Raw genomic sequence first — 137,232 nt, forward strand, 5'->3', positions numbered from 1 at the left:
CTTGTGATTTTAGATTCCTTTCAGTGAAATGGTACAATCATTATAGAATGGCTTTTGATTATCTATTTTCTTGAGCTTAATTTTCTTAAAATTCTTTAATACCAACAAAGCCTGTCTATCCTACAGACAATTCAATTTACAACCATTTTCAATATTTGAATAGCAAAGGAGTTTGAGAACAATCCCTAATTAGATGTCACATACAGATGACCTTTTGAAAACAGCCTTTTTATGACACAACTACAAGGCAATGAATGCACTCCATGATACAATAAAGTAAGTGATATGGATATATAGGTTTCAGATCCACTGCTCTGAAGGCATGTCACAAGAGACTGGACAGTATAGGAGTACTGTCTCCAGGATATTTGCTTTTATTATCCCTTAACTACTAGGGACATTATTTGAGGTAAAGAGAAGCAGACGTAGATCAAAAACTATGCAGGGAGGAAGAATTTCATTACCTCTCTGTAATGGATCTTTTAAACAAAAATTATGTGATTGATATTATTCACCAGTGAGTTTTGCCATTTGTCTTGCAGCTGTTAAGCATCCAGCATAACAGACTGATATTCCCTGGTTAAGATTTCTAGAAACATCTACAATAAAATATTTACTTTATGTGCTGTCATGTTTGTCAATAATTTTCACAAATGTCAGGATTTTGGGAGGTCCCTTTATGGCAGAATAATTGAAATGTTTTTAAAACATAAAGTTGAAACATAAAGTCATCTAAATCCTGTATATATATATATATATATATATATATATATATATATATATATATATATATGCGCTCCAGAAATATCTAGATTTAGTCATCTAATCTATATCCAAAGAAAAATAATAATTTTATTATTCACTTCTGTTGTAAATCAGAATTCCCAATTAGCATTCAAATGAAAAATTGGCTTTTCCAAATTTGCTACATTAAACTGTCCTCTGACTTGGACAGTGAGGAGACTCACAGAAGCCTGTGGGTTTTTTAAGTGAGATCTGATATTTTAATTAACAATTTTTTATTTGGGTTGACAGCCTTTCTTATGTAAGTAACTGGGAAATGCCTATGACTGTTCTTGCTATGCCTGGGGTAATATTGATAAGGAATATCCTAGTAAATAAGTGATTTGTACAATCAGTCTCTGAAAGTTAAAAAAAGGCTCTCACAGTGAAACACATAAAATGTCCCTGGCATTTATTGTATCCTTTGATGATTGTGTTTTGGCTTTGGTAGAGAATACACATCCTAAAATCTTCTTTGAGTTGGGTTAGCACTGGAGCATTGAACTAGGCCCACAAGTCTGGCACCAGAATAATGGGATTAGTGGGATATGTCTCTCCAAATCACTTACTGTTATACTCCATCTCAAATCCCATCTGTAAGTAGAAATTCTCTGGGAGTATTTGAGGTAGAATTTCTCCAAATAAGCACAATGTTGAGAAACCAGCCAAAACTTCAACATTCGTACCAGAAATTATTTAGTTTCTCATAGAGAGTTGCATTTGGATAGAAATTTCTCCAAAGCTATGTTCTGTTTGGATTAAGGTTTTTGGTTCTGTAAAATAGCAGAAGTGATTCCTTATTTCAAGTAGATAGCTATTAATTCTTATATTAAATATTTAACTATTAATTGTATTAATTATTGTTAAAATCAAGAACAGATAAAATCACATCTCTCCCTCCTGTTTTTACATTTATTTGCATTATTCTCCTTAGCCTAGGACTGAGCACAATAACAGCTGGAGAGCAGACAGTACTTGGCACTGAATTCTCTGGCAATATAAAATTGCTAGAGACTTTTTTTTTAAATAGATGGTGACGTGTTTGCTCTTTCTGCAAGAATTCAGCTCCCCCCAAAGATCCACTGAGAGCAAAACAGAGTCTCATCTACAGTTGTAGCAATATGATCAAAACATCAGTCCAAAAGGCCTTGGAGAGCCCTTTGCTTTCCTTGAGGTAAGAAGCAGCAGGAGATGTTCCACTAGGCTGTGAGCACTGCCTGGCTGGGGAGAGGGGTTTGCCTGCATGTTCCGAGCTGTCAGCACGGCTGCAAGAGATGAAATCACTGAATTGGTGTAAGCCAGGAGGTTATTTCAGACAGCAGAATTTCAACAACTGACAAGGATTTTCAAACTAAAAAGCAAAGAAAAGAGCTGGAATCATCACATGAGGTACTGTTTCATGGAAGATATATATCTGAGGATCAGCCTGGGAAAGGTAGGGAGAAAATTCTTCAGTTCAAAAAACCATTGGAATAATAGTTTTTCTTTTAAAAAAATTTTCAAATCCAGCTACAGAAATGAGTTTGAGATAATCTTATCAGACCCATTATCTTATCAGATCTTTTTGTTGTATTCATGTAATTAAATCCCAGTTGAACAGGAAGGACAATGGCCTACACATAGTAAAATATCTGGGCACCTAAAGCAGAGCTCAGGCACGGAGGTTTTGCCAAAGTCAAAACCACAACTCCATGTCACAGGTCTCAGACACTCTCCCAGATTGCTGTACTGTATTTTCAGTGTGTATGTGCTCATTTCTGGCCCAGGATTGAGGTTCAGGGTCTTTGGCATTTTCCTCAGTGACAGCCACAGTAACAAAGTATGTTACATATAGGTTGCCATTTGGCAGGAATACATACACATGGAAGAAATTGTGGTTATTTACACACCCCAACTAGCCTCAGGACTTTGAATAAATTAACCAGACTCCTAAAAGTATCTGTAGTCAATGGTTCCTTCTGAGCTTTTAAAGACCAGGACCCTTAAGCCTGGAATTAACTCTTTGTGGGAACCTCATTCCCATCTTCAGCTGTGTGGGAAACTGTTCTTCCAGGCTTGATGAACCATGAGTGACTAAAGCTTTGCAATACAAATAACCTTATGATTCCCCCACTTAGAGGGAACAGAGAAGGATGTATGGACTGCTCAGGACTATTGCTTATACCTGAGCCTGGCAGGTACTGTGAACTGAACTTCTTTGGGTTTGGATAAATATCTGTCATGGTTTAGAAACAGTACTTCCAATTCACTGTCCCCTCAGGGACTCTCCAAAGCCACACACCCACTCCCCTTTGCCCTTCTTCCCTTCCCCTTCCCGATTCACTGGGATGGCATTGAGAATTGGAAGCACAAAAGGCAAAGATCATGGGTTAAGGAAAGAACAATTTACTGGAAAAAGGGATGAGATAAAAAAATGAGCAGTAACAGCAACAATACTAATGACAGAGGTTATAAGAAAAACAACTCACATGGGGGAAAAAAAAACAGTAATAGAAAACACTGTTTTCTCAATATGAAGGAATCTCTTCTCCCTGAAAAAGTGTCACTTTCCCCTGCCCCCAGCAATGATATGAGGTGGTTCAGAATAACCTCAGTGCCCTAGCCATGCCTCCTCCCAGCTACTGCAAAAAATGAATCCTGTCCTGGCGAGAACAAGGACATTATGAAATCCTTTTAGCTGCAGACTAACAATAGCAGTTTTCTTCTACCTTTTTTTTTGTGGGAATGTTGCAAATGCAAAGAATAAAAGAACAATTTTTTCACTGTGCTTTGACATTGTTTTGCTTCTGACCCTTATGCTTTGATCCTCTCCTTAATTCTTTTTCTTAGATCTTATGAGTAAATATCTGCCTTATCCACCCAGTCTTACAGCAGGCTTTTTCTCAACATGAGCCACAGTTGCTGCTGGGTGCCCCTTTACCCTCCCTCCTCCCCTTGGCCAGGGGTGCAAACCCTGCCTCAGTAAAGCACCCTGCTGCCTCCACAAATGGCCAGTTGTTTTGAGTCATTAACCTCTAACATTTCCACTTCTCATAAAAGATTTACATTATATTTATTCTCCTGGTGGTTTAGGAGAGAGCTCCAATCCATATAGACTGCATTCAGGCTCACCTGCTGGTGCTCATCCCTGTTGTCTGCACTGGCTTGCCATTGAACTGCCCTGTGTCTCCAGTACTGCCTGTGTCTGGTTTTCCTTTGAACCCCCAAGTGGACATGGGACCAGAGGGAAAGGAGGAGGGCAGGAAAGCCATGGAAGCAGACCCAGGCCTTGTCCTGGGAGGGATCCCAATGAGGGAACTCCCAGAGCTGGGAACCTTGAGGTGATTTTCATCTGATGAGCTATACCTAGCCACACCCTCCTGTATAGGTGGCTAACCTAATAGTTTTCCAGGCACACCAACACTCCTTCTGGGATTTGGTACATCCACCCTTGCTGTCACTGGCACAGTTACCATATGTTATAGAGGAGGACTTAATTTTTCATCATCAGAGTCCAATTCCTAGAACACCAAGCTGCAAAGATGTTGCCGGTTGGACACAAGGTTTTCGGGGTGAAGGAAGAGACGAGATGGGCTCCATGATCAGAAGGCTTGATTTATTATGTTATGATATATATATATATTATACTATACTAAAAAGAAAAGAAAAGGAGAGTTTCCAGAAGCTGCTAACTACCTAAGAATAGAAAGTAAAGAATGATCAACAAACTTTGCTCTCTCGGACACAGTCCGAGAGAGCTCAGTTCTGGATTGGCTATTATTTCTAAACACTCAATCTGGGCCAATCCAGAACTGACCTGTTGCATTCCACAGAAGAAGATAACCTATTGTTTATGTCTGGTTGCTGAACTTCTCAGCTTCAGCAGGAAAATCCTAAGAGAGGATTTTTCATAAAAGAAATGTCTGTGACACAAAGATACTGGGTCCTCCCTTGGGTCAGATTAGTCCATATGTGAGACACAAAGGGAAGGAAAAGAAAGGTGGCCTTTTGCTTCCTCTGTTTCTGCCCACAAGCCATAACATACTAAATCTGAATTTTCTGTTTTTACTTTATGACCAAGAAAAGTTATGAGGGAGCAACCACAGGGGCAGCATTTGAGTACCCAAACCAGAGGCTGGTTTGGGGTTGGCCTACAGAGCACCAGACCAGATGGTCAAACCATGACAAAACAACAGGTTTTGAAAGCTAAGGAGGACTCTGTAAAATACTGACTCAGCCCTTTGGATGCATACCAGTCAGCTCCTGCAGCAAAGAAAAAAGACCATAAAGCAGATCCATTCCCTTAGCCAAGTGCAAATAGTACTGTTCTTCTGCTGGAAAGGTTATATTTTGACATAAGCATTACAAAGTGTTTTTCCTGTCAGTTAGAGACCACACACATAGAGAGTGAATTGTGGAGTGGTTCAGTAACTCAATTAGACACTTGGACAGCTTGCATTTCCTCAGTAAAAAAGAAGTTTTGCTATTTATCTATCTCAGCACTGATGGCTGTTGCACATCACAGTCCACTGCACAGTAAGTGGAAGGTAGCTCTTGCTCTCAGCTTTAATTTGTTTGTTTTTCCCAGATTAAAGGGCAAAATCATTACACACTGGCTGACCAATTCATTTCACATGAGCAAAGATGCTAGTAAAGTACCCGGTTTCTAAATAAAAGTTTAATGATTTGACACACAGCAAGATAAAAACAGGCTCTTTTAGGTTTTATCCTCAGATACACGCGGAACAACTTTTATTTCTTGTAATAGGAGGTGAGCAGCACAGGTCAGTGGCTGCAGAGGGGAGCATGTCACTGAGTGCTGACCTTTGCTAACCTCACCTGGGCAGGAGACAAAGCCATCATCCTCCCAATAAGGCAGGACCTGTACTCTCACATCGCAGGACACCACAGCAGCATTCCCCTCTCCTCATGTCTTCTTGCTCAGAGACAGAGGGAGATCACTGAATGAATATGAAAGTGAGTAAAATTCAGAGCTCTGATTCTGCTTGTGGTGTTAAAATTGAGATATTGCTTCAGGTAATTTTAAAGCAGCACAAAAATTATCATCAGTAACTTTCACATATACTCTACTCACAATTTTCTCATGCAATAAAAGTCCTATGAGACATTTTTGATTCTTACGTTTTCATTTTTACCCTAAAAATATCAAGATGGCACAATATTTTTCTTACAGTTTTGAAGGAAGATTTCTCTAGACAAACAAAATATTCTTGGTGAATGTTAAGGCTAATCAAAAAGGAAAGATACTGGGTCTTCATCAAAGGTCTTTTTATACCAAGATAGAAATTAGTCAAAAAAGTTAAATATGTAAATTATTAATGTTGTTGCTGTAAAAGTTAAAAAAACCAAGCCTCTCTATAGTCTAAAGAAACTTGTTCTTATTTCTACTCACCCCCCCAGCTCTTGAGACTACCTTTGGAATTTCTTCTTCTTTCCTCTCTCTGGAAAAAAATATATTCCCATATTCCCATCATAAAAAACAGATTAAATAAAAGCCTTTCAGTATTATTAAAAAGCAAAAGTAACCTGAGATGATCTTTCCAACTCTTTTTTAAAGCCATCTTTATGAATTGAGATAAAAATTGCTCACCCTGTGAAATGCCTTGTCTTTCCAATTGGACAGTTCTCTCTTCCATCCCTCAGGTTTTCCTCTGAAATGTTGAATGGGAGGTGAGAGAAGCAGAAACTTTCAAGTCACACCACAGTCGAGGCTTTTCATCCATGGTGTTTTAAAACAAAAATTTCGCTGTAGTATTTGTTAAGAAGCATAGTATTGATATAATAATCACTGGTTGCAGTATATAATTATCCACTGTTGTAACAGATGATGTAAAATTGCAACGCCGTCTGCTCGTGGTGGGAGCACAGTCACAGCCGCTGTTACAGGACGTCCATGCGAGAACCCCTGGGCTCGGGCGTGCCATAGCGCGGGGGAGCTCCCCTCAGGGCTGCCTTCCTCCCCCCGACCCCCGACCCTCCTCCTCCCTGCCCTGACCCCGCCGAGCCCGCTCCTGCCCCATCCCCCTGCTCCCCGCTTGCTTCCCCGCAGGAGCACCAGCGCTACACGTCCCTGCAGCCCCTGCTTTTTGGCCGGGCCATTTTGATATATTATATTCAAGCATCATCTTATTATCGAGCCCGAGGCTTTTGCGGAGCGCAGCTGCTGGCGGTGCCCGCAGCGCGGTGTGGAACACAGAGCCGCCCCGTCACCCCTGCACTGCCGGGACCTCATCGTACACTTTGTATCTTATAGCCAATCTTCGGAACGGGCTCCCGTGGCTTTCCTGAGAAACATCTCCCCAATGTGACTGTGCTGAAGGGGAAGGCAGCCAAGACGACGGCGCAAACGTGGCCTGACAGACCGCAAGACCCAAGTTTCCTTCACGGAGAAAACGCAAGTGTCGCCAGAGCCCGCCCTAAGCATGCAACAGGGAGGGTGTGCCCCTCACGGCGCAGCCGGCCCTGCTCCTGCTCCTGTTCCTACTCCTGCACCTGCCCCTGCTCCTGCTCCTGCTCCTGCTCCTGCTCCTGCTCCTGCTCCTGCCCCTGCCCTCGCTGGGCCGGGCTCCCGGGGCCTGCCGGGGCGGGGGGAGCGGCTCGGCCCCCGCAGGGACCCCGGCCCGGCCCCGGGCGGGTTCTGTGGGCGCTGCGGCGGCTGAGGGGGAGGATGGCGGCGGAGCGGGGAGCGGGGCTGCGCATCTTCAGCGATGTGAGTGCGGGCACGGAAACCATCCTTCGCACCGGGCACCTGCGAGCGTTTGGGGAGGGGGCACCTGGTTTGTTATGTTTTGCCTTTTTATCTTGTCTTTTTTTTCTCTCCATACTTCCCCCCCTCCCCCGTCTTTTCTTTTCTTTTCTTTTCTTTTCTTTTCTTTTCTTTTCTTTTCTTTTCTTTTCTTTTCTTTTCTTTTCTTTTCTTTTCTTTTTTTTTTTCTTTTCTTTTCTTTTCTTTCCCTCCCTCCCTCCCTCCCTCCCTCCCTCCCTCCCTCCCTCCCTTCCTTCCTTCCTTCCTTCCTTCCTTCCTTCCTTCCTTCCTTCCTTCCTTCCTTCCTTCCTTCCTTCCTTCCTTCCTTCCTTCCTTCCTTCCTTCCTTCCTTCCTTCCTTCCTTCCTTCCTTCCTTCCTTCCTTCCTTCCTTCCTTCCTTCCTTCCTTCCTTCCTTCCTTTCCTTCCTTCCTTCCTTCCTTCCACTCTTTCTTTCATCTTTTTTCTTTCTTTCTTTCCTCTCTTTCTCTCTCTCTCTCTCTCTCTCCCTTCCTCCCTTCCTTTCTTTCCTTTCTTTCCTTTTTTTCCTTTTTTTCCTTTCTTTCTTTCCTTCCTTTTTATTTTTTTTTCCTTGACCTGTTATCTCCTCTCTCGGTGGGAGGGGGTGAAGCCCAGTGAGACTGTGAATCTTCCCCCTTTCCCTTTCCCTTTCTCATTCCCTTCCCTGTATCCTTTCCCCTTCCCCTTTCCCCTTCCCCCTTCCCCTTTTGCTTCTAATGGCTGCATGTGTGAGAAGAGCAGGTTAGTGTTTGGGGGTAGCTAGAAGAGGTTCTGTCACCATTCTAATAAACAGTCACCTTTCTAAATAAGTTGCTTCAAATTTTATTGTTTTTATTGGGGCGGGGGGTGGGGGGTGGGGGCACTTTTCACTTGAGTTTCTCATCCTATAAAAGTTTTTGGGGTTTTTTCACTAACCATGCAGGTTCTTCCCATCCCTTTAGACCCTGATGAGTTTGAGGTGCCCAAGGTGAATGTGCAGAGAATCCTGAGCCCCTCAGCCCTTTGAGGGTGAGCCCAGGGAGGTGCCCTGATGAGCATCTGGCCACGCCACCCCTGAGAGGTGCTGTGCTAGGCTGTCACCAAGGGCTCTGCATCTTGCAAGGTGCAGCTGTGAAGTTTTTTGTCTAAATTTGCACAGCACAGAGCATTTCTTTGTTCTAAGGCAAACCCTGGTAAAAGGCAAACTCCCATCCAAAGATCTTCAAAGTATCCCCCGACCTTGGTGAGACCTACAAATCTTGAGACCAACTCTACCACCAACTCTGATCCACTTCAGACCACCTCTTGTATTGGCATTATTCCACAAATCAGCTGAAAATGGCATAGCCTGTATTAAAGGACTCTTTATCTAGATATTTTCTCTAATATGCCCACTTCAACTTCCCCAACCTTTCCCCAAATTATTTCAAGCAAACTTCATCTGCTCTTCTCCTGATTTCTCTAGCCTCCACAGAAAATTGTTAAAATAAGACTTTTTATTGACTTTTCAATTCAATTCAATTTTCATTTCAATTCAAGTGTATATTGAAAATGCAGGTTTTTTTCTTGGGTTGGGTATTTTTTGTGTTTTTTTTTTCTTTTGTCTCAGAGATACCACTTGTAAAAGAAATGGGAGAATTACAGTCATGTGTCACAAAAACAGAAGAGAAATACAAGCTGCCAGGAAAGAGCTAAAAAACATTAAATGGAGCCAGCTCCCCAGTTTAATTTAGCACACTGGATTGGGAAATCGCACATGGTCAGATTATCTGATAAACTGAAAACTTTTGATTTCACTAAAGTAGAAAAGATAATTCAAAATAAAATTATTTGTTTAATTTTCAGCATTTTCTTAAACCAGTGTCACGTTCATATTTATAGGAAAGCAGATACATTTCAGAAACCCACAAATAGGAGGAGGCTGTTTCTGTGATTTTCCTCTTATATCTGGAGGAAAACCTTAAATCCAAGCCATGCCTGCTTCAAAGCAGGGACTGGACCCTGGAGGCCCTTCCTGCTGTGAGAGTACATTCATGTCACAGATATTTTAGATATTTGGGGATATGTGTAGTTGTGTGATTACTCCTCAGTGAAGTACCCCCACCTATATAAACACATTTAAATTAGATCAGGCAGCAGGAGGTTTGTTGTAAGGCTGCACAGAAAGGGCAGGCCCTGAGGTCCTGATCCCCCTGGGGAATAGAATTATAAAATTATAGAATGATAAAATTGCATGGTTGGAAGGGATCTTAAAAATCATCCACTTCTAAAGCCCTGCCATTGGCAGGGACACCTTCCACTAGACCAGGTTGCTCAGAGCTTCATCCAGCCCGGCCTCAAACTCTGCCATCCACAACCTCCCTGGGCCGCCAGTACCAGTGCCTCAGCACCCATACAGTAAAGATTTTTTTCCTAACATCTAATCTAAACCTATTCTCTTTCAGTTTGAAATCATTCCCTATTGTTCTGTCACCAAATGTTCTTATAAATAATCTCTCTCCAGAGAGAGAGACCTAAAGAGAGTAATTTATGATTGCTGAAACAACCTCTTCTGTGGTCTTCTGTCAAACTCCCTCGCAAGTGTCTAAAGGATTTTAATACTTCCTTAAGGTTGGGGGCAGGGGGGTTAATTAATTCAAACAAATTAATATAAATTTTAAATAATACTTATAAAAATAATAAATACATAAAATAATTGATTTAAAATCAATTTTTAAAATTACTTAAGCAGAAACTTTTGCCACTATTGACCTATGGTTATCGGACATTTCTATTTGATTGAAACTCCACTGCTACATCCCTTCAAAAGTCAAATTCTTATACTGAAAATTGAGTGTATCATTTATTTGGATAAATAGAGAGGCAAAGTGTCATCTTTCTAAGTATATTTCATATTTTATGTGCTGTAAATTTGGTTCAATGCGAAGTTCACCATCAGTGAAGTCCTGGATGTGGGTCACAACTCTGTTGGTTTCCCTGCCAACCCCACCCTCCACAAAACAATCATGAAGGTGCTCCAAGAGAGCTGGGCACTTGGATCCATCTTGTCTGGTTTCACTTCTAGGAGCAGAGCAGTCATGGCATGTGCTGGAGAAGCTGTTTAAATGCTGCTAACATTTCAGTAGACCAGAGAATGTGTTTCCATTGCTGTCAGCTCTCAAAAATATATGTGCAAAACATATTTTGAAACACTTCAGTGATATTTGCTGCAGCAATAGAAACTACATTTGGAAGATTTGCTTTCTTGCCTTGCCTACACTTGTGGCAGCATTTCCTGGATGATTCCCCATTGCAGTGACACTGAGTCTGATCCCTTTGTGCCACCCAGCTCCTCTCCTGACTTACCCTTTGCTTCCTCCACCCACACAAACCATGAGTCTTTCTCACCATCTGAGAGGCTCAGCACATCCTCCCAGCCATCATTCTTCTTCTGCTTCTTTAAGCCACTTCTCTCAAACCTGAATCCAGTATCATGGTAGCCATATGGTACCAGGTTTTGTGCCTGAACATCACCCTTGTAATCCATAAACAAACTAGAAAATAAAGCTGGTTCTTGTTATGGTCTTGGTTTTCAGTGCACACAGCAAGGGAGGAGTTAAAAAAAGCTCTGAGGGACAGATGAAGACATATTAAGAACTTTAAAATTTTATGCAGCTTTGTGAAAATGTGATGTAGAGCCCAAACTGTAAATGTGTACTAAGAAGAACATTGTTTGTTATTAACCCATACAAAAGAAAAAATTGACCCTGTTCTTTCTGTCACTCTTTTTGTTTAGATATTAAGAAGGGCAGACAAGAATGGTAACATGTCTTGCCCCTTTCCTTTGGAAAAAAAAAATCCATCATTAATTCAGCATTTTAAGTCATGTTTTAAACATCCTAACAGAAAAAGCAGACATCCCTCATGTCATTTTATGTTTCCTGCAGATTCAGTGCCATGTATTATGTTGTGTTGTGATCTGATGTTCCCTTCTTTAAGGACAGATCTTATGCTTTCACAATTTGACATTTGTGTTTGATTTGCACTTTGGGTACATGCGGGTGTTTTCTAGTGACACTGACTCAAGAAGGTCCGAAATACTTGTAAGAAGCTCCATCATATCTTCTTAAAACCATCATAGGCTACATCCAGAAATCAGCTTGTTTTTGTATTTGTTCAGAGTGTCAGTTGGAAGAATAAACCCTTGAATCCAATGCACATGTTTATACTACAGAAATCATAAGGTTTTTGTTAACAAGAGAAGCATTAAATCCACTGATCAGACAGGTTTAACCTTGACAAGTAATTCCTAGTCCAGTCAATCCTCAGAAACCAGATACTGGGTACATTCAAAAAAGAGAAGGCAAATGGATACAATGGTAAATCAGTGATAACTTACAAGGAAGAAGTCTTGGACAGCAAGTGGCTACTGTACAGTTTGGTGGTATAACTGCGCATGTTGAATGACTGTGTACTGTTGCTGAGAGAGAAATCTCACCTCCACAGCCCACTTCTGTTTGCTATTCCTGCCCCAGTTTATGTGCAGCAACTGACACTTCCCACAGGAAGTGGGAAGGTAGTCTCCTTCAGAGAGCTCAGGAGCCACAGAATCCATCACTGTGACAGTTTTTGGTAGTGTTTTCTTTGTTATCTCCCTCAGTCAGCTAGCTTGCCAGTGGTTTGCATGGGCAGTGATGGTGCAAGGTGAATTCCAAGGTGAGGGCTGGCACGGGGAGGACTCCCTGCACCTGCAGTGGGGCATCTCTAGCTTAGTTACCTGGCAACCACAGCACAGCTCTGCTGGCATCCCCCTCAGACCTGCTCGTGGTGTTTATAATAATGTGTGTTCATCTGCCCTGAAGATTGATGAGGGTCAGAGCACATGGTACAGGGCAGAACTCATCACCCTCCCCCCGGAGACTAAATGAGACCCTAGAGCTTTGTGTCCCTGCCCTGGACTTTGGGCTTGTGCTGTGCCAGCCCTGGTGGATCCACTTTGGTGCTTAGGAGCACTTCAATCCTCATTTGGGTTTCCCCACAGCTCATTACTGTAAATTGCTGTGAAAACAGGGGGAACAGCTCCCAGTATTGGGGACAAACCACCAGAGCAATACAAAACAATATCAGCGTGAGAGATTTTGGTCACTGGTATTCCTACCTGTATAGGTTTCTTTACAATATATTATTGGCAGAAGAGTGGCTAAGTTCAGTCACTTCAGTTCTATTAATGTCCATGAACTTGAAATTATTTCAGCTTTTAGGCTTTAATTGTGTTTGGTCAACCATCAATTGCCCATGGGACTTCCCCTTTGCTTATCTAGCAATGCACAGGCTTGTTCCACATTGATAGGGAGATTTGTTTCAAGGCTGTGAAGTTGAAGCTAAGTTCATTTTCAGCAAGGTTATTGGATATGTGACCACTTACTGAAAATGCTTACACTGTTGTCACCATAAATTATTAGTTTTGGTTAATGACTGGTCTACTTACACTTTCAGTGTCACCTTTCTGTGCTACAGGAAATCAACTATTGGCTTTCAGTAACAAATACTACATTACTGTCCATGACACAGCCCTGTTAAATTCTCTCGTATACTTTTTATAGAACCTCCTCTGCTATATTCATTCACTTGATGAGATTAAAATACCTTCAGAGAAAATATTATCAAAAACTTTACTAGAATCTTGCTAGACAGCAAGGAAAAAAATATATCAGAAATAGTGGATGGATCTGATAAATAGGAGTATTGTATAAGCATTTTTACTATGAATTTGTGGACTGTGGGACTTCAGGTAAGCCTTCCACCACAAGGAAAGATAAATATTCTTGCAAAGGCAGTATAAAATGAAAGATCAAAAGAGCCAAGACATTCCACTGAACTGCTGGTACTCAAAAATGCTACAACAATTTATGGCATTTGTGGTCAATTAAGAAAGTCCTTTAGCAAACAGCCATGTGAATGAAGTCATATAAATGGCTTCTTTCTTTGCCAGCCCAGGTACATATATCATTCTGTTACTGTCCTATTTCTGGAAATATCAGCTATGCAGAGATTCCATGAGAGGATCACCTTCATAAACTCTATCTGTAGTTCTTATTTCATGGCTCTGCTTTTTGTGGAGCTGATCCATATATCTCCCATAAATGAAAAGGTCATATGATTTTTTTTGAAGGGAGAACAAGGCACAGGGAAGGATTTTAAAGAACTATATGGTTCATAATATTGACAGAAGCAACAGAAAATCCTGAGGGGGAAAAAAAGCAATTTCATAAAGGTGAGATGCTGCACACTGACCTTTTTGGAAAGGAGATGTTTCAGGTCTGTATGTCAAAATGAAATTTTGGTAAGGTTTACTTCATAGAACACCACATGCTCAAAGGAAAGCATGTGGATTTCACACAGAACTAATTTGGAAAAAAAAACAGCTAAAAGGAAAAATCTTCATTTGTTTAATTTCTTTTGCTATTTAAAACAAAATTAAATTCATTAAAATCCTCACAAAAATTAAAATCTTATCCCTAGCCTGCAACGGAGGGAGTGAAGAAAAAATGGGAAACTGGAACTGCCAAATGCAATCTTTTCTAACCCCCCAAAAAAATTTCACTTCCCTCATCTCTCAAGAAACAGTGGTTGCCTCACACACATGTGAATGCAGCACTTGCATGTGCTTGTCTGCATGAGGTGTCTCTCTCATCCCCTGATATGCCAGGAGGGACGTGGGGCACCCCTTCAGCCTTGCAGTGACCTGCAGTCAAGTGAAATGATACTAGTTGTTGGTGAATGTCACCCAGGGGCCTCTTGTGACCATGCAGCTGTGACATGTGCCCAGTTAGAATTGCTTCCTGCCAGAATTCCCTCCTCTTAGCATAGGAATGGAGTTTCAAATACAGACTACATTGCAGAAGTCCAGTCACAAACACTCTGACTGTCAAATAGATGGGGGAAAAAAAAGGTACTAATGTACTGAGAATGCAACCCTTGATCTTACAAGAGTAACAGGGGGAAGGTGCCTTGACACTGATGGCTCAACACAGACCAAAGGCAAGGAGCACCACAAAATAACTAGAGAAAAGTGCCCTGCCTTTGCTGGCATCGTGGTGGGGGTCATTTCTCTTCCCACCCCTCTGGGGAAGAGAACTATTGCCTTTGCCTTTTACCAGAGTCTGTCTATCATCTCCAGCTTTGGATCTCCTCTCCTACTCTGGAAACATGGCATGCTCTGGTGTTTGAGACTCCCCTTGGCACTTTTCAGTGTCCATCCAGTCAAACCTGGAGGGAGTGACTCCTGGCTCTGTCCCCCAGGAGGAGTAGCTCCCAGCTGTCTCTCTCCTCCACAAAATTCGAATTGGTATTTGATTATGGCGTTAACAAAGGCCATAACTTAACAGCTCCTGCCCCCAAGCTCTTGGATGCCTCTAGGCCCTAAGGAGGGCAACTCTAATATGACAGGTTTGGAAAAGATGGTTTGGATATAGATGCTTTCATTGATTTGCAGATACAAGTCAGCTGTTAAGAAAAAGCACTGAGTAAAACTATAGCTCAGACATTCTTAAAGCTGCTAAGAGGAAGATATTTGAAAACATCATTGGTAATGTCTGCTACAGAAGCAGACATTTTCATAAAAACCCAAAAAACCTGAACTGTAAGGCACACTGTAAACAGAATGCTTCAGGCAGCAAACAAATGAGGGAAAATTCTAAAAACTGACTGAACAAAAGAAGACTAAAGCTCCATAGATTGACAAACCTGAATATCAAACAACCAGCAGACTTGCAGCAGAATCTTATTAATGTCAGAATCACTGCGTTTATGTCTGGTTTAATTTTTTTTCTCTGACATTTCAAACAAGTACTCACTGAAAGCTTTTCCCCCTGCCTAAAAAAATATATATTTTTAAATGTATTTGAACTAGGATCTATAAAATAAAAAATAGTCAGATGAGATAATCTTTGAATTCTGTCATATTCAGTACCCCTGATATCCATGATACAGAGCAGGCACACCAGGCTTTTAAATGTAGAATTCTGAAACTGTATAAAATACTGTGATTATATATGCAGCATATTGGTTACAATAATCTGGGGATTTCAGCCCAGCTCTAAAACCATGCTAACACTGGCCTGACAAAAACTGTGGATCATAAATAAAGGATTCCTTTAAATAAGGCAAGTGCAGCAGTAGCATGCTGTCCCTTTCACTGGTATCAGTGACCAAAGGGATTGATTCACAGATCATAGGCTTTTGAGTGACCAACAAGATTTCCAGAAAATAACCAGAACGCCTCTGAAGTGCACCTGTATGATCATCAGGAGGAAATCTTGCAATGCCTACTCCAGAGTCAGCTTTGCAGAGACCAGAATAGGTGTTTTCCTATTCATTATTTATTGACAGTGCCATTTCAGAATAAACACTGACTTTCCAGGTGAGTCTTCTACCATCTGTGTCGGCTCATGTGTCTGTAGGTGAGCTCTGGCAAGGTGAAAGCTGCCTCACTTCAGCAGTTCTCAGACTGGGACTTCTCAGTGGCTCTAGCTTGTTTACCAGAGTCCTAGCTCATGCTGTGCCTGAGGATTAAGGGAATATGCCTCTGAGAGAGAAAGCAGCTTGGGAAAGGGATCTCTGGAAGCTTCCTTAAAGTGAACTGTCAGAGTTGGCCTGCAGGCTCTCAAGGTTGCCACTTAGTGAGTTAAACTTTTTTCCCAATAAAAATTTTGGAGTTATACCAAAGCAAAGAATGCAAAATCCTCGATTTCAACATTTTTTACCTAGGCCAGTATCTCCTAACCTGTGGCTATAACATCCTGTCATCTCATGAGGTCTTCAGCCAGCCCAGAAACTGCCCCAGAAGCTCTGCTCAGTGGCAGCTGCATCAGTGCACAGGCTGTCCCCTCCATATGGTCTGGCCAGAAAGGTCACAGCATGACAGGGTGACACACTCTTGTGTGACCTCCCTGGCGAAAAACAGCAATGTGCAGGAATCCCTTGGGGAAGTTCAATGCACCACGATACCCAGAAGAACCAGGTCTGAGTGGCCCAAACTGGCCATGTTTGAGCTACAGATTTACTGAATGACTTTGCAGAGTGCATTTTCTAAACAGAAGCCAGAGGACAGAAATTCTCTGAACTGTAGCATCCCTGATTTAAGCTCCCAAGTTACTCAGTGAATGGATTAGTAAGGCAAAACCCTTGGAGTACATCGCATGAACTCTCACCATGTTGCTGTTTGCTTTCTGACCATCTGGATCCACTGCAGACATAATCCTGCATCCTGTTCCAGAGCCCAGGCTCAGCCTGGGGTGGGATTCCCCATCCACCTCCTGGGTCCTTCAAGTGCTGCATGGCTGGAGTCTGTGCTACAGATGCCCAAAAATATTTCTGTAGAAATAACCTAAACCCTCTCCCTGTTAGCCTTGGAATCACTTGGTTACTTGTGTGAAGCTTTTCTAGCATACAAGATGGAATAATGGCTCAAAATGCTTATTTCTGATTTTATCAACATACAATATAGATCAGAGTCAATGAAAGCTTAGTGCATTTGCCCAGACTCTTTAAATCATCATCTATGTCTGTGCTTTTTCTGATGCAGCCCCCTTATGATTGGGACCTAGTGGATATTATTGGCATGCTCGCCTTGGCACACTGAAATTTGTTATTTTGGCAGATCTTTCTTGGTCTGATTCCAGCCTGTGTGCCCTATGTTAATAAACCATGTGGGTTTCATTTTTTGCATCTGGTTCAGTCCATCTATGTCTGTTGTGGTGTGCCCCCCCACACTGCCTTGTTTTCTCTGTGCATAGGGCAATAGGACTCAAGTAATCTGTTCCAAACCTTTTACAGCAGGTGTGGCCTGTCAGTGCCTTCCAAAGGACAGGTCCCACAGCAGGTCCCCAGGAGCAGGTGAGCTGGGAGGAGGACCCATGTTCACACTGCCTTCCCAGTGTGTTTGCTTCAGCCACGCAGGCTCTGTGGCTCATGTGAAACACTTGAAGGCTTTAGGTTCAAAAAAGGCAGATGGATTCAAAAATCCATAAAGGGCTGTCACAACACCCACAAGAGAAACTAAACTCCCACTGAGAATTGTGAGGGCCTGAATGTGTCTGTGTTTTGGCCCTTGGCTTTCCCATGGCAGAAGTGACTTTGAGCACTGTCATTTCCTAGTCCCAGTTGTACCTCCGTGGTGAATAAATACTTTCTGCCACGGGGAGTTTTTCCGTTTATTAATATAATTTGTTGTTATCTCTTCTTCCTTTGCTAATTGTTGGCCTACAGGGGCAGAGATCTGTTCTTATAGATCTGTGCTTATAAACAACGCCACTGCCCTGGTAGTGTGCATGCTGCCAGCCTGGAGGCGGGTTTGGTGTGGCCACAGCTCTGGTCACAGAGAGCAGCAGGCACAACTTCCCAAGGATTTTTCCTGGGAAGGCAGTGAGAAGCAGAGAGAGAAGAGGAGAAAACAATTCTTATCTCTATTCACTGCTCCTGTTGTTGCACATGTGGAATGTGTTATGGAGATTGTTTACCCAAAGTGATTTGGTTATTGGACACTGGTGAAGGCTGTTTTGATTCCTTGGCCAATTGGGTCAAAGCTGTGTCCTGGCTGTCTGCAGACAGTCACAAATTTTTCTGTAGTATAGTATAGTATCTCTTTAGTATAGTTTTAATATAGTATTAGTGTAATATAGTATAGTTTAATAAAGCAATTGTTCAGCATTCTGAATCATGGAGTCAGAGCACATTATTCCCAGCATCAGGGGCTCCCTACAACAATAGGTTTGGCACTGTCTGATTGGGTCAAGACAGCTTTGAGGGCTCTGTTATCCAAATCACATCCTTCTAAGGTGAAACCCAGGAGGAGCTTCAGCCAAGAGTTGTTCTCTCCTCTGATTGCCAAAAACTCCTGCATGTGGCTCTTCCAAGTGCCATAGCCCTAGGGCTGCTGTTCAGCCATATGAGCTTCATCTGATGGGCTCCTGCTATGAAAAGATTCTTTTTTAAACTGCTCAGAAAGGCTCACAATCCTAACAGGATGCCCAAAATAGCGGACTGTGGAAGTGGTTTAGTTGTCCTCCAGCATTTGCTGGCATCTCTGTGAGACATCCTTCTTCACATCACTGTAACTTCCTTCACCAGCTGTAGTCTCGCCATTTGCCATTATCTTTGTGCACACAGGCTCCAAGTACCTCTGTACCCTTGTCCATTATTTGCTCAATACCTTTTAGCTCGCTGAAATCACCTTTCAGTTCAGACCGTGTGTGATTTTCCTCTGTCTGATACACTGTTCTCTACTGAAAACATCAGCTATCTAAAGAATATCCTGCAGATTATATTAGCATTTCTGCAGCCGACTGGCTGGGGGATATCCCTTGGGCATATTTTACACAGAAAAACATCTACTCAATAGACAGGTGAATGTTGCTAAAATAAATGTGAGAATGCAATTGTAACACGGAGGAAGGCTCCTATAAACCACTGTGTGAATCTGTTTCTAAAGTTGCAAGTACAATGTGGGGAAATTAATTTTATTGTTTATATTTTTATTTATTTACTTGTCTGCCAGTTGGGAGACAAAGGAGAGCAGGTGACTGTGCCTGCTTATAAAGAAGCCCTTCTTTTGAAAGATGTCAGAGAAGACAGACAAAAGCAAGCAGGTCTTGCAAAACAGCTTCTTAAATAACATTGCCAAGGCAAATACAGCTGAAGGTTGATTTCCCTGATGGATGCATAGCTTCAGAGAAGTTTATTTCATTACTCATCCTTCCCCTGTCACTTTGCCAGTGGCAAGGATTGAAGAATCTCTAATAGAGGTTTCTGCTCAGCACTTAAGCCAGATAGCATTTATCTGGGCACTCCAAGGGCACTGAGGTGTGCCCAGGGCAGTGGTGCTGAGGACACATGACAGAGCCTTTAAAATAAAAGCTATTCTTGACACTTGGGGGGTTAAAAAACTAAACTGTCTGGGCAAATGCATCTTCAATTTAACAGCACAGGGAGCGCTTGTTCAGCATTGGGTCTGAGTTTCATGAGGAAGCCCAAGGATGGCCACTGGCAGTGAAGCCCTCCCCAGCTGCTCTGGCAAAACAGTTACACAAAATCAGAGAAATGCCCTGGATAATCAGAGCTGTGTTTTGGTAAAAGTAACACTATGAAGTCTGTAAGTACCAAACAGGTTCAAAAAGTCCTTGTGTTTTGCCAGAAACAATCTCAGTGATTTGTCACTCAATGTCAATAATACTCAGAATGTTATTAAGAATAAACAGCAATGAACCAAAAGGCAATGTCTGCTCTTGGATGACAAAAAAATAAAGAAAATAGCTAAAGTACTCAGTCTGTTGGTGGATCAGTGATTTTCTGGATTGAGATAAAGCCAATGATCCTGAAGGACTGAAACAGACTTTTTTTGTATTTTGTGTCATACCCCAGGCTGTTCTATGGGTAAACTCTTTTGTTTGTCTCAGGAAAGTTGCCAGAAGTCACTGAGTATTCTCAGTCACAAGTATTCTTGAGTATGTGTATAACTTGCATGCAAATCCGCCTTCCCAGCAAAGGATAAAGCTGCAGAGGTAATTTGATTAAGTAATTGATTGTGTCTGTAAGAGCCAAAGGAAGCATATCTGTGAGAACACTCAGCTCAACACACTCAATATTTGATATTCCTTTTCTGTAACCAGAGCCAAATGGCAAATGTACTTAGATTCTCAGCTAGGTAATCATTGCAGTTTTGTGCCATCTTGGTTTCTGGCTCTTAAAGATCTTGACATTTTATTTTGATTGTAATGATGATCATCTCCAGCTACACTCTGTCTTTTCATATTAAACATTTCAAAATGGTTTTGTTGAAACAGATGTTTAATTTGTACAATTTTGAAACCTCTTCACAATATCTGAAGCCATATATTCCAGTCAAATTATGAAATAATAGCAAGTAAAAGAAGGAGGAAACTTCTCAGCTCTACTCTTCAAATCTGCCTGCTGTAGTACAGCATGTAGTCACAGGAATTAGATACTGCCTTTATAATAGATTCTTCACCACTATAAAATGAAGTCACCATACACTGTAGATTAGTCTGATGCTTAGAACATCTTAGTCTTATCCTCTACAGTTTTTTTTTTGTGCCATGTGAGGGATTCAGTACGTTACTGAGGGAAAGAAAGAAACATGTGAACTTACATTTAGTGCTACCCAAAAAAAGTTGTGAAGTGTTAGGCTATAAAAACATTCTTTATACTTCATGCAAAGTCTCATTCAATTTAGATAAATTATTACTTAAGTACAATTTAATCTTTCAGATTTCTTCTAAATAACAGGAAAAGGTGTATCTTTATTTGACTTTTGTTTGCTGATTATCACCCTTGCATTTAAAATATGAAGTTTCTACATTCAAGCTAAAGACCTAGAGGCTTTTAATACTTTCCTCTTTTACTGCATGAAATAAACAAGAAAAACACATGAATGAAATTAAGTCAATTTCCATTTCTTCATTGTTTCAGATGATGGAAAACTGTCTTTTGATGAATTCAAAGCTTACTTTGCTGATGGAGTTCTGAATGGAGAAGAGCTGCATGAACGTTTTTGCACCATTGATACACACAATACTGAGTAAGTGCCCCCTTCTTACAATTCCAGTGCCACTTTCTGCACCTGCAAATGGAAAACAGACCTCAGGCTGATTTTAGGAAACAAGTTTATGTAGAAAGCTGCTTGAAGGAAGCCAGGCTGTGTCGTATGGCTATAAACTGTATAAGTGAAGAGTTTTGAAAACTCGTTGAAATATTTGCATATTTCAATAGATGTGATTTGGGTACTGAGAACACAGGGGGGAAATTGGATGCTTTCTGCATTCCCCCACTGTGGAAAGAAAAGGAGCTCAGGCCTCCTTCAGGCTTAACTGTGAATTCCTCAATTCTCAGTTCCACTGAGTCATACTGAGATGAATACTTGGAGCAGATGTTGAGAAGGAAATAAAATAGAGGAAGCAATTATATATAGTAAAGAGTTGTGCTGGTGTGTCCCTTGGGATATTCCCATTATGGTTGGGTTTAACAAGGCCAAGGGGAAATAAGCTGACAGGAACTTCATGAAGTTCAGCAAGGAGAAGTGCAAAGTCCTGCTTCTGGGGAGAAACAAGCCCCAGCTTTTGTGGGAAATTGAATCGAATTAAAGGTAGTAGAGTTCACAAGATTTTAGAGTTTGTGCCAAAATAATGTCCTGAAGTAAGCAGAAGAAATGGTACTCGATCTGTTGGACTTGTGGGGAATAAAAAATACCACAGGATTTATGAGGTATTAAGGGATGGGGTGATGGAGACAGGCAGGGGGAGCCACCACCCTGGAGGTATTTGGGGGATTTGGCAGTGCTGGGTTAACAGTTGGTCTCGATGGTTTTAGAGGTCTGTTCTAACCCAAACAATTCTATGATTCTATGGTTCTATGCACCAATAAGTGCTGGGGCCCATTCAGCTGCAAAACAGCTTGGCAGAAAAGGATATTGGGTGGACACCAAGTTGAAAATGAGCTAACAATGTGCCCTTATGGCCAATAAGGTCAATGAATGACCCAGAGTCAAAAACTCATGTCAGAACCAGACTCATTCATACAGCTTTGGACTTCCTCATATGTACCACATATCTGTGTAAGTGGTTTTATTTTAGCGTAATTCCATTTGTCTGCAAGCATCCTGATAAGGGCAGAAATTCTTGATACTAAGCAAGATTTCTAAGAAAAAATACAGATGTTCTACATCTATTTTTCCTTCCTTTTTATTTGTAAAGCTTTTAAAAATAATTTTTATATTATTACTATTATTACATCATTTTGTCTTTAACAGAGAATTTATAAATCTGAAAAATATGTAGAAAAGTGAGGATAACGTTATGTTTTTCCTCCTGGTAGATAGGCACACCTGAAGAATTGGTGCAATTGTTGAATGCTGCTGCTATTAACTGAAAATAGGTAATTAAACTGTCATAGCAGCCATCTGAGTGAGACATCATTCTCACTGTCCAGAAAAAGTCTGGCAAAAATCTGGGCACAAAAGTTTCAGAGTAAATGCTGTGAAGAGTTCAGTTTTCATGTATTTCAGGGAATGGAGCAGGTGGAAGATTAAGACAAGCTACTAAATTACCTGTTTGAACCAGAAGAAAGGGTGCTTTGTATTGATGGATTAACATTTGTTACAGGAGGAGGAGGAGAACCTAGATATGGGTAAGAAAAAGTACTTGAAACTTGAAACTTGGATTTAAAACAGCAACAAGAAGATTTTTGAGTGGTTTTTTCATGGAGTCTTGAACTGATAAAAGGCTTTAGGGTGACTTTGCAGCTGAAAAGTATTATACCAGGCTTGGTGTATAACAGAGGCAAATACATTTTAAAAGCTTTCCCCTACCCCTTTATAAGCTTTTGAGAAACCTATCAGCAAGATGTCACAGGCCAAATATCAGATGGATGCAGCAAAGAGAGACAGCTTGGCCTGTATAATATAATATCCTTGTTAACACAGCTTTCAAAAAAAAAAAATCACATGGAGCAGATATGATGAAGCAAAAACTTTACTCACTGGCATTTCCTGAAAAGGGCAAGTTATGGTAAAATGTCTCAAATTAACGAGCTAGTTAAGAAAAGTAGCAAAATGTTCATTGAACCTTGGGAAGTGTTTTAATGGAAGCATTAGGAGAATCATGTACATATCAAACAATTCCCAAACCACCTATTTTAAGATATTTTCACTTCCAAATTGTCCAAGGGAATGAAATGAAAATCATGCAACTCAGAAGTATTTTATGGCTGGTTTTCAGGAGGGGAGGGCAAAGAATGCTGCTCAATTTTGTACCTAGTGGGAGGAGATTTGCACAGATTATTTTGTCTCTCTTATCCAGTTAAAATGCAGACACTGTCGAACTCTGGGTAAATCTTTTCTCTCTGTTTCACTTCACTATTTACAAATTGCAGACGGTAGCTCCCTATCCCAGGAATATTTCATAAGCATTGTGATTATGCAGTGATTTACACTACACATAAATGCCTAGGACAGATGTCTAGGGAAGCATGTCATGATCCCTTTGTTCATTTCTTGAAGTATCTCAAGATTTCATAACCATCTTGTCACAAGAGCAGACTTTGGGTTGTTTCCACCTGCTTTAAATCCTTTAGCTCTGCCAGCATTCAAAACCTCACTGTCTGTGTGCACAAGTCTTTGTACTTTTAAGCCTGAAGATGAAAAAGATGTGGCCTTGGGGTGATAGCCATGGACCACAAACTCAGGCAATTTGAATTCCCTTCTCAGCTGTACTGCAGTAATTTTCCAATAAAAGATTCAAAGCATGAATGACTTACACTGGCTTAACACTTCTAAGGGAACTAAATTAAGCAAGTATTGAACCCCACTATTACACAGGCCCTAATGTTGGCTGGTTGAAGTGAGATTTAGATTATTAACTTTTAAAAAGACCTATCCAAGCTAATGCAACATGCTTGTCACAAAGCAGATAGGCTGTGGAAGACTGCTGAAATGAGTAATTACCATTTCTAATGTGATAGCAGGGAAAATAACAGAGGGTTTAACTTCCCAATAATTCAGGTTGTGTCTGCCTGACTGACTAGGATCTCTGCACCTTGGTGTTTGAAGCAGTCAGGTGTTCTCTTTTTACAGAGTAAAAGGAGTCAATTAGTGCCTAATCAGCAGGAAAAACACAGATGAGTAAGAATTAGTTACTGCCCCACCAAGTTTCCAAGACATAGGTTGAATAGGAGTCTATTATGACAGGATGAATTTAAATGTACTTTTTTTCATAGGCCCTCAAGTACAGGTTATTAATTCAGGGCAGATCATTGCTTGTACTGAAAATTTGCATTAGCTGAGGGTATTTCCTCAGTTTGAAATACATAATTTGGACATATATTTTGCAGTTTATGAAGGTACTTCCATGTATACTAGTTTTCTTTCTATTTAAAAATATGTACCTTACCTTTTTATAACATTTGATATATTAAATAAATACTATTAAAGACACAGTGTGCAAATTGATTGCCTTAATTTTTTAGCTCCTTTTTTCCTTTGGACACAGCCAGAAACAAATGCATAAGACAACCAGATTAGGTGAAGTAGCATATTGATGCAAGAAGGAAAATATTTTTCCATCTTTTAGTATTGCTATGATATTTTACCTTTCTTGAAGGTAAGCTTTGATTAGGCCATACAATGAGCATTGCTGACATGTAATTACCAGGTGACTGTTCTAGGGGGGTAGCAGTTAACCATTCTTCTGTAAATGCAGTTTCCAGTATTGTCATTACTTCAGAGTGAAGCTGAAAGCCAATTAGGCATTTGACTGCCCCTGAGAGTCACTTCTATTTGTGCTTTCCAGGATCTCATGAAACCTTTGGGCAATCATATACCATTAAATGGTATAAATCAGCAGCTGTGGAGGGTCCGCACTCAGATGCCCTCACACTGCCAGTGGAAGGAAAGGCTTTGCATTGATGCAGAAGGGATCAGGCCGAGGCTGTTACAGCCACATCTTCAGGTTCTTGTTTCCTAGCATGCATTTTCTTCTACTGCAGTGTTCTGTACTTAAAGACTGGTAAAAAAACCCCAACCAAACAAATACAGGCAGGAAATCAAGAGCTTTGACTTAAGCTTCAGCCTGGAGTTTGTACAGTAATTCTCCCCCCCTTTTTCATAATGTTTTGCAGGTAGCCCCAGTACAAACACACTCTAAGCATCTGGGCAGCATCTTAGGTTCCTCTTAAGTTATCAGGAAGCCAAGGTAGATCCCCACAGTTTCTTGAGTAGGAGCCAGGCCTTCAGAGTAAGAGTTAGACCAACATGAGTGCATATCTGTGAGCAGGGAAGGGGCAAGAGGAAGAGTTTATCTTTCTGTCCTGATTTGACATACATTTGACGTGACATCCATGTTACACATCTGTAATGTCAGTTTGGACCTTGGTCAGTGCTTGTCCTAACACTTCAGAAAATCTCAATGCACTCTATTTGAAATCTGAGTTAACCTTTTTGGAGGTTTGTGAGGGTGAAGGAAATGCAGTGTGGTTCCTCACCCCTCTCTCCTCCCCCAGTCTGAGCTCCAAGCTCCACAGTGCTCAGTGAGACTCTGCAGGGCTGGTGGGAGCAATGGGAAGGCTGTTGGAGCAAATGTGAGTGCTGCAAAGGCACCAGAAGACTTTCTTTGTGCTGACAAGGAGGGTCATGAAGAACATGGCCTGCAGGTTGTAGTTAGTTTGGAGCTGAAGTAATTTTGGAGCTGAAGACCCACATACTGTGCTATCTCAGAGCATTCTGGTTATTAAATGAATGCAAAACATCCTTCATGTAAAACAATGTTGAAGCAGAGTTGAGGAAGCTCTGCAGAAATACTGCTGTTTTGTTTATACGTGTTATTGCATGACTGTACTGCCTGTACTCAAAGTAGAGAAAAGTGTCAGAAGCGCAGGTCTTTTTGTACATGGAGAGAGAAACATGTGGGAAAAGTTTGAAATTAGTGGTTTAAGGGGTGAAGGCTGTTACAACTCATTTCATTGGTAAATCATCTCCTACCTAATTTTAATGCCAACTCTGACAAGCTTGTGTTTCAGCAGAGCAAGAATCCTTGACATGGTTGATGGTTTAGAGAATAAGTCCTCACAAAAATCATTGCAAATGCAACCTTCCTTTTACCCTAATCCTTTACCCTCCCCCCACTCATGACGTCCATGGAAATTGTTTTAGCATAATGGCATCCTCTGGGAAAAGGTGTCAGAAGATAATGAGAATATTTGGCAAAGGTACAAACTAGGAGATATACAGAAGGTCTCAAGGGGATTTAGTCTGCAGCACTGCCAGAGAGATAGTGCAATAAACACTTCACTGATTACTGACTCACAGGAGTCTGTGGGGAATCAGACTTACTATTCTCCCTTTACACATTGGTAAAATGAAATCCTTAGTCAGGACCCTAGTTACAACGTCCTAGAGCTATAGAGGGCCTGGGGCACAGGCAGCCTCCCAAAGGTAGGGAGGCCCCATTAAACCTTTGTGTGTGGCCTAAGTTGAACTGTGCACAAGCCACAGATGAGTTTGGTGAGGATCTGAGAGCCTTGGCCACCTGCAGTACTGAGCTTATGCTGGAAATCGGGGGAGCGTGTCATGCTGCATGCACAGCAGATGGAGGGATGGCACATGGCACTATGGAGACATCTGCACTTGCATGCCTATGTGTCAGCAGAGTGTCTAAGGCTCCCTCATGCTCAGGGAAGTCACTGGCACCTAAGATGTGATGCTGTTCACATGGGCTTCAGCTCAGTTTCCCAGGCATTAGGCATTTGAGATGTTCACACTTGAAAATCAGCCCAAGGTGGAAAGTGTAACACAGTAGAAGTAGTTGGGACATGGGTGGTGGGAGAAATGCTAGAGCATTTGAAGCAACACTAGATGCCTGTGTTATATCAAATTACTTCTGAGTCTCCTCCTAGCTGGTCTGTTAAACCCTCTCACTCCACTGAATTCTCTGGGGCTCCTTTGCCTGGCAGGGAAGGTTGGACAGCCAGCGCCCATATGGACATCTACATTTGGGACTCAGCCCCAAAGTGAATAAACCTTCCAGGTCTCCATTAGCAGAGCCCTAGTTCCTCCCTTGGGTCAAAAGAGAAATGCTGAGATCATCTGCCCTAGCAGCAAACTCCCAAAGGTGACAACTGGATGTTGAGAGGCTGGTTAGCAATCCTTGCAGCCCTGGGAACCCATGAGCCTGGAGCCCAGTGCTGGGCACTGGAACTAAAATAAAGGACATGTTTATATGGACCAGAATGCTTCCTTCAAGGTTCTGCTTGTAAACTCAATAATTACAAGTCCTCAGCAATTTAAGGGTGTTCTAAGTGTAGTAATTATCTCTGCCTTGGATGGTTTCCTTCTGTTTTAGTTGGAAGGCATATTTCAGTCTCATGCTGTTGCTGATCTTTCACAGTTCAATACAAGAAAAGAATAATTAACTTTTAAGTAAAACAAGAAAAATAAAAAAAAATATTAAGAACAATATACATACAGACAGGATCTTTAATTAGGGGAATTGCAGGTGAGTAATTTTTTTAATAATTTTTAATGCAAATTTGCAAGAGGAAAATAATATATTAGGGTTTGACCATTTTTAAAAACTGGTTCTTTTAGATTTAATTATAGTTTCAGGCACATGGTGCAGCATTGGCATCAGAAAGGTGTGTTTGTTAATATTTAAGACATGTAATTGCAGTTATTGGCTTTCACACAGATTTCTCATTACCATAGCTATAGAAATCAGTTCGGAAATGAAGCACAGAGACAAAGGCAAGATACTGGTCAGAGTGAGCTGATTATGAATTTTAGCATTTCACAACTGATCAAACAAGTTCACCAAGAATGATTTACAAAATCCTGATGCTAACAGATCTTCTGGTCAGACAGATAAGCTGCAAAAAAATTTTGCTTGGAAATTTTCCTTGTGAGTGGTTATTTTTAATGGGAAATTCAGCTTTCTGCAGAAACAACTGGCAGTCCCTCTCAGTGAAAAAACCAAACTAATGACTATTTTCAGTTGCCTTTAACTAAATGGAGGTGACTTAAAGTGCTTCATTTCAGTTCTGCAGTAGATAACATTGGCTTCCCTGCAGTAAGCTGGCTGCTTAATGGTCGGTGTAGTTTGGAGGCCTGGTCCCTTCCATTATCTGGGTTCCCCAGAGAACCATAAGATTTTTAATACCGCTCAAAAATCACCAAGAGAGGTTTTGCAATGACATCAGATAGCTCTGGGGATTCTTATATGAGTCCCACCAGGCCCCATAGATTTGTAGGGATCCAGCTGAAGCAGCAGATCCCACGCAATTTCAGAGTCTACTGGGAGTCAAACATTCTCACAGCCATGATCCTCCAGCTCAGGGCACTGAGACCTCCTTGGTCCATCATCTGTGTTGAAGACAGAGGCAAAGAATGCATTAAACCCCTCTGCTTTGTCCATGTCCTTTTTGTGAGGTGCCCATCCACATCCTGTAACAGGTGATGTTATTACTATGCTGCCTTCTGCCATTAATATATTCAAAATAACTTTTTTATTTTCTTGCACATTTCTGGGCAGCTTCAGCTCCAGTTGATCTTTGGCTGTATGAATTTTCTCCCTACACTGGCAAGCTGTGTTTCTGTATTCTTCCCATGTCACCTGACCTTGCTTACAATGGGCACACACCTTCCTTTTCCGAAAGAAGGTGCCTGTTCAGCAAAGCTGACCTTCTGCCTTGTTCGCTTGATTTCCGACATTTTGGAATTGTCTGCTCCTGTGCATTTCCAAGGAGTGTAAGAAACCAAAGTAAACATTTTATTTTGTCTAAGAATAAATAATTTAATCTCAGGGTTGTTTTGGTTTTGTTGGGTTTTTTAAAATCATTTTGTGACAAAACCAGAAATTGAAACATTATCCTCTCCTATGGAGTGAAAATTCTGAAATTTGCTCTCTGTGGCAAAAGAGCCACCGTGATCCTGCATTTCATTTCCTCATTTAGGTTTGTGTCATTCAGACTCTGCAAAAAAAAAAAAAAGATCATAGCTCTGCAGCCCTTGTACAATGTTCTACAAATTTCAGCATACACCACAAGTTTTAATAGCATTATTAAGCCTCTTTTAGCAACACAAAGGCTGTTACAGCTGGGATGATTAAGGTGACTTGTCAGCTGTGTAGTCATTGCATCCCTGTGAGTCACTGCTGAATGCAAAGGACTAGAGGGTTGTTTTTTCAGATGAGTTCTTAGTCAGGAAAAAAAAACCTCTTTATTCTCTCCTTCAGTCCTGGCACAGGCAGAGAGTAAGTGATGATTCTGAAGTTATCACTTAGCCTGGAGCTAAGCAAACTGGGCAATTATTTAGTGAAGCAAAATGTGGGCTAGTAAAAGAGCTGAGCCCACTGCCCATGTCAGAGCCTGGAGCGCCAAGCTGGCTGCTGCCTGTGGGAGCCCAGAGGGTGCACAGTCCACGTGGATCTGGGACTGAAGAGCAGCAGTGCCCTCAGGGCAGCAGGAAGTTTGTATCCCCAGGGACAGAAGCTTCAGAAGCTTTGTTCCACTTCTGGGACTCCCACTTCCTCTCTCCCTTTTCTGTGACCAGAGGCCAACGCCTGAGCTGCTTACAGCACTGCGTCCTACTGGAAGCACTTTTGCCTCTACTGGTAAGAAACCTTGAACAAACCTGAACAAAAGGTGTTGTTTGCTGTTGCAAAGGAGGTGTGAGGCAGAAAATCCTTAAAATGGAAGTGCACACATAAGACTCCTCTGCAAAACACCCTCAGTAGCGTTGGAGCAGTTAACCTCCTTTTGCTGACTTGAAGTGAGATGGTACAGAGGCTTTCTTGTTGCAAAGACCTTACAGCTTTTTGGCTGAGGCTGTCCATGGATTCCTATTCAGTTACCCTTGCAGTTAATTCCTTTCACTCACCAATTATATGCTTCTACTTAACAATAGGCGATACTAGCTTCAAACTTTCATCCCTAAAACCAAATTTAGCAAAAAGACGTGCAAATGAGACTAAAAAGATAGTTAGTTCAAGCTTTTGAGATAAATCCTTATATCTGAGAATGAGGAGAGATCTGAAGAAGAAAGTGTTATCCTTCTCCAGCTGCAATTCATGGCAATGGTTTTCCTAAATTAAGTTAGTTCATAAAGTCTTTCATATAATATTGGATTCTTCAACAAAATAACTGCTTTATATTTCAGACTCCATGCTCGGTAAGATATTGCCTTTTCTTGTGGTCCATGGAAAATACATAGATCTTCTGCTGGTTCCCCTGCCTAGAGGTGCCTTTTGTACCCTAGAACAGTGTGTGTCTGGTCAGTGGATGGATCCATGGACAGTGGAATAGCTTTAACCTTCTCTCCTCCCTGGCTGCCCCCAGTCCACAGCTAACTGTAGTGGGCAGAACAAAAGCACAGCTGCTTTGCAATTCTGCATTTTGGACCTCTTCCAGAGGTACCACAAATAAGCCCTTTGCCATGGTTCATTCAAGTGAATTTGCTTATTTTTTCTGTCACTGACCAATAGATATGATCAACTTTTCAGTGATCAGGACTGCTCAGTGTATTAGTCCTTTAAAAATAGCTCATATCTTTTAGGTAGAGAACACTTTAGACACGGACAGGTAGAAGGACTGCATCTAGTAGTCAGAAAGAAAATTGAGGATTATCATTCTGATGTGATGTGAATGCATTTGCCTCACCCTATGCTTTGGTTGCTTATCATGAGTGGAGGGCTGGTGCCTGGATGTGAGTCATCGAGCAAATATTGTTAATAACATGTTCAGCATTGCCAGATTATGGGCTAGGCAGAAGCATCCTTGGCATATGTATACACTGAAATGAGGAACATGTGCTGCTGTAAACCTGAGTACAGAGTTACAGAAACAGCCCTCTGGTGTGCACCTCACTCCTGTACTCTTAAATACTTGCCAAACTTCTTTAAGTATTTCTGTAACATCTTGCAGGGAGTTTAGAATTGTTTGTATGCAGCAAAAGAATTCTGAGGTTTATTCACAACTGCTTTTGAAGCATCATGTCATTATTTAAGAGAGAATGAAATAATGACTGACAAAATTACAGCTTCCCTGCCTAGAACAGCATCCCCTTCAAACAGGATGCTAAGAACAATGAAGTCTCCAAGGGTATTTATAACAGAAGGAAATACTGAGTATGCTAGACAGAAATCCATGTTCTCTATGTCTTTTCTGTGCTTTTTCACAGGCTTGCTGCACAAAATGCTTTGAATAATATTTTCTGGTTATTCATTTGTCCAGTTCTAACTGAAAATGAATTCAGCACCTGAATACTTTTCCATTTTCACTGGTAGTCCATTTGCAGCTGTGCCACTGCTGTCAAAAGGACAAGCAGCATGTTGGAAATAGGGATGCTGAAAGCCTCTGAGTCACTCCCCTTGTCACTAACAGGGGGCTGAGGATGTTGCAAAGGAACACGGATGAGAAGGGATTTAAATATAAAATTTGAAAAGAGAGCACGAATTTGACTGGTTAAAAATGTGAAAGGCTGTTTTAAACACAGTTATCAAGCTGTGCATTAAGAAATGCAGAAGTGTCTTTTACATTAAATCATTAGGGCAGATGATGTGAAGGAGCAGAAAATGCAGAGATAATGAAAAAAGAGTAGGCATTATAACAGCAAACTCCTGTCCTTTGATCTCATCATATCCTGTCAAGGCTCTTTGGCTCAGGAAATTTTCCAGCTTTCAGGGTTTCAGTTTGCATTTAAGAGGTGAACATCTGGACTGTTCCAAAATGGACTGCTGAACTGCAGAAGAGTTGGCCAGACACATTTGATCATAGAAACCATAGTGATCTGTGGTAAGCAGCCATAAGGGGTTGCAGGCACTTTTCCCCATCACATGGTTTGTTTACCTAAGAGTTGAGTTTCACAGCTTCAGCGCCAGTTCTTGCAGACTGTGAATTCCTTTACCTGCCACCAAGGTCATTGGAGAAATCAGGTGCAAGTCTCATTTGCAGCCATCTCACTTGGCCTGTTCAAATGCAGATAAGAATCACCTTCAATTAATAAATATTGTGTGAAAATCTCATTTACATTATCAATTAAAAGTGTTCAGAAGTTTTTATAGCCCTGAGTATGCAAGTTTGTGATAATCCAGGATCCTGCAATTTCTATCAGTTTCTCTCCCTTGTGAAATAAAAGCTAGATGTATGGAAGTTAGCAGTGGAGAAAGTGATTTTAAGATAGTACTGTGTCATCATTTTGTTAAAAGGTCAATTAAAAATTCCATTAAAAAGATAAGTGAAAAAATACTAAGTGCAATCAGCCGTTCAATATTCACCCCTCAGTAAGATTCAAAGAGGACATTCATGCTTTTAAGTTTTTTTAATAATCTGTATCTTTTCCTCCTTGGAAGAAAAGCAATGTGCTAACTTTCAGCAATGAGCTGTAGGTCAAATGTGTTTTTCTTTTAACTATTAAAGCCTTGCTTATGAGAGAAAATATCTCTTCAATGTTGATCAAGATGAAATCTGCTTCAAGCAAACAGGTTTGAATTGAATAGAATACTTGCCTGCATTTATGTATTTATATAATGATGGCATGGGAGTATGGCAATATATCTATATTTTTCACATTATTAATTTTGCCAAAGCTGGTAGTGGTGAAATGGTCTGGCATGGCCTGAAAGTCTTAGGAATTATGTGTGCTCATGAGCTATGTCTGGTTTTATCCTCCTTCTGCAAGGCTCTCCCATAGAACACTATTGAGCATCAAGGATTGGAAACAGGAGAAAGTTATTGGGTTTTTTCTTCTTTAGCATGGAAGGCCAAGATCTCTGAGCCTTGCTGTCCAGCATGACAGCCACAGAAGGGGAGTACAGGCAGAAAGGTGGAGAAAAAAGCCCAAACCAAAAATTTCTGGTGTTTAGATGGATTTCTGCCAGAAATGGGGCCAAATGTGTAAGGCCTGAGGAGCAGCGACTGCAGCATGATGCACAAAGGCTGAAAATGAGAGTGAGTTTGCAGTGAATAGGAAGGTGCCAGTGGGAATGGGCTCAGGAATGGAGGCTGAACCTGCAGCCAGCTTCAGAAAGGCTGCAGCCTTCTGAATTAAGGCAGCAGAGCAAGGCCAGCAAGAGCCAGGCACTTGCATCTTCTGCTGCAGCCCAAGCAGGGGCTTCACATGCCAGTCAGGCTAATATTTGAGTTGCACTATTTACCAATACAACAAAAAAAAACCATTACTAACCTCACTAACCTTCTATACTCTTATCTTTCCAGCAATCTTGACACAGAAAAACTCTGTGGTAAGTTCTTTTTTGGGAAAGAACATAATCTATGCCTGCAGCAGCCCTGTGCAAATAAACATGCCATGTGATTATTTTTTTCTGTTTAATCTTTGTAGCTCAAACAGAAAATAATTTCCACTCAGAGAACTCCTGGGAAAATGCAGATGGCTTATAATCCTTTCAGGCTCTGTCATCCCCTATGTGCAGAATTTGCTTTGAAAATATTTTTCCTAATCAGTATTTCACACTCTCTGAGACTCAAGATCTGTTCTGATGTAAAGATAGATAGATAGATACACAGATTACTTGTATTTTATTTCCCCTTAGTGTGAGATATCTTTTCTAGTTAGTTCCTCACTTTAACACTTGTCATATACCCCCACTAAAAGAAAATTCACTCATATACCCCTACTAAAAGAAAATTCATAACTTTCCTCCTACTTGAGTCAGGGAGAACAGCAAGTTTGACAAGTTCTATCGTCCTTTGTCACAATAAAACTCCTGCAAGGCCTAGATTTTGGCCCAATTACCTGTTTCTGTACCTCATTCTGAGCTGTGAGTCATTTCTCCAACACCCTGTTTGCTCTCCAGCTTATCTAACAGCGCCTGATTTAGGAGTGCTTCTTGCAGCAGAAAACAATTTACAAATGTTTTTGCAGGTTCTCCCAGAAAATGTCAGAAAAACCAATCCTACTTGCCAACACCAGACAATTTCTGAGGGAAACATGGCAGCCTGATAAATTTTCCAATGGTCAGCAATGTTGAAGAGCTTTAAGAGATGAACACATTGTCAAGTTGAATACCAGCTTGTTTACTCACCCACAGGTGACGTGGCCAAGAACCCCCTAAAAACCACCTCACCCTGTGGCTTACAAACATGTGACAAGAGGCTTATCTGAAGTGAACTGGGCTGTGACAACTTCTGCTGGTTGAGCATCTGGCCAAAATTGTATAAACCTGGCTGAGGAAGAGAGGTGGTTTTGTTCCACATGGGATTCACTGCAGCTGATGTCACACAGGCTTGCTGGCCTGGGGGGTGTCAGTCCAGCACTGACACCGTTTATTGTCTGTTTTGATTAAATACAGGCTGCTTAAAATGCCTTTAAAATTCTTCAGATGTTGCCACTAGGGTGTTTCTCATTTGTAAATCTGGTACTGAATTTACTCAATCCATATTTAAGCTTGTGATTATATGGCTCTTTCTGAGCTATATGAGTTCATCTCAGAAATGAAGCTAAAAAACATCCAGGGTACTAATTAATAATACATTTTAATTCTAAATAATTTCATTCAAACTCTGAGCAATATGAGGTCACATCACAGTGTTCCTGGTAACTTATGTTTTCATTATTCCCCTGAGAAGCTCATGCTGACCTCTTCAAAGCCCTGAAGCATTGCTATTTATTATTTCAAAAAGCTCCTATCTAATCTTGTTCTTCCTGTCTGCCACTTAGGTGTTGATTTTTGTGCTCTTCCAGGTGATCTGACGTCTAAATGCCTTGTCTAACACAGTCTCTAAGCTTTAACATAATTTTATTTATTTATTTTTCATACTACTTCTTTCTCATGCTTCCCTCTATTGTATTTCACCACATCAACCAAATGGGAACTCGGGTCATCATTTCTCAGGTTTGCTTCCTCCTTTTGCTGTAATCCCTCTGATTTTACATCACCTCTTTCTGTTAAGAAGTCCTTTGCTTTGAGAAGCTACAGAGGGACATCCCGCAACTTGTTATTTCCATGATTTTCATTAAAATTAATTTTGCATGCATCGTATTTGTTTGAAAATGTCACAGCACCTGGGACTAGAAGCTTATCTGGCCAACTCATGGTCTCTTCATTTCTCAGAGAAACAGCTGCTCTCAACCAACACTGCCTCACAACAGCCCCCACTTGATATTATCTCCTCTAAGAGCTCTACCAGAATTACTCATTTTCATATCAATATAATCAAATTCACCACATACATATGAAAACTTCATTTGCTGCTAGCAGTTGTAGACTATTAGACTGAAATTTCACTTTACAAAGAAGATGTAGATATTTTGAAAGTAAGTTTGTTTCTTCTGTAAAATGATATTTACATTTTTTGTGAATTTGACAGATCACTTATTTCAATAAAATATTTTGAAATACTGATCTTGGTATTTTAAAAATGCCAGGAATGATTTTGCAGAGAAAGAATACAAAATTTAAAAAGAAAATTATCCTTTTCGTTGTAACTCCTTTTCATTTTGCATTTAGACATTCAATAATGCTGTAACTTAATTCAGACTTGATAAAGCTGATATTTAATGAGACACTGATTTTTGAGGACATTTGTAGGTGATGTGGGGTTTTTTCTTTTTTAGATTATTTTTCAAAGCACCTAGGAAAGTATGAAAATGTTCTATCTGTCTTGGAAGACTTAAACATAACCATACTGAAGCCAATGGACAAAACAAAGAAAGTAAGTAAAGATTGTGAAATTTTCCTTACATTGTATATTTTGTTTGTTTGGAGTATTTCTTGTCATTTTCTTAGCAGAATTTACTAATTCATATTTAAGTTCTTCCAAATATGCATGTTTGTAGCAAAATCCAGTCAGAAAAGGCTCGTCAGAATGGTTGTATACGAAATCTTTAAAGTCCTGTCTGCAAACTATTGCAGTTTGGATATAGCCAAAATCTTTGTGAATGGTCTGAAGAATGTTCTTTGCATTGTTGTGTGAAGAGGGTTCTATGTCCCCTGCCAGATGGGGGTAAGTATCAACACCAACATTTGGAAATAGACCAAATTTGAAAAAATAACCTGGGGATGGGTTGAGGGAAACTTCCTGGCCAAGAACAAGATTTAATTTCCATTTGAGGCCCTTTAAACAAAAGCAGTGGTCGCAGAGCCTGCCAAGAGGAGGTGTTAGGGCTGTTGCCCACCAGCACAGCAAGGGGACCTTTACCCTGGAGGGAGATGTTTCTCAGGGGAAGAAGTTTGGTTTATCCTCCTGCACATCTCACCAAGGGTGTGTCAGGGCAGCCGGATATGCCAGGCAGCCAATCCGCCTGGCAGTCAGTTCATTGCGGCTGTACCTGCTCCTGTGTTCAGACCACATCCTAGCTGTGTGGCTGGCCAAAAGTGCATCAGTACATCAGGTGATTTGCTCCTCTTCGCTGGCTGAACAGTTAAATGTCCTGTGCAAGGTGGAACAGCTTCAAAAGGTGAGGGAAGTGAACCCAGATCCTCCAAACCACAGATCCACACCAGGCTAGTCATCAAAACCAGAAATTTCACCCAAAGTTATTCAGTGAGATCCCCTGGAGTCAAAAAACCCTGGTTTTTTTTTTTTTTTTTTCAGTCAATCAGTGGAGAGATCAATGTGGAGAAAGCTGTGTTTCTTTAGTGAAGCTGTTATCTTTGGTATTCGGGTGTTTGCAGGAGTAAAGCACTCATACATTTTACATAACCTGCCAAAATAAAAACCCAAAAGTGTACCTTATTTATTTAGGGCTTGAGCCAGGAAGCTGAATGTCTGTTCATGCATGCTGTGCATCTTCCACTTGTAATGAACGGGCACTGACTCACTGTCTTGTTGAGCTGGATATTAAAAAGCAACAGATTGGTTCATTTTAGCTATGCATATTTTTTAAAAAATAGCCATGTGTATCAAGTACTGCTGCTGAAGGGCAGGATGTCATCTCATAGCAACTGGAAGTAAATAAAAGACTACATTTAATAATTACTTCAGAAAGTTAATTAGGAGGAGAAGAAGTCCCAGCAGAGTAATGAGAGTATAAAAAATATGTACTGGCCTGACTAGAAATATGGATAAGAAAATCTGGAATATTAATAAGTGCTGCATATGTCTACTTGAAGAACCCATCTAAAATATAACCAAACCACAGTTTCTTTGAATTTTATTTTCTTACCTGAGGATTCAAGCCTGACAGGTTTTCTGTCTTTCAGGAATACTTCAGCTGACTATTTGTTAGAGGTGGCAGAAATAGAGCAAGGCTAAAACTGGAAAAGCACTTGTAATTCCATTTAGTAGAAACTCTGTGTGAACAGAGTCAAACAAAAAAGGTGTTCTCAAATATTCTAAAATAGAGCTTTCTGCCAAGGATCTGCTCAGACACAACATCTTTGTATGGAAATTAAATTTTCAATTCAAAGTTTGGATTGTTTTCAACAGGAACTCAGTTCTCAGGAAACAGATAGGTTATGTGACCTCATTACCTGATGAATCATTGCAGTGCAAATATTAAAATTTCTGTCTTAAATAGTTCAAGTTTTACTTAAGTTAGTGGTATAAAATCTGGACTTCAGACATCTAAAATCAGAGCTGGATGTGCAGCAAAAGTTAGTTAGCACATTGAGATAGCATAATAAATGATGCTCATCACTAGTGACACACAAGATGTGAGACAGCTCATAGCTCGAGCTGACTCCCTGCTCAAGCAAACAGGTGCTCAGAAATGGTTGGTGTGGTTTTAAATGGCCATGGACATGCATCCCAGGCAAGACTTGGGTTTTCTCTCCTAGTGCAGCATAAAACTTTGTCACCAGTCTGCCACTGCAGCCACTGAGTCCCTTGAACAGTCACTGAGTACTAGCAGCATTTATTACTATTACTCTCTTCTAAGTGATGTGCTAGTTGGAAAATTCATATGTAGAAAAGAATTCTGGAATTGAAGACCTGCACTGTGGGACCCACCTGCACGCAGTGTATCTACAGTGGCTGAGTCAGTTTTCAATGACCCAGACCAGCATGATTTCTGTGTACTTTATTGCCCTCTGTAGTTTGAAAGAGCTGTCAGCACAGCTTTTTTGAACTGAGTTTTCTCCAGCCTTCCAGGCCTCTGCTATCTGAAAGTGAAACCATCATCATCTGTGGCAGAAAACATTCGAGTGTGTTAGCAGGTTCAAGAAGCTTTGACTTTCTTTCACTGTTCTGGGGCCAGATCCCTCCTGCCAAACTAAACTAAACTGCACCTGGGAAGCTCTCAGGAGTGTAGGAACTGTTCATGCTCCATTGTTTGATGGGAGGTCCAAAGCTAAAAATGCAGAGAGTTTGATTTCTCCAGGAACATCTTTCAACGGGGAAAAGACTGAGTTGCATTTGGAAGCAATATACTTCAATACAAACCCCATCAAACCAGAAGATGACTTTCTGTTTCAGTACTGTTTCCTTGTGCTATATCCTTACAGCAGGAAGGAAAGTGATGACCTCTGAGTGCCACTACTCCTGTAAATACTGAGGTACAGCTCTTCTTTTGGAGACAAAAACATAGCAGGCTTGCATGGGAAGGAATGGCAGACAACACGGGAAAAGAGGGATGGAACATTGCAAATTTTCCTTTTTTCAGACTCTGCAAAAGTCTGATTCTTTGCTTTGAAGGGACTTTCTTCCCTCCTTTCTCTGTTCCTGTGCAGGTCTTTTATGAGAGACACCTAATGATCTATCTGTGATAGCAAGGGACCAGACTAGCAAAATGTATTTGAGCAGTAGTGATCAAAACTGATTTATTTAAGACTGGTTTTAATGCAGTACTTACATACACAAAACATAAACATTAACTTTAAGATGAAAACAAGACAATTCTTCAGTGGAGCTACAAAGTTCTCAAATAGGCTTCCAAGTGTTTTGTGGGGGAAAAAACCCTAACTGCTTTTTACATGTTGCTTGTAAAAACATGGGGGGGTGGTGTGCAATAGCAAGGATTCAATGACAAACTCAAACCTAACAGCAGGTCTAATTATCTGCTTCTATGAAATCATTAATTTTTCTGCTTTGCTCAAAAAAACCCAAGCTAAGCAAAGTCAGTGCAGCCTTATCATTACTTGAAAATTTCTTGATTAGTCTAAAAATAGGAGCCAGTAAAGTAAAAGAGAAGATTATAGGAGCTGAGAGAGTAACACAGGGCTTGAAATTTAGTTACTGATAGTGCATTTATGGCAATTATGTAAATCATTTCAATCTTGAGGGTTGATACCCATTATAAACCAGAATGCCTAGATGTTTTTCACTTGCATATTTGACTAATAGTAACAGTAGCATTTATGTAAATTTTATCTCAAAACATAATTATCTGGGAAGAAAGTTAGATAAGCCTTTGTTGACAGTGGTGTTCCACAACTAACATTATATTTGAGCAAAAAATGAAGTTTGAAATTGCCTTTTTGTTTTCACAAAAACTGTGTTAAATTGGCTGGCACCCATTTTTCCATGAGGTTAGAATTTATTAACATTTTTCACAGAATATAGTCTTGTTCTCTTTGAAATTATACTTTTTACAATGCACCTTTCACAGAATTAATGCAATGAAAAGCTGCTGCACAAGAAAAACAGGTATTGCTGTTTATCCCGTGTATTAATTTTCATGCACTGAAAAGAGTTCATTTGCTCCTTTAGATTTATCAATTTTTTTATGTCAATCAAAACTCGTGGCATCATTAAGGTTTAGAATCATTCAAGTTGGAAAAAATCCTTAAATTCCTCAAGTCCAACCATTAACCTCCTGACACTGCCAAATCCACCACTCAACCATGTCCCCAAGTGCCACATCTGCACATCTTTTAAATACCTCCGAGGATGATGACTCCACCACTTCCCTGAGAAGCCTGTTTCAGCCAGTAACTGAACTGGCTGTCTCTCAACTGAAGAGAGAAATGCTGATGATAATGCTAAATACATCCCCAGGTCCACTGTGATACAAGGCAGAGAGGACCCTACAGATAAATGCTATTTTTATCTGGGAACATTATTAAATTATGTTTTGGACTTTTTATTTTGCTTGTTTTTAAGATTGTGACTGTTAGTGCAAGTCAAATCAAACTAAGATAAATGCAAAATGCAAGCAATTCTGAGGAGTCATGCAAGGATATTCCAGACATTCTTGCCTTTCCTCTTCTAGCTCCTTATCAGACTAATGAAAACTCTTGGGAACTTCTTTGATCTTTTTTTTGTGGAAGTTTTATACCTACTGGGTCAGAAAGATACAATACTCAAACTTTTGCCAGCAGCAGAGAAGATGTGTTTAGTCAAAAATAAAGATAAAATAAAACAAAAACCCCCTTAATTTAACAGTCATGAGTCTAAATAGAAATCATTTCACAGCAGAAAAATAAACATTTAACTACCCATTTTCCTCTTGATACCTATCAAAACCACCAGAGGCTTTGATGTTTTATGTGTAGCAGTGCAACCTTCTCCCTGGAGCAAGGGTGTTACCCATTTCCCTGCTACTTGCTAATATCAAACACAGCCAAAACAGTTTCTCTAAGCTACCTGATGCACCTAATAGCACTTCAATAGGAGTTGCTTTTCATCCATGCATGGATTTTGTACACCCTATTATTGCAACAACAGTGCATTACTCCTTCAGCAATCCCAGCAGAGGAGGGTGATAGAGTGTTCTGAGAGGTGCTATTACAAATGTGTGACAATCTTCTTTCTAATCAGCCATGGCTGCCTATTTTATTTCGTTGCTGCTATGTCAGCACTGCAGATGGTTAGTAGAAATTGTCACTGTTCCAAAGAATTTAAACACATAATTTATGCTAAATATAATATTTGGATAAACTTGTAAAACTTGTGCCATATTCAAATTTGAATCTAATAATTGGGCACATCCTGCCTTTGATCACTTTTACAGTGAGGATGCTGTAAAAGTTACATCTGTGTGATATCAATACATTGTGCATCTCTCAATATGGCTTCTAGTGAAATTATGAATTTATTCTGATGCTGTTTTGATTTCTTCCTACAGTCTGAAGAATTAGATCTTAGTGATTTCATTTTAGTGAAGTTATTCTGACTAATTTTATATCCTCAATTTAAAGTTGTAACCCAGGGCATTGTCCCTCTAATTTGGGATCTAAACATAGCAGGGCAGGAGACATTCCATGATAAAGGGAAATTTAAATAGATTAATTCTTACTGAGTTCTACTCAGTGATAACTGCTTTTCAGATGACTTGAGGGTATTTTCTGTAAAGATGAGCATAATGGAAATTATGTTTAATACGACATATAGATAGGAAACAGAAAATTGCTAAGTAATATATTAGTAAGAAATGTCCCACTCCTTCTCCATCTCAAGGAACTGCTCTTCTGATAAATGGAGCAGCAGGGAAGAGGGGTGTGGCTGGCACCAAAGACTGAGAGGATGAAGAGCTGCTGAACCTTGGTAACTCTGAGATGGGGACTGCACTAGGAGATTCCTAAACCCTGCCTCCTCTGCCTTTGTAAAACGAGAACCTCTTCTGCACTTTTCAATATGGCCTTTAGACACTTTTAAAGACCACAGTCACATTTTCCACACTAAAATCACTAATTATGTGCATTTTCAGTTTCATTAAACAAATCTTTGCTGCTTGCAAAGGTCACAGTTGCCTCTTGATGAGGAAAATGTGGAAAATTACCCTCATTCATTCACACTCAGTAAAACTAACAAGCAGAACAATATGTTAACACAGACTTATTTCATCTGGACTGCCCAGACTGTGGTTCAGTGTAATGTGTATGCTAATGAACAGTAACTTACAGCTAATGAAATTCAAGAAATGGGACATTTTCCTGGTTTATGTTCAGACACCATCCATGGTGTCCCGTTACTGATTGGTGGCACGATGCACTGGTAGCACAAATGCTGGGCATGCCAGTTGAACTGATTTTACCTTAAGATAAACTTAATAAATTGATACAAAAATGTTGTACCAGTGTGCCTGTAGTAAAACACAAAATAAGGTAATTTTCAAAGGAAATGGAGTGGTGAAATGATACCAAAGCATGGCTACTAATTCCTCAGTGCTGAGAGCTGGGCTTGAGGTTTAAATTGAATTGTAATGGACAATCTTTTTCCCTCCATGACTTAAATTACAATTATTCCAATCATTTATATATCCTGAATACCTTCTTCTGTGATCTTTCAAGAATTTTAGAAAGACAGGTAGTAGCTATTTTTCACTAGGCAGGAGTTGAAGCTGCCCAACATTGCTGTGAGTTCAGAATTCTCAGAATTTCTTGACTCATGAATTCTTCAAAGAAAACAGTAAATAATTTGTAATTATTTGCTCAACTATGTGCATTAAGAGAGTTAAGTAATTCCACATAGAATAGTTGTAAGCACTAATACTTGGGTAAGGAGAGGGTCTTTGATAATTCTAAAGATTATCAAAGATGATGTTAGCATCCTGCCTACCTTTCCCATCTTCAAAAATAGCTCTGTAAATCTCATAAGGTAACTCTAAGACATAGCTAAATATCACAAGGACCTTTTTCATAGGGAAGCCTTAAATATAGAAGTTATGGGACAGGAATATAAAGAAAAAAAGAATAAATCCTATAGCAGAAACAGGCAATCCCCCAGCCGGGGAATAATGTGCTCTGACTCCATGAATCAGAAGGCTGAACAATTGCTTTATTAGCTATACTATATTACAGTAATACTATACTTAATTACATACTAAAGAGATACTAGACTAAAAAGATATTAAAGAAAAGCCTGTGACTGTCTGTAGACAGCCAGGACACAGTTTTGACCCAATTGGCCAGGGAATCAAAACAACCTTCACTGGTGTCCAATAACCAAATCACTTTGGGTAAACAATCTCCATAACACATTCCACACGTGCAAAACAACAGGAGCAGTGAATATAGATAAGAATTGTTTTCTCTTCTTCTCTGAGCTTCTCACTAACTTCCCTAGGAAAAATCCTTGGGAAACATGTGCCTGCTGCTCTCTGTGAAGAGAGCTGGAGCCACAAAATCCCAGTGCAATGCACAAACTTGGAGTAGTTCTAATGAAAAAAAAACTTACTAACTTTAAGATGCCGGAAATCTTTTCTAGGTATTTTTTTTTTTCTCAATGATTTAGAAAGCAGAAACTTCAGACAGCAGCAAGTATTACATAACTAATGTTTATATGATCCCCATATCTGTGAGAGCCCACCTGAACAGTTTTCAAAATGAAACAATACTGATGTACATTTAGGTTGTAATTCAGCATGCCTGTATCAGACTTACCATGAGTATCATCAGGAAGCAATATTGACATATTTGCAACATTTACTTTCTGAATGCCCAGAATTTTAAAACACAATTCAAAAACTTATGAGAAATAGTCAGTTCTGGGGTGATTTCTTCACTTATTTCCAAGAGCAATGGCAAAAGCTGAAAAACAAATGAAAGTATACTTTGGATTTCCACTGAAAGGTTTCAATTATCTGTCCATGCTGCAGAGATTCACACATGTTGTTCTAATATGCCAGAAAATCAAAATTTTTGGAAATTAAATGATCTCCAGTTCACTGAAGTTTTAAATCAATTACAATGGAGACCGTTTAGAAGAAGAATGAAATAGCAGCTTTCTTTTGCACAAAAAGATTAATCATAGAAAGGTTGCCATAAACATTATTATAGACTGGTGTGAGTCCTTCAGGTAGACTGACAATCTCTCATGAGCATCTATTTTAAAACTGTATAAATGAAAAATTATTTGTTGGAAAGTGACTCACAGCTGATTAGTCTGAAGACAGAATAAGTTAATGTAGAAGACCGTGAAGCTTCTGGCTACATAAGTAACTTCTGATAATTCATGGGTGGTTTAACACCTGAGATTTCTGTAGCAGAAGTCTTCCAACAAGAACTAATTTAACAACAGATATTGTGAAAAGATTGCTCTCATTTAAGAGCAAAATGCTTTTAAAGCTATTATCTGACAATCTTTCATTTCACATTCGAATTTCTAAACATCTTCTATTTGTGTTCTGATTGCAAACACATACATGGAAAAATTCTAAGAGAAATCTAAAAATCAGAAAGGCATTTCAGCTGTAATTCACATTGGAAAGAACATGGAATACCTTAAGAATATCAAAAATACTCAAATGGGTTCTCAGATAGTGTAGGAGGCAACACCACTGAAGTGACAGGTCTTCTTTAAAGTTTGGAGGTGGGGGACCACCATCTCTCTTCAGATGTGGTGACTAAAGAAATTTCTCGTTGAAGGCTCCTCATATTTTATGAAAAAGTTTTAAATGGAATTGCCCAAAGGTTTTCAAGATCAGCTGAGTGAGGAGCCAACAAATTCATTCAGAGCATAAGACATGTAAATCTATTTTCTATCTCTGTTCCCGATGTGACCTCAACACAGTAAGTAGAGGCTCTAGGGGTCACTTCTATCCTCTCTGTTACATTTATTAATGAGAAAAAAAATAAAGAGGGTGTTCATATTATTGTAAAGGTGGCCCCCTCACAAAGCATTACCTACATATTACTGCAGAACTACCAAATCACAGAATCACATAGTGGGCATGGTTGGAAGGGAACAGTGTTTTTTTGCAGATTTGGGCTTGCCAGAAACACCAAATTTGACCCCAGCCATGGAAATATGATTTATTGGGCCAGGGAGACAACAGGCATAAAAATTGATTTCTGAAGTTATCTGCACAAAAAAAAAAAAGCATAAATATTTTTGATACATATAATAAATTTGAAACGTCATTATTCTCAGAACCACTACAAATTGCTAAGCATAGGTGCAAACTTTTATAATAACCAAACTCTAGTTTAAATTACATTTAGATACATTTTTTGAAATTGCGAAATATACAGATATATTGTTTCAAAAATAATTAAACAAATTAAAGGAACAAAAATCAGTCAAAGAGTGTTAAATTCAGAAGGCAGCCTCTCTCACACAGCCCTTCAGCCAGCTGCTGGTGGGATTTTTCAGGGGAGTGTCTTAAGCATGTGCTCTGCTCAAAGACTATTCCCATAATCAATGTCTGAGACAGGCCAGTGGGCTTGAGAAACATCTTTTCACAGGAGTGGATCTGAATTAAAACTTTAAATTCAGTTCTGCTCTTGTCAGTCTTACTTTGGCTTTTCTACATTTCAGAAGTAATGTGGTGCTGCCATCAACTGGAGTTAAGGATTTAAAGAAATTGGTCTTTTTGAGTAAAAACTTTTGTGTCACTGTGTACTTGAGCCTCTCAGTCTGAGTGGGAGTTGTGCCTACACCTGGAAATTCAGAGGGCTTTTTGTCCATCAGCAAAGGTTGTTTGTGTGGTTTACATTTATAAACATGGAAACATCCAAGCCGCTTCCTTCCTGAATGAAGTCTGAACCTTCCTTCATGTATTTCTAACTTAGAAGGCAAAGCCTAACTTTTTGGTTTTGGTTTTTTTTTTTTCATTTAATCCTTAGGACTCTCAGGAGGCTTCCAGGTTGGAGGAGTTTGTGACTCGCTTTCTTTTGAAGGAGACCCTGAACCAGCTGCAGTCCCTGCAGAGCTCCCTGGAGTGTGCCATGGAAAGCACAGAGGAGCAGAGCTGGCAGGAGAGGTGAGCAAAGCCCTCTTCAGCTGCAGGGAAGGGGTCAGGAGTGAGGTCACAGCGAACCTCCACAACTGCTTTACATTTCACCTGGAAATCTGATATAGGGAATAACAGGAGAAATAGAGATACACTTTTTACTCCCTATGGGAACCCACTAATAGGAGTTTTCCTGAAATTGAATGCATCTGATGTGGGGCTGCCTGTAGGACAATAATATAGGTACCTGCTAGGTTCTGCTGACTTATTTTTAAATCCCTGGACAGTTTAATATCAAATGTAGAAACCAAACCACTGCAATATAAAGAGCTCTGAAATTACCAAGATGACTGATTGTTTGTTTTTTCCAGCTTTATAATTTATCTTTTTTTTTGATGCACAATGCAAAAATGGTAAAGGAAGAAAATAGCCAGGCTTTCACTTGTCACAGCTTCTTCCTAGAATATATGGCCATATTCTTGGTTAACTTCTAGCTCTATAAACTCTCAATCACCTGGGTAGCCTTCATCCCTCCAAGGGTTTTAGCTTGATCTCTGTAATGAGGGTTTGTAGAATCAAGGGTCAAAGTATTTTTGAAAAGTTACTTGGTTATATGGAAATTTTTCCTTAGTATGCTATTGTTAAAGATGATAGGGAAAGCAAAACACAAACTGTTGTATTTTATGGACAAAGAAGATCTTAAGACCTTTCTGTTGGAAATGTAATTTTTTTTCTGTTGGAAATGTAATTTTCTTGTTTGTTTTGCTGTTGGGTTTGAGATCCCCTGAAGTACAGGAGTAATACCTGGTTTTATGCCAGCATCTTGACTGTAGGAATCAATCAGGTTTTGAACGTCTGAGGGTGCACCGAGCATGCACAGTGTCTGTGCACCTCTATTCATGCCAGTTCCTCTGCAGTGATGCTACAAAACTCCTGTGAATGAAGAAACTGTGACTGATTACTTAGGTCAGGTCAGAATCACAGCATGCACAGATACTGACCTTGAAATTTGTCTCCCTCAAAGATTTAGGTTTATGCCAGCTTAACTCTCTTCTTTTTTCTTTTATTTTCTTTAATGACCTAATCAAAACTAATAAGTTATAGTGAAAATCCAGAAAGTAATTCAGTGTTCTCAATAGGTATTTCTTTTTATTTAATTCAAAAGGGAACATAGAAGCGCACTTTTTGAGAACAGAGAGAGAAGAGCTCTCCCACATATTTTTTCTTAAGAAGTCTCCTGTGTTTCTGTGCAGAAAAGATCCAACAAAAGCAGAGGTGCTCTCAGTTCAGTGGCCAGGAAAACGCTCAGCTCAAAGGCTTCAGAGGAACAACAGCCTGTCATCAAATAACACTTATTCTAGCACAGGTATGGTATTTCACATTTTAAACATATAGACACATACACAGAAAAATAAACACATATCTTCATCTCAAAAATTTAATTTAGACATGTAACTAAGATACTTCACTGACAGAAGACAATTTCAAACTGAAAACTGAGGAAAATTAATGCGTGTCCATAGATCTGAAATTATAAAAGATAAAAACTTAATTGTGGACCAAACTGTGTGTTTTGGATTGATTGAACATTTTTTTGGTCATTTGTATTGCTTGAAGATATGAATGAAAAGGTGAAGGTGTGACTTATATGCAACCAAGTTCTCTGCCATGACTCGCATCTCAGCTGAGGGGAATAAATAATAAACAGAAAGGGAAAATACAAAACCAGAAGGAAAAGAATATTTCATTTAAGATAACACAAAAGAAAAAAAAGTCTGCAGCAGCATTTCTGCTTTGGAAAATGATGGAGTACTTTGGTAAATGGGATTCTTTGGAAGCAGTGACGTTAAGCATGAGGCTGCAGTGAAGAAATCTCTGTGCTTAGTTACATGTCCCAGAATCAAGGCATGAAGATGACTGAAACAACAAACTATACAGTGGGTCTGTCTCACTTCTTGACCCTGAGCTGACTTCATCCTTTTAAACTCTCTGCTGAGGACCTTTCAGCCACTCACATTCATGACTCACTCCCTGCCACTCACCAAATGATGCTGTTCTTTGAGAGCAGTGATGCAGGATGATGTCTGGTCTCTGGTGATCTGGTGTTCCTATGAGGGAAGGTCACAGAGCCTTGTGGCTGCACTCCTGATTCAGAAGGAGCCCAAACAAATGCAAGCTCTACCAAATCCACTTACTGTATTGGTGTAATCTTAAAGAGCTAACATTTTCCTCCACAGCTCTACTAATAGCTGACAGCTGTCTTGAACTCTTGGTGCTGTGACCACTACTCTGGGGAGCCTGATCCAGGGCCCAGCCACCCTCTGGGTGAAGAACCTTTTCCTGATATCCAGCTTAATTCTCCCTTGACACAGCTGGATGCCATTCTCTGTCACTTGTCACTCTCACCAGAGAGAAGAGATGGGTACCTGTCTCTCCTCTTCCCCTCACGAGGAAGTTGCAGACTGTGATGAGGTCTCCCCTCAGTCTCCTCTTCTCCAGACTGAACGAGCCAAGGGACCTCAGCTGCTCCTTTTATGGCTTCCCCTCAAGACCCTTCACCACCTTCATAGCCCAGAAGCTTGTGGCTGTCTAGAACAGGATTGTCTAGCTCCAACCTTGCTATATGACATCAGAATGGGTTGGATGGGGCACTGAGCAATCTGATCTAGTGGAAGGTTCCCTGCCTGTGGCAGGGGAGTTGAAATTTGACGATCTTTGTAGTCCCTTTCAACACAAACCATTCTATGATTCTATGCAGGTCACTACACAGACAGGAGTACACCTGCAGTGGAGATGGAGAACTTTCTTCTGTTACCAGCATTATTTCAAAAGCACTGGCATTAATCTATAAGGTAGTTTTCATTCTGTCTTGGATTTCTATTGAATCTTAAAAAGAAAGAAAATAATTCATTGAGTCAAATCATGTTTTCCTTTAGTTCCACCTAAATGAACATTGAACTAGTTGCAGCACAATCTTTGAAAAGCCAAAAATTTTGCAGGGATATTTTTTTTATAAAATACAGGAATACACTATCACCGAGCAACTTAGCAACTTTTTATAAAGGTTTATCTTTTCTCTTTTTCAAAGGTTGGATTGAAGAAGACAGCCAATGGGTGATCCAGATAAACAGACTCCAGAAGATAATTGATAGACTGGAAAAGAAGGTGTGCAGGCTTTTTCACCTGTTTCTTCTCTCACTTTCAGTAAATTAATCCTTAAACCACAAATGTTTTCAATGCCCCAGTCACAACATTACCTAAGAGAGCTAACACTCGTTAAATGCCTACATTTTTCTTCCACCTTAGTCTTTCCTATTCATGACATTGTTTTTCCATGCTTCCCTTTCCCCCTCCCATCATCACAGATTGAACTTTTCACAAAGATGTGAAAAATTCTATTATTCTGTGACTGGAGAATGTTAATGTATTCAGTAGTGCTTGTTTGGGGGAGCATGCTACAAGTTTCCTCTTTTAGGATCTGACATTTTCTTCTTCCTCTCTAAACTTTTTCATGAAAGCTTGATAGAAAGTTTTGTTTCCTCCTTTCCCATCAGAGAATACTCATTTATAAAGATTAAACTGCTTTCCTTGTCAGTACAGTTCAACCAAAATCTGATGCAAATCTTTCTGGGAGCTGGCTGCAGCAGCCCTCAGAGCCCAGAAACCACCAGTGGTCCCCACACCAAAGCAGAGCCCTCCAGGAGTCTGACAAATCACCCATCTGATCAACAATGCCAGGGCTTCCTAGTGCTTGTAAAATCCTGAGCCACATCTGTCAGTACAGAAAATATCTATTCTTCATTATTATTCTGACTTGATTGTTACTCTGGTGTTCAAAACTTGTCTTAAAATCTGTGTGTGATGATTTCTTTTTTTCTTTTATATTTTGAGAAGAAAGAACAGCAGAGGAAGAAGTAAGGTTATAAATTCCTGAGTTTCTCCCTGCATTAAATTTCCCTATTGAAGGACAGACAATTTCAGCCACACACTAGGGGAGTGGCTGAGTTCAGTGGATTTTGGGACCCAGGGTGTTTCTTCCTCCTTGTTCACTAGAGGTGAGGTTTTGAGTTGTGCTCTCAGACCCGGGAGTAGCTCCAGTGCCAGTGCAGCTAATGCTTCCCTCCCCACAGGTCAGTGCTCACCAGCAGTGAGACTGTGCCTGCACTCCAAAGATATTGGCATGGGTCTCTTCACCAGCACCCACACAGGCAGCACTCACAGGGACATGAAACAGCCTGATCCTGTTCTTTCTTTCTAGCTGATTGGGATATTTCCCCGTGAATACTGTCATCTAGTATTTGTGGCTGGACCCATACCCCTTTCCCAGGCACTGGCTCAGACCTTGGGTCAAGACAGAAGAACGCCTCCTGTTAATCAACCACTAGTCCAGCTTCAGTTCAGTAGAGTTACACACACTGAAAATAGTTAAGTAGGGGTTTTAACAAAAAACCCCAATAAATGGTGGTGGCTTGGTGCAGGCCTCAGCAAGAGAAGCACACTGACCTTTCTCTGCCATTCCTCCCTCCCAAATGGAAAAAATTCCCCTAATTACCTTTCCCCTTTGGTCCCAGTTTGGTGTTTCTGTTATCTCAGCCTAATTACTAATTAGCAGCATGTGGCCACCCCCAGCACTGCTGGCCTTGCTCCAAAAGGAGCCCAGTATTCCCTTTGGTTATCCCTGTAGTCTGACAGTCTCTCACATCACTTCTCCTTAACCAGCTGAGAAATGTGGCCATTCCTTGTGGCGCTGTCCATGACTTCTGTCAGCTTCTCCCTCTGCTCCTTGCCATGCTCTGCAGCTCCTCGTGGTCTGCTCAGTGCAGTAAGCTCTGGCCAGGGAATACCCGTGAGCCTCTCTCCAAACACTTCCTCCCGGACGCCATTTCTGCACGGGAAAGGCAATTACACAGCAGTTGCCACATTAATGACATTTTAGTAGCAACTTGATCTTTTTCTGAATAGATATAAATTGGATTTTGAAATGTCAAAGTCCACCATGAAAGGTAAGTCTGGCTTTACTCTCCACTTGGCTTTGGAAACAGCAGCTCACTGCCCTGCCACAATTGCCGCCTGACATGGACTAATGCCAAAAAAAAACCCATTTACAACAGTGTTACTTTAAAAAGAAATAAGCGTGGCATTCAGCAATAATGCAGTTCAAATGTTACAGAAAGCAGCCAAACATTTTGTGGTAAATGAACTTATAACAAGGGTGTTAAAAAATTATCAATTTTTTTACAGACAAATGACAGAGAACCTGAGTCTGAAAAGGAGCTTGTGCCAAAGGGAAGCAGTGGCAGGGCATAAACCTCCCATAATTACCTCCTTGTCAATATAAAAGTTGATTAATAAAACATAGCAATTACATAAGTCTAATTTTTCCAGTAGACAACCTATCTATATTCACCTTTGTCTAATTTTGCATCTACTTGAATTTGTCTCTCACAGCCATGTCTGACTGGGAGAGGCATTAAATAGCAGCTACCTGTCAGACTGAAACCCCTCTTTTTGATTTTGCCCTGAAAAAGATAAGAAAGGATTGCACAATCATTCCAAAAGGCAATTTCAGAAGCCACCACTTCTCAGCTGAGGTGGGGTAGGATTGCAAAGGCATTTTAAAGCCTCTGAGCTGCATCAATTTTTTATTTCCAGGTCTTATTTACATATACTGGCAAAGAAAACAATTATTTTCTTGCTACATTTAGAGAAACTTTGCAGTACTTCCTGGAGTCATTCCTTTCCTCTCTTTTTCCATATGTTTCCTGACCAAAAAAAAAGGCAGTGAAAGTGAACTTTCACTTCAGGAATACCCTTTTTTCCCTCATTTTTTTTATCCAAAGTGTCTGCACTGACAATAAAGCCGGCTGTCTTTCCCTTCCCACACACATTTCATTACTTCAACTACACAGCAGCTTCTGAACACTTCACTCCTGCCTTGCTCTGCCACCTGCTGCTGGTGGAGGTGCTCTGCTCATTTGAATTCTACCTGCACATCTCTTGTTGGATTTCAGCGAGTACAGCATCTGTGCTGGCAGAACAGCTGCTACCTGAGGTTAATCAATCCTCACCCACGCTGGGAGTGGAAGAAGATTTTTCTCTTTGTTGCACAAGAACTGTGTTCAGTGAGACGTGAAGCACCACTAACAGAGCATGTTTTACTCCAGCTGCTTATTGCAAATCAATCTGGTTTTTTTCTCAGGCACATGGGTATTTTTCAGAATATCATAATGGCACTGGTTAGGAGGTACTGCATGTGCCTGGCAAGTAAAGGATGATTTTGTATGTGTTACAGGTTGGTGTTTGTGTGAATCACTGATTCCTGAAGTGCACATCCAGTTTGGATACCAGGTGTACTCACAGACACATCTCTTTGCTGCTGCCCAGCACATTTTCACAGCAAGGGCTGAGCATAGGTTCAGAGACCTGACTTGGACCATCATGCACATCTCTTTGAATGCTAGAAAACAGCCCCTTGCAACCACAGAGTCCCTGCAGGGAAGTTTTTTCTGTGTAAAATTTCATGATTGCACGACCGTAACTGATAGTTCATTTCAAATTGCCGTTTTTGCTCATCTCCACAGTCCATGAGACAATTTGAGAGGATGTCTGTCTTTTCTCAATTAAGTCCAACATACATTTGGGAACAAGCAGGTTTGTTAAAATGAAAAATCACCTGCCAAGCACTATAAATAAAACTTTACAAGACAGCCTGGGCTGGAATTAACCACTAAGGCATGCAGGATCATGTAAAACTTGAGTTTGAATTAGAACTAATAAAGAAGGGATTTACCTTCTTGAGGCAGAACAGAATCTAGTTATTGGAATTGTTTGTATAAAATGTAAGAGCAGAATACACCTGTATTATTGACTCTTCTTACAATTTCTATTTTCTTTTCAGTTGCCTCAAAGGACCTAAAGCTTGAGGCACTTGAAGAGGAAGTTTTGGAAGAAAATGCAAGATCTGTAAGTACTGTTCAAGACAATGATTTTGACATTTATTTTAAGCAGCGGGCATTGAGACCACACCTGGTCTCTTTTGTTAAAAAATAATTTAAAAAATCTTTATCCTCACTTTTTCCAGGGATAAGAATCCCTTTTAGTTAGCAGAACACACTCTGCAAAAAATTTAGAATATGAACAACAGAAATTTAGAATATGTGGACTTTTATATTAACTTTTTACATTGCTTTTAAAGGATAGAGTGAGCTAAAACCATAACACACATAAGAAGAAAAATTAGTAAGATTTATCAAATTTGGCAGCAATGTTTATGGGGTGGAAGCTTCTCTGCTCCAAATGCTGGATGCATGCTTTAACCATTGTTGTACAGCCTCCCTCCCTCCCAAAACTGCTATAGGAAATCTTATGAGGTAAAATGGAAGAGTATCTCGTGCTCATTACAATCTACAAAATCAAAATTGTGACCAGAAATAAACTTACTTTTAAACAAGCTTATGTCCCAAGATTGATATACTAGCATTCCTAAATTCATGAACCTAACATTCATTAATTTGAACCTAAGTAAAAGCAAATCAAATATACTTGAAAAAATCATTTAATCACAGGAGTTGCATTAGATTTTTTTAAAATGAGATTATGCACTATTGCTACACAGACTTCTTACAATCCTTGATATAACAATATTCATAATCAAGGCATAAGCAAGTCAAAAACGTGCATGAGAAATTAAGTTGTACTCATTAAGAAGCATATAGTGTTGCTTTAAATGTTCCATTAGTAAAGTTGACAAGCTTCAATAGATTAATCAATGAATAAACAATTTGAAAGAGCTAAATGATAAATTATTTTAATTCAGGATAGATAGGCTCTTCTGTGCTGCTGACTGTTTCCATAGTCCTGTTTATAAAGACTGTTCATTTTCCTGCAGAGTGATGGAGGGAAGACCCCCTCTCTCTTCATCACTTAATGTGGGTTATCTTAGGCATCTCAGTCAGGTGAGGGGCAGGGCTCTAAAAGGTAAAAACTATGAAAGCACCTTAACAAAAGCAACAATGCATCCAGCGCAAGTTGTGGGGCTATTCTCTTATCCCAAACCTCACACCTGCTGGCATACAGATTCATCTAAGGAAACACACTGACTTTATTACTGAACATCTCAAAGACCAACCTTTGCTTTGCCCTCTTCTGAAAAGACTCTCTCCTCCAGAGTTAGGACAACAGGCTGAAGTGGACACTCATGCCCAGACACAAAAGCCATGCTTGAGCATCTCTACTTCTCCACTCCAGATCACTAAAACAGGGACTGCAAACTTCAAGGGAACTTTTGTGGGTTTTCTTCTATGATTGGGGTTTTATTGTTTCATGATAGACTTTTCTGAGTTTAAAGTACAAGGAATTCAGAGGAATCTGTGGCAGTAATATTGTCAGGATTTTTTACCAGCACATAATGATTGTTCAGCACCAAATGTCTGTGAAAGAAGAAAAAGTGGAGGAATTCCATCTTGCTGTGAAGCAGTACCTGGAATCTGTTTCTGCTCAAGGTGGCTGCTTGCGGTAAGTACAGGGTTATTGTCCTTGGGCTGAAGGAAGAAATGTAGTCTTTTTTCTTTAGTAACTCAGATTATTTATGAGGAGACAACCTATGATACCTTTCTTGGTGAGTTATGTGTATGTGTAAGACAGCTTTTTTAAGACACCTAGAACTAGAAAGAGATGTGAGAATGTGCAGATTTTAGGTACTATCACAAAATGACTCTTCATCCCAAAGATGCTAAATAATCTTTTCAGGCTTGTTAGCTCTGCAGGTCATCAATTCATGACTTCTGGAAGCTTCTAGGCTGACATTCTTTATTGGAAAACTCATTTGACATCCTTCATTTATGCTCACGTAGAAAAGGAGGAACTTATCAACTTGTTCACCAGTTCTCTGCTTGGAAGCTTTCAGAAACTTCCCTTTAGGCTGTCATTGTAAAATATTAATTCATAATAAAGAATTGGAAAAATTAAAAATCAAAATTTTCAATGAAACTGTTTCTGCTTTGCTCCTTTTAGAACTAATAAAACATTATAGCTGGGTTAAGAATAAATTTTAGTGGCTTTCCACTGTACTTAATTTCTGAATTTACCATAGTGGAGAGATCTACTATCATACATACTACAGACCATTATGAAAAAGATATTTTTGTAATGTGTACATGACACAGAATCTTCCATCTAGTGAAAGTCTTCAAAGATTGCCTATCACATCCCTAATTTATGAGTCTGGTTGCTATGGGATTATCACAATTAGGATTTTATCAGTAGTGTTCACATAGACCAGAAAAATTAAGCTGGAAGAAGAGTGACCTTTCTGCAGTGGTTCACTTGTAAAGGCAGACTGATGAGGAAAATAAAATTCTCTGGTTGGCCAAGAGATGCAAAAAAAGCCCAATAAGAAGTCCTCCCAGCCTCCTCACAGAAATTAACATCCAGCAAAACACTGTAGTGACTGCAGATTTGTTGGGGAAGAGAGGTGACATGACTTCAGAATGCAAGTTAGCAAATGGTGGCAGAAAGTTCCTTTCTTTCCCAAGTTTACAGGCATTTGTTAAGTCTGTAATGCTGCCTAACGATGGGTTTTGCTGTAGCTATAATTGACAGTGACTTGTTTTTTCCAACAGCTTTTGATATTTTCGCCATTTTACCATGCACTTTCACATACAGCAGGAAAAAACCAATAAATCACAAAACATTGCTGACTACAATATGAAGCATGAGCTGAGACCAGTTTTCAAGCACATCATTAGTGAGGTCAGCAATCTCACACTTGGGCACATGGGAAAATCTGTATATATATTTTCTGTATACCCAAGTGAATAAGTACCTACACACTATAAAGCTTTTATGCTCAGGACAATAAGCAGAATGATTCTATGCAGAGGATCAACAGATATTCTGTGGGTCATTTTTCACTCCTGAGAAACTGTTATTTGAATAACTTAAGAACAAGTAACTAGTAGGTAAAATATTATTTTAAAAGTGTATCTGCAGCAGATGTCAGCCTACATGGCTTTTTACTCTATAATATGTACATTATTTAATTTACTCCATTTGCTTTCAAAGCACCTAAATTCTATGACACTTGGATGCATCTCTCATACAAAGGGATAACTTCTACTTATTAAATGATCTTCCCTGAGCAGCTGTTTGATTAATTTTCTGTTTAACATTTGTTTAGATAAATTACACTATTGGAACAATATGAAAAATTATTTTCATAAAAATATTACATAATAAAAATAAATATACAAGGGTTTTTATTTTTAAAAGCTCAGATAATTTGAAGTATGTGATCACTATGATCACTCATTTTTTAAGTTTATTATTTCTGTGGGGTTTTTTTTCAAAAATCACTGCATTTGTTCCTACTGATAAGCAGTTAGGAATAAAATGTATATGTCCAATAATTTTGTTTTGTTTCAATAAATTAGTTCTATTGTGAAATTCTTAGTGTTTCCATACAGAAGATTCCAAGTAATTTCCACTTCATTGTTTATGAGTTCTGGGAAAACAGCAATGCCTGGAATAGGTAAGTGTCAGGACTGTGGTGGCTTTTTTTTTGGTAATAAATAAAGTTTTGATTATAAATAAATAAAGTTTAGTAATCAATTGTGTGGAAAGACTGAGTACAAATAACTTTAAATACTGCTAACTGATCTTTTGCTAAATACATCACAATTAATACTTCAGAACAATACTTTGGTTGCTAAAGACCTGAATATACTGAAACATAAATAAAATGCCAGAAAGACAATGATGATTATTCAAAGGAGAAAGAGTCCATAAAGCAAGTACATAAAGATATAGCATCAGGTGCATTGTTAGTTCATCAGGGACAGAAAACCAGGAAAACAGCAAAAGCACCAGTTTCATGATAAGGAAGAAGAAACAAAAAGACACAATTATTGGAACAGATGTGCCAGCCTGCAGCACACATCAGTAGTTATGGGGAACTCTCCCAAAACTTCCCAATCCACATCACAGGAACCCATCCAACAGACTCCCAGAGTGTCTCTTTTGGGCCCAAAATAGAAATTATTAAACATTGTACCAGCTGAACTCTAGCCTCTGGCAGGCAGATGACGAAGGAGTTGAGTAGAGACAAAAGGATTGTCCTTACCTACATTTAGTTACAGCACTCAAATACACCAACCCAGTGATCCTAAATCTGTAGAGAGAGCCTGTTCTTAGGGAGATGGAGAAGTCTCTTGCAGCTGTGTTGCTTTCCTGCCAAACAAAACCCCAGTTTTACTGGGTTTCCTATCACAAAGACTCAAGAACACGGCTAACACATGTCAACACTGTACTGGGTCACAACCAAGAGATGAGCATCAGACTGACAGCAAGCTGCATAGAAGAAAACTTGGGTTTAATATATCTGCAGGCACTTCAGAGCTTATCTGGTCTCCCCTCCTACTATCACCATAAGTTTTTAAGCACAGAATCTCTGTACAGCATTAATTGTGAAATTTCTTATGATCATTAAAAAAATTGTGCCCCTTTAAAAAAGGTTACATTTTTATTTTTTACAATTATTTAGCCACCTTCAAATGAATTACAGCAAGACATTCCAGAGAAGTAATGTGGATTTCTTGGAAACTCCAGAGCTCATCACAACAATGTTAGTCCCTGGTAAATATCAACTTTTCACTTCTTTGGTTTTTTTTCTTGTTATATGTGAATGGTTCTATTAGTGTGTTCCATATGCAAGACCACTGCATAATATCACCCTTATTCAGATCATCTTTGGTAAAGTATAGAGGAGAAAAGGACTCCAAATATTTCTATTTTAACCACATAAACATAAAATGCATCAGCAAGAAGACCCACAGTGCTTTATTTCACATAGTGTGAAGTGACACTGACATACACTATTTAAGAAAATATTTAGAATAAACAAAACTATTTGTGAATGGTAAAATAGACCCTATTTAAGATTTTCAAGGAAAAAAAATACTTTCTGATTAGGACTTCAATTTATTCCTACTTATATTGACTGAAGGGAGCCTTATTTACCAATAATTGATATTCACTAACCAACTTGTTGTACACACTTCCTGCTATGTTAAAAAAAAAAACAGGCTGGTAGATATTCCAAATTTTTATTCTTAATACAAACCAATGAGCGTGTAACATCTTTCTCCTAGAAATAAGAGTTAAAAGACACAGTGCAGGTGCAGGATGAAGCAAAGAAAGCATCAGTCCCAGCTTTACAGAGAGAGGACAGTAATTTTTTTTTTATTTTAGGGAACACAATCTATTACAATGAAGCCCTAATTTCCTATGTGTCTGAGTACAGACTAAATTTAAAATAATAAAACCCCACTTAGTAGAAAAATAAATGTAGTCCTGTACCTGGGGTTTGTCCTTAAAAGAAACCAGCCAAGACATCTTCAGATCTCATGAGCCTGATGTGGACACAAAATTATATGCCAGGGACTCCTGCAGAATTCGGAGATTGAAGTTAATGAACCAAGTATCTCTGTAAATCTTGTATCTTACTGTGATATTGCTGGATTTAAAAGAAACTTGATTTGGAAACAGTGGAGCCTTTTTCCAAAATTCTTTCTGTCCAAGAGACTGCACATGATCCAGCAAAGTTCCAGGGTAGTTTACACATGGGTAAAGTGCAATTTACATAAAATAAAATGTAAACATAATTTTTAAGTGCCTAAATATGGAAGTGTCTGAAATTGGATTCCAAGTACTCATTAAAGCATTTACTCTGCCTGCTAAGAAGGATTTCAGTCTGCAGCACTCTGTCCTGGCAGACAGTTACCATAGAAACAGCATTTCTCACTGTGCACTCCTTGCTGGAGGAGGGGGGGCAATGGAAATCAATGCATTCACAGTTCTTTGTACAATACTATACGTTACCTGTAACTTGGAAATCTGTGCAATGATTTGAACTCTGTTTCATGGAAAGACGTTCCCACAACTGATCTGTACAAATCATATTTGTATTTGAAAGACAGAAAATGATCTTGAAGTTAAAAATGGTGGCTGCAATCCCACCAGTACACTTTACAAAAGAATTTTAGACAACATAAAGTTATCACTTTATAATAAGAAGGGAAAAAACCCTAAACCTGACTGCAGTTAGAACACAGGCTCTATTCTAAAAACAAATTTACACTAGCTGAGAAACTTCCAAACTTCTTTTACGCATCTGGGTAGATAAGAACTGAATCAATTACAAATTGTAACCTGATTCTAATTCATTCAAAGTTTACAACCTGTAAGTCTTTACCAATTAACTAAAATTAGTAAGGATGCACTTATGTGGCCAAGAATGATTCAGGAAGAAAAGTTTTCAAGACTGTTTGATCTAGTATTATCCCAGAGAAAATTAATTTACCATTAGCTAAGAGGAACCAGAAGCTATTATAACCACTCATACACCTGTTAACTCAACCAGTTGCTTCAGCCAATCTACCAGGGTGGCATAAATCATTCAGTTCACATTCAGTAAATGTCTCATTTTTATACAAGATCGGGACTTGAGGACTCTAGAGAACATTTGGGTGAAGAAAACAAGATAAGGGGAAACCACTGAACACTTATAACACTATAACCCATGAAATAAATTGTTAAATTGGCATTTTTGGGGGTTGAAGCATCCATTGATGTTTCAAAAACTACTAGGCTTATAGCCTGAATTCAGGTAGGACTCTTGAGTATTTTCTCATCATGTTTCTTCTTTAACCATAATTTTCATTGAAATACCATTAATGGAAGCATTTATAAGTTCTGCTAATGAATTTGTGTAGCGTGAAACCTACAAACACCCCTTTACTAAGGGCACTCGGCATCTCAGACACAGTCCCAATCCTTTCCTTCCTTCCCATCTCTCTCCATAAATCTTGTGGTTCCCCTCCGTAAAAGGTTCCATTTCAAAAGGCCAAAGGCTAGAGGTTGTGGGGAAGAAATACAAATTGGTTTCACCCCAGGACTGCCTATAATCTGGTGATTACAGAACTTTTTATGGGAATGACATTTTACAAGTCCATGAATTATTTTACTTTTGAGGACAAAAAGTTATTAATTCCTAGAGTTGTGTAAAAAACCCATCAGATTTGAATAATGTCAGCAGGAAAGTGAGTCATTAAAGCTAACACAACCACTCAAGGAACAGAGTGCTTGGCTTAAAAACTGACACACATAGCAGCACAGGACTGAGGATTTATTTGGTTTGATGTCAGGGCACTTAATTCTATGCAGCTGCACCTATGGCACATTACTGCTTCTTTGGATGTTATCAAAAAGAGATATAATTACTGTGATAAAGCCACCTTCCCACCACTTACACTCAGCTCTTCCAGTAATCTGAGTATTTTTTCTCACCAGTATTAGCTGCATATATAAACAAACATTTAATTATATACGTTATAGGTATTTTATTCAGAATTTTCACCAGAGGTCAAAAAAGAAATATTATATATGCTAAAAAATAAATAAACTCTGCTCTCTTTCAGCATCATGGTGGATCCTCAATAACAACTAGAAGCTGGGGTTCCAAGTAATGTTAATGTTGTATTGTCTTTCATTACACTAACATTCATATTGCAGTGTACAGGTGAAATTATGATGTAATAAAGTTTGTTATTATGGATGGGATCTTTCCCACTTTATCCATTCTAAGATCTGGAAAACTGTGCATATTACCTTTTCTTCTTGTGACTAGTTCAGTGAAATGATGCATTCTAATAACTGAAATAAGACAACTATTATAAACTATTTATTTCTGTGACAGTCCAAACAGAAAAGCGTGTCTTGAATGTATGACTAAATATTTGTGAAAAGTTTTATTACTGCATTAATAAACAACCATTACTTAATGGTGCTCTGGTCTCCTTTTACAAAAGAAAGAAATATCAACCTGAACACACATGTTCATACATGTCTGCAGAGAAGCTGTAAGTCATTAATGAAAAGAATAAACATAGGGAAAACTCTTTGTGCTAATACAGAACTTCCCCCAGGATATTTTCTGCTCATGACAAGACAAGGCAGCCCTACCTTCTCTTAACAGACTCTTAGCCCTTACCCTCCCAAGAGGAAACACATCTGCCTGTCTGTAGTCACTGTAGATCCCCAGACTGAACACTGCACAGCCTCTATGTTCTGACCACTCAGAAAATATTTTCTTTAGATCTCTGGCAGGTCACTGCAAAATCATTAGAGAAACTGCAGTTACAACATCAATAGCCATAAACCTTGAGCTTGTTTGGAGGTTGGTTCTAGCAGGGGGCAGGGTTACTGTATACCCTTGACCGATGAACACCACCATCTCCATGGGGAAGATCACCCTCCTCAACCAGGGTGCAGCTTTGGTAGGGATGCACATGGAGCATTGAGGGGGAAGTGGACACCCACCGGGCCAGCTGGGTCAGCTCAATCAACCTGGTCATCAGTGGGTGACAGGGGTGGAGCCAGACTGCCCTCACATCCAGGGGTCTGGGGATCCTGGTTGATTGAATATGAGCCAGCAGTGCCCTGGTAGCCAGGAGGGCCAACCCTGTCCTGGGGGGCATCAGGCACAGCTTTGCCAGCTGGGCAAGGGAGGGGATTGTCCTGCTCTGCTCTGCACTGAGGCCCCTCACCTGGAGTGCTGTGGGCAGTTTTGGGCACAAAATATAAAAGAGACATAAAGCTATTTAAGAGGGCCATGAGAATCATGAAGGGCCTACAGGCACAGCCATACAAGGAGTGGCTGAGGTCACTTGGTTCGGCCTGGAAGAGACTGAGGGGAGACCTCAGTTGCAGTCTGCAACTTCCTCATGAGGAGGAGAAGTAGGCACTGATCCCTTCTCTCTGGTGACCTGTGACAAGACCCAAAGAAATGACATCAAATTGTATGAGGGGAGACTGATGTTAGGCAATAAGAAAAGGTCCTTTATCCAGAAGGTGGAGGAACAGGAGGAACACTGGAACAGGGCAATGGTCACAGCATCAAGCCTGACAGAGTTCAAGCAGCATTTGGACAATGCTCACAGGCACATGGTTTGAGTCTAAGTGTATCCTGTCCAGGGCCAGGAGCTGGACTCAATGATCCTTTTGAGTCCCTTCTAGCTGAGGATATTCTGTGATGCTGTAAGACCTGGAAGTAGCAATACTTGATTCCCTAGCAAGTCATGGTGTTGTCTCCTGCATCTGAGGTGTGGCCTCCAGCCCAAGAATGGGCAAGCAACCACTGTAACCTCACACCTCCACAGCAGGCTGACAAGCTCTACATGCTACATGACCACTCTCTCCATCCACTTAGCAGTCTAAGCTTACAAACAGTACCCAAAAAGAAACTTAAATGCCATGTTCAATAAAATACCGTCTTGTTTAGTTTTATTTCTTCTCAACAAAAAAAGTTACCATATGTAATTGAAAAGGGGGAATTCCAACTACAAAGTTTTCATTGCAGTAAGGTCCTGTATTACAGAAATCACAAGGTCTAAGCTCAACAGGTTCCTATTTTATCTGTAGAGTTCTGAGGTGAGTTATTTGCCTAAACAAAGGCAAACTTAGTGCATGTGAGTTACGGTAGAGGACACCAGCTGGTCTCCAGCTCCCAGCTGAGGATGACACGTGTTACCCATAGTTTGTCATTCATGCCAGGCCCATGCAGCATGTGGGCTGGAATTCCAGGTGAGTCTCACATGACACCAGATGCCTAGCTTTAAGCAACTTTAAGCCCTTTGCCAATAAAGTTCATGAGGCCTTGGTTCTCCACGCAAATGTGGATGTCAGAGAGGGATACATGCACATCTGAATTTATGTGCCCACATTACAGAAAAAAATCACCTTTATCTCTCTCACAGTATCTCAGTGAAAGTGAATGCTTTTAACACCAAAGTCCAAGGCTTTCCTGTACTGACGTGATCCAGATCCTATAGATCTGTCCATTTGTAAAAGGGCACTGAAATTTCCCTCACAAATGACATTGGTATAAGTTTAAAGGTTTCTTGTCTAATCAAAGTAAATCTACACATATTCCTGAACAACTGGCTGCTATTTTTACTATGCCAAGACGTTAAGCTAGTGTACAGCATGGGTTTTTTTTGTAACTACTGACCTACCAACAAAGGAAATAGTGACATGTGATACAGAATCAGTGAAAAACTAAAAATGACATACTACACTAAGGTTTGTGACATTTTTCCTTTTCACTGGGAAAAATGTATTAAAATCATTCTTACAATAACCTGCTTTAGAACTTCATGTCAATTAGGTGCTGGAAGGGTGAATAAAGTTGTAACAGGTCCTATATACTTATAAGAGTTACTCACCCTTGTATATATACTAGTAAAAAAACACTGATGAATCATACACAAGAAGTTTGAGAAGTTTCACTTAGGAGTTTTGACAGCTACACACAGAAACTATCTGAAAATATGTTTTCCCAACATATTGGGAAAACAGATCCATATGACTCACTCTAAGAAACTCCAAGTAATTAAAAACAAACCAACAAAAAGATTTATTTGCATCATTCAGGAAAAGAAATCTAGTGCCAATCCAGTGCAACTTGACAGGTTTTTGCATTACTGCAATTGCCATTTAACACAGCCTCATTTAGCTTTCACTATCATTTGTAACAGAGGGTAAAAAATTGCCTGCAGTACCCAAATGATATTATTATGGGTCTAAATAGACATTTATAAGTTAATTATATTCATACAAAATATTTGATGGATGCTTTCAGAAAGTACTCGAACTACTGCTTTCCACTTCAGTATTGGATACCAGACTCATTGAAGGGAAAAAGACAGAATTAACTCTACATTGTTACACCCATTTACCTATATAAGACATGGGATTAAAATCTGTCTTGTTCCTCAGTTTTTCCTATTACTTTCGCTTTTCAAACTCAAGAACACTGGACAATTATTTACAAAGAACTTCAAGGAATGCAATGCATATGCAGGTCTCCTGCTCTGATGCAGGATGAGAGAAAATGTCTCTTGTAAGTGAAATTATTACTAATAAGAGACTTCATACCTTGGAAGAAGGTATGGGCATCCACAAGATATTAAAGAATATCTTGTGTCAAGATGAAGATTTCAAATTAAGAAGAAGCAAGTCAAGTTTTGTCAAAAAAAAAAAAAAAAACCCTCTCTACTACTAGAGGAGTAGATACCCTAAGACACCTGAGATTTGACACAGCCAGTAGCTGTTCCATCTTTACTTCTGAGGAAGGGAGTTGGGAGCAATCAAAAAGTCCAAGTCAAGAATTTATTTAGAATTTATGGTCAGGCAAAATATCTGGCTACATAACACAAACAATTCAATGACAAAATTCTGCCACACCAATATGCAAAATTATTTATTTTCACTTTAATCATATTGCCACTTCAGGCATTACAAATTAAAGGTTTGTCTCTCAAAGCATTCAGGCAATTACAGGAAGAAACAGGCATTTTCATAGGTTTCACAGGGTCGTACTTCCATCTGCAGGCACCCAAGTACCTTCAAAAATCTTGAAGACCTACATCAAATGTAGCTCCCTCAGTGACAGACTTTGGATCTTCCAAACAACATGTCACTTCTTGCAGATGTCAATGAAAGGTTTGTTCTTTACCTGTGAGACAAACCAATCCTCAAATTACTTCTGTTATAACAGATCACTTAGAGTTTTCATTTCAGTCTGCTTGTAACTCTTTTTTACTCCATATACGTTTCACAATTTGGAACATTTTCTATTATAGCAAACTTCTATTTTCACGAATCACTGAGACTTCATCTAAAAGTTTCCTATTGTGTGTCAAGTACTAACAGTACCAACATCTGTTTGAATGCTGAGCTATGTATCGGTAGCCCTGATCCCCACATCTGAAAAAAACCCCAGTGTCCTTTGGGACAAATGCAGTCCACAGTCCACCAACTGTAACTGTATCTTCCTCATAACAAGTCATTCTAGGAAGTTTTCTTCATCTGACAATACAACTTGTACTCATAAATGGGCACATACTTCAGCAGTGGCTTCAAAATTCAGAACTAGGAAAGTCTTAGATAGGCATGAGCTGTCTGAATACTCAGTTCAGCAGCAAACTGTTGAAAACTACCTGCTCCAAAATACAAGCTCACTGACACTGTAGGATTGCCTGTCATTAGAAATTTATTTGCAGGCCGCCTTCTGCCACTTTTAAGCATCAATTATTTGATTTACACATGCATCTCATCAATTCCTCTGGGTTCTGTGCAGAAGAACAGATGGCATGATCAACCAATAGCCCAGAATTTTGGCTGAACTAGGTGATCTCACAGATTTCTGTATAGGGACCCTCCTTTTTCCTAGGAATGTAAACATCTGAAAGCATACAGTTTATCAAAATTTGCCCCTCTTAGAAACACAGGTGGTGGGAGAGGGGGGAAAGTTAGGAAATTAAAGAGCTGAGACTTCTGAATCTGAAAGCAGATTTTCAAACAAACAAAGCTTTCATCTTGAGGGTAAATAGAAAGATATAAAAAGTAAGATCAGGGAAAGGTAATTATGGTCATATATTAGTTAATTTTTGTTTTTTCAAAGGACAGAAATTTTTAAAGTTTAAAAATGCCTCCAAATGTGGCCAACAAACTAACCATGTGGACGTATTTTTCCATAATAGGAATCCTATTTCTAGCAGAACTACATCCCAATGGTCTCAAAAGCAGCCTAGTACGTAGCCTAATTTCATACGATGTTTACACAGAAGATTTTCCCACACTTGGGGTCCATAATGTGATCCAGTAGATGTTTTCTCCTAGCATATGAAGTTTTTGAGGATTATTTAATCACAAACATTAAGGTAGCACACATGGATATCCTTCACATTCATTTCTATTAATTTCTCCCCAAAACCAAAGACCAAAGATAATGATAATACAAACTGCAATGAGCTCATTAATGGTTTTGAGGTGGACACTGATGCATGAGCAACTCAAAGAGTGGATTAAGATTTTTACCAAGCTGGACATTTATCAAGATTGTTCTCTTCTATTTTGAAAACATGGAAACATACCTGATTTTGTCCTGAAAACAAATCAAAAACTCTTTCCCTTTATAGGGTAATACCCCGAGTAAGATGTCAAATATCAACTGGAGAAGTTACATACAAAAGTTGTGTTGAATTGCTCAATCTGTCCTTTAGAAGTTTTGCCAATTTGAAAGCCCATTTTGAAGGTAAATGTTTCCTGTCAAATGGTTTATCAAAACTTCCATGAATGATTTTGTAACTTCATTTACCACAAAAGAATGCACTTACTGGCTTTTCAAGTACAATTGGATGATCAGGAAGAAACTCTGGTTTCTTCTGAGAGAGAGAAACATTTGAAAGCTTCAGAAGGAAATCTCTGCTGTATTGGATCCTTTCTGTGAATATACAAAATCACTAAGTTTAACATTCTTGTTTAAGGAATTAAGATTGGAAATTCAGAAAAATTATTTTGTAACTTATAGAATAGTAGAAATGCTACATGTGGAATATAAAAATCAGTTTTAAAAACAGAAATAATTTAGGTCGTATCTTGCATCAGGAAACTCTGAAGTAAATGATAGAGTATTTCACTTTAACTGTATCAAACTGACACAATAAATCAACACAAAAGAAGAAAAAAGGTGAATCCAACCTTACAACAGATAGACTCCCTGTATCTTGTTGCAATTAGCAGAAACACCATAAACTGGTCTTGAAACCCACAAGAAAATCTGTTTATAACTGACTCCAAAGTGGCACCTATTTCTAAGTGACAGATAACAAAAACAGGGTGTCTCTTTTCTTGGAGCTAATAAGTTAAATGTCTTTCAACACCTAAAAGTAATGACAAGATCTGCCACACGTAAAATGGCAAACAGATTAACAGCAGTGAAACACTTTTGAGGGATTATGTTGGATCAACAAGTGTCAGAGCCTTTGCTCAGAACATGTAGGTTTCTCATACAAGTTTATAGCACTATGTCTACTATGGCATAGCTTTGGATACAGTATATCTAGCAAAGTGTGTATTTAAGCAGATATTCTCAAACAAAAGCAGAAACAAGAGGAAAGGAATTAGGCAAACAAAGAACAAACCTTATCTCTGGTCCTTGATGACAAAGAAGCATATTGCTTTAGAAATAATGGGCTTCCTGCAAGGTTGTTACACTATCACCTGATGGACAACAGTTTTTGCTTCTCAGACTGTAGGATGTTGAAAAGAGAGAAGCTGATATCAACGATGACACAATTTTTTTCCTGCCTTTGAACACAAATGATGCAGTAACTGGTAAACCTAAGGGAGGGCATGTGGATAACTTTGAAAAAAAAAAGTTTAAAGAATACAAGCATACTTGAAAACTTATGTCTTCTTTCTACCTCCCTTTGATTAAAAACCCATGAAGATGACGACTTCTGTAAGGCCTTCAACACAATCCCTCACAATATCCTTCTCTCTAAATTGGAGAGATGTGGATTAGATTGGGAGACTGTTCACTGGATGAGGAACTGGTTGGACAGTTGCATCTGATCTCATGTTGGAACAAGTGCAGAGGAGAGTCCCTAAGCTGATCACAGGGTTGGAACACCTCTCCTATGAAGACAGGCTTAGATAGTTGGAGATGTTTAGCCTGGAGAAGTCTCTTGGGATACATTGGAGCAGCCTTTCAGTACCTAATGGGGGCCTACAAGAAAGCTACAGAGGGATTTTTCAGAGACGTAGTGAGAGGAGAAGGGGGAATGGCCTTAAGCTGAGGGACAGTAGGTTTAGGTTAGATAGGAGAACAAAATTCTTTACTCTGAGGATGGTGAGGCACTAGAAAAGGCTGCACAGAGAAGTTATGGATGCCCCATTCCTGGGAGTTTCACCATCATGCTAGATGGGGCTTTGAGTAACATGGTCTCCTGGCAGGGGCCCCTGCTCACAGCAGGGCGTTAGAGCTTGATGACTTTTTAGTCTCCTAGAACCCAAACCATCCTATGATCCAAAGAGTAGTGGTCATGTCTGGATGCAGATCAGTGAGTGATGAATGTTATCCCTCAGGGATCCATATTTGGACCAATTCTATTGAGTCCAATTCTATCTTCAGCAATGACAGACAGTGGGATCAACAGCACCCTCAACAAATTTGCAGGTAACGCCAAGCTGAGTGGTGCAGTTGGCACACCTGAGGGACAGGTTACCATCCAGAGAGACCTGGAAAAGCTCAAGAAGTGGGCCCATGAAAACCCCATGCTGCACTTAAGAACTGCTGAGACAGATAATTGAAAGCACAGTACCGCTGAAGAGACATTAAATAGAAATTATTATCTGGAATTTAAAGTATAGCTGAACATAAATAGAGCTCTAGAAGAAATTTTACTGTGCAAGGAAAAAAAAAGAAGAAAACAAAAGACTTATTTGTAAGAAGTATCTGAATAGCAGGACCTCTAAAGTTGTGTAACTCGGAAGGAAAAGATTACAACTATCAGCAAACAAACAAAAGCCCTTTGAAAACAAGTGTGAGAAAAAGTTTGACACTGGGGAGAATTGTGGAGCAGACTCAGAGAGGCATCACAGAGCAAGTGACCACTGAAAACAATCCAAAGTGTTGGATTATACAAGAGACCAGGATCTGATGAGAAGCTGTTTAAGATCTTGTAGAACAAAACAATCTCTACTCACCACAAGCAGAATCGATGACAAAGGATCAGAAAGAAACCACTAAACGGACAGAACTTGACAAGTCTGTCATCTAACTAGAAACCAAAAACCAGAACTCTCTTCTATTTATCACGATCAAAAATAGAAAAAATGAACCTGAGCTTTAAAGCACACATGGAAGGCTTATTTTTAAGTCAGTAACACACAATAGAACCAAACTAATGCTCAAGAACCTGAGAGATGGTAACCTCAGACTGACAAAAATATGAAAGCCTCATTAAACCTAATAGAATTCTTTCAAATTTTGAGTACAAATAACAAAAGGACAAACTACATCTTCAGAGATTACTTAATGATTGGAAACTACAGATGGATGCCTGATTACAGGCAGATACAGACAAATGAAATTGTCTCAATAAACTGGTGACCTAACCTGGGTCACTGATGCAGTTTCTGTGACGTTTAAAAATGACGAATTAGATAGGAAGCAGGGCAGGGAAGTATTGTGAGAATGCATTTGAACTCTGAGATTATCCCTTAATGAAAAAAAGGAGCAAAATTTTGACTTGGTTGAACTACCATTCCTCTGTGAGTACAGTGGCAGGTGGTGTGACGGTGGTCACAAGGGTTCTTGGGTGAAGGAAGAGACGAGATCCTTGACTCCATGATCAGAAGGCTTGATTTATTATTTTATGATATATACATACACTATAACTATACTAAAAAGAAAAAGAAAGGAGAGTTCCAGAAGCTGCTAAGCTAAGAAAGAAAAGACTGATAACAAAAGCCACTCTCCCGGACTATGTCCGAGAGACCTCAGTTCTGGATTGGTCATTATTTCTAAACATCCAAGATGGGCCAATCCAGACTGATCTGTTGCATTCCACAGCAGCAGATAACCTATTGTTTATGTCTATCTCTGAGGCCACAGCTTCTCAGAAGGAAAAACCTAAAGAAAGGTTTTTCACAAAGAGAATGTCTGCGACAGCAGGCGGTACAGAGAAAAACATAAGGAACAAACCTTAAAGACAGTACTGACACAGAAACAAATAGTGCAGGATTAATCATAAAAAAATGTATTCATATCTAACCACCCAAATGCTATTATTTCAGAACCACCATAGTAACAGCAGGACAAGGAAGCCAAAATGCTGAGTTCTTAACTTGTTTACATTCAATAGTCTGTGTGCCACAACTGAGCCCTGCAGCAGGCTAAAGGATGCAACTCAAATCTGTACTTCTATACACACAAGCAATCTATACAAACCCAGGATTTAGTGTGAAGATTTTTTTTTTAATGTTTGGGGTCTATTTTTTCAGGGGGTTGGCTGTGGTTTTTTGTTTGTTTGTTTAGTTTGGTTTGGTTGGGTTTTTTTAAGAGTTATATCCCTATATACAAGCAGCTCTACCAGCGGAAGTTTTCTACCTCAGTTATGGTGAAATTTTACACCTTCTCTAGAGTGTTATGTGAAAAGCAGAAAAGTTTCATACTGTTCTCCAAACTATCAATGCACTGGCTGATCAGAAAATATAAAGTGCAGTCCACATCACTTCAAAGTTCAGTTGCCCTTCATCCAGAAAATAGAATCCTGACACAACTCCACATGCAGTATTTTACCTTTTTTTTCTCCTGATTCATGTTGCTTTGGTTGACAGAGCATCATAGTTTGAGTTAAGATCTTCACTTCAGTCATTTCAGATGACTAAGACAGGAAGGAAAGTTATGAAGCTTATTTCCTTTAAGCATATTAAAACAAGGATACATGTTTCTTAGGTAAAAGTAACATTGTAGTACAGTTTAATTTGAAGCTGTAGAATGTTATTCTTGATTACAAACAATAAAGGAATAAGACAATACAAATGCACATATTTGAGAGATATTTTTATAGAGAACTTTACAGTTCTATTGTTAATCTTTAAAAAGAACACAATTATCCCTTCCTTTTCTATTATCCCACTTAGAACGCAGCCACAAGCTGCTACATTTGGGAATAATGAAAGCAGGAAGAACTTTTCTTAAAGACCAAAGGATGGACTTGGATCCTTTCATTTAGCAGAAAGGAGAAGGTCAAAAGTATTATTGAAAAGTCTTTTCCATATGCTACATTAAAGAAAAAGTTAAAAAAATATATAAAAAATACAGCTATACCCATATCAAACAAAGGCAAAGTGCAGCTACATGTAGCTAAATACTGATGAAACCAAATATTACAGCACTGATGACCAGTGGCTTATTTAAAAGGGAGTAGTTTGTTCTCTTCAGTAATTACTGCTCAAGAGACAAGGGTAAGTGTTAATTTCCATGTTGGATCAAAGATACACTCCCAAGACCTTGACTTTTTTTTTTAATTTTAAAGTCAAAGGCAGCTTGCACAAGCTTAATAAAATAAAGAATGCCTACTGGATTACTAAAACTCTTCTAAACTAATAAGAAAATAAAGTAAAAATTAAGGAACAGGTATTTGTTCTCACAAAAACCCCCATCTATTAACACTCTGAAAAAACATTCAAATCAGAATCAACAAAAAGTCAAATTCAGGCTATGAAACATGAAGCATTCCGTTTGGAAGACTTCAAACTTCATTTTCCTGCAAACAGCTACCACCAATTTCAAGTCTGAAAAACATATTCATACCATGTCCAAAGTCAAGCACTTCTAGCAATAAAGCATAAAGTTTTATGATGTTTGCTGTCTCAAATGAATTTGTACATGTGCTAACAACAAAAAAATTCTAATTTTATTATTTAGACATAATAAGTGAAGACAGAATACATGTACTCTAAGTTTAAAAGAGCTGACTTAAATTCAATGAAGACTAAAGAAATGCCACACAGATTTTTGTAAGAATCTTAAACTCCTAAGCTGCATTTTTCAGCTATTAGTGCATGCAAATACCAGGGAAAGGCATTCCTGAAACTCATAATTCTTTTCAACTTTCATAATTCTTTTCAGCAGTTCTGACACTGCTGGTTTAAAACATTCAGAGTCAAGGACACTCCAAGCTGGAAACAGTTTTCATTTGGTTACATAACAGATCAGCTGACCTCCAATTTATAAATAATTCTATATTTCCTCAATACTCACCCAGTTAACCTTACTCTGCAAACATACTTCAGTGCTGCTGGGTAATTCAGTCCGAATGTTTAATGCAATGGGTGATGCTGGTGAGCATAAAACATTAAGAAAAAATAATTTCAATAGACACCACAGTATTATTTTGTGATACTTGCCCCAAGAATATTCCTTGCTGCACAGAGATTTTACAGGCATTTATTCACAATTTAGAAGCTCCACATGACCACAGGACCCCTTTTCTGTTTCTTCCATAAATTTCATACAAAGTAAAAATTTATGATGTCACTTAGTTTCAGTCCACATCAGCACAGCTGATGACTTTCTGCTGGACCAAAAATTTCTAACTTAACAATAACAACTGCAGTACTGCAATAGCTAAGCTTCAATCTATAGAAATCTAAAATTTAAACCAAAATATTCACACCTGACATAAATACTGCATGATTTTTTTTCTTGAAGTTTTTTGAGTTTTTTGTTTTGAATTTGTGTGAAAGCTAGATAAGAACAATGCAGTGCAGTATACTGTACCTGAGGCATCAGTACTTGAAATAAAACCCAAATAATCTGTTAAATTATGTGTATTTTATGTTTTCAATAGTAGGATCAGCCACCCCAAGCAATCCAAATTTAACAGAGAAGCCTGATCCAGCTTTCTGAAGCTACATTTCAGATGCCAGGCTAGAAGAGCAGTACAAGAGAGCTCTGCATAAATCTAATACAGTTTAAATTCAGATTTTATCAGAGAAATGATGTGTTAAGATCAACACATAGCAAGGTATTCTCTCACTGTAGTTTAATGAAGTAATTTAAAAACAAAACAAAACAAGACACCTTACACATCCTTGTTACTTCCCGAAACATAACCCAAACTTTGGTAAAGTGAACTGCACCCTAGCCATGCTACTCACCTTGTTTAGAAGACAGTTGATGCACAGGTCGTGCTGGCTGAAGGGATTTACCAATAAACTTTTTTGCTTCTGTAACATTTTGAAACATCGCACTTCAAAAAAGCAGCTGAAATCATTAGCATTCAGTTTCACACACGGATGTTAAACAAGAGGAGCAATCCACCTACTCCTTGTTAGTTGCATTTGACAAGGCAATATTATATCTGGGCAGGAAAAAGCAGAAGAGTCTGATTCATCAATTTTTTTAGATGATTGAACATGCTGGATAAAATTTGCATGAAGACAGAATCAGACACTTCTTTCATTTTTCCTTCCAACTGAGCTGCCCTAGCTTCTTCTTAAGAAGATTCTTTCCCTGTATGTCTATGTACACATTTAGAGAAAGGAGATGGGGACATGATGGAAATAAGGGAGTTTCTAACATTTTAGTTCAACAGGTTTTTAATTAATTAGCAGCAGCATACCCCTTATCAATCTGCTGTCTGCACAGGAGTTCCTTACATATCTAGATAAACTTAGAGGACTGTTTTTTAATAGCTGCTTTAGTTAAATTAATACAGTTTTGTATTCTTCCCACTCAGTTTAGCTACTATAGAAGCATCAAAAACTGTGAAGGTGGTGCTGGGCTGAAAAATCTCACACTTTAAGTAAGAAATCAGTTGGAAAATGTTCATTTGAAGTATCTGTATCCTAATGGATATCCCTCTCGTTCCCATCTCTTGTCAACTGGGAGATTTTATGATTTGAAGGAATTTCAGCTTTTTTTAGAGAAAAAAAATACCAGAAAGAACAACCACGACAATATAAATGACACTGATTTTTTTTTCTCTAAGAAAGTTTACAAGACAAGGGAATAACTGTTATAACAAAAAAAATTCAATAAATACTCATGACTGCAAGAGTTACAACTACATTATCCATTTTCAGTACAAAACAGGAAAAGAAAAGCTAGGCTATTAGACCCAGTATCATACACAACTTTAGTTTGTCTTTGTGTTATAGGAAGAAAACTAAAAACGATCTTAGAATTTACTACACTATAATTTTTTGAACACTTCTAACACAGTCAAATAACAATTTTCCGACATATGAAGTTGGAACTAGATCTAGAAACCAACTGTTTCATGGTTACTGTCTGAATTAGAACAACTTAACTAAAGCTAGGAAAAAAAATCTGGTTTGATTCTCTGATTTTCCTACCCGCTCAGCTTAAAAAAGGAAGACTTCAAAGTTGTAGTCAAAAGAAGCAATGAAAATTCCTGCAACTGAATTAACTAAGACTACACATAGGGATGACATATTTCATTTTACCCAAATTATGAATGTTTGTATAAATCACATTTATCCTAGATAGTGAATTTCCACAGAAAGCAATGCAGTGATTATACACATTTGCATCAGAAGACTGAAAAAAACCCCAACAGGCAAGTTTTCCTTCATGCCCTGATGACAAATGATAAGCACGCTTTTTAAAAACAGGAAAACTTGTTAAAGAGACTGCCTAGCTTCTACAATGCAGCACACCTCTATTTTTTCATAGCGTTCTGACAATAAAAACAAATTTTGTGGTGGCAGCAAAACACATTTTGCCGCTCTTCTCTCATCCTCCCCCAGGAAGACTCCAGAAAAGATCAAGTTATCTAGCCCAACCTCCTCAATTAATAGAGTGTTCTTTCTGACCAGTGTCAAGGAAAGTGGAGAAAGAGTCATTTTAATAGCTGAGAAATAAACTGCTTCCATGAGAGACTACTGCAGCAGGGGCGGCATCCCAAGAATTGTCCCTTCCAAGGCCACACTGCTTCTCTGGGGACATTCCCATGGGAGACGTGCCCAGCAGAAGGGAAGCCTTGTGGCACCAACAAACAGGCCTAGAAGCAGTTCTGTAGAACCCAGGGTTTTTTGGGGTTTTTTTTAGTATATTAATAAGCTGGACATTGACAGCAGCCATTTCCCAAGAGCCCATCTGAAGAGACTGGAAGGCTCTTTCCTAAATGCGTGAAGGGGATTTGATGCTATTTTCGTGAAAAATCCCCACGAGTAACCGGAAACTGACCGTCCCCCCTCGCCCAAAATGGCACCGCACTGGGAACCCCACAAAGAAACAAAACCCCCACCGCCGCCCGGCCCCTCGGCCCTTGCCCAGCCCCCGTGCCCTCCCGTGGGCCGGGGGATGCCCAGCCCACCTCCAGCCGCCGGCAGCGCCCCTGCCCCGCGATGCCGCTGGCCGTGGTCCCGCTGAGCCCGCTCCGTCCCTCAGCGCGGCCGGGCGGGGCGGCCTGCGCGGCGCTTCGGCCGCGGCCGCGTGCCGGGTGGGGCCGTTCAACGTCGCGCCGCGGGCCGGGCACGGCCGGGGCTCCGCGGGGCTGAGGCGGCGCTTCCCTCCGCTTCCCGCAGCCCCCGGGGATTCAGGGCAGCGGGGCACACCTGAGCGCTGCCCTACGAGGCCCTGCCCGGGAGCAGGAGAGGCGAGCTGAGGTGCTGCTGCCCAGCTCCCTCTGGGGTTAGACCTGAGAGGGACTGGAGATGGATAAAGGTGTCTCCACCTCTGTCCCACAAACGGAGTCATGTCCCGTCAGGGCCTTACAGTGGAAATTGGGAGAAATAAGGGACTTCTGAACACAACTGTGAGGCCTCTACAGCTAACCTCATTGAGAAAGAGAAGGGCAATTTGCAGGCCTTGGAAAGCTGCCCTCATGGCAGGGAGCAGGAGGGACGAGAGAATGGCCTCTGGCTTCTCAGTTACAGAAGTGATGGCATACTGTATGGTTTGGAAATTCAGAGTTTTTCTCATTTTTTGCTCACAACATGTAATCGACAGTAGCAATGAACACACTAAAGTTCCCTGATGTTAGTTTGCTAGACTTCACCTTACTTAAGTTTGCAATATTTATGAAAAGTCCTTAAGTTTTTGCTGATTTTTTTTCTAAAATATGTATTTCATATACTACTACTAAGAACTCCAGAAGTTCAGAGTAGGAAGGTAACGCCAAGTACATAACCACACAAATAACAAGCAACTAATTATTAATATCCAATGTTAAGATTTACCTGGCTAGTTTATAAAGACTGTTTTGTTGTTTCCATCAACCATATTGGCTCTGCTTTGCTACAGTCTCTGAACTTTATTGACTTAGGTATTCAGAGATGAAGCTGTCCCTGAAATAGTGGCTGTTATATACAGATGTCACACTCCTACAGTCTTCTCTCCTAATACATCATCTTCCAGTTGGTTTCCTGAGCTGTTCATGCATGATGTGCTATCAGCCTTCTCTTTACAGACACTGATGCAGCAATCTGCATACTTACTAACCCATTTGCTGCTGTTTAAGGTCTGATTTAAAGTAATTTCTCCCAAGTGAATTAGTTTATACTCAGACATGTCCTGTTTCTTCTGACCCCGCCATCCATTCTTACAAGATCGTCATGTAAAACAGTTGCTCTCCTATTCTTATCAACCATTCCCTTAGCTACATAAGAACTAATTATAAATTATTAATATGTAAGTGTCCATAAATATTAAATGTCTCTGGCTGTTACTCCAGAACTGTTACTGATGGGAAAGTCAATGGGGCAACTAAAATAAAGGTATGGTTTTTTTTATGGGGTTGTTGTGCTTTTTGAAAGAAGCGTGTCAGGTGCTGCAAACCAGATTTACACAAGATCGACACTACCCTTCTTGACATACTGAAATGGTATCACCTACAGATGTAGCAGTATGTATTGTTCCAGTATTTTGCATCTTTAAATATGCTAAGGATGAACTAAACAGAAAAAACCACACGTGTTTTTCATAGGGGCTGTAAACTGGGTTGCTGCTGGGTTGTAAGGCAAGGAGAAGGGGGAGGAACAAAAATACAGGGGAAAAAAAGGAGTGCGCCAGGTATTTTGAAAGCTTGCTGGGAAGATGGGAATATTGGGGCTGGCAATGGCTGTTTTGTCAGGCTGGCCATGCCAGCAGGAGCAGTTATCACCCCGCACGCTGCAATGAGAGCTGGCAGTGCCCGCATGGGCTGCAGCCATCGCCAGATCCCAGCAACCTGCTCTGCTCAGCAGCCTCGCCCGTGCCCGGAGAGAATCGTGCCCCCCACTGCGGGAAGTGGAAAATACATTAGCCTATCAGTTGTCTCCCAGTTTGTCTGGTGCTGGCAATTACACCACTGAAAATTTCTATTTTGTTTGGTTGGTATTGTTTATGTTCTTAAATGATGATAATCTAGTGTTCTCTCAAACACCTGATATATACAGAAATTAATTTGAAGGGCCAATGAAGGTCTAGCCAAGAGAGACTTACTATATGTCGCAAAATATAAATATTAAAGGATTTTGTAGCTCTGTGAACAAAATGCTTATATGTAAGGAAAAGAAACCTTCCCAAAAGCAACTGGATTTTCTATTTGATGAACTAATAATAATTATTATTAGTTTTAATAATTAATTTTCTATTTGATATTATTATTACTATTATTATTATTATTATTATTATTATTTCCCAGAATAATCAGGGAAATAATTTTTTTAACATACTGATTGTGCTCCTAAAGGCTGTAGATTGCAGAAAGTGACACAGTCACTCTTGTTCCCTGTACTAGATATGATTCAGGAAAGCAGAAAACATTTATTAAACTATAAACAGTATCAATATTGCACGTGTAAAAATGAGCAATTGCACATCTAAATGAGCGTGTAATTGTAATTGCATGTGATCTTAGGTTTGTAATGGATGGCACTTAGCAGCAAAGTAATGGCTTTGTGCTGAAATGAAAGGACTCTTGGGTCAGCCTGAGGGCATGCTTGTAGTTGCAAGTTTAAAAAGCCATTTTCAGTGTAATTTGATACTCAGTCCTGCAGCCAAATGTAATCATATTTGCATATGTAATTGTAATTTATTCAGCAGTACTTTTTTGGGAGATTTTTTTTTTCTTAAAGCCATTTTCAAAATAATTTCATCACAAAGCAAAAAAGGAAAAAGAAACCAAACCAACCCTCCTCCCAAACCATTATTTCCAACACTGTATGCTTTATTAAGTCAGTCAACAGAAAAAACTCCACGAGACAAGAATGTGTATGTAAATATATATATATGCACACACAGACTATTTTGATTGTACTTTTGTGAAGTGGCTACTTTCAGCTGAAGTAGTGATTTGCCCTGTGGGGGTAGCCCAGGGAAAGAACACAAAAACTCTTCTACCCCCTGACTGTTCCTGAAATTGAGCTACTTAATATATTAATGTTCATCTTTCCATAGATTTGAGAATTTAGAATGTTAATCACGAGTATTAATCTTGTTCTTTTTGACTACAGAAAGTGTTGAATTAAAAGTGGGGAAGCTATTGCTATATTTAGTGCTTACTATGTGTAACTAGAGGAATGTTTATGATCAGCATATAATACTATATAAAATATCAAATATATTTTCTTCACATACAAAAATTCTCTCAAGTCTGTGAACTGTCACACTTCTCAAATTAGGATTCTGCATCTTCCTTTAAAATTAGTTTTCTGGTAACATTAATTGTAACAGATTCTCAATATTTTTCTTTAAATTTCTGATTCCTTTAAATGTGGAGAAAAAAATTTCAACAAGGTGGATCAAAAGCACTGTGTAAGTACCAACGAACCCCTACAGGACAGACAAAATTATTTTATAAATAAAATACGTATCAAAACTAATCATTCAGTATTTTGGGGGAGGTCTGCCTTGTTCGTCCCTATCACTGAGGATGAATTGCAGAGGTAAATTCCTGCACCTGAACTGAAGGTGCATTCAGGATGTACTGAATATTCTCAGTAACTGCAGACATCAAACTCAACATCAACATTTCAACTGACCTTACTTTGTAGGCTCTGAAACACCAGCTGCATGTCCTGCTTCTTGAAAGGGATCCCAGAATCCACAGGCAGGAGGATTAAAGGGCAGAAAGGCCCATGAAACGTGTAGGCTCCGCTGTGTCACAGAGGAACTGGGCAGCAGGGTGTGTGCTTACTGCCTGGACCAGCACTGCCACTGCACCTTAATCAGAGTTGCCCTTTTGTTTTGATACACAAATGGTGTCTCGGTTGAAGAATTAGCCTGTGGAGAGCAAAACTCAGATGCAGAGCTTGAGTTTGCTATGTGATTGCATTGGACAGTGGAAAAAGCTGCCATGGGCCAGTTGATGCCTAGAGAAGGAAAACTGATAGACTGCAGCTAATAGCTTGACAAACTTACTTTGTATATAAAGGAGGGTATTAGCAAGTATCAAGGTATCAGCTGTTTGCTTTTTTTGCCTTTTTTTTTTTTTTTTTTTCCCGTAACAAAATAATAAGGTAAAGAAGTTAGGAAAGATTTGTGGTTCTGCTTAACATCAATCCATAAAAATTAATCTATCATTATTTATGACAAAGTTTTACCATCTATGTCTGTAAGTCTACAACATATGCTAACATTATGCTAACATAAGCTACTACATATGCTTAGTAGTAGATAGATGAAACAAATAAAACAAAAGACAAAAAAACCCTACACATACAGTTCTCTTGCGTGGTTTTAGATATTCACAGGGAAAGAGACTCACACCTTTAATAACTAATAATATTACTATCAGAGTTCATTTTGCTTTGAGAGAACTGAAATTCTGAAATCACAGCTTAATAAATTTAGTAAAAGTTTTGCACATTTTTCCTGGGCTAGAATTTCACCTGTTATTTGTATAGATTCCTTTACTCTGAATTCTTATACCTGATGCATCTATCATAGCTGAATTACAAAACCTTTATATATTTTGGAATTAGTCTCTGAATCTGAAAAAAAATCTTCCAGAGAAATCAGCTCATGCTTCCATGCAACAAAGAATTCTGCTTTCCAGTATTTCAGTCATGGGAGTTGGGTTTATATTTTAGGCTGATTGAGATTGTTGTCATAGCATTTAATACCATGAGTATATATAGAGTCTTATTACTAAGACATTGCTACCTTTAGATTCAGACTCAATCAGCATGATTCAGCAAATGGCACCAAAACCTGTACTGATAAATAAAGATGCAGTAGAATGTGGGAAGAATAGTCAGGACCAAGAGCATAACAGGAAAAAAAAAAAGACCAAAGTTTGGAATGTGACATAAGGAAATGTATTAACTGTGCAAAAGAGTAGTGATTATAAAAAATACATACATTAAAACTATGCACTCATGCTTCTTTGGATTGAGATAATTGTTTGTGTCATAGCTGTGACATGGTCATCAAAACTGTTGACAATTTTAGTTTACATGCCAAATAGGAAGTATAATTTCAAGTTAATACAACTGTTGTGTATTCAGATATACGTATATACATTAAGAATGACCTAATTGAAAATCAATCCTTTGTAAATTAATCCACTTTTATACTCTTTTATGCACAATCTGAGAAATAAGATTTGCTTTTCCACCTTGAAATACAGTGTAAAATGGCTAAATGCATATTGCTAACTAATTGAACGGAATAATTATGACCTCATTTAGTTTTTGCTAGATGTGAGGTATGGCTGATTTACAAGGAATCAGAATAAAGTTCCTTACTTATATTGCTATTAAATTATTTATTTACATGAGAAAGATTAATATTTCTATAGCTATTAAGTTAGTACCTGCCTTACATTAGTTCACTGTTCTTCTATGCAGTGAATATCTAGTAGCCTCCAAAGATGAACTGACAAGACAGCAGCCAGTGTAACTTCAGTGCCTATTTGATCTTTCTGCATTATGAAATACATTGTCTCCATTTCAGAAGAGGCAGGGGATGAGCATTAGTCTCGTCCTAAAACAGAGTTTGGAGCATACACCTACCCCCTGCACAGAGATAATCTGGCTGCTGTGTGTGCTGTCGAAGACTGAGAATGTAAGAAAGAACAAAATGTTGTGCTTCACTTCACTGTGTGGAACTGTGATCTCTTGCCATGTGAGCTAGCATAAGAGAACCAAGACAGTGCATAGAAGCAATCTGAGAACTAGCAGTTCAGAGGAGTGCAGAACAAAGTCTAGCAAGTTTTGTCTGTCTGCTTAGCAGCTGCTTTTTCTCTGCCAGAAATAGCAGTTACATAGACTCAGGGAAGTAACTCCTGCCTGTGCAGGGACTCCTTGTGATAGAAACTAATTGCCAGAAGCAGGAGAGCTCTGGCAAGAGAACACGTGCACTGATGTGCACTAAGGGAAAATGAGTGCATTGTGTGCCTTGGCTCGGCATTGCCTGCTGCAGATCATCCTGCTAAAAGAAGCCAGAAACTGTACACTTTATGCTCCAATGCACCCATCCTTTACTTAACTCTCAGCTATCTAAGCTTGCCACTTCATTGTGACAGTGGACCCATCAAATTTTGGCTATCTGAGTTTGAGTTTGGTATCTCAGGACAGCGGGGTGTTCTGGCCAAGAAGGAACTTCTCACCCAAATGCTCTTGATTGTTTACTGTGTGTCTCTTAAACATAAAGGCAGGGACAAAGCAAAGGTCACCAAAAAGCAAATGAGAAGAAGGAACAACATCAATCAGAAACAAAAGAACTGCTGCTGTCATTAACCAAACATAGAAATAATTAGAAAATTCGAAGCACACAAACAAAAACACAGACAAAAAAGCAAAATTACTACCTGAAAATTCTATTTTGGAACTGAAGCCCTGTAACTACCTCAGGAATCAAAATTAATTTGATTTTCAGAATATGCAGAAGTTTCTTTTTCTGTATAAGAACTGAAAAAAGTAATTCACTGCTTGTAAAATGAACAGTTGAAGTCTTTGATGTTTGTGAGAATAAGCACACATATTAGCCCCCTAACTGGCAAAAACTAAAGGATTTTAACTTCATGTTATTGAAAATAAAAAAGAAATGTCAAAAAAATCAGATCAAGTTCTCATTTTTGTGTAGGACATACTGTTTGTTGATTAGTCTGTGAGCACAAGCTTGCAGAGACATTTGGCCCCATAAGGCAGTTACAGGTGTTCCTTTGTTTTAATTAGTAAGTCTTGCTTTCTAGGGCTTTAGAAGTATTACATTAATAATATGTCTTGGTCTGAAACAAATTCATATCAGAACATCATATCTATCTATTTTTTATTATTCTACCACAGCTTATACTAGAACTTTTTTTTAAATATATTTTTATGGAGCTTTAATCTGGATTTGGTGTTTATCATACGAATGTAGTGAAAGAAATGTGCAAAAAAATTGTCTGCTTATATAAACTGTGTAAATAAAAATACATTTTCCCTCCAAGTTTGTAAATATAAAAAACTATTTTTAAACAACTACTTCAATTTTCATGCTTTTAACTGCCACTACCAATCAAACCCAGCCTTTATGAAAAAACTGTACATTTCTGGAATAATCTTTCAAATAACATTTGCAATTTAATCAACAAATTTAACCCACTTTGAAATTTATTAAGTTTTTAATCCAAATGTTATAATTAAGCACAAGAGCATTTAGGAAGTTGAGATTTTGAGGGAGTCTTCTCAGCCATTCTTCAGAGAAGTCTATAACCTGGATATCAGTTTCCATGAGGAATCATCATGTGAGCTGCTGTGACCCTCTCCACCTGTCCCACCTTCTCCACCCAGGAAAGTTAAACAGGGCTGTCAGAATCCCACTGAGCATTAGGCATGTGCTGCCCTGGATCAGGAATTTGTTCAGTCTTACCTCACCTCTGGAAAGTGACTTCAGGGACTCTGCTGTGGTATCAGTCTCTCTATCAGCAATGCCATATTTTGCAGGAGAAGTAAACCAAACTTGATTTCCTGAATCCAAGCAGTTAGCATTGTTGAAACTACATTCTATAGTTGTACTAAACAGAAGGTGTTCTATCACTCTAGTCAGTGTCAGAAAAAGGAATGGTTATATTCAGTGTAGCATATTTTCCTCATCAATTCAGAAAATATTGTAGACTTAAAGAATGGCAGAGATTCCATAAATAATAATTGAATAGGAAACTTATGGTTCAGTCAGCTCACTTAAATATCTCATTAAATCAACTCACGCCAAGGCTTTCCTTCAAGCCAAGATTAGGATCTGCTGTTACTTGAAAATTCCACTCAAGTTTTCCAGCTCAGCCAGCCTGTGTGCTAACAAGTGTGAGACCAAAAGCAGCTAATCCTAGTAGAGAAGTAAATGAAGGTTGGTCTCTTTCACCAGGCAGCAACTGACACAACCAGAGGACACAGTCGTGAGCTGTGTCAAGGGAAATATAAGTTGGATATTAGGAAAAAGTTTTTTACAGAAGGGATGATAAAGTTATGGAACAGCCTGCCCAGGGAAGTGATGGAGTCACCATCCCTGGATGTGTTTAAAAAAAGACTGGATGTGGCACTCAGTGCCATGGTTTAGTTGAGGTGTTGGGGCTAGGCTGGACTCGATGATCTTTAAGGTCTCTTCCAACCTAGTGATTCTGTGAATTTCTGTGAATTCTGTGGAATTTCACAAATACAAACATTGGAATTGTAAAAAAAAAAAAATCTTCTTTCTCTGCCTACTGTCAGGAATCAGACTGGTATTAGCAACACTTGATGCTGTATTAAAATACATGAGCTGCTGTGGGCATAAAAAGATTCTGCACTGTGTGATGGAAGCAGTGTCCTGCTCCTGTCACTGTAGCAAGGGCTGGCTGCTGTGACAGCCAGGCTGCTTCTCTGCAATAGAGAAGGGCAGGGTCTCACTCCAGCAGTGCCTCACTGCCTGTGTGTGACAAAAATTGCTGTCCCCATGTGCAGCCATGCATCAGAGTGAGCTCTCCACACTCCTGACCTGCTCTGTTTTCTTATGCTAAAGCATGGGAAAAGTCAATAGTTTTCAAGCTTTCACTTTGGAGTTCCAAAAACAAATCAATTTTTTTTCCCAATCCAATTGCACTATATTTTTAGTCTTAAACTCAACCAAAACAGAAGAGCTACAGTGATATTGTTCTGTATTAATGACACTCGCTTAAAATCACTGTATTTAACAGATTTTGTTTTCTGCTTTCTACTTTAAAACAAAAATGAAGAAAAAAGGTTTATTCTCACATACAGGTGAAATTTTTCCTGAGTCTTATAACCTAGCCATATTTCAGATCACTTTGCAGGAGAGTTAAAATCACCAACTGATCCTACTAAACTGCTCCAAAGCAGGGTGCAGGGGTAGCTGAAGTTGTGTAGAGCTATGTGGTTTTATTTAAGCATAAACAGCTTTTCCCTGTTCTCATTCCTGGCAAAACAGTACTACTTGAACTGAAACTGCACAGAAAATATACATGAAATTTTTGGGATGGAAATTTTTTTATCTAAAATATTAATATTTGACATTGTAAACATCAAAGCAAAATAAGAGACAGCTATAGCTCAGATTTTAAAGCACGCTTCCTAGTTCATTGACCTGTCCATCAAAATAACAATAGTGCGCATTTACGCTAAAAAGAATGTAAAGTATTGTTTTCTCACTCCTAAATAAGAAAGATGCACAAACTACAAATAACACTATAGACATTTTTAGCCCTCTTCCACACTGATTAGAGTGAGCTCAGTAATTTTTGATGGGGGGAAAAAACCCAAAAACCAGAGAATGCCAGTTTGTCAGACTCAGATTTCTGAAAGGAAGACTCTTTGGGTGCCTGCATTTTCAATGAAATACAGCCAGAGAACTCCTGTGAAAATTTCTTCTTTCTGCTGGTTCATGTGGTTGGTGGCTGTTTGGGGTTCCTTGCCATACAGCCTGCTCAGGGCATAGGGCTCCAAGCTTGCAGAGCTTCTTGGAAGTTGTGTTATACCTTTCAAATTACTGTTGAACAGAAATTCTTTATTAAAGATTCACGTCTTCAAGGTACTCTATGTTTTATTGTCCTGATATAGTTGGAAATTATATTCAGTATGTTGTTAAAGCATTCCTTAAACAGGCAAGAATTTGGTACACTTCATAAGTTTAACTTGAGAAACTGGCAGATAAAACACACAGAGGTATCAGTTACAGATAGAAAATTTTAAAATATGCAAAGAAAAATATCATCATCCCATTTACAAAATTAAAAAAGACCCAATATACTCCAATAACACTACAAAAATAATATAAAATTCTCTACCTATTTCCTATCTAGTCAACTTTTCTAATTTTCTTAACAAATTGAAAGCATGGCAAGAAAGATATTATGCATGGGTAAGAGATTTCATTAATAGACAATGAAAATTTCAAGATTGCTTTGGAAATACTAAAAATTGACGCTTGATCCTTCTGTGAGCGTAATAGGCTGCATGCCATTTGGCCATTCAGCAAATTCTTTCTCATACAATTTTAACACAAATCAGTCCTGAAATTCCATCAGCCAAATCATTTTTCTTAGGAAATATTGCAAGGAAAAAAAAAAAAGGCAGCATGCCCTCAGAGGTGTTTTCTAACCTCAGCCTCTAATTCCCTTCTCCAATTGTTTGGGGTGGTTTTAGACATTAAGCAATGCATGTAAATCTAAGGAAGTTGGAACTGATTATAACCACATCGTTACAAATTTATATAAATTCACGCAAAAGAGCTCCTATTAAATTTACTTTGAAATAAATGGTGGTTTCTCCATTGCACAATATGCTGTTACTGGATAAAATGCCAATATGCAACTGTCTTTATGACCCTCTGCACCTCATCCAGCTTTATCTTTTAGCTACTGCTTGTAAGTGTCCCCTGACCCACTAGATAATCATTTTACTAAGTCACTACAATGACACACAGCTTTTCATCTGGATTAATTTCCAATCCATAGTCATATCTACTGCTTTTGCTCACAAGATTTAGCTGAACACACTTCTTTCAAATGAACTGTTAAAAAGAACCATAAAATCCACTACACAGGTCCAGATCCAAAGTCTGTTACTGTCACGTCCTTTTTCTTTTTTTTCCCAAAAGCAGCCAACATGAATGCCTACAAATGAATACTAAAGCAGAGGAGGTGATACAGGGATACCTCCCTGGTAGACTCCCCCAGAGTCCACTGAAGTGTAACATAACAAGTTGCTGGCTAATCAAGCTAACAAGCAGCTTTATTGTTCTAAAATAAAACCCCTTTTGTGGCTAAAGCTGTAGGAAACTGAGCCTAGATATTCTTTTCTTGTTGGCTTAAATATCCATAACAAAAATCTTGCAAATAACTTTAATCAGATTAAGTTCCTCTCTCCCCTCTCCTTCAAGACCTCCATCCAGCCTTTTGCTCCTTCACCTTCATGCAATGTGCTGCAGGTCAACAGCATCAGTGAAATCACAGAAGGAAATCTGAATTAAGGAGGCACTTTCAGAGTTATTTTCAAGCAGGATATTGTCCTATGCCTATAATGCGTGTACAGTGCAGTTGCTCATACTCCTCCAGTACAACTCTTCTGCTAAATCCTGGGACTGGGACAGGCACAGTTGGAAGGCTGAGGAATGGGGACAATTTAATCTGGCTACTGAGACAAACATTGTAACTCCCCTGTAAAGAGACTAATTTTAGGTATGAAGGGGGATTTAATACAATGAGAGTCCAGCTTTCAAATACTATACATTCTGTTAAATAATTATGGTTAGAATTTTTTATTTCAAGTAATTTAGTGATACTCATTTCTCCAACAGTGATCTATTTTTCCACAACAGATTTTTTGAAAGGGGAAGTTCAGTCCCTGGCACTGTTAATCCAAATCACACAGGGAATTAAGTAGGAAAACAGGATGAATTAATATAATGAAGTCACTCAACTTGCTCTCAGTTTCTAACAGCTGGAATTATAAGAGATAAACAGCACACAAACTTGACAAAGTATTAAGTATTTCCAAAAAGCTGGTATGCATGGCTTGCCACATCTTCACAGTGTGATAATCACTATATTTGAATAATTTTACTGATAGGTTTCTCAAGCTTGCTTAGAAGAACATTTCCAAGACATTTTTAGAGCACATACTTCATTCAGTATGGAATTTTTGTTGGTGGAAAAAGCAGTCAGATGGATCTAATGTGACAAATCATCTTGGTGCTACTCACCTATTTATTATTCAAGGCCTTAAAGTTAGTTACAAATATTTTCTAGAACTTCATATGAAGCTGTTGCCCTGGCATTCCCTCTGTTTATAAAGGCATACACTGAAAGACAATATCCATTTCTCAGCAATAACCACTAATGACTCCACAGCTGCTCCAGCATCTTCTCCAAGCACTTCATGCTGAATTTCTTATCAGACTGGTCTGAAAGATTTAGCTTCTTTCAACATGCTACTCATGACAAAGATCTCCTAATAACCTAATTTTCAGAAACACTACCCTCTTGGCCTCATAAGACAACACATTAACATGTATGGTGGGTATAAATAAAATCAGTCAAAGACTTATTAATCAGTAGGTTTATAATTTAAAAATTAAACACAGTTTAAGATCTGAAGTGTTTCCTAGCCAAGGACACACAGTTGGTATAAAAGCTCTGGTGGAAAAGAGTGGAAGGAGTACAGGGAAGGGGGGAACTAAAACCTCAAGGACATAAGTCCTTAATCCTGAATTTGAGTAAGTCCTTCCCATGCCTAACACAAAAATAATACCTTAAGGAAAACACTACTGAAAATGACCAAAACAATGAGTGATTATAAAACCTGAAAGTTGTTCTAGTGGTCTGTATGCACAGGACAGGATCTTAATTTTTTTTTAATTTTAAGTACAGAGAAGTTTACTGGATTGCTATGTAGTTCAGCACAGACCATCACGACTGTCTACAAAGTCTGCTTCACTAACGGCCACATCCATTGGAGTCCCTCAAAGTCCCATCAGATTCTACACCATTACATTTCTTAGCTGGTAAAAATATCACAATTCTATTTACATTCTATCTACCAGCAGTGGTTGAAATGTAATGACACTTCATAGGAATAACTACCATGTTTTACTTTGCAAAAGGAAGTAGCAGCAAACATTGTGCTAGTACCCTGATCCTGACAGAAGTAAGTTACAAAAGCACTGAAGTTACAAAAGCAGCGGATGATTTTCTGTACAGCCCTAACCTACTTTATGTCACACTGTGGAGTGCAGGCAGGATTCTGAAACACCAAGTACCAGGAAAGAGTATTCATAGATTCAAAGGCAAGTGAATACAGCAAATCTCAACAGTGAAGGGATGTAAAAAGCACTAGGAAAGCAAGGGAGTATATTAGTCCATCAATAAGCCATTGACTCAAGAAAATAAAATCCCAACAGTAGTTTCACCCCTTATTTATGTCCTCACTCTTCCTAAAACATAAAGATAACTGCAATTTATTATTGTTCTCTTGTATTCCTGAAGCTACCATTTGGCAAAAATGCAGAGCTCACCTTTGGTGTGCCATACCTTTGTGGTTCCTATATCATATCAGCAAATTCATCCACTTACACACTTCTGTATACATATAAATAACAAAATACATTTAAGTTTGAATAATAATCTTTATTTCTTTATTAATTTATTTGTAAAAGGTACATTGTAATCCTGAGCTACTGCTTTTATACATTTAGCGTCATACAAAGACAGATCATTTACAGTTCGATCATTTACATTTATTGTGCTCCAAAATCCTTATCCGAGTATCATTTTGACTTAGCAGGAACATAGATAATTTAAATTACATGTATCCCTGAAACATCCATATTAATTTACCCATCTGACCCCATTAGCTAAATTACTAGTTGTCTAAATCACTCAGGACATTCCTTCTGAATTTAGCAAAAACTTGTTTAAAATTATAAAGATGGGCAGTGCAAGAACTGGTCCCTCAATCCTTTGTGAATACATCATTAGAAAAAACTTTCTGTTTCCGTATTCTCTTGGCAAGTCAGTGCTAAATTGATTAGATGTACTTTGATGGAATGGTCCAAGAAATAGTTTACTAATTTCCTTATTACAGCAGTTAATGAGAATTTACAGTGTCTCCCTTTGCAGTGACCAGTGTCATAACTCTCCCAAGCAGGGAAAATCTGATGTGATCAGAGGAAAGTAAGAGGCAACCCATCACCGTCTTATTGTCATCTACATGACATTGAAGTATAACAAACCAAGTCATAAGAAATGCTTCCCTTAGACCCTGTAAAGGAACTTGTACGAATAACCAGAGTTAAGTTCCATAATCCGAGCATGGCTTTTAGGATTTGCCAGTTAAAAAAAAAAAAAAACAAAACAAAAAAAAAAAAAAAAACAACCAGAACAAACCAAAACCAAAAACCAAAACCTCAGTCCCAGGATCCTGGAGGAAAAAGCATTTATCCTAACTGAAATCCAACCCTGGATAAATGTAAATTTAATTGGACTACCAAAATAGCATCTCTCTACCTGAAAAATCTCCAAGCATACAGTGTTTACAAATGTCTCTCTAGCAACAGTGTCACTCTTTTAAACACTCACAATTTTCATTTCCTGAATAAGGTCACTATGATCTTAGGCAAAAGATGCAGTAAAGCAGTTCAAGCAAAATACTTATTGCTTAGGTTTTAAAGCAAGCCACTTGAATATAATTTTAGTTAAAATGTTAAGTACAAATGTGAAGCTACTGTAGAAACACTTATAAACACTCTTGCTTTTGAATTCTTACTGATAATCTAGAAAAATGGCAGACGGATTTGAACATAACAAAGGAAATGTAAAACTTAATACTGTTTGAAATACAATTCAACACCTATAAAGACAGAGTTATGAACATGTAAACATAGCTTTAGTATTCAGAGCTAGGGAATCTAGCAGCAAAACAAACTATTTGCATATTATGTAGTGCAATGAACATTTGTTCTCAGAGACCCCCAGTCTTTAAACTACTTTGAACAGAATGGAATCCTTACAGGAAAGGTTTTAAAAGTGTCCAAGATGTAATATCCAGAACGACTAGATGTTCATCTATAACCTAACAATTTCTCTATGCAAAACTGTGCTCTGGATAGCTGACTTTAATGGCCCCCCAGTAGCAGGCTCGAATGAGGCAGATTAAACCTAAGAGATAAGCAACAGCCCAAGAAACATATGTTGCGTGAAATCGCCTGGCGAAATCTTGTGTACCAACCTAAAAAGAGAAAACAGTAGTGTCAAACATACAGCACTGTCTGTTCTTCAGGGAAGAGCAAGTTATATTAAGGAGAAGCATTTCAACACCTTTTCAACTCTGGTAAGGGTAAATTAGGTGTTTTATTAGCTTGATTTTACATAACCCTAGGGTAATTGAGCTTGAAAGGGAGATCAGGAGACCTCTAGTGCCAGCTCCCCAATCAAAGTAGGGTCAACCCCAAGGTCACACCAAGTTGTTAAAGGTTTTAACCCAGCTAGGTCCCAAATAACTCCAAGGATGGAGGCTACACAAGCCTCTAGACAAACGTCATAGAAAAATGTTTTCACATAATTTTCCAATTCAGTAAGGTCATGAAAAAAAGGAAAAGAAATTTGTCTCTCACTGTTTTTATTTCTGGCTTTGTTTCTATTAGGGAACCTGGAAAATCCTTCATAACTGAATCCATCATAAGATCATAAGATCCATCATAAGATCACATATATTTAATTATTCAAGTTAAAACACAAGTTAGAGGCATGATGAGAATTACACATATGAATTCACTGGAATTATTTCCTCACATTAAACTTTCTGGGATTCCCAGGTAGAAAGTTGGCTCTAGTAACCTGTAGGAGATACTGGTAAACCAGATACCACTGGTTCCACTTAACAGAATAACAACAGACTGAGCCTTCTCATTTGTAAATAGCTTATGAGCTGGTTTTACTCTTTACAGCTTTTACAAATTACAAAGACTCATACATATTTCTAGTGCTTGGAATCCCATTCACCTCTATTGCAGTGGAACTTCTATTTCTGGCTATACAGCAACACGTATTTCTGGTAACATGGAAGTTTTGCAAGCTCTAGCAAGAGCAAGATGTTCCAGTACTTCTACAGCGAAGTGAACAATTTTTCATAAAACTCAAGTTTTTAGAGATGAAGAGTCAAATTTAACATCAGAAAAAAGAGATTATCGAAGTGCCAGAATATTAAATGATTAAGTTCACAGTTTTAATAGAGATGACAAAAACCACACCAATTTACGAAGTTTTACTCAAATGCTGGGAAAAGAAGAGCTAGTCAACTAAGAGAACTCCTTTGAACACACACACCCCTGCACACAGCTGCAAATTTATCATGGGACATCACTCACAGTTAATCCAACACCAATGAAGATGCATATCATTCCAATTGTGATATATGCACAGCAGCGCCTCCGTGGCAGTGCACTTCCAACAGAAGAACTGTTAGAAAATAAATGGTATTGAAATTAAAAACAAACAAAAAATCCCAAACCAAACCAACCAAATAACAACCACCATAAAAAACACCCTTACCATCAACAGTAACTGTTCAGTCTCAATGGGGAATGGAGAGAGAATGGCAATACACCATCTTCAGTTTATAGAGTTGTAAGCAAAGTCTACAGTTATACTACAAAGTACAGGACAGAGTCCTCATTTTTATTTGAAAGAACTGCTGGTGATTATCTAGTACCTAAAAATCTCGGTGCTTATAAGAAAGGGAATGGTGCCACACCCACAGTTTGAGTGTGTCTACCTTCTGTGCCCACAGTACATCCCAGTAATTGTCTTGGATAGCCTTTGGATGGCAAAACTCAAGTTTGCTTTTCAGCTTCCATGCAAGACACTCTTCAGACTTTTGGTACATCAGCATATGCCTTCAATACTTCACTGCATCTAAGTAAGTGAAAATAACTACTACCACCCCTACATGTCATTAATATAATAACAATCTTCATTATCCATTTTTTGGATACTCAATACCATTCAGTGACTAAACTGCTCTGAAGATAAATACAAATAATTTTAGTCACAGATATGTAATTTTTTTCCATGTTTAACATCCCCAAATACTGAAATTCTTTAGGCTATTAAGTCAACTTGAAGAACATGACAAGTTGTTCTTACTTTACCATTTCTTTCAGAGTTCTATCACAATTTATAAGAGCTGCACAAATAACTTCTGACAACCAAGGTAAATAAATCCCCTGGAAGTTCTGTCACTCATCATCAAGACTATCAACTCCAGGACAGACAGCTCTGTCTCTATCTGCTGCATTAAGACAGTGCTTCACTCTAACAGACTAAAAATGCAAATAAAACATAACATTATCTACTACATGTTAGAAAAATTATTTTAGAAGCTCAGCATTGTTTAGCAAATACATCTTGAGTCACACATTTGCAATCACATACAGCTTAGTAATGAGGAAAACAGGAATATTATTTAAGTCCACTGAAACACAGTTAAAAGGACTAGAGAGGCAGAAGTGGTTTTATAAAGCACGCATTATCTATCTTAAAGGTGTTTTGAAGCATCTTGAAGCATGCTAGCATTAGTTAAGTACTTCATCCCATTCTGGGACATCAACATACCTTAGGAAATGTGTAATGCTTTTACTCATCGCATGATAGTTCAACTTATTCAAGATAAATGTGTAACAGAAAAAAGCACTGCTGAACAATTGAAGCAGTACACGCATCATATGACTGACCAAATTTCTGGCTCCAGTTAATTAACCACATAGCAACGCCTCAAATGCTTAGCATGTGACTAAAATTTTTTAAGTATTTGTCTTAGAAAGCCTTCAAATAGATTGCTTTAAGCAGCTTTACTTACACGTTATTTCTTTACAAGGAATTTCTGAAATGCTCCAAGAGAAAAACAAACAAACACCACCACAGTCCTCAAGCTAACACAATGAGCTTCATCTTTCAAGGCAAGAATTGAATAAAGTGACTACTCACAAGCCATTTTCAGAAGAGCTAGAAAAGTCCCTAAACAGTACTGCTCATTAGCTTCCATGGGGAAATTACTTCCTTAGAAAAACCTCACAATACATAGTGAAATAGGACACTGGAGGGTGCCTGAGTTAGGATTAGGGTAAGAGAATTCCCAGTTGGGCAAATAATGGTATCTTACCCTCACACACACACCTCCACACACTCCCCAAAAGCCACTCTACAGCCATTCTAGAAAGGGATATGTTGCTCAATTCCAAGTTATATGAGTTAAAAATAATAAAACCAAACTAATTTTATAAAAGGGAACAAGAGAAAAGACTGAATTTGCCAAACTGACCTTAGGTTCCCCCCTTTACAGGATTTTGTGGCTATGTACTCAGAGTTAATGCTATTATAGAGCTGGATACCATACAATAAGCTGGTAAAAATGTCATGTTCAATACAGCTAAAACATACATGATACTTATTGTACTGTGTATTGCAGTACAGAGTCAAAGTTCATTCTGGAAAAGAGACTTTCACTTTCAGAGCTGACTTACAGTCTTATTTTTGTAATCATAATATTGCAGGTGCTGTGTGTATTTTCCATCCATATTTCTCATGTGTTTCCTCCTATCCAGTAAGAAAGGCTGGGGGAGAAACCATCAACTGAAATACCACAAAATGGAAATTTAAAGAATGTCTCAATTTAGCTGCTTTTCTCTTTCCACAGAAAGCAATAATTAAAGATATGAAAGTTTTTACAGTCATGTAACAGACCTAGGAGTCCAAATAAATCATTATTCATTTTTCACCTCCTAACAGTGATGTTAGCCACTGGCCTCCCCTAGATAGTGAGGCTTTCTCTACCCACCCCAAATTACACAAAAACCCCCCAAATTAACTTAGAATAAAGAAAGTTGAAACTCTGTCCCAAAAACCTACCAACTGTGAAAACTCTGACAAGAACATCTGGCAATATTAAAATGGAATCAAAAGAACTTTCTTCATATCACAGAAGCACCCAATTAGTTCCATTGTGGGAATATGAGGGAACTCTCTAGAAAGCAGCAGTTCCTTCTTTCTGAGCTGCTGCTGAGGAAGCAAAGGCACCTGCCAGAACTCTGGGCAGCAGCAGCAGATGTAGAAGATGCCAAATCCAATACTACATCATGGAGTAATTAGAAGAGGGGAAAACTGCCACATAGGACAAAGGCTATGAAAGAAGTACCACAGGAGGGAATGTTGGGCCTCTTGCGCTCCAAGTAATAGGAATTATGACCAGGATTTCAAACATGCTTTTAAAAGGAAAATTAAAATGCCAATATTTTCAAGGCGAATAGTGCTGCTGAAATTAGCCTTCACAGCAGTGATGGGGTTCCAATATCTCTCTCTTTACCAGAAGTCGTTTATGGGGCAAAGGTGCTATAAATTCATTAGGGTTCATAGTTTGGGCAGACCTTAAAAAGTAGAAGAAATAGATTCTACAGGAAAAAAAATAGATTTGACATTCTGTAATAATAACCTGTACCATTCAATTCCCTTTCTAGTAACTGAATTAATGAACTGAATTTTCTAGATGATTTAATATACAAGCTGAGAAAGAGAACAGCAAACAAAAAAACAGCTCCTGCTTCTTCATCATTAAACAAGAAAAATACCAGAAGCCTTCCCTGAATCTCTCACTTTTGGAAAACAAGCTGATAAACATCTGGTATTTAAAAATGCAGAACACTAAATCAGCAAAAAGAAACTGTTTCTCCCCCATTCCCAGGTGTCACTATAAAATACAACTGTATAATGACTATTTCCTCATTAGCTACATTTATTTTCCCTATGCAAGTAAGGGCCTGTGTCAGGCAGAGCCACTACACATCAGTAAGGCTTCTGCAAACACCTTACTTAGACTAACATGACAGGTTTATAGTCCACTTCCAAAGAGATTTGGTCATTTACCAAATAAGATTTTATTCTCTACAGCACAATTGATTTCCTACATTTCCCAAGTTATTTTTCAAGACAAAACAAAGTTGTATCACAATGGTAGCACATAGATGGGATTAAAAACAGACAAGAAGATCGATCCTATTTGCCCCTACACTCAGATATGAGAGGTTCCTTTGTTTAGGTACTATGAGGCATGATGGCTTTATTTCTCTTTGAACACTGTTTCATTTTTAACTTTTTCAAGTAATAACTACTGATCTCCCCTGCAGTATTAGAAGACATTGGTAATATAAAGTTCTAATATCCATCAACCAAATGGAAGGTCACAAACAAACTACCTGCAGAGATTCACCGGACTTCCAAAAACATTTGAAACAAAATATGAATCTATAAAGTGTCAGCTGATGTCTGGAAAACTTACTGTTGCAGTGATTCAAGGTAAGCCTTTTGCCTTAGTCTATCCTTTTCTCAGTGACAATTATCAACTTAATCAACAGAAGGAATGAACAGTTCTACATCTGACTACTCAGCTACTAATGCAAGAAGTTTTGCATTAATAAGATGAAACCCTACATTCCCTTTTAACTACTTGGCTATGCTGACCTCTGACAAAGACCTGATAGAAAGAAAGCAGGTCACTGCAGTTATTTATTCCATCATCATGACTCAAAGTTGTGTCTCACCTATGCTGTGCCCTAAATCCATGTATCAGAAATGTTTATGCTGCTGGAAGTGCAGAACTCCCAACCACTGCAATCCAAATGCGGGAAAACACCGAGCAACTCATTCAAAGCTAAATTACAATATTTCACAGCTTGCATCCTCAGCCCAAGGACAGATGTGCCCACTTGTTAAAATTTGTTTTGCATTCTGCAATACAGTTGCCATGCAAACTGTAATTATCACAAATTGTACTGCAGAGAGGCTCCCACTTTCCTACATATGGATGGCATGCTTTGCACTTTATGGAAGAGAACACTACAGAAAACTTTGGCTGGAATTTAAAACAGAAGCAACATTAATCAACAGAGGACAGACCAAAAGATTACATGCTGTGACTTTTAACTGCTGTTTGGAGCATAGTTCATTTTGGTGCTGTTATTGTTAGGGTTGGGGTTTTTGTTTGTTTTCTGTCTTTAAGGTTAAACAACAAATAACACTGACCTAAGGAGAGTCAAGAAAAAAGCCAAGGTCAGCTAACAAGGGTGACATAAAATATAAAACATAATTCCAATTAGTTTTAAAACAAACCAAACAGCAAAACTCCAACCCCTGCTCAAGGACTGAACAGACTTAATGTGTCAGTACACACACCCCTGCAAAGCAGCATCTCATCAAGACTGAGTTTATTTAACCTAAGCAAATTAGAACATATCCACAACTCCACACTGAGTTAGTTAAACCCCTGAGGTTAAACACAGCACTAGACTGACTTCTCTATCAAATACTCCAATCAAAAGACTTCAGTCCATGCTGAAGGCCAGGCCATGCCCACACCTACAGTACATTTATCCTACACTTTCTCCTTCCTAAGGGACCTGCTAGTTTTCCTACAACATGCAACACAGCTGAGGTTCTCTATTCCCAGTGGAAAACATGTTTGTTCCTTTAACTGGAAGTCCCACTTTCCTGTCAAAGGAAGACAAATATTTAAATAAATCAGCAGGACATGAAGGTCTCTGAAGTAGTATTTATATCTTATTTCACACCATGTGGCTGAGATCTCATACAAATTTAAAGTATGTTACTAGTGAAACAATTCAAATTAAGAATTCCTGAGCTCAGATAAGAAAGGCCAAACAAATACTCAAAAAGAGAGGCCCCCAAAAAACCAAACCAAAACAAAAAGCTTACAGCTCTTGTATTCTAATTTTTCTTGTTCTTGAAGTAATAGCAAATGAGTGCCCAAGTTATTCCACAGTCACTCATAAACACTAACTAAGATAATGCATTAAGATGCTTAACACAAGTTGGGTGTTGAGTTTATAGTATCAGTAAACCTTCTTTCAAATTAAGACAAGATTATTTCCTTTCTTCCCTTTACAATAAAGCAATTCAAGTTCTACCTTTAAAGATGATATCTGATTACTACTATGATGAGGTAAAATTTCAAGGACACAAAATGTTAATTTTAGCAACCTATTCCTGTCTATTGTTAGCAGCTTATTTTTGCCTCTATCAATTCAATCAGAGCATTTTCATAAATGCAGGTGGATATGTCAAAGCTACTGATTTCTGCATGAAGAATGGAGAATTCACATGCACACAATATCTGCTCTAGCCTTGAAGTTCAGGTGAGCACAGCAAAATAATCAGCACAGCCAACACATTTTACTCCAAAGACTTACAGAAGAAACACTGGCTACTTCACAGTAATTTACATAACCTTGCTTTCAGAGAACTTACATTTTTTTGCAGTGTGGGCATTTTGCTAGTGTGTTAAACCTCAGTTCCATCCACTGTAAAAAGAAAAAAAGAAAAAGGTTGAAAAGCAGACCTGAGAAAATGGTTGTTGCACTTAATGTTAAATGTCACTAGGAAAACATTTTGCTTCTCAGACTCTTTGATTTGTTTTTTGTTTTCTTCTATAAATGGGATGCCCTTTTGTCAGTGGCAACATCAGATGGGGATTTCCATGTGAACATTTCCCATGACTTGCCTTAGTATTACAAAATTTGCTTGACGTAATGTGATTGCATCAACAGGCGTAGTATGGGCAACATTATAATATTAATAGGTTTTCCTCTCCTACTTAAAGACTATGAATATACCCTGAATCAAAACAAGCGTGTTTTCTTTGGCACAATTACAGACAGAAGTATTTTCCAATCTTTTCCCAACCTTTGCATCATTTATGAAAACTAAGTTATGGGTGTACAAAAAATGTGGTAAAGAATATTTAAGAAAGTAGATATCAGGTTTTACATCAGTGAAATAGAGAACACTTCTGACTACTTTACATGACTGTTAAAAAGATGATATGTAAAACTGTACATGCTAAGGTCACCACCTTCCATGCTGAAACCTATGTGGGAAACAGCCTTAGTGAAAGCAATGCCTAGAACTAACTCAACCAGGGGATACACCATGATATGCTCACTTAAAAACAGCAGCTTCTGTTCTATTTTGTTCTGTGATAACTGCATTAAGAGCAAGCATTTCAAACATGTTTGCCTGGATCAGGGGAATAAGGCTCTTTTTCTTCTCCCTGTAAGCAGTTATTTTGTAACTGCAGCTCTCTTCCCCTGCCTTTCTCAAGTGGAGGGTAGTTGGAAGTTTTCTGGCTGATGCAAAAAGTCACACTGCAAGTTAAAAGCAGGAGAAGAAGCCACACTGCAGATCCCCAGTGGCTCCATGAGGCCCTTCCTTATCTCCATGAGAAATCTGAAGCTGCCCTACTGAAGTGAAAGTGTTATAACTCCTACAGCCACAAATCAAAATCAGAGCCCATCCTCGTATGGAAAACACCACCAACCTACAGCAAACACCATTAAAATGCTGAGAAGAAATTTGTGATTTTTATGAGCAAAGAAAGATTTCTTCTCACGCCTTGTCAGTATGAAGAGATTTTGCTGTGAGCAAAGTCTTGAACTGGGGAATTTATTGAGCGTTTTCCTACCTCTTTAATATCTCCCTCAAGTTTTTTTTACTTAGGGATAAATCTCCACTAAAAAGAAATCCATCTTTTATTCTCTTGTTCTGAAGTATCCATTTACACATTTACAGGACAACTACGTAACCAGTATTACTTGTTTACAAAACTTGACCAAACTGATTTAGCAGAGTTTTATTTTAGTCCTTAATAAAACCTCTGTAATGCTCCCCACCCAAGCAAAGTTTTTTTAGAGCATTAATTCTACTTCCGCATCCCTGGCAGTGGAGCAAGTTAAGCATTTTTCTGCATCCCTTTCAAAAACCTACTCAATTTCCCTTAACTCTACACAGTGAAAGAGGGATAAAACGCAATTGTCAGTATTTGGGATGGCGAGAGGCTTCACCAGAGCAGTTATTTCAGCTTTTTTAAACTGCAATTCCAGAAACAAAGGCAAGTCTAATTCCAGGATCTATACTTTACCTAATTGTAATTCAACTTCACTTCTATAGAGCAGTTTCAATACTATATCACAGTGTAGGCAACTTCATTTCCTTGGTTACTCATTAATGATCTTTCCAGAGTTTTAAGACTTCTAATTATTAGCCAAAATTATTAATGGCTACAAACTCAAACGCATTTGGGCTCCAATTATTGACGGAAAAAGGAGTCAGACATAATCTGTTTTCATTGAGAGTTACCTGGAAATAACAGAAGCAGTAGCCGCTATGATGACTTTTACACAGACCAGAAGTATTTGTAGAAAAAGAGCAAAATTGTGACAAGACTTTCAAAGTACAAGAACTTAAATCATATTAGCACAGTGGGGAAAGGTTCTGTTTGTGTACATTCTAAATCATGCTTAAGCTGGCATTTTTTACCCATACTCCAGAGTGCTTTAAAGTACCTAATATTGATTCATGTTGTTAAGAAGTTACACTTACATGAAATTTAGCTCTCTGCTGAGAATACAATGCTTTTTCTTAATTGGAGCAATACAATATACAGCCCAAATCCCTGGTTAGATGTACTGAAACACAGATGAAGAGATGAGGAATACAGAACTCGTCAATATGTCAACTGTGGACAAAACCAGACATCTATCAAAGGAATTACTAGAAGAACAGTCAAACATTTTCCTTTTAAGCCTATAATAGTTCTCAGTGCATTCAACACAAGACCGTGAAAAAAAAAAGGCCCAAAACAAAACAAAAAGACATAGGTACATAAACACATACACAGTCCTACATACAGCTGCTGCTGCAAAAAAAGCTTCCTCTCCATTCTCCTCTGGTCCTTTGGGAAAGCAAAATACTTTCACAAACTAAAACATATATTATTTTTCTGAAACATTTAATGGGTTTCCTATTCAATTATTTCAGAACTAAGTATTTTCATATTTGATTATTTTAAAAAAACAAAATTGACAAAGCACAGCTGACAAAGCATAGTGCTTAAGCCTGCAGCCTGTGGCTTCCATAGCTTGCTCCTGGCTTCTTGCCTCTGAGGTCCCTCCAAAAACAGGACAGTAGTAGGAAGATGGCAGAGAGGGAGAGGACACAGGGACAGCCTTCCCTTGTCCCCCATTTCCAAAGGCAATTTGGCCTCTGACAGCCACAGACCATTGCAGGCAGAGGTCCCTCAGAGGAGTAGAGCAGGCAATGATTTACTGCTGGCAGAAATAGTAACTGCACAGCCCAAGTCCAAAAGCTCCCAAAACAGCCCAAGCCAGATCAAACTGATATTTAGCAACACAGCTAAACCCTCGTCCTGCCCTCCTTTTCTATTTTATCCCTTTTTCCATTTGTCAAGTCCAAACCTGCCAGAAACAGTAGAAACCTGAACACAGAAAGAACTTCTATCAGGTTACCAAGTGAAAAAAAAAATCTGATTAACAAGATGTGAAGTATCGATAGTTTGGCTACAATTTCACTTCAGTACTAAGCCATTCTTCCAGCTAAGACAGAGAAACTTTAAGGCACACCATAGCAAGGAGTGTGGTTTTCATAAATTTGTAAAAAACATCCCCCCGTGTGCAGAGGCAAGCAAAACACAGTCATGTTTTCAAATGGAAAATAAAATCTTGGAAAGGTGGTGAACAAGCTGATAGTCTTAAAAGAACACAGAACATGACAATTTGACTTTTCCATCCCAGGGATTCTAGCTTTGCTTGTCTATTTTATTTATTTTTTAACTGCCAAGTAAAGTAAAGGGGATAGCCTAGTGAGTTGCTGAGAGATGCATCTAGCACTACATATTTTCTTCACAACATGGAGATACCAAAAGGCAGAAATATTAACTCAGAAACTGAGCTTCCAGGCTGGCTAAAACACTTTTTTGTTGCTTCTCTGCTCATTCTGAAATCCAAACAATTTCCTGATTTCTGAAACTTAATTACGGAAAAAAGTGGAAGCAAAAGACTGATGGGAAAGCTGTGTAACATGAGGCAAAAAAGGGTTTATTTCTTGATAACTCAGCATACAAAAATAGCAAGCTTTCAATTTCTAACGGTTCAGAGAGTTTCTTTTCAACATATCATGAAGTGACAAATTGGTCTTATCCTGGCAGACAGGACTATGAAGTTCAAAATGTTGCAGTTCCCAAAAGCAGCCAGATGATATGAACTCGCATGCACAAATCCCAAACTAGAAAACTTAACCTTTTAAGGCATAATCCAGTAGTTATGGGCAAAACCAGACTTTATGGATTTGGTTTTTTTCCCTTACGTTCACCTGAAGTGGTTCATAGTGTAAACTGCAAAGTTAATCTGGAGTGTACTTGTATAAAGTAAATAGGAGATCAAGACAGGTAGAACTCCCATGCCTGTGAAAGTCCCTAAATACAGGCTGAAAAAAAAAGGCAAACAGAAAACCCACTTCAGCTATCTTCAGTTTCAGACTACTGTTCTTTAGCAAGGGTTATAAGAAATCATGTATTTTTTAATATATAGGCTGAATTAGTTGACATAATATTTCTAGAGTATCTCTCTAATTGCTTCCCAATTAGCAGATTACTTGTAAACTCCTCCTCATATTCCTATTTCGAGAGGGAGAAAGAGAGAGGGAAAGAGAGAGGGAAAGAGAGAGGGAAAGAGAGAGGGAAAGAGAGAGGGAAAGAGAGAGGGAAAGAGAGAGGGAAAGAGAGAGGGAAAGAGAGAGGGAAAGAGAGAGGGAAAGAGAGAGGGAAAGAGAGAGGGAAAGAGAGAGGGAAAGAGAGAGGGAAAGAGAGAGGGAAAGAGAGAGGGAAAGAGAGAGGGAAAGAGAGAGGGAAAGGAGAGGGAAAGAGAGAGGGAAAGAGAGAGGGAAAGAGAGAGGGAAAGAGAGAGGGAAAGAGAGAGGGAAAGAGAGAGGGAAAGAGAGAGGGAAAGAGAGAGGGAAAGAGAGAGGGAAAGAGAGAGAAGCATAAGGGCCATCTTCAGCTCCCTGCACTCATCACTTACTACAATAGTTAAAACATTACAGCACACCTGCCCTGGATTCAGCTGAGACTATTAATTTTCTTCTTAATAGCTGGTACAGTGCCCTCTTTTGGATTCAGTAACAATGTTGGTAACAAGCTAAGGTTTTAGTTGTTGCTAAGTAGCGTTTACCCTAAGTCAAGGACTTTTCAGTTTCCCATGTTCTGTCAGCAAAGAGGCGCACAAGAAGCTGAGAGAGAGCACTACCAAGACAGCTGAGCTGAGCTGGCCAAAGGGATATTCCATACCACAGAACATCATGTTTGGTGCACAAACTGGGGGAAGTTGGCTGGGAGAGGCTGATCACTGCTGGGGCACTGGCTGGGTCAGCAGGTGGTGAGCAATTGTATTAAGCATCACTTATTTCTCTTGGGTTTTATCCCTCTCTCTCTTTCCATTACTATTATTATTGTTGTTTTCATTAGCAGTATTCTTTTTCCATTTCAATCATTAAATTGTTTTCATCTCAACCCTCAGGTTTTACCTTTTTCCCAGTTCTCCCCACCACCAGGGCAGGGGGCTGGGTGGTGTTAAGCCACAAAAGCACCTCACTGATCCATAAACCTGAAGCGAAGACTTGAAGGCACAAGCCATTACAGAGCCTACCACAAGCCAGCCCTTCTCTCTCTGCTGGTACAAACTGACATGGAGTGGCAACCCCTAAGCTGCCTTTTTCCTTGCACAAGGAAATGCACTTGAGTATTCTCTGATCTTTATGTATCTTACAATCCTTTGTTTCAGGAACGCGCCACCTCTCTCGTGACTGTTTTCTTTAACCGTACTCCTTATCTAGCCATTTCCTACAACCCACAAACCTGAAAGAGATTCAATCACTGCTGGATGATGAAGCCAAAGCTAGCTTGCTTGTGTACTGCAATCAAAATTCAAGTGTGGCAGCACCTTGTCCATTTAGAAGGCTACAGAGTGTTCAACTGGCACTCTGACATATAAACCAAAACTTCCAGCTCTCCAACAACCTACAGATATGCCAATGGCAAGCACCATAACCAACAGCTTTCCAGGGCTCATACAGCAATGACAGAACTGTTCCATTAGCCACTGCAGAACACAGCCACCACTCTGCAAGCCCAAACAGAACCTGGAAAACCAACTTTCTCTTCCAGCACTGCCCACGCTCACATCATGAAACAATAAGACACGGGCTTTATCTATCCATGTACAGAAAGACTGTTAAAAGTTTTCTTGAAACACATAAAAATAACCAAAACCAGACCATACACTCATATTAATGAGTAAAGAAGTTTTAGTTCCTCAATGATGACAGAGAATGAGGCAATACACGCTAAAAACTGCTTACAACAAACAGCTTGAGGGATAGCACAGTGAGGCAAGAAGGAGAATCTGATGCTTTACTTACAAGGAATGTATTTCCACAGTGCCCACACACCACTCTAGTTCCATCTGATTGAACTGGCAAGGCAGGTTGAGCTGGCTGCTCCTCTGGAATCAGCATCACTGGACCAAGAGTAATGATGCGCCTACTGAGTTAAGAACATTAGATACACATGTAATTAAGCCAGCAAAAGAGAAGGATGATGTGTTCAAGCAATTAACTCAGCCACTACCAAATATTTTTACACATTTAAACTATAATCTACTTGTTAAACAGCTGATGCACCCAGTTTTGGTCACTCTCCAAAGTATTTTCAGTTTTAAAAATATTCTCTTTCCCTGTAAGATCAGCCATACAAGCCTAAACCCTATATCAGACTTACAAGCACATGACAGACATGCTCCTCAGAAAAATGAAAACTTAATACCCAGGCTGAGCAAGTCTGAGAACTGACATGTACATACCCATGTGAAACATGTAGAAAGAGTAAGGATCTTCCAAAACCTAGTTCTCCTTCCCACACTACTGACAACCATGTCAATGTAAGAAGAATATCCATACTTGCACAGTAAAAATTCCATTCAAATTGAGTAAGCTAAAAAGGAAAACCACCCTAGGTTGACTAAATGGAATCAATTTACTTTAAAATAAATATTTACTTCTATGTTCAACATATTTCCAGTTTAGTTAAGACAATATGTCAGTCCAAAATGACAGTACCCAAATTAACCAACTCAGAATGAGGATGAGACTTCTTAGAATGAAAAAAGTAAAGGGAAAAAATAAAGCAATATTTAATTTGCATTGCATCTCTTCCATCTACACCGAAAATTGTATTCTGAATGCCTTTCCTTCAGTCACACTCCCAACTCTCTCCTTCAAAGTACACAACACCAATTTTGCTCAGTTTCTAGCAAGACAAATACAGGCTATCTTAGGAAAACTGCTTACATGCATGCTTTTGAGATTATTTTAATAAAATTAAGGAATTTCTAATTCAGTTTAGTTACCAACCATGTGATATATTATAACTGAACTATCCCATGAACATTTCTGCAATCTGAGAAAATGTTTGGAATGTTTTGAAGTCCTACCCAACCAAGCACTAGTAAAAAGAGTTAATTCCCACAAGTCTCAAACTATGTTTGAAAACCAGAACAGCCAATACACTGGGGACTAATTAGGGCACTTGGTGGGGTAGAACTCCCCTCCACACATCTGCAGATTCAGCCTTCCTCTCCCTTTCTCCTGTTAGAGCTGCACCACTTCCAATCAAACTCCTCCTATCTCAGTGGAATCTTTAACACCTTAAGCCCAACAGTAAGAGCAATCACTATGGCAATCACGATTGCTTCTTTTATAACAAGTGTGTACATTTAAGTTGAGAGCTGAGGAGAATGAAAACTCAGCATAACTAAGGAAACTGAAGTTAAGCTACTACTCCATCTCCCATCTCACTCCCAATCCCTTCTCTGAGCTTAGCAAAGTATTCTGTGTGGTTACAATAACTAAGTCTCTAAGAAATTATGAATGTTAAGTCCCAGAAATGAGAAGTGGATTTTCTTCTATTGCTCTTTACATTATTTTTGACTTACAAAGTAGTTATATAATGGGACACATACATCTGAGACTTAAAGACAAGGAAGAAACTTTTTTTCTTATTTTAAAAAAATATATTCAAAATGGACACTAGCACTACCTGCGTCTGCAGCAATTCAGTAATGCACTGTAAGTGTCCATGTAAAGAGACCAAGGCTTTGAACCTCTTTTAGTTTTAAATACTCAACACAAAGACAGCAGTTGCTTTAAAGAAAACCATCTCAAGGCACTGGAAGTGTTTTATTCTTACCAGTTTGGTCTTGGACAGCCTATTTTCCGAGATGTATCCTTACAGATAAGAAGACAGTTACATTGACATCTAACATACTTCTTCCCTGAAGGAGGGTTTTTGATCGGCTAAAAAAAAACCACAACCACCAGAGAACATACATCAGAAGTCATAGCAATTCACTTTTTTCCACATAACATGAAGACAAAGCAGAACAACTCTAGTGAAAAGTTCCTGTTAACAGAAATACACTTCCTCTTACAGAGGAAACTTCAGAGTCAACACAAAATTAGAAATTTTTTCTTTCTTAAGAAATGAAAATTTCCTTATTAGAACAAGCAAATTCTGCTCACTCATGGAAAAAACATTCATACTTTAGCAATGATAATTCAAGGCTTCAGTTCAGTTATTATTTTTTATGTGAGTTTAAATAGTGATGTATTAATAAAAAGCAATCACTCAAAACAGCCAAACAACCCTTCTTGCCTGGTACAATGGCTTTATTCAACAGTAAAAGGACCACAGTCTGTTTCTTGGTCACTAAGAGACTATGAAGACATCACCGAACAGTAATCTTATTTTAAACTGTACTGAAATTATCCTTCTCCAACCTGGGAGTCAAGTTTCAATGTCCCTTTCATGCAGCGCATCAAAAGGTGCACAATACTTTGGCTTGAAACATTATATATTGGACAGGAAAGTAACTATCAGTGACAGGTTCTCTACTCTCTCTTCTAAGTGGAAAAAAACATTCCTGCAGTTTTAAGGTTTCCTGTTTTCAGGACATAATTTAATGTTCTTTTTATATAACATATATATAATAAATCCAGTGTAATAAATCTAATCCAGTGTTTCACACAAATGCTTGCAGAAGCTGTGAAGCGCTGCAGTATCACATCCCAAAACTAAAACTGGCAGGAGGAAAAAAATAAAAGCAGGAGGAAAAAATAAAAGCAGGAAGAAAAACAGTGAAGACTTGAATTAAGAAAAGAAGAAACAAATATGTCTGTGAACACTGGCAGTCAGCTGGGCTGGCTCATCCTCTTCCTCAGGGGTGGCAGGAAGAGACCCACCTGCCCAGGTGAAGACATAAGTGCTATCCCCACTGCCCCCCAAAAAACACCAAAAATCCATTTTACCGTGGCTTCATTGCAGACTGTGCATTTAACCACGTGTTGGTGCAGCTTGCCATCCAAATTGATTAGTGACTGGCACACACGGCAGTTTATCACAGGAACACTGCTGGCATCTGGGCTTGCAATGGCAGTGTATGGAGGGGGAAGCTCTGCTGCAAGAGACAAGGAAATCTCAGCTGAAAAAACAGAGGATCCTAAAACGCTTCCAGCAAGTACCATTTCCAGCAGGCACAGGCTCAAAAAAGGAAAAAAAAACCTTATACCTCAAACTCAGTGTTTAGTATAAACACAGAATAAAACTGAGTTTGTTTTCCCCTTCTCCACAACTTCTGTGTACACAAACACCATCCATAGTTGTAGGTAAAGCAAACCAGCAACACAAACACACAGCAAATCACCCCAGAAATCTGGATCCAACAGAACTCATCTATGTAACTTTATTTCAAACCAACTTTTTGTAGTCCATAGAAAATACATGGAGAAAAAAACACTAAAAAACCCCAAACCTACTACAGATTAGTAGAGACTGGCTTCTGAAGAAAAAGACCCAGAAAATAAAACAAGACACAGGTAGGAATAGTCATGAACAGCATTCACAAACATCTAAAAAGACTGAAATACAGACAAGTGCTTATCACATACTAGAAGATACTACAGGTAAAAACACAAAAAAGCCCTGTCAAGAAAACAAGTCTTAGGATAGGAAGTGGCATGAAATGCTTCTTTTTTTAAGTAAAACAGCAAATGTATGCTGTCTTGAAGAAAAAACCCTGAAGTCTCAGAGTTTCTGCTTTTAAGGGTTCCAGGTATTTTTCTTGTCCAGGAGCCAAAGTACCAATGCACAAGAAGGTCTTCAGTCACTCTGGAGAGGCTGACACTAGGAAGGGTTTAATGGCCTCAGGCCTTCAGGGAACAGCAGACTTTAAAGTCCAGCTTTGTCAGTCTTGAGCCCCACAACAAAACAGGGAGGAAACACTGAAGATTATCTGAGGCTTAAGAATCCATGGAATGAAAATAATTCAACACAATGATTTCTCACAAGCTTATCACGACCACTCCTTGGGATATATTAGCACTGACTTATTTCATTAAGAAGTTCAGGGCTTTTCAGGTAAGCAAATTCAGGACAGGCATATTGAGTAGTTCATATTTAGCTTTCTTAAAAACTAGTAGTTCAAAATGCTCTGCAGCCTTGGGTTTCAATAAGTTTTTCAAAAACTACATCCAAGCAGCAAACAAAATCTTCAGAGAAGCAATGAGAGATCAGCCTACTTCCCATTTACCAACAGCATTGAACAGAGCAGTACCTGCTGGAGGGTGGTGAGTGAAATCACAGGCGGCTATCAAAGCTGACAAGCCTGAGTATTAAATTTAAGCCTGTGAGAATGTACTCATCACTGCTTTGCTGTCTTGGAGTGAATGCTGTAAGCTGGAGGGATATAAGAAACCCTGTCTGCCCTTCAGATCCAAAAGTCACCACACACCTTTGAAGTGCATGCTGAACAGCCATGTTGCTATCTCTTTTTGCTACTTGGTCTATATATGACCCAGACCTGCGCTTGATTTTAACTCACAAAGGCAGCAGGAAAAAGATAGGTACCTTGAGAGTCTCAGAATCACATCCAATATACGTGAATTATTTCAGATGAGAAACAAAATTAACTTATACGCAGCAATACAACTCTGAATTCATGACACTAACTGATGCTGTATTTCTTGAGGAAGTGAACTTCACACCTTCAGCTCTGATACACTGGTTACAGAAAACATCCTTAAGAAATATCAGGTAACAGCACTGTTATTTCTTCTGTTTGTGAGGAAACACATTCTGAAAAAATGCAGCATACAGAAAAATAAATACTAAATATCAGTATTTTGCAGTACTGTGACACCTATTTTAAGTAAGGCTGCCACATGCAGGACATGAGACATTACAAGACATTAAAAAACGAACACACACAAGACAAAACCCCAACCCACACCCTTTGGCAAGTAGAAACAAGCTCAAGCCTACCAGAGCACTCCAGAAATCAGGTAAGAGTAACCACCGTGGCAAAGTCAAGGCTGCTCCAGTGGGTTTTGGCAGTCAGCAGGCTGCTTAACTGCTCCTGCAGTGAGCAGCTGACACTTTCTGGCTAAGGGAACAGGCAGCCAGAAAACAAAAGGCATGTTCCAAAGACTAAATACCAGACTCTCTGTCAAGACACCTCTACAGTTCACTCCCAGCTTTAAGGTTGCTTTTTTGAAAAGCAACAGTTGTTTTACAAAAGTTCTTGACTTTGCCCTCTCCATGTTGAGTGTGATAGCTCAATTCTGTCAGCTGGGAATAGGGCGGCTGTACTAAGGCAAGCAGTATTTTTAAGGGTACCAGAAAGTGAAGAGACACACAGCCACCAACATTTCAGCTTTCCACAATCCTGAAATACTTGAAAATTTGACAACCATACCTTCTAGACATTTATAATTTTCTATACCCATTTCCAAGTGATAATTCTTATGAAGCTGGTAAACTGAGGCGTGTGAGCCCCTACACAAAGCACCAGCCACTTCTTCAGCCTCATACTGGAGCTGCCTGGCTTCCAGGTAAGCAGCCTCGCTGTTCCTGTCCTGCTGGCTCAGCAAATATCAGATAGCAAGAGAATAATGGCTGCTTTTCAGAGCCCTGCTGCAGCAAATAACATTTGCTATGGAGCAGAAAGCATGAGGTATCTTGGCACTGCAACCTTCATGCTCAAAGAAAACGCGCATTTTGAGGAGGTCCAAAAAACAAGCCAGCAGAAGCCACTAAAATTAAATATAAAGAAGAGTATATTTGGGGAGGGTAAGTCGGTGGGGGATGGTGAAAAGGAAAATAAAGACATTGTCTCAGAGTTAGCTGCTCATTACCCCTTAATAAAAAGGTTTCAAAGCACATTAGCATACTTTGGTATGACCATTTTTTTTCTTTTTCTTGACATCTTAAATTTCAGGCTATATAGAATATCTAAAACCAGTTTATAAAGGTCTGTCAGTCTGTCATGCTGGACAGTAGGCAAGCTTCACATACACACCAGGAGAATGTAATTAGATAGTGAATTCCCTGCTGCTAACATACCAGTTTACAGCTATATTATCCATTTCTCTTTAAAAAAAAAATGAACGCAAACAAACAAAAAACACACACACGCACAAAAAAAACCAAACAAAAAACCCCCAAAAAACAAATCAAACAAAAAAAACCCAACAGTAATTAGTTCAGGAAGATTAGCAAAGTGTCCTACCATGCAGTACCTCTGACTCCCTCTTCACCCCTACAGAACAGCGATGCAATGGAAGATATCCCATTTGCAACCTGAGAAATTCCTTGTGGTACTTTCGTACTTTCCTCCCCTGGTAGTTGAAGGGAAACAACAGAGAACCACTTGAAGCCTACCAGGGTCAAACAGAAATTAGTTTTATTTGATTAAAAAAAGAAATAGCTCTTTATCATGACCTGTGAGGGGGCGGGTAAGGGAAAAAGTTTAATGATTGATGTCAGAGATACGTTGATAAAAACTAAGAAATCCTGGAAAAGGCCCAAAAACCCTAAAAGAAACAAAAAAGCACTGACTAACTATCCTACTCCAGGGAATGGAACTGATAGTTTCACCCTTTGTAAACGTTGTGAAAAGTTTCTTAAATACTGTGGCCTGCATTCACACTGTAAGATTTTCTTGCTTGCATCATTAAGAACACTGAGCCATTACCAGGATTCAACCGTTTTACACAGGGAAGGGTCAGCTGGGTCTCAGCTGCAGCTCAGCAAAGGAAAAGAAGGCTACCTTCAAAACATGGTCTCTCTAATTTAAAGTTCAGGATGATATATTGGGCACAGTAGATAATTATAGGGATTAACCTATTCATGTACATTCAGGTGGTAGTTTTAGCACAAAGGGCTTCTTCCTCCTTCCTCTGCCAGTGCACACTATCCCAATGATGCTAATCAAGGAAGCTTTGCAGAAGGAGTTTGCTTTGGAAGCAAAGCCAATTCTTCCACAGGAATGATTCCTCCCTCTAAGTCTAGCCTTGTGCTAGGGAGAGAGATGAAGTCAGCCAGTCAGCTGGAAAGGCAGTTTAGCTTGCATGGATCCTTTCACTAAGGAAAGCAGACAGAGAAAGGAAGTAGAGCCACGGGCCCGTGCCACAGCCCTGCACAATTCTGTTCCACAGCTGCCTGAGAGCTCTGCAGAGCAGCTCTCAAGTGTTTGCTCATGGACTGATCAAACAAGAGATATTCGACATTCAAGAAAGCTCTATGTTGGTTCCTCCTCATTTTTGGGAAGAAATCACTTATCTCAAGCACCACATCCCCCCACAGGTGCCCAGCCAGATATCTCAAGTAACAGATGCCCACTGAAGGCACAGGAGGACATGGCTAACAACTGAAATAAGCATTTAGAATCCAGCTCATTTCCAGGTCACGAGTTTTACCCTGGGGTCAAACAAGAGCCACTAATCTAATGCATTTTCATTACTTTTTAAATTTATAAAGACTTATAAAAGAAAACCCAAAAAAACAGATTGAAATGTACGCAAAAATGGTTACAGAATAAGGAACACTAAGAATAAAAATATCAAACCCCAGAATGTAAACTAAGGTAGATATACGGATTTTTTTTGTTTGTTTGTTTACTTGGGGGATACTGCCAACACTAAAAAATTGATGGCAAATAAACCCCAACTAAAAAGCCAAAGCATCCAACCTCTGCTGTTTTTTAAGTCAATACTCCTTTGTCCAGTTCAAATCTAAGTAAACAGTCAACACCAGCTACAGCCCTAACTGAAATACATTTCTGTATCAAGACAAGAGGACTAGCTTTCCATGAGATTGAATATAACTGAAAACAGACAAATGCTCACTCATTCTAGTTGCATGCATGTCATGAATCTATACAGTTAATAAAAATCATTAAGAAAGGGCCAACACACTGGACCTACTGAGATAAGAATTGTAATCTTACATTTTAAAGGGTACTGCTAGCAAAGCTGCACTAATCTTATTTAGTCTTTATTCCTTCAGCTTTCTCCACACCTCAATTTCTGCTCCAAAACGTTTAACTGAAAAAAAACCCTACTAATGTATTTTGATAACATCCTGATTCACATTTTCTAAGAGATTTTTTACACCTACTAATTACATAGTCAGTATTGATCAAAAAGACGACTTTTCCCAAGTCTATGCAAGACAGATAATACCATATAATTATGCCACGGCTACAGATTCGTAACCGCAGTATCGGACTTGCTTTAAAAATACAGCCATAACCCGCTATGGCCTTGAAACGTGTTTGCAAGGGCATCCTGGTGGTTTTGGACTCCAGCTACCACAGTGCACCGAGTCCCTTCGTTGTTCGGATGGGATTGCCAGGACGGGCTGGCCACACCTGGGCACGGGGCTGAGGCTGCGATGCTGCCCGGCCATGGCGACCTGCGCGCTCGGCCCCGCGCTGCGCCCCTCCCGCAGCCGCCTGTGCCCAGCCGAGCTGCGCTCAGCTCCGGATCTTCCACTTAATCCTGCTCCTAATTAATGGGGAAACCCAAGTCCAACAATTACCATGCAAGCTGCGGCATGCGAGCGAGTTATAATAAGCAGACCGGTTCGGGCTTGTTCTGCCCCTGCAAACAATTATTTTAATTTCTTTTATTTTTCCTGCTGAGCCGCCCAGGCCGGAGCGCGGCGGGGAGCAGGGCCAGTGCCGGGCACGGAGCGGCGTTACCTGTTGTTTCCCAGCGGCCAGGGCGGGGCGGGGGCTCCCCCGCCGGCCGCCCCCGGCCCGGCCCCGCCGCCGCGGCCAGGGCGGGGGGAGCCCCGCACCGCCGCACCCGGGCGGAGGCGCCGCGTCCCCCGCCAGACACAGCCACAGCCACAGCCACAGCCACAGCCACAGCGCCAGGGGCCGCCCCCGCCCGGCACAGCGCCTTACCTCGGGGACTGCTGTCCGGCAGATAGGGCGGCGCGGTCGGGGTGACATTGCCGGAGCCGGGCGCGGAGAGCAGCGGGGAGCGCTCGTCCACCCCCTCGGCGGCCATGGCTGCGGCGCGGAGGGCCCTGCCCGCTGCCGGGCGCGGGGCGGGGAGGCGGCCGGGCCGGCGGCGCCGGGGAAAGGGAAGGAGCGCAGAGGAAGGGGCTGGGAATGAATGAGAGCGGGGCGGAGAGGAGGGACGGCGGGGCGGGGAGGAGGGACGGCCGGCCCCCGGCACGGGGTAATGAGCGGGGCAGGCCGGGGGCGGTGTCTGGAAGACGAACATAACAACCTTCGGTCGTAAATAAATTTTTCCCGAAAAAGAGTGCGTTCCTTGAGATGTGTGGGTTTTTTCTGGTTTTGTTTGTTTGTTTGTTTGTTTTGTTAAGGGTGTTTTAAGCTCTGTGTTTGGATGTTGATAGCAGTACCAGGGAAGTGTTGTAGTCGATTTAGCTGGGAGCAGTCGCCTTTTCCAGGACTCTGGGGATGCAGATGGGCAGAGGAGGAACTCTCCGAGGTGACAGCGGTGGGAACCTTCAAGGGGGCTCTAAACGTGAGGAGATAAATCGACGCGTTATCAAATCTGCTGCTCAGCGGGGAAGTCTGTCCCCTGGTGCCATTGAGCTCTCAGGACGGGAGGACTAAATGCCCTTCTGCCACTCGGGTACCATCTGGAAGTCTCTGGCAAAGAGGGAAAACAGCCTTCCCTGATTAATTTTTCAGACCATACTGAGATAAAACTGATGTTTGTCCGCCTTGTGCCGTGTCCTTCTGCTGTCCATCGGTCAGATGGCCAGGCTGCCAGGCGGCACCGGCACCTGTGCGATGCGATCAGAACCAAAGCACTCCCGGAACGACTAGCATGGAAGGCAGGGTGAAGGTGAGATCATGGCCTGGGAGTTCACAAGCTGGCCGTATTCCTTCTATAATAATACAATTTATAAAATAAAACAGGATTTCTTGCATGGTGTAGAAAATCTTCTGCAGGACCTTTTTTCATATTTGAATCTAGAAAATCAAACTGTTGTACAAAAACAGATTAATGTATATGAGAGTCTATGAGAAATAATCAAAACATTAAATTAAATGAGGGCTGATATGGTTTATTTTTCGAAGATTTCAATCATTATTACTTTAATAACTGTAATATGGAATTAATTAACTAATAATTTGGTGCAAAATTGTGGTTTTGAACATTATTATCCTGCAGAGATAAACTCTGAATATGAGCGAGCTCTGATGTAAGGGACAACATGCTCCAAGGCAGCTGGTTGTGTTATTCCAGCTGTCTTCATCATGCATGAAATGCAGTAATGCTATGGCAAACCACTTTTCTATCAGAAAATGTGGTAACTAACTTGCAAGATGCCATTTTTAGTATTAATTATATGGAACTTTCAGTGGTCAGTCAGCTTTAAAATAACTCTCAAGCTCAAATCAATGCTTAACAGCTTTTTTTTTCTGTGAGGATTTCTAAGGCTGAAGGTGTTTTGTGCCCCAAACTCTTTCCTGATCAGGTACCACGAGACCAACCTTGTCAGGTCAAATGTAGGTCATAAAAATCACCAGTAAGGCTGTGTCTTTAGCACATGATTTTGCTATTACATGCCCAGTTTTCAACAAGAACAGAGGTGAAGGCTTTCTATTGCAGGAACTGGCAGTAGCAACCAGATTTCTTTACTCTTTTTCTTTGTATGGGAAAAGACAGAAAATATTTCATACACTTAAAGCTGCCAACTAGGCTGCACTGAGTTCTACCAGTGCCTGGTCCATCCTGGCCACACCTCCTTCTCCTCTGAACTGCTCTTCTGACTTATAAACTTCAAATTCCCTCCCAGGGACCTGCAGGGAAAGCTATGCCACAACTCAGTCTGACTGCTCAAGTCTGCACATACAGTTGAGAATTATTGTTATTAAGCATCCCAGCATGCTGACCTATTCTTGGAAATATGACTGTCATCTAAATAAGGACCCATTTAGGATTTTTAAAAAAGCAAAACCACCATTCCTATAGCTCCTTGACTTGACTTTTCAGAGCTCTTAAAACCCTAGTCACCTGAGCTGCTGTAGTCTTAATAGCAGAAATTAGGTAATAGTTCAGTCACCTGCCTCTGCTGTTCAGTATTTCATGTCCATGTGTTTAAAGGTAGTCAAAGGTCTACAGGACTTTCCAGCCCAAACATTGCAGCCTGATGTGTAGACCTGCTAGCATTGTCTGCTGTATCCATGGGAAGCTAGATGGTGCCTAAATGTGTACCAGGAAACTCGGGGATGCACTTGGCTGGTAACAAGCCTTCCTTAGATGCTAGTCAGGCTCTAAAGGAAGAATTCAAGCATCAGACAATGCCAGGCTGCAGATAGCTCAGGCAGTGAGAAATTGCTGCTTTCTTCCTGCTCTTCTTCTGGACACAACTGCCATATGATACAACTTTAATTAAACTACTGTGCAGTTTTCCTTCTATGAAAATCCTGCCTTCTCTGATGGGTGGGATGCTCTGCTCTGAGCAGCCCTGCTTGTGCCTGAGATGCCCAAAAGACGCATTGTGACTCAAGTTCAGTGTCATAGCACAGCACAGGTGCTTTTCTGCACTACTTGCCCCTGAGCTTCTTCCCAGCACAGCCTGCACATGCCTCAGCCTTCACTGTGGGACCTGGTTGTGCTGCCAAGGCATCTCGTGGGTTCCGAGCACTGAAGGCTGAATGATACAGACTACAAACCCAAGCACGTGCCTCCGTGGGAAATGCCTCCTACTGAAAGCACGCTGCTGTGCAGCTTTGAACATGACCCAGGCAAATGAACCAACTGCACCTCTGAAAGCAGCCCTACAGAAGGTTCCTCAAGGTGTCCTCACCTGTGTCACAGAATGGAATCACACATGTACCTCTCTATCCTGCCCCAGTCCTGTTGTTTCCTATAAGCTTCTGTACCCAATAAATGAGGGCTGAGCAAGGCAGCACATTGGTTACTGTCAAGGCTTACATTTAGCAAAGAGATAAAATGAAAAGAGTACAACATATTTTCTTCCTCTATTCTTATTAATGTCCCATGCTTAGAGAGACATTTTGAGAGGCTTGGTAATGCTCAAGTTTAATTTTTCTTCATTCTAAAATCATCATTCTCATAGATTTTTTTTAATTTTCCCTAGATAAAAGAATCTTAACTTTTGCATAAGACCAACCACTGAAAATGTCAAAGCTCATTGTTGAGTGCAAAAGTGTTTGTGTATCAATATTATAAACAACTAAAACTCTTTTTTAATCTTGCCCCTTTACTAAGTAGTAAGTATGAAAATATATCTCAGGGAATCTGTATTGTGCAAACTTTTTCAGGTACCATTGTAATTTTCTGTGTTGCATTTAAGAACAAATAACCTCCAATAATAATTTTTTATCTGTCTGTTATTTTTAGTTTCATAATAATGCTTAAAGTCTGCAAGCCTAAACCCACTGCGATGGGAGCTGTTCAAAGACACAGAGAAATACACTGATCGCTTAAAAGACAAAAAAGATAAAAATAAAAATTCAGACATAATACAGGTTATGCAAATTCCCATAACTTCTCACTCACAGTGTAAGAATTGGAATATGGTCAAGGGACTGTGTTGCTAAACCATATTTCTTCCTCACGGCAAGTATATGGAATAAAAATAGCAGGAAAATAGCTTATTTTTACATTTTCCCAGATTCAATACATTGGGAGAAGCACAGTAAGCTAACACAAGACCTGGCTTATTTTTATTTTTTAAAACTGTAATATTATTATATTTGATTATTATTGAAATATAATAGTATTACAGTTTTTAAAAATGGTAATATTATTTTTTAAAACTGTAATACAGAGAGGTGTGGAGGAGCAGCATATACAATGCATACAAAATTCTTTCAAGATTTCCATTTGCAAAGCTATCCTATGCTGGAGGATCAAGTCTATGACAAGATAAAATTTCATACTATGCATAGTCTGAGAAATGTAATTACATTTCTGTGTATAGCATGAGATGCAGGATATAATAATCCTGTACCAGTTATAAAAATAAATAACTATAGATTCAAATATGTGGTTTCAGGCAAGGTAATGCAATGTAAACCAATACAAAAACTGTGATACAGCATCCAGAATAGTATTTCAGAGCATATTTTGAAAGATAGGCAAGGCTTTTGAAAATTCTTCTCAGTTCTGTCCTTTGTACCATGCTACAACCTAGTGAAGGCTTCCAACTCCAGATAGGATTGGGACATGGCATTTATATGCACAACCATGTGATAATCTCTGGAACAGTTAGTATGCTGAAAAGCTTAACTTTCTTTTCTTTTTTTTTTTTTTTAATATATGTGTCTGTAATTTATTCACATGCAAGAGTGTACATGCACCATGAAAATGGGAATGTCATACAATTCCATATATATTTTTACTTGGAAAAAGGGCTTCTTTCTCTGCAGAAATTAGACAGCAGATCTACAGAGCACAGGAATTAATTATGAACCTTTTATCTGCAGAAGAATTTTACCTTTAGTCCCATCAACACTGCTCATCCCATTGCAGTTGTGTGATAAGTTACCCTCCCACTGGCGAAACACAGACAAGGAACATTATGTTATTCAGTGATGACTTCGGAGGCTGACAGCACCTAATGTTGCAGAAAGTGGTTGTTCCAACCCACTCCTTCCCACCTGCAGGGCTATGGAGACAGGAGAACAGCACACCAGAGCTGAGGGAAGGGTCACGCTGGCTGCGCTGACAGCCTCTCCTGTCGACACCCTCTGTTCCCAAAAGCAACGGGGGAGCATTTGGCCAGTGACTAGACAAGTCTATTTTTAGTAACTTTTTATGCCATATATTCTATTCATGTCACTACAGAGTACTCATGCAAATGTATGTAGGGCTGCTGCTGTTACAAAGCTGCAATTTCCTGGACTGCATTAATTTTACTACAGTAGATTATGACAGACAGAAATTATAATGGTGAAGAAGTCTTCATTTACACAAAGGGAGGTGTCTTCTGTTATTTGTAACTGGAATTGCAGTTCTTGTAAAGCTTATTCATGTTATCATCTTTTCCTGATTGCACATCTGTCATTTCTTTTACAGTATTGGTGCTATTTCCAGTTAACCTTATTTTTAGAATAATGGAGGAATTTTCAGTCTCAATTAAGAAGCAGTTCACACTGGAAAATATAATTCCTATTGGCAGGAAAATTGTTTATGGGTTTTAAATTCCTTTACATTCCAGCTCCATCTCTACGTGTTACCATAACCATTAAGCACTTTCTTGTTCATCTTGAAGACACCACCTGCTTTCAAACATCTTTTTTAATATATTAATCTCCTCTTAATCACATTACATATACTCAAGATTCTTGCATTTGTTATTTGTCAGAGATTGCTACGCAATAAGTATTATATTATTATTAAATATCTATATCGTATCTAAATATGTAGATCTCTTTCTTCCATTTGTTTACTAATGTCAGTCAAATGGTATTCGAATAAACTTTTAATTCCTTTCTTTTTACTTTATTTTCTATTATTGAATGGATTAATATTACAGAGATAATTACGTAGTTTTAAATTTGTTTGACAATTCTAAATGTTGGCATCATATACATTTTTAATTTGACCTCTGATTTTTAGTTCTGAGGGGCAGTTTGAGGGGAATGAGGAAAATATTGTCCTATACTTTTGAGGGGTTTTTTCAGTTTCCAGTGGACTTACTTTTTAGCCAGAAGCCCCTCTGAGTCTTGGTCATGAAACCAAGCAATATCCGGCTCAGTCCATACCTGGATAAGATACATTGAAGAAAAGCAGATAAAGATCTGAAGTAACTTGTGGTGCTTCACTAGACAGCACCTTTTGCTTTGAGGAAGAACAGAGCTGCTGTACCCTCCTGGCACCTGGTGGACACTAAGTATAAAGAAGGAAGCTCCAAATTCAAGTGAAGGTTAAAGCAGCTTTTGATCACAAGCTATCCCATGACACATATCACAAGAATAGCAGAATCTTGGTCAAACTCCAGTTCGGATAATTAAGCATCTGACTTGAATTCCCTTTGCCATTTCAGTCTCAATGAGCAGCCTTCTTCGGTTTCAACTGGAACTCATTTCGTGCAACACGTTCATTAATGTGTTGCTCCACTTCAGGAATAGATGAAGTGATAAACATATAGTTCATGACTTTTCCAGGATAATAAGAAAGAATAACAAGGCCTGGCACTCTAGTTATTTTATGTGAGCACCAATCTCTACTTCAGCTAAGTAGCATCCTTGATGATAATGCTTAGTAGATTTATGATAACACTGTAAATGGTGTAAATGCAGAGATAGATATGCAGATATGGATGGTGTGGATTGAAGTAGCACAGTGCTCCTTTTTAAATGTAGCTGCGTTTGTTAACATAGTACATAGAGTGTTTGGAAGAGGGACACAAAGATGGTGAGGGGCCAAGGGGAGAAGCTGCATAAGAAGTAGCTGAGGTCCATTGGTCTGTTCAGCCTGGAGGAGACTGAGGGGAGACCTCATTGCAGTCTGCAACTTCCTCGTGAGGGGAAGGGGAGGGCAGGCACTGATCTCTTCTCTGGGGTGACCAGTGACAGGAGCCAAGGGAACAGCACCAACATGTCTCATGGAACATTTAGGTTATATATTAGGAAAAAGTTCTTCACCTAGAGGGCGGTTGGTCACTGGAACAGGCTCACCATGGAAGCAGTCATAGCACCAAGCCTGATGGAGTTCAAGCAGCATTTAGACACTGCTCTCAGGCACATGGTGTGACTCTTGGTGCTGTCCTGCTCAGGTCCAGGAGCTGGACTTCAATGATTCTTGTGGATCGCTTCTAACTCAGCATATTCTGTGATTCTATGATTCTAATAAATGTGATCAAGAGCAGCCATACTGAACTGATTATCTTTGAATCACCAGCACTTTGGAAGAAAACATTTGGAATCAGACTGGGGGAGTGAAAATGCTGGTGATGGCCTGTCTCCAAGGTAAGCTTTTCTCCTGGGAGCTGCCAAGAAAGATGTTGCTTTAGAAAGAATGTGCAGATGTCAGAAGTCTGAATGAAATTCTTAAACTTCCTTGAGCTCATCTCCACTATGGCTTGGAGTTCTGCAAGGCTTCTGTGAGTTAGAAAAGCTCCACATAACCAGAAGGGAAAGAAAAGAGTTTGAGGCAGAATGAGTTTACTCTAAATAACCAGAAATTAAACTGTTTGCATGTTTGCATCTAAATATTGGCTGTACCTGCAGAATCTCTTCAATGGATGCTTTTCATAAAGAAATAATTTAGTTTTACAGATATGGAGTGTTATTGTATGCCTCTCAGCATGGAATGCAAGGGTGACAACAGCTAGTCTAATCACAGCCACCAACAAAGAAGAATTTGTAATTAACCACAAAACATTGTAGCAATGAGAAACCAGACAAATTAGAGGGCTGGAGGGTATTCAGATAGTGGAAAGCTGAATTTTTTGCTGTAAGAATAGAAATAACAGAACTAAATTTTTTTGCCTGTATCTTGGCTTTAACTAGATTTTATTAGTACATAGATTGTAATGGGGAAAGCAGAAACAAATACTATTCTCCTATTGATGGAAAAGATGTGGGAATCATACCAATAGTTATTGTGAGCTTCATCAGAAGAGTATTACAGATTCTTGATACAAAGCCCAATATCCCTCTGGGAAAGGTTAAAACCATGATTTTTGATTACAGCCTTGATTTTCTTAACCTTATCAACAGATCAATCTTAAGACTGTCAGGAAAACATGCAGGTCCTGTAATAAGGAGAAAGAATGCAAAATAGTGCAATTAAGGTAGCAAATTAATAGAAAAATGTCTTTACCAGTACTACAAACAAGTTTCAAGACCCATGGAGTTGAAAAAGGTGCAATGAAATTAGTGTATTTTGTGCCATTGTGGTATAAGTAGATCTCCTAATGAAGAGCAAATAAATATGGATTCTGCACACTGTTTGCACATAATGCTTGAAATAGGATTCCTGTGATCTTTTTATCTGGGGAAAAGAAATGAGACTTAGTTGCTCCACTGTATCGCTGCAAATTCTATTCTGATGTGTACCAGCTTTGTGAGCCAGTGACAAATTATTTTTTCTGATTTTGCTATCAGGTTACTCACTTAAGTTATAATATTTTGCTCTTCCTTGTAGAGCTGGAAGACCTTTCACCGTGCTCATAATTCAATGTGCATGTAGCAGTTTGGATAGATTCCACTTATTTCCTGCAGGCAGCTGCTACAATTCCAGCTCTGCCTTCCTTCCACAGCCCCTCCCAGATGACCTGCTGTGCCATTTGGGGTCCCTAGTATGATCACAAAAAGTGATCCCTAGTATGGTCTCTATTATAGATGTCAAAAAACCCCAATAGCTTCTGTAAGAAATGTATCACATCTATGTTCTTTGATATGCCCTTGTCATTTAACAGCAATCTAAATCTCTGGGCACATTGCTGTAACAAATGACAAAGCAAGAATTAATACAATTCTCCAACATATTTTTGAGGAATATATATGGGAAATTGAAGAGTTGGGAGTACAAAGGCACTGGTTTAGGATTTCCAAGGAAATGGAAAATTCAGTCTTGCCACATAGTCAAGCTCTAAAGCCAGCTTTCTTTCCTCCTGAAGAAAAGAAAAAAACCAAAACCAAACAACAACCAAAAAAAAATTGACTCAGAAGGAATAACGCCATTTGTTTCTTTAAGCATCACTTGCTGGTAAGTATGGAAAATTATTTTTGTGAACTGCTTAATAAGGTGAATGGAAATACACATCAGCTTTGGGGTTTTGTAGCTTTGGATTTGAAGAAACTGTTGGAAGAAACTGTTTTCTCTTTTCTTCTAGATGATGCATTGCAAAGGTATAGAAAGCCTTGGCTGATTGCTTATTAATAGGTTCTATCAATCTGGAGATAAAAAGGCATGAAGCAGTTTGAGAAAAGGATGGAATGATGGCTGATGTTAAGTACCAATGCTGGTTTGAAATGTTAGAAGTAGTGCTTTTGTACCTACAGCCTGTAGTTATAATGTACAGCTTATTCTTTCTTCATCTACCAAAGGCTGTATCCATTACATCCGTTCTGCACCTTTTCAAATAATTCAGTTTTCTCATTTCAAATCCATTGTGTCATACTCCATCTCATCCTTCTTCATAATTCATTTGTAGATCACTTCATGTGAAGAAAGTCTGTTGTCAAACTCAACTACTTAATCTGCTCTTTGTAAAGGTTGCAGCTAGTGTGATAATTTTCTCTGAAGTGTATGCAGCAATGTCTCTGTCAATCAGAATATTTGTGGGCCCCACTCACTTTGGGATTGCACTGCAGAATTTTGGAGCTTGTCCACCTGTTTTGTTAATCACTTTTAGCCATTTCATTGCCCTGGTACTCAAATTTACAACTCCAAGTCCTTATCCTGGTTTACCTCTTGCTTTGTCCTCCTCTCTGGTTTCTCACTCAGCTTACCCCAGTTTTCTCTGGAAGCCTTGCTTCTTGCCAGAGATATCTCCTAACTCCTCCTATCTATGATAGGGATCAATGATTCTTTGTCTCCTTCTCTGACTACTCCTAGTTTGATTGTTCATCCTCCAATTTTAGAATTCATAGGATCATAGAATAGTTTGGGTTGGAAAGGACCTTTAAAAGTCATTTAGTCCAACCCCCTGCAATGAGCAGGGACACGGTCCACTAGAAACAGGTTGCTCAGGGCCTTGTCCAACCTGACCTTGAATGTTTCCAGGGATGGGCCATCTACCACCTCCCTGGCCAACTTGTTTCAGTGTTTTGGCACCCTCAAATTTCTCTCTCTTTGTCAAACACGCTTTCTCCAATTACCTCTACAATTTTCTCTATTGGGTCCAGACATTCCTTCCTCTTGTCAAAGCCATGGTATCTCTCACCAGCAATCACCTCTACAGTTCCTTTCAGAACTCTCAGTCAGTTTTCCCTTTCCTTTCCCTGTGCCAGGTCACTGGACTCCTTTCTGAATCTTTTGCTTGTCTTTTCCTCATCCTTAGGGCACTCAGGCAGATTCCTTTCTTCCCCTGCCTCAGGGTATCTGGAGATGAGAGCACCAGAGGTAGGCTCCAGTACCCAGCCCTATGGACAATACTGGCAGTCCAGGTTTGGGATTAGAGGACAGGCCTAGGTTGGTACTTCATCCCTCGCAAGAGGGTTATCTGGCACAGACAAATACTTTTGGTTGAGCTGTGACAGCGATCATGTATCCTAGAAATTATGGCGAGACTTCTCTATGCTGACAAATTATACAAAGGTATAACTGTATTTTATTGATATAAGAATTTATACTTCACAAATCACAGTACAAATACTTAGTTGTGTATTTGTCTTGAAGACTATGTACAAGTAAAATGCAATTTTAGCTGGACTGCTTACTATTGAACGCTACTTTGAGATTCTCAGAGATTGCAGTAACTGACCCATTACTCATTTTAGCAGTTTAAGGAGTACCTAGGGTTCCTCTTGTCTTTTCTTTCATTATCATGAGATATGGGAAGATTATCTGGCAAAAAAAAAAAAGTCTGCTTAACATGTGACACTCTCTTTCCTTGTTTTACAACAATAAGATGAGCGATAGTTGGCAATCCCACAGTGTAGAAAGTAAGTAAAGAGCATGGTGAAAATAAAAGAGCATAGTGAAAATGACAGCATCTTCAAGGGGTTATGAATTATTGGCCTGAATTATTGGCCAAGATTCTTTCCAGGACTACACCAGCAAAATGTGATGATATCCAGTGGTAACCCTGTGAAACCCAACTGAAAGTGTCTGTTGAATGCATTAAGGAACGGTACTCACATACTGAAAATCCCAAATGTCCAATTTTAAATATTTTTTCCTCCTGAAAAGCAGTGTGAAGAGCTGCAGCTGAGCTTTTTCTCTTTGCTTATTGTTTCTAGAGCATCTAGAATGCATTTGAGTCACCTCTTGTCAAGCAAAGATCACATCTCAGTCACATAGCCAAGAAAACTGCTTAAAAATCCAGACTCATGGGTTTTTATGAAACGTCACCATTCTACCTTGCTAAAATTTTAAAAAGCAAAACACTGCAAATTTCACAATAAATCCACTGAGGTTGGCAAAAAGTAGCTAGCACTAACAGACACATTTCTCAAGCAATCTTCACAAAAACCAAGGACATCTCCAGGTAACAGCCTGGAGAAAAACAACAGTTTTTCTGTACCCCAGCACTAGTAAGACAACTGTGAGTGAGTGATCCTGAATCTATTTGCATTAACAGAAGCCTAAGTTTTTTTACAACTTCTGATTTTACAAATAGAAAAGATAAATACATTGCTCTTTGTAAGCGCAATAATATCAAATCCAGAAATAAGCCCCACTATTTCGTTTAACTGATAAATGACTCATTACAGATTTTAAGTGATTTTATATACATTAGGTCCTGACTGTTGTCAGATTTGTGTTGAAAAATTACTAGAAGAGTTTAACAGATGAGGGATCTCAGCTGCATATGTCCTGCTGCAAAAACCTGATAGCACTGTTTCCAGCAAACATAACAAACAATAGGAAAATCTCAGCTAGTTGATTTACTGACATAAGCAAACTTTCAGAAAGTACATATACCATGCTGGGAGATTTTAGGAGCCTAACAGCACTTGCCATATTGACCTTCATGTTCTGTGGAGGAGGCTTCATTGCAAGGTCATGTATAGTCTTTCATTCATTTAGACTAATTGCAAACCTTACTGCCAGCCAATGTTAGGGCATAAAGAAAAGGAGAGTTTAACTACTTTTCCTTCAGTATCTGGGCTCAAGGTGACCCAGATTCACTGATTATACAGCACATAAATCAGAAAACTCTCAACAAAACCATAGCAAAACAACAAAGCCATTTCACCAGTTTCATGTATAGCTGTAACCAGCCTATAATTCACTTTAATGCTCTGCAAGAAATATCTTGTAGATAATAGGGGCGATTGAGGCACACACTGATGTAAAAGCAGTAAGATAGCTTCTTTGCTTGACCAATGCTTTATATTATTTATCTGAGTAAGATTTGAGTAGTCTACATTGCTGTCATGAAAACTGTCTGCCAACAGCTTATTGGCTTTGCAATTGAAGAAATAAAATCAAGATTTTTGGAGAGTAACAGAAGTAGGAGGGGTCCCACCCCAGCTTACTTATGAATGAACAACCAAGCTTCCTGAAGTTCAGATGTTACTAAATACTGTGACACCACTGGGAGAACAATACTAAAAAGGATGTCAAAGTGCAGTACTATAAATAGCCATGCATGCTTTCCTCCCCAGAAAACAAATATGAAAGAAAGTGAACACAGCAGCTGGTTAATTCACTGTCCAAATCAGCTGACATCACAGGTATGGAGTTATTGATTTCAGTGACTAACTTGACAATATTCAGTCGCATTGCAAAAGCACCCCTTAATTCTGAAAGTTTCAATTTTGTCAGTGTATAAGACAGACTGTGCTTAGTACAGAGCCTCTTAAGCTATCATTGATTTCAATGGGAGGCTCAAATTCCTACGGAATGGATTAATGAAGTAATAAATTTTAATACCAAAAAGGGCCATTATGGCAATCCACTCAGACTGCTTTGAATTCAGGAAGTCAGTAAATGCTGCTTGCATGAAGTCTGTAACTTAGATCTGAGCTAACACATATCCATAGGAAGTATTCCAGTCTTGATTTAAAGACCTGTGTGACAGCAAACCTATCAGATCCTAGATAAAGTGCTTCACAGTTGGTTACCTCAGATTTCAGTCCTTTTTTTTTTTTTTCTCCTTTCAACTTCTAACCATTATGTTTCATTATGACTTCATCTGTTAAACCACCCTTTCTACTCAGGAACTAGATAAGCCGAGCTTATATGCAGGAAGGCTCAAGCTAGGTACTGTAAGACTATCAGAGAGGAAAGCCAGAATATGTGGAGGGGAAAATGCTGATGAGCTGGCAGATCAAGAGATCCTGGTGCAAGCAGGCAAGGAGCAGGCAGGAACAGGGAAGGACCCTGGAGCAGGGGCAGGCACAGGCAGGGACAGAAGGTGGCACACATACTGCCCTGGCAGTCTCACAGAGACATCTTGACTGCAGGTCCCTGTGATGGCAGTTTACCCAAATTCAGATGTTTTTTTCCTTTTATAAGAGGATTTCTGATCAGCCAGCTGCCTTTGGTCTCCATCCCACAGGCTATACTCACACTTGGCGATACCGGAGAGTGTCATTTTCTCAGGTCTCAGCAAATGCCTCCTCCTGCTGCTTGGTTGATCCTCTCTAGCTCAGCTGCTCTTTCCCTTTGATAGGCTCAAAGCATTACTGACTTGTGATGTGGTTTTCTTCAAGCAGTAATTTGGTATCAGTTAGTTTATAATGCTGGCTCCTCTGTTTTCAGTATTTCCAAGGCCTTTGCTGTTATCCCACATTAAACTCCAGTTCATAACAGCCGTCTTGGCACAAAGCTCCAGTTCCCAGGACAGGCTCTCACCACAGGCTGATAACAAGCACTGCAGGCCAGAACTGGGGCATTGAGCCTGTGGCCTGCTGCTAACGATGGAAGTGCTCTTCTTAATAGCTTTCATTTATTCCAGGTTTCATGGCAGCAGAGGAAACTCATCATTAGCTGGCTGAGCAGCGTGACCTGCCCAGCATTCATGGTACGGATGTTCTCAAACATGTACTCCCTCATACTCAGTGTGCACTAAAATCTCCACTCCTGTGTCAATTTGAATTCAGTTATATTAAGTGTTGCTCAGAAGAGACTAGCTTTAATCAACTCAGCACTGTCCATTTGGTGACTGGAGGTATTTATTTGGTTGTTGGTATTTATTCTACACTCTTTTGGGTTACTCCTAAAGACATGGCAGAAGCCCGGACTAAAACCAGTGGTCACTGCAGAGACTTCACTGGATCCCTGTAGTGACTACCCTTAGACTGGGGATAGTTCTGCTGGAGGGAAGGAACCTCAACTACCTTACTTTTTCTGAAAGATTTGATGCTGTAGTCTCCTAAAACACAGGAGAGCTCAGCCTGCTTGAATGGCAGACAGACTGTGTGATATGTCTGAACATCTAATTATAGTGTCTTGTATGGTAAAATGAGGATTTTTTTTTAAACTTTGCTGTAATTTCTAACATTCTGAAAAAAAACCTGGAAATGTAGAAGGCTATATGTTAAAGAAACTCTCCCATCTGACCATTCTGATGGCAATCTGGGAGTCCCACTTGCACCACTCCAAATTTTACTGCTGGGACAGGACCCCCTTTGCAGCAAGTAAATCCAGTGACGTAACAGGTTTGACTCCCTGCACACCCCACACTCAGACACAAATTCCCCACATTTAGCTTGACCCCAGGTTTCCCATAGCAGAGTCCCAGATGTCCTGTACCTTTTAAGTAATTTAATTGTGATGCAGCAACTTAGAGAGCCTCTGGGTGCTCTGGGAGCCTCCGGGGAAGAAACCCCAATGAAAAGATCACTGTGTTTTTATAACTTCACAGTCTGTGCACTCGTGCTTCAAGCACGTCTTGATCCAGTGGTGGTTTTGTTCTGGGGTCTTCTTGTTGTTCACTGGGTCCTGCAGAGTCTCTGTGTGACTGACCATCCTTGCCTGGCTGGTGTTAGAGGTCCACATGTCCTTTGTAGGCAGAAGGTCAGTGCTCCTTCATGGCTCCTTGCTTGTGGTTCCAGCCATCCAGGAAACACTGAGCACATCACACACCAAGCAATCTGAACTGGGTGTATTGCTCAACAGTCCTCGTGCTTACGTACTGAAAGGAAAAAGAAAAAACTCTCGAGGCATTTAACCACTGCCTTTACATACAGGATTATTGCAAGTAACAAACATAACAAAATCAAGGCTACCAAGATTACCATAAGGCAGAATACAAATTCATAGATTCTTGTGCACAAATACTCTAATGATTACAAATACAAAATCACCAAGGATTCTCAGAAGTCATCTACTTATCAACTGATTGATCACACACTCTTCATTTGATGTGAGAATTGTGTATCCAGTTTTCCTTACCTAAAACTTAAACAGCAAAACTTGAAACAGCAAAATAAGGACATAGTAGGAAAGTATATGGCCTTCTCATTTTGGTGCTAACTTGCATTTTCTAGAGAATACCTTAATTAAAACTTCCTCCCCAGGGTATATATTATATACCTGTATTTCAGATGGCATGTGCTGATACAATTGAGCAGCACAATTTTCTTTTCGGCTCTTACATGCTCTTTTTACATCTAAAAAATATACTGTATCAACAGTACAGTTTGAAGGCAAACAAAGGTTGACTTCATCTATTGGGATGCTGAAAAAGCCAGTTGTTAAATTATTTACAGTAAGATAGCCATTTTTAGGTGGTATTTGCAAAAGCATAGTCAAGGGGCCTGGCATCACTGGGTGAGGGGTCAGTGCATGTTGGTTAATCACCCACAAATCCTGCACAAGTACTCGGGGTCTCCATCTAACCTATTCTGGTTTGCAGGCAATATAGGAATGTTATATGCAGACACATATGCTTTAAAATTCTTTTATCTAAGCATTGGTCTATGTGGTTTTGGATACTTTTCCCAGCTTCCAGAGGAATAGGATACTGTCTCACAGAGGGTGGCATGTCTGCCTTAGTTTTAATGCACATGGGTGGTTCCCCACCTGTAGGGGTCTTACTCCACAACTCTCATAATACAGCTTTCAGTATTTCTAGTATCTTCTGCTCATTTTTGAAGCTCTCAGTAATCACACCCAGTGCCATTATTGAATCCATTCCTTCTGGTTACACATGCAATTCTGCATCTAAGGCCTGTAGAAGGTCAACAAGCACACTGAGGAATCTTCTACTAATACAAACCTTCCCAGCACACTCTTATGTCCTATCATTGCTAATACAGGTTTACTTAAATTTTTCCCTGCCCAGTGGCTCCATGTATGCTTACTTTGTCTGTTATTGACCCTCTTGGGGCAAAGTTTAAGAGGGATAATGTGGCTCCTATATCTATCAGAAATTCAACAATGACACTCAATCCCCACATACTACTATATGTCCCTGTTGTTCTGGGTGTCCTCCACAAATTGTGTATTTCTAATTGTATGGCTCCCTCAAATTCAGTAGAATTGCTGGCCTCTAGTCATCATGACAATCTATCCTTGCATAATTATTCCCCCACTTGGTTGGAAAGGCCATTGTCTTTGCCTATATTCTAAATTTCCACAATAGTAACGTTCCATTTCCACATTCCTTTTCTGTCTCTGCTTTATGGTTTAGGTCCACTAATTGTATTTGGTCTTCCTCTCTTCTGTTTTCTCCTCTGGAGATTTCCTGTCGTGGCAACAGACATCAGATTTTCCACTTTCTCCAATTTCCCTTTTCTCCTCTACTTGCTTTGCCCTCTGTTTTTTCTTTCTCCCATCACACATGAATACTGCAACACATGAATTTTCTGTAGTGTTACTCCCTGCCACCCTGGCATATGCTCCGTAAATTACTTTTGGCTGTCTGGTGCTGCCTGACCTACAAAGACACTAATTGCAAGTGTACCATTAAAATTTTGTGAAGCCATTGCCCCATATTCTAGCAAAACCTGTTGGAGGCAGCCCTAAAAATCTCTAGGATTGTTATCCATTCTCTGTCTGTATCCCATTATTTTAGCCCAGTTAACCTTTCATTCCCCATGATTATATTGCTTCAGCCAGGTTTTGAACTCTTGTCTGATATGCAGGCCTGTCCTCTGTGGTATTATTATTCCAGTTCGGGTCATTCACTGGCCAGGGGTTCCTGTTTCCTTCTGTTTGCAGCGCCAGTTCTGCTTTGCTTTTAATTACTTTTTCCCTTTCACCTGGCCACAACAGTTCTTTCAAAAGCACCTGCATGTCCCCCCCAGCTTGGTCATGTCCAGTACATAGATTACAGCTGAGCACATTTCTTGCTACCTTCCCTCAGGCTTGGCATCTCACCTCCCTATAATGCCAAATCACTCGGACTCCACGGGTGTTTGGTAAACACTTGGAGCAGCCCACAGGAGAAAAGTTAGATGGTGTTGAAGGAGTATTTAAAGGACAGGGCGATGCCGAGGCGGACAGAGCGCCGGCATTCCTGCTTTGGAGATGAATCCCGCGATCAGCAGGGCGGTGCCGATGCAGGCAGAACGCCAGGGTTCCTGCTTTGAGGCTCCGCCAGTGTCACCGTCGGTTCGGCTTCCCTCTGCCGACTTCTCATCCGTGCACTGCTGCTCCAAACATAACAATAATCCATGTGATCTGGGAATCCATTTTGCAGACACTGCCGCAGGAAAGTTAATTTGTGTAGATCAAAAAGTGCCTTGTGATGGCCATTGTTCTGCCGAGCTACCACTACAGGTCACAGCCGGCCAATGCTCCTGGCACAGTGACACTGCCTGCTCTCGGAATAACAGCACTGCCAGACGCGCTGTTAACCTGGGAGGGATTTAATCGTGGTGCAGCTGGGGGCCTCTGGGGAAGGACCCTCGCAAAAAAGACCACTGGGGTTTTATTCCCTCACAGTCTGTGCATCCGCATTTCTCACAGCTCTCGGTCCAGTGGTGAGTTTCGGTCTGGGCTCTCCTCACTGTTCATCAGGTCCCTCGGAGCCTTGCGGTGACCGGCCACCCCCTGGCTGGCGCTGCCGCTCCCCAAAGGGCCCTGGCCCATTCACAGCTCGTTGTCTGGGTCCCCAGCCACTTTCTCCAGCCGAGCCACATCGAGATTATCTGCAAGGGGTGTTTTCCAAACAGTATAAAACCAGTATCCTATTTTAAAATATACAGTATATTCAAGAATATGTACTAAATGTATATATAGATACATATGTAGACACATATAGGCCATATACAAACTGATACAGAGCACATATACGTTAGTTAAACCAAATCCAACAAGGATTTGTCCCTGTTCTGCATTGGCAGAATATTTACAAGGCTGCCCTTTCCAGTGCTACACTGTTTTCCTAGCTAAAAGCCAATTGTCACCCTTCTCTTTTCCTAGCAGATCTGTGATGTCTTTTATTCTAACAAGATGTGAATAGCAGGTGGAAGTAAAAGAATATTATACTTTCAGATATGGACATATGAATCTGAAAATCCTTTACATTTCAACCTAATTCTAAAAGGGATCTAAAAAATAAGTGGTTCTGTATAGCAAGAGAGATTGATCATGTTATGATCCTGTTTTAGACTTGTGTCCTTTCTTTACACATGACACTGTACTTCATAGAATCTCAGGACCGTCTTGGTGAGAAAGATGTGTACGATGTCCAACTCTTAACGCAGCACTGCCAAGTCCAGCACCAAATCATGTCTCTAAGAAACATATTTACTGTTTTTTAAATACTTTCAGGGAGGTATTCTTGTAGACATTCTGTTCACAAAAATGTAAAATGAGTCATGTAACAGCAGTGACATTAAGAGTCAAGGACAGATGCAGTTCCATTACCAGTTTTTGATCAGTTTGAGTAATTTTAAGCACCATTAAAATATTAGCTTTTATAGGCTATATTTTGTCAATATCAACCGAATGTTCCAGTGTTGGTGCCTGCACCAGACAGAAAATCATCTCACTATGCAACAATTTGTAGTTCTCAATCTGAGGCGCTGATTTGACCCCAAACACGAAGTCTGACTTTTTACTGTAACAAAAATGTTTCACTTTCTGAGGAGCAATTTCACAATGATGAGGACACACAAGCACCGCAACTTAGAAAATCGTGAGCCTTTCTAGTGTTTTTGAGCTTCATGAGAAAAACTAGCACACACAGCACACTGTGTATTTTGCACAGAAACGAACAGGTTAAATAATTTGTTTTTCCTTAATGTGATAAACTGCGTACAACCCCTAACGGATCCCTTCTCACCTCCCTGTGAAACAGGATCTACCTCTAGTTGAACTAAACCTATGGCTTTTTCCTAGCGCAGACTTGTCCACGGGAGTCCTTTACCGGGACATTAGGGCAGCAGCGAGTATCCCGCAGAGATCAGCGGACAGAAGCGCTCACAGCCCCTGAACAAACCAAGGGCCACCTTTCCCTTCCAGGAGCCGAACGTAGGACACCGAACCTGGGACACGGAGGCCCCGACACCGAGCCCCGGCGCGGAGGCCGGGCCGCTCCGGCCCCTCACGCCGCGGCGGAGGCGGCGCCGGGCGGGGCGGCGCTAGCGGAAGCGCGGCGAGCTCCCGCCTCTCGCCGGGGTCGGGGGTCAGCCGCGCCCGCCGGCTGCGGGCGCCCATGGAGGGCTCGGAGGACGAGGAGCCGGCGTCCGAGGGGCCGCTGCAGCAGCTGCTGAAGCGGCATCGCAAGGAGAAGCGGGAGCTCCAGGGTGAGGGGCGCTATGCCCGGCGCAGGGCGGGCAGGGAGCAGGCTGGGGAGCGGCGGCGGGAACACGCGGGGCCGGCTGGGCTCGGTGTCCCCTCTCCGCCTTCCCTCGCAGGAAGCCCCGCTCGGCAGCGCGGGTAGCTCGGAGGGGCGGGAGGGACGGCGGCGGCTGTGAAGAAGGAGGGAGCAGCCTTGGCAGTGCCCTCGCAGGGGGACGAGGACGGCGGGAGAGAATTGTGCGTGCGGGCAGCGGTGCGGCAGCCGGGCTGCACGGCCGGGAGCAGCGCTGGGCGTGAGGGCGGCCTGCGGAGCTCGCCTTGCCCTGGCCTCGGGAGCCGTGACTTAATGCTGGGCCATTGGCGTGATGTTCGCGGTTTGGTACTTTGATTTCAAGTTGAAAAAGGTGTGGTTGTTTAAGGCATTTTAGATTGAAAAGCCTCCATAGGGGCTCTTCCTGCCCAGCCTGTTATGTTTCTTCATTCCAAGTGCAGTTGACCTGAACTGAATTTTCATGTCCTGTCCATCCATAATGAATGATCTTACCGTGCTTCAATATAAACTTGTAACACTTTGCGTCATTTGACCTACCCTATTACTATATTCCTATAATTAAAGAGGTCTGATAGATGGATTCTGTTGAGTTTCATAGTTAAAACATTTTTGTTAAGCCATTCTCATTGCTAGTATATTGATACGGCCTTTTCTTTGTTTGGTTTTTTTTTGGTATGTAATGAAATAGGCCCATCTGCAACCTCTTATCAGAGGGTTAAAGAAGAAAGGAGTCAGTTTGCGTACTGTCACTAAATCTATAGGAATTTACTGTTTTGAGAGGCCCGTTCCTCCCTCAGGTTTGGTTGAAATTGAAGAGGCGTAGGAATCAAGCATTTGTCATGGGTGGCTGGGGTGCGTGGCACCTTCACTGGGAGCGGCTGAGGAGCAGAGGGATTTTACACCTAGAGAAGGTGATAATGGCAGCTCTCCACTACCAAATGGTGGGAGGGGGTATATGCAAGGCAGAGTCCCTTTCTTCCCATTTGGGAGAGGCAGATGACTTGTAGGTAGGTACATGTTTGCCTACTAGTAACATACATTCCTGATATGTGCATTGATAACTGTTTACCAGAGAGCAAAGCTGTTAGGAGAATTAACACAAGGTGTATCTCAACCTCCGAAAATCCAGCACCTCTGGTTGATGGTACTTGTCTCCACAATCCCCTCCTCCCTTTTCACCACCCATACTCTCTCCTGTGTATTTGTGTGTGCCTTTTACATTCTGGATTCCTTTCTCCTCTATTATGTTAATTTTAATGAACAAAGCTGCTTTTCTGTCATACTCAGCTTACTCATCTGTGGGGCTGAATGCTTGACATAAATCTTTCAGTATGAGCCTCTTCCTGCCTCCCTTTGAAAAGTTTCATTATCATTGCCATCATCTTCAGCTCAATTGGGTCAGTCAAGGATGAAGGACAGGAAAATGTACAGGTGATGAATAGCAAGCAGGGTGTTAAATAATTGCTGCTGTAACTCTGAAACAGTGAATACAGAAGTGATGGAGGTAGGGGGAGTGTTCATTTAGGAACACATGAGAAGAGAAAACTATGGGGGAATGTGGTTCTAGTTTCTACTGTGTAATGGGTGGAGCCAGACTCATCAAAGTATAGAGGATGGACTAGAGACACAGGCTGAAGGGCGACAAGAAAAATCTTCCTGGCAAGAATAAGGGAAAATATTTTCATAGCAAGAATCATTAAATATTGGGAAAAAAGTTTCTCAGAAGAGTTGGAGAATGCCCATCCCTGGAGACTGCCCAGTCACCTGAATTAATTTCAGGTGCATCTGAATTAGTATAACCTGATGGAGCTTTGAATTCAGCCCCACTTTGAGCAGGAGGGAGAACTAGGTAGCCACTCGACACCTTTTTTAACCAAACTATTCTGTGATTTTAGAAATGAAGCATTGACTTACAGCCTAGAAATACTTAGGGGCTTTAATCAAGTTAGGATTTTTTTTGTTTTCAATACCCATTTTACTTTTAGAAACTTGGTGTTAAGGATGGGTAAACTCAGTTTTTAATTTTAGTCTGCTGCTTGTGTGATTAAAAAATTATGCATCTTTCCTGTGAGATTTGATATTTTGATACCCACATAATCTTTCTCAAGGCAACAGGCCAAAGTCTGTTGCATTGATGAAGTTCATATGTATTTTTATTAGTAACCTGGCATAAGTTTTTCTCTTCTTCCGAGAAAGAAAGAAAAGAAAAGCCTGTTTGCTTCTTTTAAAAAAATATAGCTATTTGGAAAATATGAGGATTAGAGCTGGCAGTCTCCCAGCTAAACTATTATGCTGATTTGTTGATGTTTGTAAATTAGTTTTTCTGTATGACTTGCAATCATTTTCTGCAATGATCATCGAGTATATATTAAGAAATAATGTTTTATTACACTGCTTCTCTAATAGCAAAAATTCAAGGCATGAAAAATGCTGTTCCCAAGAACGATAAGAAGAGACGAAAACAGCTGGCAGATGAAGTTGCCAAACTAGAGGCAGAACTTGAACAGAAGCACAAGGAGGAATTGAAGCAGCTTAAGGAAGCTTCACCTGAACAGAATAAGGTAGGTGCCCTAACTTCAGCTGAAGTTGTACAGGTACAATTTGTGTTAGGGCTTTTTTAACTTTCAAAAATTATGGTGAAATAATGCTTCAAAGCAGTTATCCTCTTTTTCACAGTATTAGTAACTCTTTTCAACTTAGGAACACTTTAGCTATTACTGTAAATGGGCCATGCTAGAGGGGGCATGTAACAGTGAGGGATTTTTGTTGTTGAGCTCTTTTGTGAGAGTGGCTTGGTTGCTTAAAGAATCACTGTAAAAGATATTTCAGAACAGGTTTAATTAAATTTGCAAAAGCATGACAGAATCCAATGGCAAGATTTACTCTGGTACTGAATCCATGGATGAGGCATACAAGGAAAATCATTATGCAAATGCCAAGCTGTAACAGAAATTAAATGTAGAGTAGGGGGAAAGGTGCACCACCACAAGTAGTATTTTGCGTTGCTTTTAAGGCTACATGGGTAAGTCAGTTATGTTAGAGAATTATGTTTTTAAGGTACTGTTTTATTGCCCCTCTGGTTATCTTATGTAGGCTACTCAAGTATTGAAACCTTCAGCAGGTGTTTGACTCATCCAGTGTGTTTTGTCTTGCAATTTTGTCAACAGTGTGACTGATCTTTTTGTATAGCTCATACATTTACTGAGTTAGGTTTGTCATTTTCTTGAGAAGTTTCAACTCTGTCTTTTTCAACTCCTGGTTATGCTTTGATATAGAGGATGGACCCTTTTGCTGTAATTTTCACAGAACTTGCTAATGGCTGTTTGGATACCTCGTAGGCTGGCACGGTGAGGAAAGCTTTTCCTTTCAGCCAGTAAGCAGTGTTTACCACTATGTTAGAGAACATACAACTTAAATTTGAGATGCACATAACTCTGTTGGGACTGCAGAAAAGTAACAAAATGCAAGACAGTAGTTTGGGATGTGAAATATTTTGATGGCTTATATGCCATGGATCTTTGTGGTTAAACTTCATAAAAATACCTTGGAAGAAAACTTAAAATTGTTTCAGAAGATGCATATCTTTGTTATTCTTTATACTAATAAGAACATTTAACTTTTTTTTTTCCTTTTAGACAGATTCCATAGCTGATGGGGTTGCAAATATAGAGCTTGAAGGAGTAGAGCAGCAGATTCAGCATCATCGAATATCAAAAGCACAGAAGAGGCGGGTATGACTTCATGTTAAACATTTTGCAAATATTGATTATTTTCAGCTAAACTTAATTGTAATAGCCAAAGGTAAACATTTTTACTGGGGACATTACCTGAGTAATTCTGTATTGATGCTGTACCTACTGGATGCCTTGAGAATCTGTTAAACTGCTGCCTAGAGATATGTAAGGATTTTATATAATTTTATAATTTTCTACCCTCAGCCGTGAGCTGGGTATCAGGATAGGTCAGAAAATGGGAGCCATAAGAAAAGAAATTATGTAAAGCAAATTATTTTAAAAAGACTTTCGCTAAAAATATTATTTAAGAAGTAAAGTAATTGAATTAAAATAGTATGTGGAAATTATGCAACTAGTGGTACTTTACACATTTAACGAAAGAACATCAATACTGCAGAAATTCTGTAAAATATCAAGTTGTTAAGAAACACTACCCAGTGTCCTGTTCTGTTGGGCTTAGATCTGGTTAAACATCACATGTTGTGATGGATTAACCTTGTCATTGTACCTGCCTGAATATTGGGTCATGGCCAGGGGAACACTGCTTTATTACATATTTCATCCCCTGTTACATGATCACTACAAACATGTTAAAAGGATGTTCATAATTCATGGCACCATGTCTAGGCAAACCAGGAACTCTGGTCTAGTTTGCCCATATTCTTATTGCCTAAACCAGTCTGGTCTTGATTTGTGGTGAATTGTAAGCATGAAAATGGAAAGATCATTCTTCATACTGCTTCCTTGTTTATTTGCTTATTTATTTTGATTCTTGTTCCCATGTTAACATCAGCATGAACTAATGAAACATTCTAGGAAAGTAATTTTCTAACTAATATTCTCTAGGTGCATTCTTATCCATCCTTTAGGTTAGGAGCAGTCTTTTATGATGTAGAGTACCTGTCCTGAGGGAGTTTCAGTTTCATGGCACGAGCTCCATTATGCAGTTGTATACTTAACTGGTAGATCTCACACTTCTTATGAAAGAGCAATATTTTCTGATGTTTAATTAAGAGTTCCCATACTTGAGTGTTGAAATAGTTGATCCTGAAGAAAGCACTATGATTAATAGACTTTATATAAGTCTTGTAAAGTGTTATTTTGCATGTTGATTTAATTAAGATTTCTCTTGTCATGTAATTTCGGGTGTGGTTAACTGTGGAGGCAGTTAGGATATATTGGTCGCTTGGCATTTGCTGAAGTTTGGGTTTAGGAGGTCTCCAAGATCAGTCTGAATCAGGTGGTACTGATTCAGACAAATATTTTATAGATAGGAATGTACTGAGAAAGCATTGGAAGAGCTAGAAGCAAGCACTAAGCCAAGAACCGTATGGGCATATTCTAAATTTTAACATTTGATGTAATTTTTGTGTGTTTTTAATCTAAGGAGAAAAAAGCTGCTTTGGAGAAAGAAAGAGAAGAAAGAATAGCTGAAGCTGAGATACAAAATTTAACTGGTGCTAGACATCTTGAAAGTCAGAAACTTGCCTGCCTATTGGCAGCAAGGCATTTAGAGATTAAACAAATCCCTTCAGATGGCCACTGCATGTACAGAGCTATTGAAGATCAGCTCAAGGATCACCAAAATTCCTGGACTGTTGCAACTCTGAGGAACCAAACAGCAAAGTATATGCAAAGTCACTGTGATGACTTCTTGCCTTTTCTTACAAACCCTAATACTGGAGACATGTATAGCAGAGGTAAGATTTTAAAAACAGTTATAACTTTCTGATAAATCTCAGTCTCAGTTACAGCTTAATTAGGACTTTTATGGTTTTTGTAACTTTGTTACTTTATTGTGTTCCATGGAACACAGAATTATGATCTGCTATGAAACTTGGTACACCTGGATCTCTAATTAAATATATATTTTTAAATTAATCTAGGAAATATTATTCCCTAAATTGGAAAAAAAACCAGAACGAAACAGAACTTGCTGGTTACTAGATGATGTGAACTCATTCTGGGATGTGATTTTGTTATCATAAACAGCTTGTCTAGCAGGTTGGAATGGTTTTCTTGTCAAGTTTTATATTGGTATTTTCAATGTACGCAGGAAAGCTGTTAAAATGGGTGTGAAATTCAATGAAATCTATTTTATAATAGTCTGAATAGATGCATTTTCTTATTTTGTCTTGTTTTTTTCACTGCAAAGTAGATTGGGACCATTTTTTACAAATAGACTAAATTAAAAAATATAAAGAGCCTTAGTGTGAAGTAACAGTGTAGGCTGAGTAAAACCGGAGTTATGTACCTCTTATTTGAGCAATATATGATTTATTCTTTATGCCTTGAACACCACAAAAATGACTGCATGAATTTCATTAACTTAATGCTACATTTGTTTAATAGGCATTGCTGTGGATTTCATGTGGTCACTGGGTGCTGTCTTTCCCATGTTGACAGCGATTAATGTCACAGGTTAAATATGTCCCAGGAGAATACTGAATAAAATTCTGCACAGCAACAAGGAATTGTGCTTATCTGTTATAAAGGAAATGAATGAAAAGTCATTCTGAGCAGTCTTCAGAAAATCTGAAGATTCTTTTTTCTTAAAATCTGTAAGGTTCAAAAGCTTGAGGGTTTGTAATTTACAAACTTTAAACTTGGTATCTGTAGAACATGATCTGAAAAGATTAGCTATTTACAGAGGAACTATTAAGAATAAATAATTCAGAGGTTTAAAACAAGGCAGCTAATCTGGAAATTTAAATAAACCCTAGCCAGCTGTTTACCTACATGCAGTTGCAAGATTTTTAAAACATACCTGACATCTGGCTAATTTAAGAACTAGATATACTACTTGCTGTCACATTCTTTTCTAAAGTTTCTAAACATCCTCTGAAACTTAACATGAAGGAAACTGTATGCAATTTCATGTGTGTTGTTACCTGTTGTTCACTGAATAAAAAAATTAAAGTATTAGCTGAACTTCTTTTTATACTCT

The 137,232-nt window shown here is 39.5% G+C and overlaps 4 protein-coding genes across 5 annotated transcripts in view; 2 read left to right on the forward strand and 2 right to left on the reverse strand.

Moving 5' to 3' along the window:
* The first annotated feature begins 7,450 nt into the window (after nucleotides 1–7,450).
* NECAB1 (N-terminal EF-hand calcium binding protein 1) lies at nucleotides 7,451–60,079 on the forward strand. Its single transcript, XM_030964475.1, is given in 13 exon segments — nucleotides 7,451–7,559; nucleotides 11,261–11,326; nucleotides 20,994–21,102; nucleotides 33,279–33,304; nucleotides 35,638–35,735; nucleotides 45,470–45,606; nucleotides 46,830–46,942; nucleotides 48,665–48,741; nucleotides 52,486–52,539; nucleotides 53,978–54,090; nucleotides 56,027–56,104; nucleotides 57,116–57,207; nucleotides 60,051–60,079. Coding segments are annotated over 13 exon segments (1,101 nt in total).
* Nucleotides 60,080–64,108: 4,029 nt separating this feature from the next.
* C2H8orf88 (chromosome 2 C8orf88 homolog) lies at nucleotides 64,109–72,235 on the reverse strand. Its single transcript, XM_030943841.1, has 5 exons — nucleotides 72,148–72,235; nucleotides 71,249–71,325; nucleotides 69,782–69,866; nucleotides 65,811–65,917; nucleotides 64,109–64,147 (listed from the first exon to the last, which is right to left on the reverse strand). The coding sequence occupies exons 1-5, from the start codon at nucleotides 72,233–72,235 to the stop codon at nucleotides 64,109–64,111; spliced, it is 396 nt and encodes a 131-aa protein (XP_030799701.1).
* Nucleotides 72,236–87,526: 15,291 nt separating this feature from the next.
* PIP4P2 (phosphatidylinositol-4,5-bisphosphate 4-phosphatase 2) lies at nucleotides 87,527–111,348 on the reverse strand. Of its 2 annotated transcripts, none has more exons than XM_030943114.1 (7): nucleotides 111,131–111,348; nucleotides 105,192–105,340; nucleotides 104,074–104,180; nucleotides 102,249–102,372; nucleotides 96,228–96,280; nucleotides 90,281–90,371; nucleotides 87,527–89,142 (listed from the first exon to the last, which is right to left on the reverse strand). In XM_030943114.1, the coding sequence occupies exons 1-7, from the start codon at nucleotides 111,234–111,236 to the stop codon at nucleotides 88,999–89,001; spliced, it is 774 nt and encodes a 257-aa protein (XP_030798974.1). In that variant the 5' UTR covers nucleotides 111,237–111,348; the 3' UTR covers nucleotides 87,527–88,998. The 2 variants fall into 2 exon arrangements, with proteins under 2 accessions (XP_030798974.1, XP_030798975.1); XM_030943115.1 differs by having other exon boundaries at nucleotides 105,192–105,337; nucleotides 111,131–111,300.
* An 18,982-nt stretch (nucleotides 111,349–130,330) lies between these two features.
* Nucleotides 130,331–137,232, forward strand: part of OTUD6B (OTU deubiquitinase 6B) — a 10,459-nt gene continuing 3,557 nt past the window's right edge. Inside the window, exons 1-4 of the mRNA XM_030943630.1 lie at nucleotides 130,331–130,504; nucleotides 132,958–133,112; nucleotides 134,187–134,282; nucleotides 135,673–135,985. Of these exons, the coding sequence (XP_030799490.1) occupies nucleotides 130,414–130,504; nucleotides 132,958–133,112; nucleotides 134,187–134,282; nucleotides 135,673–135,985 (655 nt within the window). The 5' untranslated portion in view covers nucleotides 130,331–130,413. The remainder of the gene's footprint in view (nucleotides 130,505–132,957; nucleotides 133,113–134,186; nucleotides 134,283–135,672; nucleotides 135,986–137,232) is intronic.

This window comes from Camarhynchus parvulus, chromosome 2 (genome assembly GCF_901933205.1).
Source record: "Camarhynchus parvulus chromosome 2, STF_HiC, whole genome shotgun sequence".
Lineage (NCBI taxonomy): Eukaryota > Metazoa > Chordata > Aves > Passeriformes > Thraupidae > Camarhynchus > Camarhynchus parvulus.

Coding starts and splice junctions, on each gene's coding strand:
- C2H8orf88 (XM_030943841.1), bottom strand. CDS start 72,235: ATGTTTCAAAATGTTACAGAAGCAAAAAAGTTTATTGGTAAATCCCTT. Junction 71,326..72,147: donor TCAACTGTCTTCTAAACAAG/GTGAGTAGCATG, acceptor TATGCTCACCAG/CATCACCCATTGCATTAAAC. Junction 64,148..65,810: donor CAATTGTACTTGAAAAGCCA/GTAAGTGCATTC, acceptor TTTGTCTCACAG/GTAAAGAACAAACCTTTCAT.
- PIP4P2 (XM_030943114.1), bottom strand. CDS start 111,236: ATGGCCGCCGAGGGGGTGGACGAGCGCTCCCCGCTGCTCTCCGCGCCC. Junction 102,373..104,073: donor GGCTGTCCAAGACCAAACTG/GTAAGAATAAAA, acceptor TTCTTAACTCAG/TAGGCGCATCATTACTCTTG. Junction 89,143..90,280: donor TCATTGGTGTTGGATTAACT/GTGAGTGATGTC, acceptor TTCTCTTTTTAG/GTTGGTACACAAGATTTCGC.